At 46.5% G+C, this 113126-nt stretch overlaps 4 protein-coding genes across 13 annotated transcripts; 3 read left to right on the top strand and 1 right to left on the bottom strand.

Moving 5' to 3' along the window:
* Window positions 1–6385: 6385 nt before the first annotated feature.
* Window positions 6386–12311, bottom strand: RETREG2 (reticulophagy regulator family member 2). Its single transcript, XM_004262696.4, has 9 exons — window positions 11487–12311; window positions 11096–11202; window positions 10344–10374; window positions 9848–9983; window positions 9357–9441; window positions 8910–9053; window positions 8654–8748; window positions 8364–8499; window positions 6386–8111 (listed from the first exon to the last, which is right to left on the bottom strand). Exons 1-9 carry the CDS (start codon window positions 11765–11767, stop codon window positions 7498–7500), a joined length of 1629 nt encoding a protein of 542 aa, XP_004262744.1. The 5' UTR covers window positions 11768–12311; the 3' UTR covers window positions 6386–7497.
* Window positions 12312–13437: 1126 nt separating this feature from the next.
* On the top strand, window positions 13438–18255 carry CNPPD1 (cyclin Pas1/PHO80 domain containing 1). Its single transcript, XM_004262697.4, has 9 exons — window positions 13438–13456; window positions 13559–13646; window positions 14090–14198; window positions 14755–14836; window positions 15001–15121; window positions 15207–15335; window positions 16261–16322; window positions 16690–16807; window positions 17042–18255. Exons 2-9 carry the CDS (start codon window positions 13578–13580, stop codon window positions 17585–17587), a joined length of 1236 nt encoding a protein of 411 aa, XP_004262745.1. The 5' UTR covers window positions 13438–13456; window positions 13559–13577; the 3' UTR covers window positions 17588–18255.
* Window positions 18256–18395: 140 nt separating this feature from the next.
* On the top strand, window positions 18396–27609 carry SLC23A3 (solute carrier family 23 member 3). Of its 6 annotated transcripts, none has more exons than XM_049712610.1 (12): window positions 18396–20140; window positions 20268–20425; window positions 20538–20659; window positions 20848–20921; window positions 21248–21429; window positions 21753–21876; window positions 22032–22140; window positions 23307–23560; window positions 24057–24162; window positions 24588–24755; window positions 25772–25867; window positions 26317–27608. In XM_049712610.1, exons 1-12 carry the CDS (start codon window positions 19976–19978, stop codon window positions 26607–26609), a joined length of 1851 nt encoding a protein of 616 aa, XP_049568567.1. In that variant the 5' UTR covers window positions 18396–19975; the 3' UTR covers window positions 26610–27608. The 6 variants fall into 6 exon arrangements, with proteins under 6 accessions (XP_049568567.1, XP_049568565.1, XP_049568566.1 ...); XM_049712608.1 differs by having other exon boundaries at window positions 18396–19409; window positions 19508–20140; window positions 20538–20635; ... (1 more) ...; window positions 21753–22140; window positions 26317–27607; XM_049712609.1 differs by having other exon boundaries at window positions 20538–20635; window positions 26317–27607.
* Window positions 27610–27673: 64 nt separating this feature from the next.
* Window positions 27674–104536, top strand: NHEJ1 (non-homologous end joining factor 1). 5 transcript variants are annotated; one of them, XM_033427396.2, is made up of 8 exons: window positions 27674–27833; window positions 31016–31192; window positions 31662–31874; window positions 38984–39122; window positions 39695–39753; window positions 102750–102867; window positions 103435–103550; window positions 104020–104536. In XM_033427396.2, the coding sequence occupies exons 2-8, from the start codon at window positions 31016–31018 to the stop codon at window positions 104092–104094; spliced, it is 897 nt and encodes a 298-aa protein (XP_033283287.1). In that variant the 5' UTR covers window positions 27674–27833; the 3' UTR covers window positions 104095–104536. The 5 variants fall into 5 exon arrangements, with proteins under 5 accessions (XP_033283287.1, XP_004262749.1, XP_049568573.1 ...); XM_004262701.4 differs by having other exon boundaries at window positions 103432–103550; XM_004262702.3 differs by having other exon boundaries at window positions 27707–27833; window positions 30912–31192; window positions 103432–103550.
* The last annotated feature ends 8590 nt before the right edge of the window (window positions 104537–113126 follow it).

Raw genomic sequence — 113126 nt, 5'->3', positions numbered from 1 at the left:
ATATTTTTTCTTGTTAAACTATAATCATTTCATTTTAAGAATTTTATTTATTCATTTTTTTCCCTCTCTACATTCATGGCTTTAGAGAGGTAGGCTTCCAATTTTTTGGAACCTTGTGTGGAGCAGACTAAACAAAGAGAAACACTGCCTCTTTCCCCGCTCCCACTCCACAAATGCTCAGATAACCAAAAGCTTAGAGAACCCTAAAAATAAAATCTTGGAAGTTCTCTCTTGAGCATAAGCCAGAATGTTTTAACTGTCAGAGACCCCAAAGGCCACAAGAGAGAATGAAGCCCTCACAGTTTCCCTTGTCTCAGGCAAAACTTTTCCTGACTGGTAGGTTATAGTCCAGATTAAGCTATAACCTACCTGACTGGTAGGTTATAGTTCTGACTGGTAGGTTATAGTCCAGATTAACCTACCTATAGGTAGGTTAAGTCCATGCTGATCAGCAGCCTAGGAGCTTCCCAAGATTTAAAAGGATGATGAACAGACCAAAGCCACTACCTCCTGCTACATAGTGTGGACGTAGGTTCCTTGCTTCCGAATAAGGGAATAAAGGAGAACATTGAGAGAAATCCAGTAACACTTTCCACGTTGAACAAGCTGTGTCAGAAGATATCAACTAGCAATTGAGCATTGCTTAAGTCTCTTTGATTGTAGACCAACAAAGCACACGCAGACCTGCTAAGCAGCTTTGTGATTCAGCTGTGGGAAGCTGAGCTGCAGCCTCCCACAGGAAAAGGAGAAATGGGCTCCTCTACAAATCAGCAGGTGCAGTCACGGCCAGACACCTCTTATCTCAGCTTCAGCAGGTTTAAAGCAGACAAGGTCAACGTGAGGATGCCAGCAAGGATGTCTTGGGCCCAATTCTACTCAAATTTTAGTTTAATGGTATCTGTTTAGTTTCGTGGTTTTCCTCCTCCTCAAATGACTCTTAGAGAAACAGTGCATACTGAAAGGGAAAGGAAAACCGTTTTGCTAACTGTCCTGTCCTACTATTACTCATCTCTTAGTTTATTTAATCCCCCATGAAAACCTTTTGAAGTGGATATTATGTATTCCCCTTTTGAAGATAAGAAGACTGAGACTGAGAGAGATGAAGTTACTTGCCTTTGGAGATGGGATCTGGACCCAGGTTTGTGCATTGCCTTAAGTCCCGTGTTCTTTCACTATACAACATTGCCTCCCCCAAATCGACTCTATAACCTCCTCAGCAACTGAAAAGAAGAATCTTAAGTGGTGGTTTTCTCAGAGTGTGGAAAATCCCAAATCTCTCCATGGGTTATCAATAATCAAACACCCTTTCAGAGCAAGGTACTATTTAAATATCTAAATATGACTATTTAAATAACCAGGTGTGGAAGCTCTTTGATTGGAACTGACTTCAGACCCCAGGAGAGACCAGCATGGCTCTGCCTTCACTGAGGTCTGCCTTGCTTTCTCAGGTACGTGATACACAATCTTTGTGACAATATTCAGTCCCTTGTCCTGAAGTGCCCTAGCTCTCCTGTGGATTAATTATAGACCTAGTTTAGGCGCATAGTTCAAATTCATATGATTTTATAGGTCACACAGTGATTTCACATGTATCTGATTCAACCCACTAAATATTGACCAAGTCTTATCAGATGTTATACTAGGCCCTGGGCATAGAGGTGAATAACTTATGGCCTCTACCCCATAGTTGTTCAATGTCCAGAGGGGTAAGGGGATAGTGGGGGAGAGGGTGCTACTGGCATCTAATGGGTGGAGGCCAAGGATGATGCAGCTAAACATTCGACAATGAACAGGACAGCCCCTATCACCACCAAAAAATAATTATCTGGCTCAAGGGGCTTCCCTGGTGGCGCAGTGGCTAAGAATCCACCTGCCAACACGGGACACGGACGGGTTCGAGCCCTGGTCCGGGAAGATCCCACATGCCGCGGAGCAACTAAGCCCGTGGGCCAAAACTACTGAGTCTGTGCTCTAGAGCCCGTGAGCCACAACTACTGAAGCCCACGTGCCACAACTACTGAAGCCTGCACACCTAGAGCCCGTGCTCCTCAACAAGAGAAGCCATTGCAATGAGAAGCCCTCACACTTTGGGCAAGCCATTTTACCTCACTAAGCCTCAGTTTCCTCATCTGTAAAATGGGGAAGGGGTCCTACATCCAAGCATGATGGTGAAGATTACAAAACTGATACATGTAAAGCACTCAGATCTACGACTAACATATACTAAATTATCTAACATATGTGTATTGTTAGTTGTTTAACTGTGTATATTATTCATTATTACTAAATTTGTTCATTTTCCATGTGTTGATACATTGTCTTTATTTTTTATAATGGGTAGATTGCCAGTCCAAATTCTTGAATATAATTTCCAGATAAGCTTGGTGTCGTGGTTTTAAAATATGTCCATAAGAGAACTCCCTGGTGGTCTAGTGGTTAGAACTAGTGGTTTCACTGCCATGACCCGGGTTCAATTCCTGGTCAGGGAAGTAAGATCCACAAGCAGTGCAGCCAAAAAAAAAGTCCACAAATTTTTTTCTACTTTTCCCTTAAAGAGCTTGGGCTGGACTCAGTGACTTGCTTCTAATGTATAGAATACAGTGGAAGTGATGGAGTGTGACTTTTGACACTAGGTCATAAAAAGCACTGTGGCTTTCTTCTTGCTCTCTTGGACCACTTGCTCTAGGGAAGGAAGCTGTCATGTCGTGATGACACTCAAGCAGCCATAGGAAGAGGTCAGTGTGATGAGGAACTGAGGCCTCTTGTCAACAGCTATCTATCCATAAACACATACGCCTCTGTACTCCATACACCGTACTCATATGAAGATTCTACGTGATATGTGGAAAAACAGCAGTATACTGAGGGAGCACTAGGAGAGCAGGTCTGCTATGGGGGGCGGGGTGGGTGATGTGGAACATCAGGGAAGGCTTCGAAAATGGAACGTGGTCTGAAGTACATCTTAAAAGACAAGTGAAATGTTTAGCAGCTGGAGGGATGAGGGGTGTGGGTGTAGAGCAGGGGTGGAGGAGGGCAGTGCAGCTGAGCCAAGGAAAGAATCTGTCTGGGGTTGATGCTGTAGTGTAAAGAGCAAGCCAGGGCAAGGGCAGATCTCAGAAGACTTCTTTTTTTTTTCATAAATTAATTGAAATTATTTTTTAAAATATTTATTTGGTTGCGTCGGGTATTCGTTGTGGCATGCGAACTCGTAGTTGAGGCATGCACGTGGGATCTAGTTCCCAGACCAGGGATCAAGACTGGGCCCCCTGGGCTTCCCTGGTGGCGCAGTGGTTGAGAGTCCGCCTGCCGATGCAGGGGACACGGGGTCGTGACCCGGTCCGGGAGGATCCCACATGCCGCGGAGTGGCTGGGCCCGTGAGCCATGGCCGCTGAGCCTGCGCGTCCGGAGCCTGTGGTCCGCAGCGGGAGGGGCCACAGCAGTGAGAGGCCCGCGTACCGCAAAAAAAAAAACAAAAGAACTGGGCCCCCTGCATTGGGAGCGCAGAGTCTTACCCACTGAGCCACCAGGGAAGTCCCTTAGAAGGCTTGTTAACCATATCAGGGAGCTTGAATGATACCTTGTAGGAGGAGAGCCTTGATTACTATTAGATAGCAGAAAGCTCACCCAATTTGTATTTTTAACTTATTTAGCTCCTTTTTTGGGCATAAATTTCGGTGGGGGTCAAGAGTGTGGGCAGGGAAACTGCTGCATTGGGCCAAGTGAGAGATGAGGAGGTTGTGAATCAGGGCTGTGAGAGGGCTGAATCAAGAAATAATTAGGACACCCAATTAGCAGCAACTCCACACCCAACTCTGGGTGTGGGATGAGAGAAAAGCAGACCTTCCGAGCTGGTGGTGACGACAAGCATGATAGTAAATACAGAAAAAGCCTATCTGTGTAGGGGAGTAGTGGGGTGGAATGCAGCGTGGAAAGAGCATGGGTTCAGTTTTTTTTTTTTTTTTTTTGCGGTACGCGGGCCTCTCACTGTTGTGGCCTCTCCCGTTGCGGAGCACAGGCTCCGGACGCGCAGGCTCAGCGGCCATGGCTCACGGGCCCAGCCGCTCCGCGGCATGTGGGATCTTCCTGGACCGGGGCACGAACCCGTGTCCCCTGTATCGGCAGGCAGACTCTCAACCACTGCACCACCAGGGAAGCCCCTGGGTTCAGTTTTTGTTATGTTGAGCAGAAGGTGCTCGTGGGACATTCAAGTGGAGATGCTTAGTCGGAAGTTCTGGGAAAGGAGCTAAGATTTAGAAGTCATCAGCATGAGTGGAAACTGAATGGGTGAACAAGTGAAATTGCCCAGGCAGACTGCAAGGAAAAAGTGAGCCAGTGATAGACGCAGTGAAAAACCAACATTTAAGGGAGCAGGAGGAGGAAGTCCAAGAGACTTTAGTTGGACACGAAAAGCAAAACAACATGGTGATATGCTGGCCTTGCATGATGGAAAATTCTTATACTCTGTCCTTGCTCTTTGTACTTTTTTTTTTTTTTTTTTTTTTTGCGGTACGCAGGCCTCTCACTGTTGTGGTCTCTCCCATTGCGGACCACAGGCTCCGGAAGCGCAGGCTCCGCGGCCATGGCCCACGGGCCCAGCCGCTCCGCGGCATGTGGGATCTTCCCAGACCGGGGCACGAACCCGTGTCCCCTGCATCGGCAGGCGGACTCTCAACCACTGCGCCACCAGGGAAGCCCGATCTTTGTACTTTTAAAGATCATTTAAATCTGTTTTGCAAAATCTCTGACCAGAAAAACAAATTCTGCCTACACTATTATTAATCAAACTCTTCTCAAAGATTTAATTTCTGCCCTCTGCAGTACTACAGATAACCCTGCAAAGTTTGACGGCAGCTAACGTGACTTACTTCAGCATTCCCTTCTTGGCTTGAACGTTGTTACTTCACAGTTCCCCATACGCTCCACGTGATGACATTTTCAGCCTTCATCTCTGGTGATTCTCTTCTGGCACTCTGCTATTTGCCAACTTGTCCACAAGCATAGCAAGCCATCCTCTGGAAGTAGTCTAACTTGTGCACAGTACACTCTAGGTATTATTTTCTTTCCAGTAATGCAGCCTAAAATTAAGTTTAGGAGCAGCAACATTACACTATTAGCTGTTTGAATGTGTAGTTAACTAAAGTGCACTGCCCTCCCCCTGCAAACATAAACAAGTAACCAACCCTTTTTCCCCCAGCCTGTACTTCATTTTTTTCTTTAGCCTAACTGTAGTTTTCACATTTCTGCTCATTTTTCTTTCACTCATATGAAAAGCTTTCTTCTTGTCTCTTTCATCATGGGGCAGGAAATGGCCAGGACGCCTGATAATAAAAAGTTGTAGACAAACATATAGCAACCATCAGACCAAGGCAAGTGTCAAGAATGGACTCTCATGCAACTCCAAACATATGGTTAATGTTTTGACCCAACTACAGGCTTCTGGCTCTATCTTCAAGCTGCAAGTTTAACAAGGAAATAGTTTATGGGTGGGGCAGACGGCAGCCATTGTTTTTCTGATTAATTCTACTTTTCCTGAATTGCCTGTTTGATGATTATAACTGTTTTCTCATTCTCTTCAGAAGTTTCTCGATGATTACAAGTTCTTATGCCTTCAGTGACAAAAGACAGGGAGGGCCATTGAAACCCTGAGTCTTTCAGGCAAATGTAAAACAAATGGAAAAGAAAAATTTCTCACACGCTTAAGAGAGATGCAGCACAGAAGTCAACCTCAAAAAGCCAGGTAGCATTGCCATATGGTGTCTCCAGCTGAAGGCCGAGCATGTGAACCCATAAAAAAGGCCATCTGCCCAGTTCTGGGCTTTCCTTTAACGTTGTTCTCCCCCAAAGAGCAAGGATTGTTAAGAGACCACTCTTTGTGAAGCTGAGATAGTATGCAGATTGGTGCTCTATCATTCCCACGCCCTGAGCATCTTCCCATTTGCGCCCTACTAATGGACAGGGGCTTCCTGTTCCAGGGTGATTGCTGGAGCCAGACTGCTTGGGTTTGGATTCTGGCTCCACCACGTACTAAGGCCGTGGCCTTGTGAAAGTCAACATCTGTAAAATGAAATAACAGTATCTATTATCTCAGGGTCATGAGGGAAAAACGAGTTAATATAAATCACCTAGAGGAGTGCCAAGCACCTATCTTGCGTTCAATTAGCACTAGACACCATTTCTTTAATGTTCCTGGGCCTGGAATCACTTTTAATACAGGTATAGGTCCCGCTTGTTTGGTTCTCCCAGGATAGATAAATGAGGACCGAAGGAGTTAATTGTCAGCACGTAGACGAGTAAGGACTTCTTGACAGTGTTAAGGTTGTGGGCAAAACTGTAGAAAACAACTGTTATGGTCCCAAATTTCTACTGACTGGGAAGCCAAAGCAATTTCCTCCTGCATACAATTTATTTGGACGTGCTAAATCTCACCAAGTATATCACAGCATCAGAGACCACGGCTAAGGGCAGGTTACTTACGTCTGTCAGGGTAAATCCTTGCTTCTTGCCTTGTTTTGCACGAAGGTAAATAAACAGCCAGGAGCGAGGTGGGGGACAATGAAATAAGGGCAGAGCACAGAGTGAGGGCGATAGCTCACAGTGAGGCAGGCAGGCAGGCAGCAGCAGTTCTAGCCATCAATACTTTATTGTTCCAGTCAACACCTGCACAGATGTTACTGTCCAATTCCTGACCCTAGTAGGGGGTCCCACCACACTTGGACCATGGCCCAGAGAAGCAGGTCTCCTTATTCCTCCCTAAGATAGTAAGAAAGCCCCTCGCCCCACAAGACAGAGCTCCTGCTCACTAACGTAGTGCTGGCGCATGTGCTGTGGGATCCCTGCTCCCATCCTGCATTGGGAAAGGCTGGGATGAACCAGGGCAAGGGTGCAGTGGAGGATACACGGGCTACAGCGACTAAGTGCATAACTACTGACCTGACCCACCACCCCAGGCTTCGTCTGCACCTCCCAGACAGAAGCCTCCCTAAAGCTTTGCCGGGGCCTGCTGGGAAGGAGGAGCTGGCAAAGAGTGGGGATTGAGCTGCTAAGGACAGGACACAGCAGGGAAATAAAGCAGAGAGGAGCGTGGCACAGGAGAGAAAAATGATAAAGTGCCTGAACTAAACAACCAAGTGGGACACGAGGACAGAGCAGCACAGGTCCCTGAGGATAGGAGGAAAAAGAAAGGGACAGACCACCAGGGCTTGGGGCATCGTGGAATGAGACTAGAGTTGAGGCAGGGAAGCAAGTGGGAAGGACTCTTCTAGCCCTGTTCACATCCACTAACCCAAATGTAAAATTATTTACAAGCTTAAAACCAATCCCAGGTACTGTACCAGGCCCAGGACAGCAGGCAGGCAGGCAGGCAGAGGGCGGACTGGCTCCATCTGATAGCCAGCTTCCCCACATATTGCTCCTCCCCAGGGCAGTAGGGAAAGGAGGAAACAGTGACATCCCTAGCCAAGAAGCCCTACTGTGCCTGCAACTCCTTCCCCTGGGGTTCATGGCTCTGCCATGGCCTGAGCCTCTTGGGCTGACTGTACCAGAGACGGGGTATTGGGCCCTAGCGGGGGAGCATCAGCGGGCTCTGGGAATGTCTCTGGCCCCAACCCCAGCTCTGCATTCAGCTGCTCCAGCTCCCCCTGATCCAGCAATTCGAAGTCCTCAGTGGTGAGTGCCTCTTCTTCCTCGGGGGCAGGCAGGGGCTGGGGTGAGTCCTGGGGAAGAGGCGGGAGTACTGAGGGGGTAGGGGCCGGGTCATTTTCAGCAAGGCAAAGTAGGGGTGACAGGGCGCTAGGTGGAGTGATGAGATCACCACTCACTGCCTCTGGGCTCGGTGTCTCCACTGGTCCTCCAGGGGAGAGCATCACTCCATCTGTGGGAGACCCCGCCCCATTGAAGTGCGTGTTCACAAAGTGAAGGGGGGATGAGAGCCGAAGCAAGGTTTCCTTGGATGCCACATCTTCTTCCTCCTCCAAGTCCAAGTCTTGCCTTGAGAGGGCCTGAGGGGAGCCCAGCAGGTCTTCGGGAGGGCCCAGGTCTGTCTCCTCTCCCTCCCCCAGCTCCCGACTCAGGGCCTCCTCTGGCTCACTTGGCAGGCTCTGCTGGTCCAAATCTGGGCAGAAAACAAAGGGCCAGGAATGGGCCTGCTGTGCTGAGCAGCTGCAACAGGCCAATCGGCTCGAGGTTGAGAACTCAAGACATGGAAGGCTGGGCCAGGCCTTAGGCATTAAGGTCTTTCAGGAGTTTGGAGTAGAACTAGAGGATCAGCTCCCCACAGAAAACACTTATGGGGGCAACTGCCAGAGAGCACAGCCAGCATCCCACGACAGGGAACAGGAAGCTTGGAGGGGACAAAGGACCATACCCTCCGACACGTCAGTTAGTTGTGGAGTCGTCGCCCGGGATACGGAGAAGCCACCACTTTCCAAAATAGAAGCCTCCTCATCTGACAGCTCTGAGTCTGTAATGGCCAAAGCCAGGGCTGTTTTCTTCACATCCACCTGCAGGAGAACCAGGATGAATGTCACAGGCAAGGGGCTAAGAGAGCCCACTTTCCAGGAGCATCCCTGCCCCACCACCAACCCCCACCCCGTGGAGAGGTGGCTGCTCTAAAGCAGAGCAATTCTCCCCCAGCCCACCTCCCTTGGACCTCACCACTGGGGAGAAGCCAGCCAGTTCTGCCTCGCTCTCACTCTCTGTCTCCGCCAGTGGCTCATCACCTCCGGGGGGTGCATTCTTCCCCTGCCGCTCTAGAGAACCAAGAACAGCTGGGCAGTGACCAAGCAGCAACAGTGGTGGGGGACAAACACTGCCAAAGGTATGGAAAGTATCTAAATCCCAGGGCATTTCACAAGCTACAAGCCAAGGTCCTCCCCCATTCCCCCCCTTCTGGGGCATGGGATCCCCTTACTCCTCTTGTCGTGTTTGTGATGCAGGGCATCAGCTTCCGCCTTCATGCTGTAGTCCAGCTGCATGAGCAGGGGCTCCAGACGAGTGTACATCCTCTGGATCAGCTCATGATAAACCACCAGGGGCCACAGCAGGATGCTCAGCACTGGGGGTTAGAGTGTCCACTCAGAGATCCCTAAGCCTATTTCCCAAGGGCCCTCATTCAACTGATGCTTAAACAGAAAAGGCTGAAGGAAGACAAAGTCCCTTCCTGAGGCTGTTCCAACTTCTTCCCACATCCACTGCCCTCTCCAGATGACTATTCCACTGTTACTAATACTACAGCATCCCCTGGAGGTCTCTGTAAATGGGTAACTGGGCAGACAGTGTACCATCCACCCCTGGGTCAGTCCATGGAAAGAAAACAAAGACAGGGCTTTGGAAAGGGGAGAGGTCAGACCCTACTCACAGACAATGTAGGAAATCATAATCCCCGGAACATAGTGTCCCAGCACAGCCAGCACAGCACAGCCAGAGCAGACGCGAGCACAGAACTGCAGAGGAGAGCACAGGATCTAAGAACTGTAGGCTGAGGTATGCGCTCCACTTATCTGGGTAAGAAATATTACTGCTCAGCTGGTGGAAGGAAGCGTATGCCCTCTAGGAATGCGGTGATCCAGTTTAGTCAAGTGGATGCCCAGGACCACCAACTAGGAAGTTTGCAACAAACATTACCAAACACCTATAATTCAAACTGGTCTCTCTCGGCAAGAAACCGTGTCAGAACGGCAGAAGCTTATTCTGCCTCCTGTACCAGACTACTAGCTGTAAATCTTGCCTCAAGAAGGCACCAGGCCTTATCCTTCAGTCTCCAGCTGGGGAGTTCGAGTCACTCCTCCCCACCCCCGCCTCTATTTCTCCACAGCATAGAGAACTGTTGTGTGATGTGGGGGAGGTTACCTGAGCTGGATTCTGCCTCTTGTACTGCAGCAGCTCCTGCAGGTGAATCTGGAAGGTGAGCCAGCTCTCAGCCAGGTATCTGCACAACTCGGGCACACTCAGCAGGTGCGGCCGGGCGCCTGACCCCGCACCCTCACTGGGGAGACATGACACGACCCCTGGAGGCCTCAGACACCAGCTTCCTAGGCACTCAAATCCCTCTGAGAATGTCAATGAGCTCTTTAGTCTAAGGAAGTGGACAACCCCACCTCCCAGAGGGAGGCCGTCTGGGTCCTGGGGAACAAAGCCCAGAGCTCCCAACCCTTTGCCCTGAAAGGAGCAGGCACACGAACACCGGCGCAAGAACCTGGGACCAAGCTTGTTACCAGTGCATTCACTATGCTGGGACCTGTGCCTGCAGAAGCTGCAGTACTGCTATGCACTGTGGCGGTGAGACACTGGCACCAAAGCAAGACAGGGATTGGGCATTTGTCTTCAAGGGGTGGCCTGCACTCACCTGTCAGAGTGTGGCTCCTCTGGGGATGATGCTTTAGAGAAAGGAGGAAAACAAGTTATTGAGGTGTAGAGCTCTGGGAAACACTCCCTAAGCCAGAAACAGCTGCCCTTCCTCTGCAGTCCCAGAGTGCTTTTTTGAAATGCCATTTGCAGGCAGTATTACATTGTTGTCATTTGTATGTCTGTCTCCTTCTTTAGACTTTACCTTTTTCCACAATGGGAACGACATCTGATTCACGTTTACACCCCAAACAACTCACACACAGTCTGGCACCTAGTTACTCCAACATGTCAATTAAGTGAGTATGTAGACAACAAAAAACACAGGGAGAGCTAACGCTCCTATAGTTCCTATCATATATGAAGCCCTACCACAGGCACATAAAGTGAGTTCACTTCTTTATTCTCCACCTCCTTACGAAATAAGTTTTACAGTCCCTGTTTTATAGTTGAGGAAACAGGCAAACGCAAATCGGAGATCAAGTGACTCTTCCAAGGTCACATACAGGGTAAATGGGAGAGCAGGCAATGGAACCCAGGCCATCTGGCTGCAGAGTCCGCAGTCTTAACTACTACACACAATAACATTAATTTTGAGAAAGGGGAAATTATATTTCCCATCTGGGGAAGCAGTTGTGCTCTGGGAGGCAGGTGGCCTGCTGTACGCTCTCCTCACCATTCAACCCAGCCAGGTGAGTCAGGCACAAAGCAAGTGCTCAACGGGGCTTGCTGAATGAATGAACTAACACTCACCTGAGATGTCAGGGAGGAAGCGAGGCTGCCAGAGATCCAACAGAAAATAGGCCAAAAGTGAGATGCTGAGTAGGAAGAAGGGCCGTAGGGAGGAAGAAGACAGCAACCTTAGGGAGAGACAGGCAGCTCAGCGGTGAGTGGGTGAGAGAGGCTCCCACATCCATCGCAAAGGCGGAAAAGCGCCCACTGATGGGGGAATGGGAACCTCCAGGCCTAACTCGACACCCGAAGACAGAGAAATGGGGCAACCCAGGCGGACGACGACCTTTAAAAAACAGCTGATGGGTCAGTCCCCCAGGACAAGCATCTTCCCCAGAAAGAGGAATCCGGGCTCTCCCGCCCCCGCTCTACCGCGCAGCCCGGCCCCGCCCCCCTCCTCCGCGGCCCTTACCAGAAGAGGCCGTTGAGCGCGGCCGCCGTGATCAGGCTGTGCAGCGGCTTCTCCCACACCAGCAGCCGCTGCGCTGCCGCCAGCACTGCCTCCCAGCCGCGGAGCCGCAGCCACAGAGCCGTGGCCAGGCGTCCCACCGCCTCGGCCGTGGCAGCCTCCTCCTCCGCCTCGCCGGTGGCCTCACCCATGCCTAGGCTCAGGCCCAGGCCGAGGCTCAGGCCCAGCCCCGAGCCCCCACCTGCGCCGGTGTTACCAGCGCCACCGCCACCGCCACTCGCCATGGCCCCGCCGCAGCCGCCGCCCAAGCCCGCGAGGAGCCAGGGCTGCGCGGCCGCCGCCGGGGGCGCGTCAGGCGGAAGGGGGCGCACGCAGCGGAGAAGGCCGCTGAGGCCGCGGACGGGCGTCACGTGACGGCGGAGCGACGACTCCGTCACGTGACATGCCCTAACCGCCGAGCTAGGGCGGCTGGAGCCTGCGCGCAGGAGGTTGCCGGTGACCCTGCTCCTACGCAGGTTCGTGTTTTGGCTGCGCCGAGCGGTGTCTGCCTCTTTCGGACGGAAGGACGGAAATCTCCGCCTTTACCCACCCCAGCCAATTTTCTTCTCCCTGTGTAGTCAGGGCGGCTAGGAAGGCTGGTCTTGGCCCGGTATTTCTGGCGTGATGCGGCCGACAGGGTCAGGGAGTGGGCTTCAGATGCCCAGTATACCCCGAGAGACCTGCTTCTGCTCTGGTAGGGCGGCGACCGTTCCTTTACGCAACACTCGACGGTACTAGTCCTCCCAGTTCCCTCTCCTCAGCGAATAAACAAACAGCAGCGCCTGACTCGACAGACTCAAAAACAGCTCCAGCTATTAAGAGAAGTAGTTACCTTCCCATCTTTCTGTAAACTCTCCCGCCTTTACGCATGGAAAACTCCTTCCAGTCCCTTGCTTAAGCAAGAGATTGGGGTCTGGGGGTGAGTTTAAAAATAAAACCCTGTTTAGGTGCTGTTTACTCTTTGGGGGGCATGTTAACACCATTTGTTTTTGTTTTTTGCGGTACGCGGGCCTTTCACTGTTGTGGCCTCTCCCGTTGCGGAGCACAGGCTCCGGACGCGCAGGCTCAGCGGTCATGGCTCACGGGCCCAGCTGCTCCGCGGCACGTGGGATCTTCCCGGACCGGGGCACGAACCCGTGTCCCCTGCATCGGCAGGCGGACTCTCAACCACTCCCCCACCAGGGAAGCCAACACCATTTGTTGAGGCGTAAAATATAACAAGCGTTTTGTGTTTCCTTGAGATCACTTAATCTCTGCAATAATCCTACAGAATTCGTGTTTAATTAGGTCTAAAATTCCAAGCTGTACAAAAGGAAGATGTACAGCCAAAATTGCTCTTGCCTTTTGTACACAATTCACTACTGTTAAATTTTTGTGTACTCTTCCTGACGCTTTTTTATGTATATTATTCTGTGTGTGCGTATTATCTCCTCTTTAAAAAAACAACTGCTAGAAACTCCCTGTCCTGAGTCTTTGTTTTATTTACATCGGTATGAAAAGTTCAGCCGGGCTCGTTCATCCTCACTGCGCCATGGTCCCCTAAGAATTGTTCCGATTTCTCAGACGAGGGCACGCTGGGGCTCAGCGATACCAGGAATAATAGCCCGGCTCCTTCCCGGCGGTCGGGGCGGGCGGCTCGGGCCAGAGGGAGGCAGGAAGTCTCGGGCGCTGACTGGCCAGCGGCGCCCCCGCGGCCTCTAAACGCAGGGCAGACGCGCGGCGCGGCAAAGGCACAACACGCGCCTCGAAGCCGGGTCTTCTCTCCTGGGTGAGGTGGACGTCCTGGCCCTTGAGCTTCACTCCCCGAGTCCGGAGCCCAGATCCCGGGGCTGGGAGCCCGGAGCCCCGCCCGGAGCGGAACAGGAAGAGGCTCCCGCCTGCCCGGCCCCGCCTGCCGCCTCTGGCCAGTGGTGCGGGTTGCTCCACCGGCGAGGGTGGGGGCCAGCTTGAGGGAGGCCGGCGGGCAGGTGGACAGGCATTCAGGGGCGGTTCCGCGGTTCCCTTACAATTCGTTTCCTTTCCTTCCACCTTCGCAGGGCGGCGGCTGGCGGCGCGATGGACCTGGCCGGGCTCCTGCTGGACGAAGAAGGCACATTCTCCCTCACCGGCTTCCAGGACTTCACGGTGAGCGTGCGGCCCGCCCCCTCCCCGCGCTTGGAGCCGGGACTCCGGGCGCTCCCGTCGGGGCCCGAGCGGGGCCGCGATCTCGCCTGATGGCTCTGCCGGGGAACCAGGCGGTAGTGGCTCTAACCGTGCCTACTCGAGGCCCTGGCTGCTTGGGCCCCGGGGGGTCAGCCGCGGGGTACAGGACTATGGAGTAGGAGGTGGCCAGCCGGGGCCTTTCTCAGAGAACTTCTCCTCCAGAGCCCTCAGCGAAGAGGATTCCACCCCCTGTGGACAGACTGCTATTGGCAAACAGTCCGGAGAATGCGGGGCTGGGTGGGGCATGGGCCGCGCTAGTGGTGAGGCAGGCCTCTCGTCCGGCACCCCCCTTCCAGCCGGGATCCACGATCTCCATCATATCCTTCCCTGCCCTTCGCTCTCCACCACCCTCCTGCCCTGTTCAGTTCCTCCCAGGACACCAGAAGCTGAGTGCTCGGATCCGAAGGAGACTCTACTATGGCTGGGACTGGGAAGCTGATTGTAGCTTGGAGGAGCTCTCCAGCCCTGTGGCAGGTTAGACAGTGTTGTGCGAATGGGCCAACGAGAAGCCTGAAAATGGGGTTGTCAGTGGTCACCAAAATGACTCTAGGTGTACCCTGGGAACTGCACTGTCTCTTCATAGCTGGTGCATTTGATTGGTGTAAGCACTAGGTTTGTGTTTCACTTTTTTTTAAAAGCCTAGATGAGGAGGAGACATGGCTATTTTACAAGTCTATATCATTCTTTTTTTTTTTTTCTATATCATTCTTGATTTGTATACCAGAAACTTTAAATTTTCCGAGGATACATGTCATATATTTCCGAAACAACGCATGTGTACCTTTTCAAATGAATTAGAGTAAAGAACAAATCTAGATAATTTCAGGTGACAGGGAAGTAAGCCTTCCTCCTGGAAGGAGCTGAAATTCAAACCTGGAATGGGCTTTTCGTCTCAGTGTGGGAGAATTCGATGTCTATTTTTTATTATGGTTCTGCCCCCAAGGCCTCAGATAATACAGTTTTGGGTGATAACAGTGGGGACAACTTTGGAGGAGTTGTTTGCTCACTGTTTTCCTTCTGCCCCCTGCAGACATCGCTGTGGAACTGCTCCAGAAGGCAGCCCCCAGTCCTATTCGCAGGCTTCAGAAGAAATATGTAGCCCATGTGTCCCGGTGAGCCTGCAATTGAGAGAGATGGAGTGAGAGTGTTTCGGCCCTAGAGAGAGGGGAACGGTTATCTCTAAGGAGAAGTTGTAAAGATACAGGGATGAGCATCATAAGACTTACAAGAGCTGAAAGACCCTTGGGTTTAATTACTAATCCTTTTCACCACCCAGGGAGGCATGCATTTCCCCGTGTGCTATGATGCTAGCTCTGGTGTACATTGAGCGGCTCCGGCATCGAAACCCAGACTACCTACAGCATGTGTCATCGTCTGACTTGTTCCTGATCTCCATGGTAAGATGCCCTCTTCCCTTCATCTCTCTGGTGAGCCGGGAGCCCGGTGTGAGCTCTACTGACACCACCTCTGGTTCCTCTGCAGATGGTGGCCAGTAAGTACCTCTATGATGAAGGGGAGGAGGAGGAAGTCTTCAGTGATGAATGGGGAGCTGCTGGGGGTGTGGCCGTGCCCACTCTCAATGCCCTGGAGAGGGGTTTCCTGAGTGCCATGGTGAGTAACTATTCTCTCTCGCTCTGTTTTCCTGGCCCATCTTTATATTCCTTTCATCCTTTGTCTTTTATCTCCCAGCTTTCTGCTGTCTCTTCATTTCTCTTTTTGCTTGTCCTCCCTGTGCCTTCCCTTGTTACTGTCTTCCCTTCTAGCTTTTCTGGAATAAGCACACCCTTTGGAGGTTCCTGGCATGGTGAAGCCAGAAATGGAGCATCCCTCATCACCAATCCTCCAGGCACCACAGGGGACACTCTGGGCCAGAGCTTATCTTACTGTGCTCTGATTATTTGCTCCCTATGAGTATGGACCATCCTCAAGAATACTTTTTCCCCTTGCTTTTAATGGAGGCTGCAATATGAAACCAGATATGTGGTGACTAAGTAAGTTAATACGTAAAAGCTTTTGGAACAGGACTTCTCTGGTGGTGCAGTGGTTAAGAATCCACCTGCCAGTGCAGGGGACACGGGTTCGAGCCCTGGTCCAGGAAGATCCCACGTGCCACAGAGCAGCTAAGCCCGTGTGCCACACCTACTGAGCCTGCGCTCTAGAGCCCATGAACCACAACTACTGAGCCCGCGTGCCACAACTACTGAAGCCCGCGTGCCCAGAGCCCATGCTCCGCAACAGAGAAGCCACCGCAGTGAGAAGCCCACGCATTGCCACGAAGAGTAGCCCCTGCTCGCCACAACTAGAGAAAGCCCATGCGCGGCAATGAAGACCTAATGCAGCCAAAAATAAATAAATAAATACATATTAAAAAAATAAAATAAAATAAAAACTTTTGGAACAGTATCTGGCACACAGTAAGAGCCAAGTGTTACCCGTAGCAGTGGTTGTACTTGCTCCTCTGGGTCTGGTTATTAATTGACTGTGACTGTGGCTCATATCCAAGCCTGGTTCGACGCTCTTCTCTTCCTACCCACAGGATTGGCGTCTCTACACTGACCCTCGGGAGATCTTTGAGGTGCTGAGCTGGCTGGAGAGCTGGTAGGTTCCAGGATTTAGGAAGAGGTCGAGGGATTTGGGGGGAGGCCTCAGGCATAGGAGCTAAACAGAGATGAGGGTGTGTGTAACTGGGGGAGAGAGAAGACGGGAAAAAGAATCGCCCAAGGTAGTGGTTCCCAAAGCTGTCTGCGGTCCTCTTTGTAATAACCTTTGGGAGGGTGGGAGAAGCTTATTTAAAATACAGATCTTTGTCTCATTCTCAGTTTCTGGATCAACGGGTAGTCTAGGAATCTGTACATTTAACAAGTTCCCTAGTGTTTTCTGGCGGGTCCCCAGGGGAAAGAGCGTGCCAGTGGGCCAGCTGCAGGAGGGTTGCAGACGCTCTCTGTCTTTTCTCCTCTTTGTGCAGCGTGGCTGAGCAGCAGGGCCGCCGGCGGGGCTGGTACACCTACACAGACCTGTGTGTGCTGCTGGAGCAGCCTGCCTGGCAGCTGGCCCTGGGCTCCCTCTGCCAGTGGCTGGCAAAGGTGAGGAGGGGTCAGGAAGGATAGGGAGCTTGAGCCGGCTGCGGTGTAGGGTGGGATGATGGAAAGCAAATACGGAAAGGCTCAGGAGATGAGGTTTGGGAGTAGAAGGTGATAGAGAGCTCTCACTTGAGTCCAGGTGTCCAGAAATAAGGGGTGGGCGTGTTAAGGACAGTGAGAAGCGGGTTTGGGGGAAGGGGATCTGGGCACTGACCTTTCTTAATCCCTCTCCTGCAGGTGTCCTGCCTGTTAGCTATGGCATATGTGAGCAGTGTGGCCCTGGCTGTGGCATCGATGGCCGTAATACACCAGTCCTTGGGGCAGTCCTGTAGCTCCCCACCTGGCCCCCCAGACCTTGGACTGGCCTCCAGGTGCCTTTCGGAACCCTGCATACCTGCTTCGGTGCCACGGTGCCTGCCTTCTCCTGTTAACGTCTCCAGCTGCCTGGAAGTCGACGTAGGGCCGCGTCCACTCTGGGGCAGCCTTCTGGCCTCACGGGCACCGCCACCATTGCCTCCCCCGGCTGCTCCGGCTCCTCTCGCTCTTCTCCACAGCTGCCCCCTTTGCCAGAAGCTCCAGAAGGACTCCCCAGCCTGCCGTACCTGCCACCACCCCAACCATACCGTCCCCACTGGGCCCCCCAGCCCCCGGTACCACTCCCACGGCCTGGCTCCCCCCTGGCCTTGGAGCCCGACGCCCCCGCTGCTCCCACAGCCCCAGCAGTGTTCCCTCTTCGGCATCATGGAACTGGCCCGCCTTAAGTCTTTCATTTTTCCAGGCTAGGTAGGGTTCTGAGGAACGCATTAAGAGGATTTGGGAGTCCCTGAGAACCTGGAGGAGCAAAGCGTGATCTGGGTTCTTGGCTGGTCCCCTGTCCTCCTGAGTGATGGAGCTTAAGGGCGTTGTGGGGCAGAAGGACTGAAGGTCACTTGCTCTTCCGTCCCTCAGTGGCTGGCTGATTGGCCAGGGCAGTGGTGGTGCCAGGAGAAGCTTCAGCTCAGCGACCAGGGGCGTGTCACAGGTGGACAGGGGAGGAGCCCCTGTCCCTCCATTTCCCCTGGGCTCTTTTAGACTTTTGAGTTTCCTAGGATGGGGGAAGGGAGGGAGGAAACATTGGCCATGGTCTATGTGATGTCCCTGATGCAGGAGAGGCAGGGACTGACAGGGCCACCCATGGTGGGAGCTGCTGCGGGCAGGCGGGGTGAGGGGGGAAACCCTCTCCTCACCCGTCCCTGGGACTTAGTCTAGAAGAGCCAGGGACTGCTGGGACCTGCAACCTGGCCCTTTCGTCTTCCACCCTTCTCTTCTTAGTCTCCCGCTCCTGGGCTTCCTTCTCTTCTGGTTCCTCTCCCGGGTGTTCTCTTCACAGGCCTCTCTGGCCACTGCTTTGTATCTGGGTTTTTCACGCTTTTTGTAGAACCAAGATTTCAATAAACAATTTCAGTCGCGTGGCTTGGACTCTTCCTTCTGCAGCAGCCCTCGAAGAACTCTCCTCCCCATATCTACCTTCTCAGCCTCCCTACTCCCTGATGCTATCATCTTGCAACTCATTCTCTCAGCCCCATTCCAGAACTTCCCTGTTGTTTGATGGCCATAGGCTCCCATATCAAGCTTCTCCCTCATCCCTGCTCCCGGCACCCTGGGGCCTCAAGCACTGCTCGACTTGGATGCAGTGGGGCCCAGAAGGTGACTGCCACGCCAGGGGGTCGTAGCCCTGTCTGTCACAAGTTCTGATTGAGCACCGTCTTTGTGGATCCCTAAGCACTTCTCGTGGAGAGAGGCCAAGCCAAGTATCCAGCGGAGCCCCGTGAGCTTGAGGGCAAGCCCAAGGGCACCTTATCTCTCCTGACATCCTTTCTGGTCTGACACGTGGTCGCCTTTCCGTGTCGTCATTATTAAAGAGAAGACCAAGGCTGGGTTATCACTGGAAGAAGGAAAACCGAGCAGCCAGCTGGACTAAGGTTATCTGGGACCATGGAAGAAGATCCTCAGCAGGGGTGGTGCTGCTACCTAGGGTGCATCTTGGAAATTTATGGGGCTTTTTGTTTGTTTTTTGGCCGCACCGTGTGGCATGTGGGATCTCAGTTCCCCGACTAGGGATGGAGCCCATGCCCACTGCAGTAGAAGCATAGAGTCCTAACCATTGGACCACCGGGGAAGTCCCTATGGGACATTTTTTGATTGACAAAAATTTGAAGGGAAGGAACTCGCTGGCATGTAGTCGCCCTGTACAGGATGCTACACGTCCTGAAATGCTCAGGAACCCCACCTCTTATTATGAAGAATTCCTGAGACAATTTTTGAACCACCGGATGTACGTCACGTATATGAAAAGCCTGTTTGTCTGAGCCTAGAATTATGCAGTGTTTTACATGTAAACACAGAACAGATTTTGCACATTTGGAAAAAGACTCAGTTTGCTAGGAATGCACCTCTGTGTAAATTAAAACTATGCTTTGTTCATCACTTTACCAAGAACTTGTTCACTATTTTGGAACATCAGGTCACTAACGGCAGCAGTGCCTGTGGTACATGTGTCATCAGGAAAGCACCGATATCAGTTGGCATTGCAGTTGTCACATCCACGTTGATTCCACATATGGGGGTGGGCACTGGACTACTTCATTGTCTTCTGGTTTAGTTGGGCCCAAGCTTTCACACACTGAAAGGATAAATTACTTGTATTTCTCCTTTATATTAGAGTGAGGACATTATACGGAGTTGTGGTCACTGTTGTCGTACATGATGTAGGGATGTTTCCTTTTGAGGTAGTCCACGGGGCTGGACGCTAATAGGGTTGAGAACTGCAGTGTAATCTGATGGTTCCAAATGGCAGTGGTGAGGAGGGAATACAGTCTGTAAAATCTCCCCAGCCTATTTTAGAGGCTTCCTCCCCACCACTCCTATCCCGGGACAGGGGCTCTAGGTGGAGATTCTTGGGGGGAGGGGTCCAGAACTTGGCTCCCCGGTTAATGGGTGACGGAATTTGTGCAAGAGCTGGGCAAAGGTGAAAGGGCCGTGTCCTGCCCCAAATCCCTCATCCCTTCGCTCTGCTTCATTGACACTCCCGCCCCCTGCCCGCTCCAGGCAGCTAACTTCACACAAACTCTGACCTCTTACTCTCCCTCCTTAACTCCAGGGCAGGCAAGACAAGACGAAAGGCAGGGCAGCATGAGCCGATCACCCCCCAACGCCATACAACTCCGATCCGTGGGCTCCCAGGGTACCATGGCTTCCCTGCCGCAGCCGTCTGCTGTCCAAAATCCCTCCTCTCACTCTTGGGCCTCTGTGTGTGGGTCTCCTCCCTGGGGCCTCAGCTGTCTTCTGGCTCTGCAGGTAGGAGCAGAGGTGCAGGAGCTGGTGCTGGCTGAAGGGGGTGTTTGGAGGGAGGAGGAGTGGCATGAGAAACCCTCTGGAAGTAGGTATTTCTGCCTATTTCTGAAGACTGTTCCTCTGCCTGCAGCATATCTTGGTCCTGGCTTCTCTGCTCTGCGCCTCCCACCTGCTCCTGCTTCAATGTCTCCCTGCAGGAGGACTCTCTTCCTCCCCTGCCCAGCTCCTGGCCTCCAGCCTCTTTTCATGTGGCGTGTCTACAGCCCTGCAAACTTGGATGGGCAGCAGGTGAGGGGAACTCCCTGGAGAGAAGGGAACAGGGTCCCAGCGCGTAGGAGAGGCTCGGGGAGGCTTTCAGCTGCCCCGTGTTTCCAGACCTCCTGGGCTGCTGTTCCTACAGGCTGCCTCTTATCCAGGCTCCATCCTTAGAGTTTCTTATCCCTGGTCTGGTGCTGACCAGTCAGAAGCTACCTCTGACCACCCGGACACCTGGAAACTGTGAGCACAGAGCAAGGGCACAGGGTGAGGGTGAGGTTGGGTGCTCACCCGAGCACACAGTTGTAAGTGGGTGCAGGATTGAGATGGGGCAATGATGGGAGGGTTAGGCACCATGGGGTGCTGGAGCTGTGTCAGGCACCAGCCAGAACTGTAGAGCAATGGGTCTCCAACCTGTTTATCTCTCTCCTCTCCACGTCCCCAACTTCTCCCAGCCTCCCTTGTGCTGCGCCTGTGTGGGGGACCTGGCTGCCACGGCCTGGAACTCTGGAACACTTCTCTCCGAGAAGTGAGTACGTGGGGATGCGGAGGAGGAAAGCTAAGAGTGGTGCCCGACTGGGGAGGCTCTTGTTTCCACTTTACAGGGACTGAGGGGCTCTAGGGCAAAGAGTTGGGTGGGGGGAACCTCTCCTGGAATTTTTTTTTTCCACACCACGTGGCTTGCGGGATCTCAGTTCCCCGACCAGGGATTGAACCCGGGCCACGGCAGTGAAAGCCCGGAATCCTAACCACTAGGCCACCAGAGAACTCCCTGGAATTAGTGAAGATGTCCAGGCTGAGGTCATCTCAATTGAGCAGAATGTTTTCTCTTTGTCCACTTCTCCACTCCACCAGGTGTCTGGGGCCGTGGTGGTCTCCGGGCTGCTGCAGGTCATGCTGGGGCTGTTCGGGGGTCCTGGCCACTTGTTCCCCCACTGTGGGCCCCTGGTGCTGGCCCCCAGCCTAGTTGTGGCAGGGCTCTCGGCCCACAGGGAGGTAGCCCTGTTCTGCTCTGCTCACTGGGGCCTGGCATCGCTGTACGTAAGTCCTGAGAGGCGTGGTGCCCCGTGGGGTGTGTGGGAGCGGGGGAGGGCAGAGGTGCTGGCTCCACCAGGTTTAGCTGCCATCTTGAAAGGGACAACACTTTGTGGATCTGGAATCCAGGACTTTTGCTGGATTCATTTGTTCACCCTGACTTTCACCTTGTCTCCCACTGACCCCCAAGGTGCCCTCCTTCCCCCTCCATGGGGGGCTTTCTTCTCCGGGACCCCCTTTTATGGTATTCTGCTACTCCCACCTCCACTGCCCCACCTCAGGATGACTGCTTCCTCTTGCTCGTAAAGCTCCTTCCCTCTCCTAGGCTTATCCTGCTCATGGTGGTCTGTTCTCAGCACCTGGGCGCCCGCCTGTTCCCGCCTCACCCCTGGAGGCGAGCTTCAACCTCTTCAACCCACACTCACATCCCTGTCTTCAGGCTCCTCTCGGTATGTGGAGGTCTGGGCAGGGGCAGTTGAAGTTAGAAGGGCTGGCACGGAATGCTCGCTCGGCCCCCTACCTTTTGGTTTCTGTCTACCCCTCCAAGGCTAGCTTGAAAAGTTCTGGGGGAGGGGTTCTTTTCCGTCTCAGTCTTGTCCCTCAGGTGCTGATCCCAGTAGCTTGTGTGTGGATCATCTCTGCCCTTCTGGGTCTCAGCATCACCCCCTGGGAGCTGTCCGCCGAGGCACCGTGGTTTTGGCTGCCTCACCCAGGTAGGTTTTCTCCTCCTCCATCTTCTTACTCAAATAAAGGTGTCTCTTTCTTTGGACTCTGAGTTAATGAAATTAGCTGTACGGATTCTCAAAACACACAAGGGAGAGAAATTGCCAGTCTGGGGGCAATGCCAGCCGCCCACCACAGGTGTCTTTGTTACTGTTTAGAGACATCTGTAAGCCCCACCACTGCGTGTTGATACTCCTTAACCAATTTACACATTTATGTTACTTACTCCCACAGACATTTGAGTTGGTGACCTGTGCACAAAGATTGCTTTTGAGGAGGCATTGTATATGAAATTTGCTCTCTCATCAATTTAATAGTGATAGGGGACATGGTGATAGGGGACATGGTGATAGGGGACATGGTGATAAACGTGATAGGGGACACGGTGATAAACATGACAGACACGGTACCTGCACTCATGAAGCCTATAATCTGTTGGGGAATACAGATACTAATTAAATAGTCACCCAAGTAAATGTAAAATTGCACGCGGTAAATTAAAAAGGGCGGGTACCTTGTGTGATGAAAGTTCGTAATGGGGAATCTGACTTTATTGGAGAGTTCAGGAAAGGCACTCTTTTTTTTAATGTTTTTATTTATTTAATTTTTAATTAAAAAATTTTTTGGCTGCACTGTGTGGCTTGTGGGATCTTAGCTCCCCGACCAGGGATTGAACGTGGGCCCTCGCAGTGAGAGCATGGAACCCTAACCACTGGACCACCAGAGAATTCCCAGGAAAGGCGTTCTTGAGGAAGTGATCACTGAGCTGAGATGTGAGAGATGAGTAGGAGCTTATTGGGTAAAGGCAAGAGCGAGGAGCATTCTAGGTGGAGAGAACAGCATATGCAAAGGCCCTCTAGTGGCCAGCAACACAAGTACAAGGGCCTGAAACGAGGCCAGCGTACCTGGAGTGAAAGAAGTGAGGCAGAGTGTGGTGGGAGATGAGGCTAGAGAGCTGGGTAGGGGCCAGACCAAAGAGGGCCTTGCAGACCACAGTAAAGGCATGGGTCTTCACCCTGAGTGTGATGCTTTTGTCCCAAGACATTATCTTCAGAGACAATGGGGCCTTTAGGGTTCTTGTGTCATAGGCTGTCAGAGGCAGGGGGATGCTTCAGACGTGAGTCTGGCCCCAAAGCAGCTCTTTCTCCCTCCCCAGCTGAGTGGGACTGGCCCTTGCTGACACCCAGGGCTCTGGCTGCAGGCATCTCTATGGCCTTGGCAGCTTCCACCAGCTCCCTGGGCTGCTACGCCCTGTGTGGCCAGCTGCTGCATCTGCCTTCTCCACCTCCGCATGCCTGTAGCCGAGGGCTGAGCCTGGAGGGTCTGGGCAGTGTGCTGGCCGGGCTGTTGGGGAGCCCCATGGGCACTGCATCCAGCTTCCCCAACGTGGGCACGGTGAGCCTTCTCCAGGTATGTGGACGGGGGTGGGGGGAGAGGAGCCGGAGGTGCAGGAGAGGGAAGGGAACTGATTGCCAGCTGTGCCCAGCCCTCTGCCAGGCACTTCACAGCAGTGATCTCATTTAGAGAGGTACCTAGAAGTGGTAAGGGCTAGGAGTGTGAGGAAGACACTAAATCACTACTGAACTCCTTCTGTGCCTCAGGCACTGTACCAGGGCTGAGGTTCTAGAGAGAAGCAAGTCAGATGAAGTCCCTGCTGTCTTGGGGACTTCGAGAGAGAGAGGTGGACAATTTAAGAAAAAAAAGAAGAGATAATTTCCAAGAGTGATAAGTGCTATTTAGAAAACAAAGTGGCGGTGGGATAGTGGTTGAGTAAGGGAAGCCCCTTTAGGTAGAGTGCTGGGGGATGCTTCCTGGGAGAGTGACATTTGAGTTGGGATCCAAACGATGAGAAGGTGTCGGCCAGGTGAAAACCTTGAACGGTCGAGGAGGTGGCTGTGTTTTCTAGGCTGGATCTCGGCGAGTGGCCCACTTGGTGGGGCTGCTCTGCGTGGTGCTTGGGCTCTCCCCGAGGCTGGTCCAGCTCTTCACCACCATCCCACTGCCTGTGCTTGGTGAGTGGATGTATCAGCAGGACTGGTGTTGAACCAGTACCCCCCAGCAGGGCCCAACTGGTTGCTGGTGGTCAGCACCCTTTCTTTCTGAATAGCCTCCCTAATATATGGATGTACGTGTCAGCTGTCCTATTTTCTCAGCCATATCTTGGCCTCTTTTTTTTTTTTAACATCTTTATTGGGGTATAATTGCTTTACAATGGTGTGTTAGTTTCTGCTTTATAACAAAGTGAATCAGTCATACATAAACATATGTTCCCATATGTCTTCCCTCTTGCGTCTCCCTCCATCTTGGCCTCTTGACTGGCCTTCTCTGCTCCTGGGCCTCTTGGTGGTCTCCGCCCATTACAACCTGCCCTGGCCTGCAATACTCTCTGCTGTGCCAGCCCTCTCCCAACATCTTCAATTACTTCTGTATGAGACAGGTGGGGTGCTGGGGGTGACCCAGGCCGTGGTTCTGTCTACTGGATTCTCCAGCTTCCACTTGGCTGACATTGACTCTGGGCGGAATGTCTTCATTGTTGGCTTCTCCATCTTCATGGCCCTGTTGCTGCCAAGATGGTTTCGGGAAGCTCCAGTCCTACTGAGCACAGGTGGGAAGAGGGGGGATGGAAAGAGAAGTTGCTTTGCAGTGGGAAAGCAAGGGCTCAAGGCTTGAGTTTCTCTGGACTCCAGGCCCCCACACCCAGAGAAGGGCTTTGGTATAGTCCATCCATTTGTTTAGCAAATATTTATTGAATACTGTGCTAGCCCCTTGGGATACAAAGGTGACTGTAGATGTGACAGTCTAGAAAAAGAGATGAGATGTGTAGAAACATAACTAGAAAGGTTTAGATAAAGAGCTATGGTGCTCGGCGGTGAGAGAGATGGCTTCTGTTGGAGATGATCTGGGTAACTTTTATGGAGAAAGTAACATTGAGCTGGTCTTGAAGGACGGTAAGATTTAAAAACGTATTTGGTGAGAAGGTCATTCCTGGTGGAGGAACCACCATAAACAAAGACATAGAAGTAGGAAGTCATAGGGTATGTCCTGGGAGTGGCGAGTAACTTAGTTAGCTTAGCTTAGCAAATAGCAGTGGTTCTTAACTGAGGATGGTTTTGTCCCACAGAGAACATCTGGCAATGTCTGGAGACATTTTTGGTTGTTATAAGCAGGGGAGAGGTGATTGTTAGTGGCACTTAGTGGGTAGAAGGATGCTACTAAACATTCTGCAATGTACAGAACAGCCCCCTCAAACAGAAAAGTATCTAGTCCAAAATGTTAGTACTACTGAGGTTGAGGAACCCAGGCTAGAGCACAGAAGGTAAGAAATGGGAAATAAGGTTGGGGCTTTTAATACCAAACTTTCAGGAGACAGGGAGCCTGGAACTATCGAAGCATATCTGGAGGGCATGTGTATGCTCAGAAGATAGGGTGTTGAGCAGGGACCCTGTGGGAAGGGCCTGGGTGTGGGAAATAGAGAGCACAGGGACAAAGGAGGGGGGGCATGGAACAGTTCAGAAAGATCTGTCCTTGGTCCAAGACTTAGGCTTAGGTTGGAAGTATTAGGCTCCTTGGCTTTGCATAGGATCAGAGTTTCCCCTCCTGCCTGGCCCCAACCCCCTGTAGGCTGGAGCCCCTTGGATGTGTTACTACGCTCACTGCTCACAGAGCCCATCTTCCTGGCGGGACTCTTGGGCTTCCTCCTAGAGAACACCATTCCTGGTAAGTTGAGGCCAGGCCCCAGCAGACTGGGGAATGGCCAGGAAGTCATCACTTCCTGGGTTGGGCAATGGCCTGAACACCCTCTCTCTCTCTCTCTCTCTCTCTCTCTTTTTGAATTAAAAAAATATATTTTTTAAAATTTATTTTATTTTTGGCTCTGTTGGGTCTTCGTTGCTGTATGCAGGCTTTCTCTAGCTGCGGCGAGCGCGGGCTTCTTATTGTGGTGGCTTCTCTTGCTGTGGAGCACGGGCTCTAGGCGAGAGGGCTTCAGTAGTTGTGGCTCGTGGGCTCTAGAGCACAGGCTCAGTAGTTGCAGCACACAAGCTTAGTTGCTCCATGGTATGTGGGATCTTCTCGGACCAGAGCTTGAACCTGTTTCCCCTGCATTGGCAGGCGGATTCTTAACCACTGTGCCACCAGGGAAGCCCTGACCACCCTCTCTTTTGCAGGCACACAGCTTGAGCGAGGCCTAGGTCAAGGGCTGCCATCTTCTTTCACTGCCCAAGAGGTTCGGATGCCTCAGAAGTCCAGGGAGAAGCCTGCTCAAGAGTATGAGCTTCCTTTCTCCATCCAAAACCTGTGTCCCTGCATTCCCCATCCCCTCCGTTGCCTCTGCCCACTTCCCGAAGACTCTGGGAATGAAGAAGGAGTGCCCTCTGAGCCAGGAGAGACAGCCGACTTGCTGCCTGGCTTTGGGGAGCAGTGCCCTGGGTCTAGCAGAGAAGAACTTAGGTCCCAGTAATTACCAGGACTCCAGCTTCCACCTTGATTACTTTAGCCCTATCTCTCAGCTTGCTGGAGAGCCAGATCCCAGGCTCTACTTTCTCTCAGGGAGAGGATGTGTGTGTGTGTGTGTGTTTCACACGGGCCCACCTAAAGGTCTCATTTCCCAGCAGGTGTGTTTGCCTTTCCTTCTCTTAATTAGGCCCAACTGTTCCAGAGCAGGGCCATGGTTTATGGGCCATGATTGAATGATATTTTGCCTGTGAACTATCTATACTCGAACCCCAGCATTCACTAACTGATACTTATTATGCCTCCTATGTGCAAGGTCCTGGAAATACAGATATGGATAAGGCAGGGTCCCTGCCCTCTCAAACACTTATGGTTTAAAAAGACATGTAATCACCAACTAAAATCCAAAGCAGAAAGCAGTCTGCAATAAAGATCGAAACAATGCTATGGGAGCAAAGCGGAAGAAATAGTGAGTTCTGATTGGGGATAGTGGGAAAAGCTTTACATAGAAGCAGCACTGAGGCTGGCCTTAACAAGAGGATTTTTCGTTGTGGAACAGGGATGGGGAGAATTTTTTAGGCTCAAGTATTCAGCTCGAGCAAAACAGTAAGTTGTACAAGGTGCAAGATGAGTTGAAGGATGTCAAGCTTCTCTGTGGTGATGGAGCATAAATTGGGGGTGCATGGAGGGAGAAATGAGACAGGAGAGGTAAAGGATGAGGTCAGACCATGGGATTTATGCCTGGGAGACTCATCTCTTAACTCGAGTGCTGGTGGAGACCCAAAAGAGATATCTAGTGAAGTTCAATCCCCTCGTTTTATTTAAAAACAAAACAACAAAAAAGGCTGGACGCGTAGGGAAGGGAAATGACTTTGGGTTTATCAACAAATCCAAATCCGGGGTCCCCTCTCCTGCACTTCGTCCGGCATTCTTTCTACTCTGCCAGCGCGACACTGAGGGGCGGCCCTACCCCTCCACCTCTCTACCAGGGAGTCCTCCAGCCTCTCTTCTCGCTTTCCCGGCCACGGTGTCGCTCCACCTCTGACGGATCCAGTTTATCAGCTCCGTGGGCCCAGATGTCCCGCCCACATCAGGCTTGGGCTCCGCCCCAGTGTCCCAAGACCCCGCCTCCCCGTGGTTGGGGGGAAATGCCCCTACTCTAGGCCTATTCGGGTTGCGCGGGCGGGCCAGCTTGCCGCGGGGAGAGTGAGAGCTCTCGAGGCCGCTCACGGTAGGTGGGGTCGAGCTCTAATCGGGGCCAGGGCCGGGGCCGGGCGGCGAGAGATTGCTCGGACTCTGCGGGCTGGCCCTGGCAACGCGCTTCCTCCAAGAGTTTTCCTCCCAGGAGGGACCCGCGCGCGGCCGGGGTTCTGGGACAGGCCTCCGAGGGTGGGCGTGGGCGGGGCCGGGGGGCCGCGCGTGCGCAGCTTGCCTCCCGGCCGCGAGGCGGGGTTTGTGCGGGTACTCCTATGCGGGCCGCTCGGCGACACCAAGCAGCCGGTTTTCGGCTTTGTTGCCCTTTGAGGGGTCCCGAGCCGCGCCTCATGCAGCCGGTGCTGTAAAAATAGAAACGTGGGGCTTCCCCGGTGGCGCAGTGGTTGAGAGTTCACCTGCCAATGCAGGGGACACGGGTTCGGGACACGGGTTCGTGCCCCAGTCCGGGAGGATCCCACATGCCGCGGAGCGGCTGGGCCCGTGAGCCTATGGCCGCTGAGCCTGCGCGTCAAGGCCACAACAGTGAGAGGCCCGCATACTGCATAAAAAAAAAAAAATAGAAACGTGAACGGTGAAGGCCTTTCTAGTGAGGGCGAATGGAAACTGGACGCCAGGCGGGTCTCCTGGGGTAGAGCTGTGGTAAAGGGACCGAGGGGCGGGGCGGGGCCCAGCCCGGACGGTCGCCGGGGTTTTGCTGCTCTCTGCAGGATGGCGGAGGAACTGCGCCGAGGGAGGGGCTCACGGCCGAGGTGCGGGACTGGGTGCCGACCCGCTTTAGGCCACCCCACTCCTCTGTTGGCCCTCGGCGCTTCCCCATCCTCATTAAAAATAATAAACGGGTGACTCTGGTTAACGTGAGGGTTAAAGGCATCCTTGAAGGAAACATGAGAAAGGTGAGATATAGAGGCCTCAAAGCAGGACACGCGTGGTGGGAGCAGCAAACCCAGGTCTGATGCTGAATTTCTCAGACCTTTTTAGGGGGCTTGTTGATCCCAGATCCCACATTTTAAACTCCTCCCCCGCCCGCAGAACAAAACATACTGTGTGAGGGTCCTGAGCTTCCAGGCTTTCCGAAGTGACAGGCTCGGATAGTCAACCCAATTTTGGTGACTCTTAGAGCGCACGCTGGGGAGTGCCTGTAAGGGAGAGAAGGGCTTGGCGACTTGCTGTTTGTGACCGACTTGCTGTTTCTGACCTTGAGCAATGTGGAACTCTGGTCCCGTGAGGACTAGCTTAATCATTCCAAGATCTTCTCTTCCCAGTAGGAACAGCAGGTGGGAATGTGACTGAAATACCATCATCTGAACACAAGGTTTTGAGGCTGCTGCAGATAAAAATCACAATATATATAGTTCTATTTCACCTGTCTAGTGACTGTACAAATTATGTTACAAGGCCATGCTTCAAAAACTAGGTTATGGTTGGAAGAATAATGGCTTAGATTGAGATGAAAATGACTGGAAGAACAGCACCGTGTTAACCACGTTAATGAAATCCAAGGATTTTCATTGTTTTCTTTGTATTCTAAGATCTGCGCTCCCCCCACCAACTTCACTTTGTGTTTATAAACTGAAATTACATCACGTTTTTTGTTTGGCTGCGCAGGATCTCTGACCAGGGATTGAACCCGTGCCCCCTGCAGTGGAGGCATGGAGTCTTAACCGCCAGGGAGGTCCACCCTTTTTTTTTTTTTACCCTCCGGAAAAATGATCAAACTGCCTGTAAACTAGCCATAGTTACTGAACATCTACTAGATTAAGGCTACAAATTTAGTTGCTGAAGTCAAAAGGTTGGTTTCCAGGATGTGCAGCCGGGCATGATATCATTGATGGCAGTGCCTTGGATGTGGGTGTGGATGAGTGAAGTGGAGTTAATTCGTGGTCTCTACCTCTGTGATGTGCTGTGCCTTGTATTGACTTCTTAGTCATTCAGGGTCTTCTTGAAATGGGGTTGGGGCTTTTCTCCTTGCTTCTGGACACAGAGTTATTAGCTCTTTATTTGTGTCTCATTGATCCCTTTGAGAATTTGACCATAGCTGTGGACGTCTTCCCTCCAAATGGGTATATGCAGGTATGCACAAATTTTGCACATAATTCCAGAGGGTTTACATGCATAGACTCTAGATTAAGAATCCCTGACTTAGAGAATGTATATATATTTAGGGAAAAAATATATTTAGGGGGCATATAAATATATATATATATATATATATATATATATACACACACACACACACACATACATACATATATTCATTTAGGAAATATATATATATGTTTAGGGAATACATATATATATATACCCACACACACACATATTTAAAATTCTGAGAGCTTCCAGAGTTTTTTTTTTTTAGATTTTATTTATTTATTTTTAATTTATGGCTGTGTTGGGTCTTCGTTGCTGCATGCAGGCTTTCTCTAGTTGCGGCGATCGGGGGCTACTCTTCCCTGCGGTGCACGGGCTTCTCATTGCGGTGGCTTCTCTTGTTGTGGAGCACGGGCTCTAGGCGTGCGGGCTTCAGTAGTTGTGGCTCGCGGGCTGTAGAGTGCAGGCTCCATAGTTGTGGCACACTGGCTTAGTTGCTCCACGATATGTGGGACCTTCATGGACCAGGGCTCGAACCTGTGTCCCCTGCATTGGCAGGTGGATTCTTAACCACTGCGCCACCAGGGAAGCCCAGAGTTTTGCTTTTAGATAATGATCAAATAATTTGAATTTCCTGCGTGTGACACTTATGACATGATGTTTTGTAAAACAAGAACTATTTCTTCTCTTCTAGAAGCTCTGGGAAAGGATAACATTGACATATTTATTAGGAATGTGATAAAGGTGCAACAAGAATGGTTTAGGTTTCCATATTGTTATATTATTAGAAAGCAGAAATACTAGTACCAATATGCTGAGGCTTAACCGCTATAGAAGAAGGAGATATTTTATGTTTTCTAGGAATTTAATATGGGAAAAAAACCCCTCAAAATTCTAAATCGATTTTTAGTGGCAAGAGGTGGTAAGGTTGGTGCTCAGCTGGTTATATACTGGGAGGGTGAAGGAGAGGGGGTAGAATGTAAATCAGTGCCTTCTGTTTTCTTAGGGAGGATTTTCACAAGATGTATTTGATAGAGAACTCTCTGAGTGGTGTCCCCCCAGGCCTACAGCACCCTGGGGGCACTTTGCTAAATTAAGACTCTCCTGCAGATGGAGGAACTGGAGCAAGGCCTGCTGATGCAGCCGTGGGCATGGCTACAGCTTGCCGAGAATTCCCTCTTGGCCAAGGCTTATATCACCAAGCAGGGCTATGCCTTGCTGGTTTCAGATCTTCAACAGGTGTGGCATGAACAGGTGGACACTAGTGTGATCAGCCAGCGAGCCAAGGTAAGTGTGAAGAGAAGTACTGCTATGGGTGGCAGTGGACATAATTTCTTTCCTAGTGAAGGTCAGGGGGCATTAACATCACCCAGCTCATTGGCCTATAGGTAGCCAAGGAAGGTCAAATTAGGTTGCTACAATTCCCATTAATGTTCTGCACTTCTACCTCTAGCCCTAGGATCTTTCCATATGGGTGTGTGTCTGTGTGTGTGTGTGTGTGTGTGTGTGTGTGTGTGTGTGTGTGTGTATGTGTGTTTCTGTAGTGCATTCAGTGGAAGGCAGAATTGTGAAGTAGGCCAGTTGATCTCTCTTCTTTTTGTTTTCTTCTTTCCTGTTCTGATGTTTTTATTTTCCCTTCCCTTCCTCTTCTGCCCACTGTCTTCATGTTAACCAGAGCTTTCCTTTGCTGTTACTTACCAGGGAGTCAGTTTCCTTTTAGCCCTCTCACCCTGTGCAACGCTTGCTCTCTTCTTAGGAGCTGAACAAGCGCCTCACTGCTCCTCCTGCGGCTTTTCTTTGTCATTTGGATGATCTGCTTTGCCCACTGTTGAAGGACACTGCTTGCCCTGGCAAAGCTACATTCTCCTGTGATCGTGTGGCAGAGGCGCTGATACTCCGGGTGCGGAGTGAGCTCTCTGGTCTCCCATTCTATTGGAATTTCCACTGCATCCTAGCTAGCCCTTCGCTGGTAAGTGCAATTCAAATACGGGGTAGGGAAAGGGATGCCAGCTGCTTCCCCTTCTCAAAGCTTCTCAAATGAAGCTTTAGGTGGGTTTTTTTTTTTTTGGTAAACCCCATTTGACATTTGTCTCCAATTAGAAAACTTTCCTTGACTAGGAAGAAGGCAGAAAGATTTCTTGACTGGTACATTCTTTCCTTACAAAAGGAGCATAGTTTGGGCCTACATGCTTTACCGGGTATCTTTATTCATTACTTGGTTTATTCAACATTTATTAAGCATCTACTATGGGCTAATTGTTGGGTGTCCAGATCTAAAACAATATAGCCTATTCCTGGAGTTCATAATCTAATGAGAAGGCAGACAGACAGGAAACAGGATAAATTATGGTATATACTTTGATTGAGATAAGCCCAGGATGATTGAGGATCTGAAAAACCTTTTTGAAGAGAGAGTTTCTGAGCTGAGTTTTGAAGATGAATAGGAAATAAGTGGGAGAAAATAAAAAGATCATTTTAGGCATGAATGCATTCTGAGAGGTGTGGAGATGTATAAGTGTGGGGCAAGTGGGGGAACTTCATGACTACAGGGAGCCGTGAGAAATGAGGTAGACAGTGGCCAGATCTTGAAGGATTCTAATGAGTTTGGATTTTACCCAAAAGGCAACAGGGATTCACTGAACAACTTTAAGCAGGGGTTTAACACGATCCAATTTGTAATTTATCAAGATCACTCTGGTAGTAGGGTAGGCTATATACCAGTGTTGAGTACCTTTCTGAACATTATCTTGTCATTTAATCCTCACAACTGTCCTGTCCTGCAAGATAAATATTATTGCCATTTTTCAGAGTAGCAAGCTGAGATTGAAGGTAATTTGTCCAAAGTCATCCAGTTTATAAATGAATGAGCTGGAATTTGACTCCCAGGTAGGTCTGATTCAAGAGCCCATTTTCAGGGACTCAGAAGATAATGTCCTCTGCTCACTTGTAGCTTTCTAGGCCCCAAGAGCTTTTATTAGCAATTAGTTAGTTGAGAGTGAAGAACTAGTTTGCAGGAATTACTTCTGCTTGTCCTTCTACCCTTTTATAGAAACAGAGCTTGTTTTAGCATTAGAGGACAGGGTCTTCTTTGGGGGTCCTAAGGTTGTAGGTTTATCAGCAGAGGGATCTGAAGACAAATGGGCATCATTTCCTGTCTCCCTTCTTTAGTTTCCCAGAGGTAGTGTGATGCTTTGGCAACAATAGGGTGATGGAACAAAGTGCTTTTCAATAAACTGTTCCCTGTTTTTGATCTAGTGTTTTTGACCCAAGCTAGTCTTGAGTGTTTGGAGAACACTAACCTCTGAATTTTTAAGGCCCATTAACAGTGCTTAGCAAATAATCACTCAATTTTGTTGATTTTAATTGAACTTCTTGTGAAAATTTCCACCTTGCTTTAGGTAGAATTTATCTTGTTCAAAACCCCTGTAACTTTTTCTAAGTAACACCAGGAGGCACTGTTCCCTCAATAATGCTTGTTATGACACAAAAACATTTGGGCAGCCTTGGGGAAGCCCTAGCAATAGCTACTCTCATTTTATATCACACAGCCCTGGAAATTCAGAAGAGTGAGATTGGGGAGGCAGTTCTTGTTGGAAGCTGATGGGCTCTAATAGTTTTTTCTTTCAAAAGAATACAGTAAAGAACACTTGTATAATGATATTATAATTGAAAGTAATGGGTGAAGAAAACCTAGCTATTCTAGGCAAATTCCTCTAATTGCAGAGCTGCAATTTAAAAAGAGGCAACAGGGGCTTCCCTGGTGGCACAGTGGTTAAGAATCCGCCTACCAATGCAGGGGACACGGGTTCAAGCCCTGGTCCGGGAAGATCCCACATGCCGCGGAACAACTAAGCCCGTGCACCACAAATACTGAGCCCGCACTCTAGGGTCCATGAGCCACAACTGCTGAGCCCGTATGTCACAACTAGTGAAGCCTGCACGCCTAGAGCCCATGCTCCACAACAAGAGAAGCCACCGCAATGAGAAGCCCGCGGACTGCAATGAAGAGTAGCCCCCGCTCGCCATGGCTAGAGAAAGCCCACACGCAGCAATGAAGACCCAATGCAGCCAAAAAAATAAATAAATAAAATAAATTATAAATAAATAAAAAGAGGCAACAGTGTTTAGAGTGGAATGAATCTTGGTTGGCCATGGGGAGAACAATTTATTAATAATTATGCTTCAAGGTATATTATTAAAAGAAGAAGAATGCCATCCCAGGGAAATCCCTGTACCTGAGGAAGCTTTATAGGGAAAAAGTTAGAGCCAGTGGACACCGGTGAGGATGTAGGCGGATACTATTTCGGGCTTGTGTGTGTGTCTATGAGGTCACACAGTCATAATTTTTGTTTGTTACTCATTCTTGTCATAGTTTTTATTTAATTCTTTTTGAATGAGTAACTCATGCAAAAGGCAAACACTTCAAATAGCATTTAAGTGTATGTAGGGAAGAAATAGGTCTTCTTTCTACTCCCTTTCCAGTCCCTCATTTTCCTTCTCTGAAGCAATTACTGCTGTCAACTTCTTGTGAATTCTCAAGCAAAGCCACATATATATGTGTGTGTATATGTATGTATATATACATATATATATCAGTATATATATATATCAGTGCATATGAATATACTCATATAGTCAAATACGTATCTAGATGTATGTATTTTCACAAATGGCAACATTCTGTTCACAGTGTTCAGCACCTTGCTTTTTTCACTTAGTTTTAGAACATAGAAATCATTCACAGCAATACATTTAGAAGACCTGCCTTAATATTTTTTAATGGCAACATAGCATTTTGATGAATGAGTTTATCAACGTGTGTTTAATTGCTCTGCTGCTAGTAGACACTTAAATTGTTTCCATTCTTTTGTTTTTATATGTAGTGAATATCCTGCATTTTCTTTTTTTTTTTTTGGGGGGGCGGTACGCGGGCCTCTCACAGCTGTGGCCTCTCCCTTTGCGGAGCACAGGCTCCGGATCCGCAGGCTCAGCGGCCATGGCTCACGGGCCCAGCCGCTCCGCGGCATGTGGGATCTTCCCAGACCGGGGCACGAACCCGCGTCCCCTGCATCGGCAGGCGGATTCTCAACCACTGCGCCACCAGGGAAGCCCTGCATTTACTTTTTCTATGTGTAAATGTGTGAGTAAATTCCTAGAAGGGGAATATCTGAATCAAGGAGTATTTGCATCTTTGATCTCGCTAACGTAATGTTGTGTTGTCTTCCAGAGAGACTGTGCAGCTTAACTCCTCCAAGTCATGTCAGAGAGTAGGAGAGTACCTATTTCCCCACACTCCCTACCACATTCACATTAATAATGTAATACTTTTTATGTCTCTGCAGGATATTATGGAATATACAAAGCTTTCTAACACTAAGCCCATTTCCACTTCTGGCCAACTTCTCTTCATCACCCCCTCCTCCTTCCCACTGTCTATTCTTCCTAGTATCTAATGTAATTCTTTTTTGTTGTTGTCATTCTTATCTTTTTTTTCTAGTGTAATTCTTTATATTCCATATTTTGAGTTTCAAATTTGTCACCTCTTTGGCCAGATTATGATTCCCAGGAGTCACATCTGAAGGTTTTTTGGGTGGTAGAAGGAGCACAGGCAGACCTGAATTTGTAACTCAGCTCCATCACTTTGACTACTTGTATTACCTTGGATAAGTTACTGAATTTTTATGAGACTCAGTTTCTTCATCTGTAAAATGGCGATACCAGTCCTGACCTTACCACAGAGACGTGAGGATTAAATAAGAGAACATATGTAATATTACTTAACCTTAGCATTATAGTGGGCCTGTGAGAGCAAATAGTCCAACTCCATAATTTGTCTTTTTAAAAAAAAGACAAGGGGCTTTCCTGGGGGCTCAGTGGTTAAAAATCTACGTGCCAATGCAGGGGACATGCCATCGAGCCCTGGTCTGGGAAGATCTCACATGCCGCAGAGCAACTAAGCCCGTGCACCACAACTACCGAGCCTGTGCTCCAGAGCCTGCGAGCCACAACTACTGAAGCCCGCGCTCAGTAGTTGAGCCCATGCTCCGCAACAAGAGAAACCATCGCAATGAGAAGCCTGCGCACCGCAACAAAGAGTAGCCCCTGCTCGCCACAACTAGAAAAAGCCCGCGTGCAGCAACGAAGACCCAATGCAGCCAAAAATAAATAAATAAAATAAATTTATTTTAAAAATAAATAAATAAAATAAAAATAAAAAAGACAAGGACCATGAGAGTACTTGGGGTTAAGCCATTTTCACATCTAGGTGCTATGAGAGCCAGGGCTAGAATCTTGGTCTCCTAATTCCCAGTCTACTATTCTTTTCATTATATCCAAACATGATATGTTTCATCTTGGGATTGGTAACTGCCATGCTGCTCTTCTGCCTATGACTTATGAACATTTCTATGGGAAATCTGAAGATGCTGGGGAAAATTATAAATAGCTTTTCCTCTGGAGAAGATTGGCAACTCCTGTTCTGTATCCACCACACTTCCTGACTTCCTTAACTGTTGTGATCTCTTTGAGGGCAGAAGCCTCACAGGGTCAGAGCGTGTATTCAGCACCCAGTAGGTATTTGTTGAATTGATTTATTGAACTGCATCTCTTCATATGTTGCTGTCTGTAAATGAAGGGGAGGGAGTGTCCCAGCCTCCTAAAGCACTTCAAGATTTTTCTTTGTAGTGTCTGTGGATTTCCTTTGAAATCTGTTGCTTCAGCCACAATGTTTTATTCTAATTAATTGATCTAAGTTAGGGTTCAACTAACTTTGAAATGAGTTATACCCCAATGAGTCGGAGTGGTGTAACCCAATCCTATGAAATTATTTGAGAAGTTGAAATATTTAAGGATAAAAAACTTTTAAAAAATGCTCTATAGACATTGGAGTCCTATCAATAATTTCAATAATTACCACATTTAATTAGACATAGCATTGATTAAAAACTGTTCCTCATCATGTTTCATGCTGTTATATTTACCACTACTCAAAGGAATTGCTGTGAAAGTAGCCCCCAGAGAAAGGTTGGTTATTGACTGTAGGAATTTCTGTTATTTGAGTGCTGCCAGCAGATGGATGGTGATGCTGCTTGGTTGGTAGTGGCAATTATTTTCAATTCAACTCACCAAACATTGGCTTGCTTTCATACAAGTATTCACCTATTTTTCCTCCTGATCTCCCTTGAGAAGGAGCAAACTTAAAACAATTCCTAGGAAAGAGAGTTGAGTCTAGAGCAGATACATTTTCCAAAAGCAGAGCTTCTGTCACATTCTGAACAGTACTTCCTGGAGGTTTAAGTTTATACTAAGGACTCAGCTGGGAGACAGTTCTAGGTTGGGATGTGCTATGTGACAGAAAGAAGTGACGGGTGTCTATAGCTGGACCTGATTGCCGGCCTTCCACTCTGCACTGTTACCCTGCGTTTCTTGGGTCCTAGTGCTGGTGCAAAAGCTGCTGCCACTAAACCCTAACCTCCCGCAACCCTAACGCACACCCAGTGTCTTCTCCTCTACTCTGTCTTTAGAGAAAAAGAATCATTTCCTGTTAGTTTGAGCCACAATACACCTGAAATTTTTAGTAATAAGTTTTACTAGAAAATTAATGGAAATGAAAACGTACAAGTCTGAAGAGTCCAGACTTCTGATCCTGATCCAGATGAGTCTGGCTTGCACATCTTATGGGCCACTTTAGTACCTTTTCCTCACTTCAAGCCTCTGTGGGGTTTCTTGTCTAAAAGCTATCCTTTTTAGGTCTAGGGTACAGGTTGGCATACTGTGGCCAACAGGCCAAACCTGGCTTGCTGCTTATTTTTGTAAAGTTATACTGGAACCCAGCCACCCTCATTTATTACATGTTTTCTATGACTGCTTTCTTGCTACAACAGCAGAGTTGAATATTGTGACAGGGACTATATGGGCCACAGGGCTGAAAATGTTGACTCTCTGGCCCTTACAGAAAAAGTTTGCTGACCTCTGATCTAGGGCGTTTCTTCTCACTGCCTCCTTTAGTTCATCTCCTTGGGGGAAGGGAAAGGAACTTTCATAATACCCCCCAGCCACAAATTATCGATTTTAGCTAATTTTTTGGACGGCTAATGGACACCTTGTATAGGTGAATGGAATGGTTATTCTATATAGCTATGCATTATCATATGAGAACATCATTCTAGCTGTGCTGCAGTGTAGCCATGCTTACATCCTTCTTACCTCTGGTTAAGAGCAAGCTGTGTGGAGGGGTGGTTTATTCCTTCCTAGGCTGGTCTCTTGGTGACTGGCTTGTTTCTATTACAACAGTGACCTTAGACTTTGCTGCATTTGTGGGAACAGATGGAAACTCTGGCCTCATTCTGGGCTATCATCAGCCCTGAAATAGTTCATAATTGGTGTCTGGGTCTGATTTGACTTTCACAGTTCTCTACTTTCTGTTGATATTTGTCTTCTATTACACTCCAGCTAGCATACGCTGTTTTAGTTGCACCTACTTGCTTGGAGGTTACTTGGATCTTCTGCTTTCATCTCTCAGTTTTTGCTGAGAGTTGAGTCCACACTTACCTCTTATCACCTGTATCACATCCTTCTCTCTCTTTTTTTTTTTTTTTTTGCGGTACGCGGGCCTCTCACTGTTGTGGCCTCCCCCGTTGCGGAGCACAGGCTCCGGACGCGCAGGCTCAGCGGCCATGGCTCACGGGCCCAGCTACTCCGCGGCATGTGGGATCTTCCCGGACCGGGGCACGAACCTGTGTCCCCTGCATCGGCAGGCAGACTCTCAACCACTGCACCACCAGGGAACCCCACATCCTTCTCTAGGTTATCTGTTCTCTAGGTTATCTATTCATACGTGTTCTCCTTTATTCTTCCCATCCTTTTATCTGTGCCACAAAGAAAATCCTTGAACCTCTTTCATATATTTATTTAATTATTATATTTGTGTTTACATTCATGTAAATGGGTTGCTTGACTATGAAAATACAAGTTCCTGTGAAAACATTTGTTTTTCAGTATTTTTTCCTGGTACCTTATACACTGTTAGGGAGTACTTTGTGTTTATCTGTTGGCTAATTGGTATCTCTTCCATGGAAGGTCTCCCAACATTTGATTCGTCCTCTGATGGGCATGAGTCTGGCACTGCAGTGCCAGGTGAGGGACCTAGCAACATTGCTTCGTATGAAAGATCTGGAGATCCAGGACTACCAGGAGAGTGGGGCTACGCTGAGCCGAGGTGAGAGGACATTCTTTGAGGAGTTGGGTCGGGAGTGGTACAGACGGTCGAAGAGCCTTAGCAAAGGGGGAGACTCATTTGCATTAGGGAGGTGCTTTCCCGAGGGTGGGTGCTGACCAGGACTGGAGACTAGATGACACTTCTTTTGCGTCAAGTACCTGGCTGGGGCCCAAGTATCCAATAGAAGCTGTAACTGAGCCCAGACATGCCCTAGGCAATGGGAAGGAAAGACTCTGGAAAGGGCCAACAGCTATATAAAATTGCATGAGGGAAAAATGACCTGGGACTTTAGGAAGCTGCATAGCTCCAACTTCAGAGTAAAAATTCAATTTCACCTGTCTTTGTGGTGGGAAAACCTTCTAGAGCGCATGCTGCCAATGAACCTGTCATTTATTGCTAATCACCCTTTCCTCCTCCTGTTTGTCCTCTTCTCCCACTGGACTAGGTGTCTCTGGGTGCTGCATCTTTATCCTCTTTCCCAAGAAGTCCTGGGCTCTGTTCCCTTTCCATCTCACAGGTAGGAAACTCATTCTAAGACTCATATTTCTTTTCTGCCTCCCTTCTTATTACAGATCGGTTGAAGACAGAGCCATTTGAAGAGAATTCCTTCTTGGGACAGTTTATGGTAGAGGTAGAGTATTTGCTATTTCCTTTCTCCTTGTGCAGCTTTGCTTTACTTCCTCTTTCCAGGTGCCTGAGTGGTGACTTGCATTTTGGGTGTTAGGTTTGCTTGCATCGTTGGAGAACCCTTTCTGTGGAAAAGTTACCTATAGAAAGTCTGATAAAGCTGAAGATGTACCTGGGGAAGATGGGGAGAAGTAGGGGGAAAGATGTAAAAGGCAAAAGTGAGCTGATTAACATTTGTAAAACATCTCTGCTAAGGTACCTAGGGATTTTGTTTGGAATTCTCTTGGAAACCTTGGTTGACCAGTTGCTAAATTTTTGCTTGCTGAGATCTGATCCCAGGTCTGGATTGTGGAGCGGGGGGCTAGTCATTATTACTTGTCTGGGCCCCTTCGACATCCCACAGTAGAGGAAGGTGAAAAGCACAGGGCTACCATTTGGGGACTGTCTTGTGGGCACAGTAGGCTGTGGAAAATCACAGTGTTTATACAAGGGGACTGGCAAAGGAATGAATGGGGAGTAGATAATTGTGGCCTGTCAGAAGCTCCTGCCTAGGTTTCCCTTCTAAGGATTGAGCTTGGCCAAAAGAAACATCTATTAAATGCCAAGCAGGGGTAATATTAATAGTAGTGACCTTTGATAATACCAGTCAATATTGATCTTTTTCTCTAACTCTTCTGAGACTTGTTGGTTGTACAGTTAGTACCCTAGTATTATTGCACTATTTTCTAATTATACGTGTTACCCAGGTTGGTACTTTATTGTGTAAGTAAATAATGCTGTTATAATATTGTGTTATGTATAGATTATTTATATTTCTGTCTTGTCTTCTAGGCTAATTTGTAAGCTTGTTGTGGACAGGGGCTGTGACTCCTACTTCTTTTGAACCTGAAATTAGTGCTTTTCACAGGGCTGAGCAAAGCAGGTGATTTGGAACCTTCTGTTCTGCCTTTTGTCCATTGAGCAGTAGCCTCCTGATGCTTGAGGTCTCAACAGTGAGAACAAAACATGTGAGTTGAGCGTTCAGTCCATCTACTGAAGCAGTTGTAATTCTGGAGGAGAAGGAAAGCATGTGTTGCTAAGTCCTGAAGCAGAATAGGTTTCAGGTCTTCATGGGGAAAGAGAGATCATTAAACCTAAACCTGTGACAGAGAGAGATTTCCTAGGCCATTTTTCTCTCAGATAGCTTCCCCCATTTTTCTCTCAGATAGCTTTCTCTCAGATAGGTTTGGGTATTAAGGAGGTTAATGTAGGCTGGGATGGCATACTAGTTCCCTACCTCAGCCCCTTAGTCAAACAATGAGATGCTTATTCTTAGCTCAGCAGGGAGGTCCCTTCCTGATCTAGTGCCTGCATACGTATCCAGCTTGGTTTCTCAACATTTTTCTCTGTGTATTTTATGCTTCAGCCACGCAGAATGGCTTTGAATTACCAAAAACGCTGTTTTCTCTAGCCTTTGTGTCTTTGCACACATTGTTCCTTTATCTAGAATGCCCAGTGCCCTGGTCTTATCTACCTTGTAAACTTCTATTAATCTTTCAAGTGTCAGCTTCAGCTTCTTTGGGAGACCTTTCCGGACTGTCCTTGTAAAGATAATCCTTCTTTCCTGCTACTATAGTGCCTTGGTTCATGCCTCTATTTTACTAGTTATAACTTTGTCATGATGCTGTTTGTATGTCTGCAAGACTATGTCTTTTTCCACTCATCTATGGACTCTTTGAGGGCAAGGACCACGTTGAATGTGTTTCTATGTTCCCAGCACCAAACATAGTGCTTAGAAGTAATAGGTTCTCAACGAGTTTGTGGGTGAATATGTTGATAAACCTACACTGGAGGGATTTTATGAAAATTGTGGTGGTGTGGGCTGTGGATATAGTGTTGCTTGTTAGACCCATATTTGGGATCTTCAGTTATTCTCCTGATTTATTTTGCGGCTTTGGATAAATCACTTCTCTCAGAGCCTCTATTTTCTCATTTGTAGAACTGAAGTCTCATTTCTTTCATGCTGTTGGGGTGGAGGAACACTGCAGAACTGAATGAGAAAGCATGCGGAATACAGGTGCTAGCCCAGGAAGGGGATTGGTGTTTGGAACCAACTACTTCAAGAACTCTGGTCCTCTAGGTTCTGGGTGGATCACATCCAAACTGCATAGACTTGTAGAATTTTATTATATCTGGAAAGGATCTGGACGATAGATAGTTGTAGCTTTCCATTTCATAGATTAAGAAATTGGGCCTCAGAGGGGTTAGGTGACTCGCCTAAGGTCATATGGTGGTAGCTGTATGTTTCGGACCATCCACACTTCTTGACTCATAGTCTAGGATTATCCCTATTTTGTTTTGCTACTTTTACTGGTCGTACACACAAATTAGAGGAGAGTCAAGGGCTAGGATAATGTAGAATTCTTGTGACCTCTGGGATCACTGCCCTGTCCTCGGAATGTCCCGTAGAACTGCTAGAACTGAAAGGTTTCCTACCGGGACTGCAGCATTTCTTATGGCCAGTGCATCTTTTCAGTTACTCTGCTTGCCTGGGGTCCTACAAACAGGACACAGAAGGGTCACGGGGTCACCCAAGACCGAGCTGGAAGGATGTGCCATCAAAATAAGCAACATAGGAAGATAAACAAACCAGGGACAGAGAGCTCGGGATGAAGGTGCAGGGGGCAGGGCTGATGTCAGAGGGCCATGCGGTCAGTGCCTTTGCTCTGTTTTTCCTGCTTCTCGTTAGGACTATTGCTAGGCAAGAGGACATCGAGATAGGGCACAGGAGGCAGTAGGATGGGAGGTTTCTAGGATACTAAGGCCAGGAAGATTATTTAAGGATCGAACAGGGGTTACTTCTCCATATTTAGTCCTTTTGTTTTTCCTCTCCCCTTAGGAGCCTGATTTTCATTTCCAGGGAGCCCAAGGGGGACAATCGATGGTGACCTAACTAGAGGGGGATTCCTGGCACTGCCCATTCAAGTCAGGGCTGGCCCTGTTCTCACAGAAGGCAACATCCCCATGTAGAGCATTTCCTAGGACTAGGGGCTAGGAATAGAAGACCAGTCAAGGAACTGGGGGCTATGACTACATGCCAGTATGAACAGTGTTAAGGAGGAAGTTTAGGATGAGTGGGCTGGCATGGCCCACGCTCAGCAGGGTCCACTGGAGGGAGTTCCTTCCCCTGGCCGCGTCCATGCCTCCCTCTCTTCATCTGGTTGCCATCAGGCTGTACGGCTGCTGGCGTGCTCTTTATTTATTTATCCCAGTGTAATGGGGTGAGGAGGGAGCTGGCCTAAAGCTGGCATTCCGAGGCCATGCCACGAGCCACAGGCGGTTTGCATGGGTGTGTGAGTCACTGGGGCTGCATGCTGCTCAAACCAGACGCGGCTGGGCTCAGGGACAGCAGGCAGCCCAAAATAGAGCCCCGCCCTCTGCAGCTGGCAACCCCTGGCTGGGAATCAGCCCTGTACACCGAAACCTGGGCAGTTGCGTGAAGTTGGCTTCCTTGGGGAGGGAGGCCTTAGCAGAGATAGAGATTTTTGCAGTTCTCTCCTTCTCTATCTTCAGAGGAGAATATTCAGCATAGCAGTCACTCCCGTTAACTGCTTTCCGAATGCCTTGTAAGACTGAAAGAATCTGTTCCGTGTAATATCTTAACCAATTTCTATTATATAGTTATAGTTCTACAACTATAGTTAACATTGATTTGACTCAGCATCCTAAATGTAGCCATGGCCTTTGTGTCCTGTCTAGTTTTTGTTAGTATTTTCATCCCCTGTCTGGTTGCAGCCTGATTCTAGAGCAGAGACTTCAAGCTATGAAGATATTCATTGCTGTTCTTATGAAGCTAGAGCTTATATCAGAGACACCTGGGGAAGATGCAGAGTTCTTTAACCTGAAAATTGCTATCCTGTTAAGTTCACAGACAGCTTCTACTTGGTTTCCTTGGCTGGCTCTCCATCCTTTCCCTACCCTCAAATGTTAGTGTAACCCAGGATTGGGTCCTCCATCCTCCCACCCTTCACTCTCTTTCTCTCTGGGTGATCTCATCCAGAACCCAGTTCTAGCTATCACTAGTACACCCCTGAGTACCAGTTTTATATCTCCACTATGTTTCAGGCCCATATTTCTTTCTGCATATTTGACATTCCCACCTGGATGTCCCAAATGCAATACCCTAAACGTGTCCAAAATTAATCATCTGCTCCCCCCAAACCCAGTTCTCTTCTATATTCCTTATCTTGGGGAATTGTACCATTATCCATTCAGTTTTCTAAGCTAGAAACTTGGGAGTTATGCCCTCTTCTCTTTGTCCTTACTTCCAGAGCCTAACTTATTAACCCGTTTTTGAATCTGCTCTTCTTCTCTATTCCGGCTTCCATTGCCTTAGATTAGCCATTCCCCACCCTGTTTCTGGTTTGACTATGCCACAGCCTCCTAACTTGTCTACCAGTCAATACTTATTTTCCTCCAGTTGAACTTGCAGTTATGTCAGAGTGATCTCTTTAAAACAGGAACATGATGATGTCACTCTCTCGCTTAAAGTCCTTAAGTGGTTCCCAACAGGCTGCAGGGTAAAGTTCAAACTCCTTGCATGCCACACAAGATGGTTCATGATTTGGTCCTGCTGACCTCTTCAGCCTGACCTTCTGTCACTCCCCAGTAGCACCCCACCCTTTCATCACGTTCAAGTATTGACAGCTTCCTGCCCGTACGTCTCGTGATCCATTTGCCAGGTATTCTCTTGTCCTCATGCCAAACTCCTGTTCAATTTTCCCAACTCTGCACTGGTGTCATCCCTTTTGTGAGTCTTCCATGACAGTTTTTCCTTTTCTCAGTCTGCTCTCCTTCCTCTAGGGATAAGTACACTACCCTGCTAGCCCCACAGCCCCCTGTACTTATCACTGCTGTAGAATTTGACATCAGGCAGGGTGTGGAAATGAAAAGAAGAGTAGGGAGACAGAGGACAATCGAGTTGGCTAATCCTTTCCCATTTAGGTTTTTCCTTTATAATGCTTGTCAGTTCCTTCTCTTCAATATACTTTCTTAACATGGCTTCCACAGAACAATACTCTCCTGTTTCTCCCCATCTCATTGGTTGTTCCTTCTCAGAATCTTCTGCTGGTTCTTCTCCCTTACCTCCTAATGTTGGAGTGCCTTAGGACTCAGTCCGTGATGCTCTGATCTTTTTTCACTCGTTTAGTGATCTCATCTAGTCCCATGGCTTTAAATATCATCTTGTTGATGAATCCCAAGTTTAATCTTAATTCTAGACCTTGCCCCTAACTTCAGACTGTCTCCTCAACATTTTTACATGGAAGTCTAATGGCATCTCAAATTCAACATGTCCAAAACTGAACTCCTAATCCTAACCCCCAAAGTTGCTTTTCTAAAAACCCCCTCCCATGTTGATGGAAACTTCATCCATTTACTTGCTAGGGCCAGAAACCTTGGAGTCATCTTGACTTCTGTCCTTTCACATCCTACATCCAGTTTATCAGCCTCTTGGCTCTACCTTCAAAGTACACCTGTAATTTCACCTATGCTGCTACCACTCTTGCCTGAGCCACCATTGTCTCTTACCCACATTTTTGCATTAACCTCTTTATTAGTATCCCTCTTGCTACTTCTCCTCCCTTCTGGGCCCATTACCAACAAAGTGATCTTATTAAAACACAAATCACATCGTGATACTCTCCCGCTCAAAGCTGGCTTCACATTTCATTTATAGAGTAAAACCCAAAGACCTTATGATGGCCTACAAAATCCTACATGATCTGGATCTTATTACCTTTCTGACCTCATCTCCTCCCTCTCCCCCCACCCCCACTCCACTGCAGCCACACTGGCCTCTTGCTGGTTTTCTAATACTCTAAGCATCACCTCCTTTAGGCCTTTACACTGCCTATTCCCTCTGCCTGGAATGCTCTTTCTTCAGATATTTGTATGGCCAAATTCCTCCCTTCTTTTCTGTCTGTATTAGTTATCTATTGCCGTATAACAGATTACTCCAAAACTTAGTGGCTTAAAACAATAAACATTTATTATCTCACATGGTTTTGAAGGTCGGGAATCTAGAAGCAGCTAGCTGGGTGATTCTGGCTCAGAGTTTCCCTTGAAACCGCAAGTCAGGATCTCGGCTGGAAAGGCAGTCATCATAAGGGGCTGGAGAATTCACTTCCAAGCTCTCTCATGTGACTGTTGGCAGGAGGTGCCATTTCATTGCTACATGGCCTCTCCATAAGGCCGCTCACATGACATGGCCCTGGCTTCCTCCAGAGCCAATAATCTGAGAGGCTGAGAGACCAAGACCAAGACCAAGATGGGAGCTGCAGTCTCTTTATAACTTGATCTCAGAAGTGACACCTTATCACCGTCTTGTTATATTCTCTTCGTTAGAAGTGAGTCACTAAGTCCAGGCCACACTCCTCCAGGAAAGGGTAATTAAGCTCCACCTCTTAAGGGGAGGCATGTCAAGAAATGTGCCGGCATATCTACATGGACTACAATCATGTCTTTGTTCAGATGTCACCTTCTCAGTAGGTTTACCCTAATTATCCTATTTAAGACTGTAAGCCACATCCCTGCCCCTCTGCACCTGGCACTCCCATTTCACTTTACCATGCTCTACTTCTTATTTTTTCGCCATAGCACTTATCTTCCATATTACCATCAAGTTTACTTATTTTATTATGCTTATGGTTTATGGCCTGTCTTCCCCCTGCCCGAATGTATAAACTCAATGAGGACAAGGATGTGTGTTTTGCGTGCTGGTTTATCCAAGTGCTTAAAGCCATGCCTCCACACATAGTTGGCACTCAGGAAGTATTTGTTGATGGATGAAGGAATCATATCTTCCCATTCTTCCTTATTTTTACTGTCTTATGACTAGGCCATGAAACCATCACCTGTTGGTAGCCTGAGACTTAGACAGCCCTACTGTAAACAGATGAGTAGCCTAAGGAGAAGATCACTGTCAGATTGCCATTCTACTACCTGCCTTGTTTCTTTGACACTTAGTTTCCTGGGAGACAGTCCCAATTTTGGGATGAAGTATAAGCCTTGAATCTTTTATTACTGAGAGATCCTAGAACCTCTTTTTTTAGAGCCAGTTAAGAAATTAAATATCTCAAAAACCAAAGGAATAAGAACCTGACAAAATCCTGGGAAGAACATTAGTCATAGAACCCAAAGTAAGTTATTAAGTTTCTTCCTTCCTCAGTCTTTCCTTCCTCTTCCAAGTCTGGAAGGGCTGCTCCTCTGCCATATATCTGTTCTTCAATATGTAGAGGAAGACATAGCATTCAGAGGATGTTTTTTCAGTTTTCTTCATGGGCATCACAAAGAAGGATAAGTCTAGATGCATGAGAACATCCTCCATACGATTGTGTGTGTCAGTTCTCTGATCTCGCGAGACTTGCAGCTAGTTCATCCTTACAGTATTCAGTGTTGTGCATATGTATTATGAGCATAAATGGCAATATTGCCATCAAAGAGCTTGCTGTACTTAATGAATGGCTACAGGGGCCACAGTAGTGGAGTGATTGGAAAAAGCTTCCTGTAAAAGGCATGACTTGAACTGGACTTTAGTCTTTCTTTCAGATTTTGCTAGGGAACTATGTGGAAGGCATTTTAGGTGAGAAACACATGGGCAAAGGATGTAAACTAAGAAGAAGAGTGGGTGAGGATTAGTAGAAAATAAAGTTAGCAAGATAATAACTTGAGGCTAGGTTGTGGGGAGGCCTTAAATGCTGGCCTGGAAGATTGGTGCTTTGTTCTGAAGGTAAATGTTTTTTAGCTCTTTTCTGCCTGTAATCCATTTATTTGCCCGTTTCAGTCCAGTTATTAACATCTATCATTACATGCAGTGATTTTCAAACGGCGGCACGTCTCCTAGGAGGGAGATGGGGCGCTTCCTTCTTGCAGTTAATTACTGTTATAGAGAGTGGGAAACCATTGGAAGTTTTGACTGGAGAAGTGACATATGAAAGTGATCTTTTAGGAAGATTAGGCTGTCAGTGCTTTGCCTATGTGATCTGAAGAATAGTGGTGCCATTGACAGACTGGAAAAATCATGGGTGGGGCTCAATTAAATCTAATCTTGGGCATATAAAGGAATGGTTTTCCTTATTTAAAACACAAGTCCACCAGTATTTGAGGTCTGGAATGAAAGTCTCCGGGGAGGAAGGGATGGCTGCACATGTTTCTCAACCATATTTCTTCTGAATTTTGCCTTCTCTTTGGGGTTTTCTCACTGGGATTCCTGTAGTCACCACTGAGCCCTGCTACCAGGGGTCACCACTTCTCTCTTTTTGCCCCAAGAATGTATAAAAAGGCTTCTTTCTTTATTTTCCTTTTACAAAGCTCTATAAGGGCTTATACTTTCAAAAGAAAATTTATTAAAAGTCTGAGGGGAAAAAAACCACCAAAAATCTGTGGGAAAACAAGAAGGAAATCAATATAGAGAATACAAGTGGGTTAAAATTACTCATTTCCAAAAGTTGGGCTTTCTGATTCTGAGAATCCCAGTAGTAAAGGGCTTTATCACATTTAAATTCTCTTATCCTAAAATACTCAAAACCAGGTATTACAAACTCAGATGACTACAGGGGGTAGGTATATAACAGAAACATGTATCCAGCTGGATAAAAGACAACAGAGTTTGTAGGGGCCTGTGGAAAACTAAATCCTGCATGTCTAGATACATCTAGACCCAGATTGGCTAACACAGTTTAACAGACACTGCCGCAGGGGCTGTGCACCTTATTTCATTCAAAGGAAGTTACCTACTCTTCTAAAATGAAAACTGTTTTTCTTTTTTTCTGTTTAGCTTCACCAAATCCACTGCTAGTCTCTCATTTGGTTTCAATCTCTGGTCTGAGAAATCCACTGAGATGAGAATTGCGTAGTGAGGGAGTGATAACTGATACCTTATTTCTGGCAAATATCGAGTCCTTTTAGGTCTAACCTATAAGCTTCACATACCTCTGGAACATTTTGCCACAATTCACACAGTTGAATCTCCCTCGTCGTCCCCTAGTAGAGGAAGGGTTTCATAAAAGCCCATTCATTCCAGTGTGACGACTTAACGATGCCTTAGCTTATTAAAAAAAAAAAAAAAAGCCTTATATATAATTAGAGTTAATTTAAAAACATAAGATGAAAATCTTTTTCAATACATGTTGGATTTAAATTGATTATAGGACATACAAGTGGGAATGTTCAGGAAAGAGTTAAAAAAATAGGATTGAAGCTTAGGTTGAAAAAGGACCTCTAGAAATAGAATTGGGAATGTTCTACAAAGGAGCAGCATTTGAAGGCATGAGAATGGAAGCATCTTTTGCTGGGAACAGCATGGAGAAAAGAACAGAAGTCCAATGATTGAGATTTGGGGAACAATCATAATTGGAAGGTAGTAGGAGCCAGTGAAGGAAACGTGAGATAGGAAGAGAATCTGGATAGAGGAGTAAGTTAGCTAAGAAAGGGGAACTAGAAGTTATCAAGTACATACTGCTCGTGTGTTAGGTACAGCAGTAGGTGCTTCAGCTAAGTTATAACTTTTAATCCTTAAAACAAACCTATGAGGTTGGTTTGATATTATCCTCATTTTAAAGATAAAGAAGCAGGAGCTCAAGGGCTAGGTAATTTGCTTCGGGTCACTTCAGGTCACAGAATTTGTCTCTATTCAAATCCCATGCTCTTCCCATTACCAGGCAGGGTCGTCCACCGTGCCATGTGCTGGATAGAGACTAGACTGACTGCCTGAGGAAAGATCATCAGGCAGTTCGGAATCTTGGGCAATATCAGCAGATTGTAGGCAGCTAAAGAAGGGTGGATTGATAAGGCAATGGAGGCAATAAGTGTAGAACTCTCATCGGGAAGTTTCACAATGAAAAGGAAATGAGAGCTAGCTGGAGAGCTAGAAGTGGCCCAGCAAAACTCCCCTTTAAAGAAGAGAAGACACATACGTGTTTGAAAACAAAGAAGCCACTGGAGAAGGAGAAACTTACGGTGGTGAAGGGAAAATGACAGTGTGAAAGCAAGGACCTACGGAGTGGAGCAAAGTGAGGGGATAGGCCTTCCTCTGGGATTTGTGGGTGGCATGAAGGCACAGGCGATATTTTGAAGATAGGTGACTTGATTTCTGCCTATTTCCCTCTTCTTTCCCCAGGGGATGTAGCCTTTTCATCCAGGAATTTTGCAGTTCTTTCCAAGGGCATTTAATTCTCCTTACTTAAAAAGAGAATCAGATGGTTCCATGACATTTCTGTTATGCTAGAAATAGTGAAAGGGACAGAAGTCAAGGTATAAGCTATATTCTTTCCCTCTTCTGAGATCCCACAATGCTTTGTATCTTTCCTGTGTCTCTTATCACTTTGGCCTTGTATATAAGCATTTCTGTACTTATCGCCCCTGTTAGGTGATAAATTCCATCAGGGCAAAACTGTCTTGCTCATTTTGTTTCCTATTCTGAACCTACTGCAGTGCCCTGTAGTAGGAGGTACACAATAATGAGTGCTTGTAGTTCAAAGGTCTTGGCATTGGAGAAGTTTCTCACATTGGTAAATGTCTCTGGTTATAGAAAGGAAGAGAGAAAACAAAAGTATCCAACGACTTACCTTTAAGCTTTGCCTGATCTACTGACTTTATATATCCTTATATAAAGTGGTCTCTTATGATGGCCTTTGCTTGTGGGTGAAACCTGTTTTGGATAATGAGCCACAGTGAAACATGAGACGGAGTCTGAGTCCTGTAGGGTGGCAGCTCAGCTGTCCAATGTTTAGGGAACAAGACAGCAGGATTCGTGGGCATCCTTGTTATCTCCCGTAAGGGAATTGTCAAAGGGGAAATTGCCCCGGAGTCTCAGGAAGCATTTTTTTCATTCTGTGTGGGTGATCTTTAGTCTATTTGTTTTTTTATTTGGAAATTTAAACTCTGTGTGGACAGTACTTATTAAGCACCAGTGAAATATTAAACATCGTGGAGTCATACTGAGAAGTTAAAACATGGTTTCTGCCCTTGAAAGATGGACATTTTTTTTTTTATTTTGCGGTACGCGGGCCTCTCACTGTTGTGGCCTCTCCCGTTGCGGAGCACAGGCTCCGGACGCACAGGCTCAGCGGCCATGGCTCACGGGCCCAGCCGCTCCGCGGCATGTGGGATCCTCCCGGACCGGAGCACGAAGCCGTGTCCCCTGCATCGGCAGGCGGACTCTCAACCACTGCGCCACCAGGGAAGCCCCCGAAAGATGGACTTTTGAAGAGAGAGATTAGACCATGTTTACACATATGCAAAGAATATTCTAAATACATAAAATATATGTTGTCTGAGAGGAGGAAGAAATAGATTCATTTGGATGGGATCTGGGGTTCATACCGGGCTAGTTTGGGTGAGGTACTTCTGGGAGAGGTGAATCTTGAGCTTCAAGTTCAGAGAGATTTTGTACGGTGAATAGCTGCTGAAGGAAAGACACATCTAAGGATTTTATTCATTTATACAATCTGAGAGGCTCTCCCTAAGTGTGGTGGTTTGAGGGAGTCCTTCAAAAGCTCTTTGGCTACTGTTACTCTTACCCTTGAAGCCTAAGCAGTTCTGATGCTGTACATTGTCTTCTTCGAATATTTATTGCAAAGAACTCCTTCCAACTTGGTGTGAGTGAAGCTAGGAATGAAGAGGAGCTTTGAGACAAGGATGATGATACTGCTCGGTGTAAAGAAGGAATAGTCAATGAGCATCTTAGCATTTAGGTTTCTGTAGTACCCGGCAGCCGGGGAAGAGCAGAGTGAAACTGCTGAATTTAGTGGGTTCCTAAGGAGACGCAAGTCTCAAGCCGAATATCCCCCCCAATTTGGGATCACTTCTGATACTGAGATAAATAAGAATCAATATAAAGTGGATGAGATTAGCTACCTACAGAAGTAATCCACCCAACTGTTTGTAAATATATTGCTTATGAGATGAGGTTATAGATCTCAAGGGCCTAGGCTAGTACCTAAGAAGGAAATTATGGCATCTCAGATATCTTGTTCAGAAGATTAGAGCCATAGAATTTTAAGAGCTGGAAGGGACTTTATCAATCTAAGGACATATCAAGCCTCTTTGTTCTACTTATGAGGCAATTAGGGCCTACAAAGGTAAAAGAACTCTTACGTAGAAAAACAGTGGGAGATTTTGGCACCAGGACCCAGAATTTAGCACAAGGACCCAGGGCTCTGAACTTCCAGCCCAGTGTTCTTCCATCATGTCCCATTGCCTTGCTGCATGTTACACAGCTACACCTGGAACTTTCTGTGGGCAGGAGGCAAGACTGAGACCCATCTATGAGCAATAGGGAGACTCGTAACTATCTCGTAACTTCATTTTTTTTTTTTTTTTGCGGTACGCGGGCCTCTCACTGTTGTGGCCTCTCCCGTTGCGGAGCACAGGCTCCAGACGCGCAGGCTTCAGCGGCCATGGCTCATGGGCCCAGCCTCTCCGCGGCATGTGGGATCTTCCCAGACCAGGGCACGAACCCATGTCCCCTGCATCGGCAGGCGGACTCTCAACCACTGTGCCACCAGGGAAGCTCCGTAACTTCATTTTGAGACAGGGAAGTGGTCCATGGCTAGAGAACTCTGCCCCAAGTACCGCCTCATTTCTTACTCCATATCCCTTTCTTCCAACTCTTCATCTTGCACACCTCTTGGCTCTTACAAGCAATTTGAGAAAAACTGTTATATAGTTAATTCATGAGGTCTGAGGAGATGTACTAACAGAGGAGCAGAGTTGTATAGAATTTAGGAAAAGAAAAGCCAAGGAGTGACAATTGATTAATTTGTCTAGCACAGTGCCAAAGCAATGCTAGAGTAGAATGAGGATGAATGGCTAGTTTTTTCCGCAGCGTATATGAACTATCACATAAAGTCATTTGCTGTGTTTGCCTTTTTTCTGTGTTTAGCAAGTAGCACTCTCAGTGTTTAATTCAGCGTCCCAGGAAAAATCGGCTGAAGATATATCAGTCACTGGAATAGTATAGCCCTCACCTTGTAAACTAATAAATTGGTACTTTAATTTCTAAATTGGTCTCTTATGATTTTAGTTAGCATCAGTTAATCCTCTAGAGTCTGATTATCCCTAAACTAACCAATGGAAACCAAGTTAAAGACTCTGGACCTTTGGTGATGCCAACAAAGTAGAGACTCCCCATGAGATGCTGCTTCGGCAGCCACTCAGGGTGTCTCAATCCATGTATCTATTTCCCTCCGCCAACATTTCTTATTGAAAACTGTCAATAGCAGGGGCTCATCTGACTCCCTCTTGGAGGATCAAGGTGATTTTAAATGCATCACAGATCAGTCCTCGGAGAGTGGGTATTGGATGCTGTGCCTTTTGTTCAGGGCAGTAACTGTACACACGGCCCCTTTTGTCAAACCTAACATGTACAGTAAGAAATCCTCCCATCAATTTTGGGGCTTTGCCCAGCTGGAGAAGCCCTTTGGTGAAGGGAGGTATGAAGTTCTAACTGGAAGTGGGGGGTCTCTCTCAGCGCTCTCTTAACTCATAGCTTTCTTTTCTTTGACTTCATCCACCGGTGGAGGAGGGAAATATCGGTGCCCCTTTGACTCTCTTTGTTCCATTTTAGAAAATGTAGTGTCAGAGAACTTCCCAGAGTTTTGTTCCCCTGGTCTAGTGAGCCCTGATATCTCAGAAGTTCGAGCATTGTTTCTGGCTGCACTGATCTGGTCAGAACCGCCTGGATCAACTAGCCATCAACTGACACACAGACCAGTAGCTCCTCTCTCTTGAATCAAATGGCCATTGTACTAACCTCATATCGAGGCTCAGAATGTCAGTTTCCAGCTTGTCCTCATATATAAATATAGGTCTCTCTAGATATAAAAAGTGAGAGAGTCTGTAAGTTGCTTTTTTTTTCTATACCCCCTTTCATGGGGAAGGCTAATGAGATGCATATCATTAGAGACCCGATGTTTTGTGGGACGGAGCCTTTTAAACTGGATGTGCCTGGCTTAGTCATGGCAAATATTTACCAAAAAAAAAAAAAAAAAGGGACATACCATATAAAATTAGAGTTCTGAAAATAGTACTGAGAGAGGGAGAAAGAAAAAAAAAAAAAAAAAACCAGGACAGAAAATACAGGCCAGTCTGTTTGGGGAAAAGGGAAAAAGAGATAAAATGAGAGAAACCTCGCAGTAAAAACAGCATCTTGGTAAACAGACTATAAAAAAAATTGTGACCTGCTTTCTGGCAGCCCTGGCGGCTGTCGAGCGGGTGAAGGTGGCGAAGCTGGCGTCTGTGTGGACACACGGTGCCCGGGGCACACGGCTCCCCTGGCCGCGCAGGGCGTTAAATTTAGCCACATAATGATGGGCCTGAGGACAGCCTCTTGTTGACCACACCATAATTACTGCTTCGCTTTATGAATTTTATTTTGCTTATTCTGTTTCCTCCTTCTTTGGCATGAAGGAGGCCTGGAGTGGGGGGAGTCCCGCCGCCACACCCCTCCTCTTACTGGACAAATGAGTCTTCATAGAAACTTGGACTCTTGAGCCAGGGTAAAGAGTAAGCTCCCTTGATTAATCCGAAGGGGAGGAAGGTTTCCTGGTCTTGATTGATCATAGTAAAGTCATAAATAGGACTTGCCAGCCCTACTTCTCAGTGCTCTTGGAGAAAATGTTCCTAAGTCTTTGGTCTTAGAAGGTGCTCTCCTGTGAGTCTAAGAGGTTGACGCTCTTACTCTGTTTATACCCCAAGAGGTAGACTTCCAGGTGGTGTCAGATGCTTGGGTCTTGGGTCCTCACTCCCTAGCTAGCTACTAGAAGTTTAGTTTTGACAACATTCTGCATCGTGAAGAGGTGCATTGTTTTATATATGTTAGTCTTGGTGATAACTGGGTTCTTGAATCTGAGAACCTAATATAATTAAGTGACTATTCAGATAACTTAAAAATACTTGTTCAGAACATTTTGTTGAAAGCTCAAATATTGTTCTTCTTGGGCACTTGTATAGGTGCTGATTTTCTTGGTTTTAGAGTTAAAATAGCATAGTTTGCTAGAGCATACCATGACCTTTGTCAGAGTAGTGCTCTGAGGCTTAGCTTTACCTACAACTCTAGGGAAGGATGCCCTTGGTCTCAGACCAAAAGTACCATATTGGGGAGAGAAAGTAGGCTGTAGAAAGGGCATCGGAAGAGTCATATGGAGTAGGTACTGGGTCATTGGGGGTGAAGTTCTTGAGTGGTGACCTAGGCTGGCAGCTCCCTATGGCCCCACAGTGGCCCTCCAACTGAGGAAGTGGTGGAAAAGGAAAAGCAAACAGGGGTTGTGGTCAGGGTACTGGCTTGTCTCTCACTGGCCAGGACTGTCCTGTTTGTGTGTCAGGAGTGGTTGGGCTCCTCCCGAAGCCAGGCAAGAACGTGTCAAGGAGAGGCTTCTTGCAGCTCTTGTTTTCCCAAAACAAAGGAAACTCCTTGCATTGCTGGAAGTCGCGTGCTTGGATGCTGAGTTTGTTATTGCCTGATAACCTGGCCACCAACTCCTGCCCTCCTCTTCACCCCACACAGCCAGTGGCTTAGTGGGAGCAGCTTCCTGTTCCTCAACCTCGGCAGCAGATTCGCTCTCTTGTACCCAGAAGGGAGGGGGGGAGGAGGAGAGCTAGCCCTCCTACCCCAAGACCGCTCCTCTTCTCTTCCCATGGAACCTTCTAGAACAGTGCTTTTCAAAGTAATCTGACACATGGTCTTACTGTGCATAACTCATATGCAGCAGGTGTCACATGTGACAAGTCCAATAATACTCAAACTGTTTTATACCCTGTTCATTGAGATGAGTCCTCTGAACATGTGTTTGGATGTCATGGCAATATCAGGTTGCTATAAAAGTTTTCAAATGCTTACACTTGATTTCTGTACTTACCTTATGTGTGGGCTGGTAACAAGGAGTCCATGGACCAGGAGCAATTTGTTGATAACACTTTGAGTAGCATTATTCTAGAACCTTAAGACGTAGTGAGTTTGAGCTATTCCTGATTGGACATAGAGGTCCCACCCTAAACCTGTTCAATGGGGGATGAATCTAAAAATAAATTCTTAAGGAAATTTCAGGCAGTAAGAAATAATCTGATCTCAATTGCCAAGTCATGCCAAAGAGCTCTGACACTCAGGTGGAAGGCTGGGCTAGAGGATTAAAGGTTTCTTTCCCAGTGCCAAGGTTCTGCAATTCTAAGGTTAAATGGTGAGGCCAAGAGATAAAGTTAATGACCATGATGATTTTCCCTTAGGGTATTGATTCTAAGCCTTAAACTGTGGCTCTAGGTGACTTAATGAGGTAAAGAAAGAAAAGGAGAGGATGTTTTTCATACAGTTCATTTGCTAGTCTGTCATTATCATCCAGTTATGAGGTCTTTCTTATACAGATCGATCATGTGTTTGGGCAGCATTATCTTAGCCTTCTGTTAGGAGGCCACCAAATTGTTTCTACAGGTTGAAAGATCTAGGATTGAGGAGAAAAGTAAATATTGGCAGAGTTGGTGGAATTCAAGTAAGAGATAAGAAATGGCCCTTGGGTTAGAAATGTGGACTATTGCCTGGGTTACCCGACAGCCCTCATTGGAGAGTGGGGGGTGATACTCAAGAAAGGACAAGAAACCAGATGGAAACTCCTGATTAAAGTAAATCTGGTCACGTGTTCCTGCTGAAAACTGATCGGTGGCTCCCTATTGACCTTAAGATAAAGTCCAAACTCCTTAGTAAAACCATTATGGCCCTTTATGATCTGGCGTCTCCTTACCTCTCCCACTCTTTTGCTAGGCCACACTCACCCCCAAATCTACACTTCCAAATCTACACCCCCAAACCCATCCCAGATCTTCACTTCAGTCGCAGTGAACGGCTGTCAGTTCCTAGAGCCCATTATTCTCTTATCTCTAGTCCTGGGCACATGCTCTTCCCTCTGGAAACCTCCTGCCAACCGTCAGCAAAACCTTCTCACCTGGATGACTCCTGTTATTGTTTGGATTTCAGTGAAGATGTCACTTCCTCCAGGAAATTTTCCCTGGCCCTCTGAGTTCAGGCTAGTTGCCCTTCTTTTTTTTTCTTTAAGGCCGTACCGCATGGCTTGCAGGATCTTAGTTCCCCTACCAGGGATCGAACCCAGGCCCCCAGCAGTGGAAGCACAGAGTCCTAACCACTGGACCACCAGGGAATTCCCTAGTTGCCCTTCTTATGTGCTACTTTTTTTTTTTTTTTTTGCGGTACGCGGGCCTCTCACTGTTGTGGCCTCTCCTGTTGTGGAGCACAGGCTCCGGACGCGCAGGCCCAGCGGCCATGGCTCACGGGCCCAGCCACTCTGCGGCATGTGGGATCTTCCCAGACCGGGGCACGAACCCGTGTCCCCTGCATCGGCAGGCGGACTCTCAACCACTGCGCCACCAGGGAAGCCCTTACGTGCTACTTTATTTGTTCTATCATAGGCCCTATCAACACTGCATTGTACTTACTGGTTTTTCTGGCTCCTTCCACTACACGGTAAGTTCCCCAACAGCAGGGATATTTTCTTATTTTTAATAAATTTATTTATTTTTTATTTTTGGCTGTGTTGGGTCTTTGTTGCTGTGCGTGGGCTTTCTCTGGTTGCAGCAAGCGGGGGCTACTCTTCCTTGCGGGGCGCAGGCTTCTCATTGCAGTGGCTTCTCTTGTTGCAGAGCACGGGCTCTAGGCGTGCGGGCTTCACTAGTTGTGGCATGCGGGCTCAGTAGTTGTAGCACACGAGCTCTAGAGCGCAGGCCCAGTAGTTGTGGCGCAGAGGCTTAGTTGCTCCGCGGCATGTGGGATCTTCCCAGACCAGGGCTCGAACCCGTGTCCCCTGCATTGGCAGGCGGATTCTTAACCACTACGCCACCAGGGGAGCCCCTGAAAGCAGGGGTATTATTGGTCTTGTTTAACTTGTCTCATCCATTGTAAGTACTCAGCAAATTTTGTGGTGCTATGTATTCTGCAGAGAATTTTTGCCTTTGTTATTTAATTTGATTCTCATAACTATCTGATGAAATGAGCAGGTTTCATTGAGGAAAATTCAACATAATATATTGATCACCTACTCAGATTTTTAAAAAGGCTAAAAAGAAAGAACAAATTTACATAAAAATATTTTTCACTCCACTAGTGCCATTTCAGATTAAGGAGATATGATGGATTGGCTAAGAGAATTAAGTGACCTTGTGTCCCACAAGTAATTGCAGTTGAAGCCAGAACCTCATCCTTTGACTTTCTAGTACAGAGCTTTTTTCCACTATCTCACACTGTCTCAGAGACTCTTGTTCTAATGAAATATATTTCAGAAGGCAGGATACTCAGAGAGTAAAAAGCATTCCTGTAACTCTTCTTAACTCTGCCCATTGAAACACAGGTCTGAAATTATAGAAAAAACGGCCAAGCACCAAACTGGAGTATTATCACACAGAAGGTCAAGGAAAAATGTTAGGACCATGGGACATAGAAATGAGCTGAGACGCAGTTGGAGGGGAATCCTCTATCTTGGAGAAGGATCTGAGAAACACTGACATTTTCAGCTGCCAAAATGTTTCCCTTGGGGCCGCCCTGGGAACAGGATAGCCAAGTGGGATGAGAACAGAACTGGGTGGGATACTTGCTAGCCCTCTTCCAGCTCTAACAATTTCTCAGCCACTGAACAAGTAAGGCAGAGCTAGAACCATTAAGGTTGCCTCTCAGCCCTTTTTATCCTTCAGCTCTTGGGAGCTGGAGGGAATTGGTATCACCCAGATCAGCGGAAACCTAGTCTGTAGGCAGAGCTGGCCACAAGGCTAGGTTCAAAATTATTCCTGCGCCCTGGCCTTTGGGCAGGGAAGAGCGTGGCCTGCGTTCTCTCACCAGGAGGGATCAGTAAATTCTAGCCATATAGGACCCAGACGCTCTTTGTCCAGCAATGTTTTCCCAGTGTCTCCTGGGGAGTGATTCAGGGCCAAGGTGACAGTGGGTTTGGAGCCTAGATGAAAGGATCGCGGGGACCACAAGACAAGATCCCTTGTGTGGTGGCCGGCTGGAAAGAGGAGGGAGTGAGTGTGTGTGGAGGTCAGTGACGCAATCCCCCTGGCTTGCAGCGATGGAGGAGAAGGCTCGCGGTGTGTCTCCTTATAAAGAGGCCCTTACCACATGAAGCAGGGGTGAAGGTGATCCCACTGTGAGTCACCCAGGAAGGGACGCCGTGTGCCCAGAGCCCAGAGGAGAAGACTTGTGGATTTCCCACTCTTTCCTTCTATGATTTTATGCGTAATATGGGCTGGTTTAGTCACTCAGGCTGCACTGCTTCTCTTTCTGTCTTCGAATCCATTCTGTCTCCTCACTCTACACCATCCCTGATGTGTGCAGTCTCTAAATCTATCAATTTGCTCTCGATTTTTAATAGTTGTTTTTTTTTAATCTGAAGTTTGATATCTGTTGATTTCAAGAAACCCAAACCATTACTAATTGTGTTTGCCTTTGAGAAGATGGTCTGGTGGCTCTTTGCCAAGCATGGCTGTTCTTAGACTGTGTTTGCTTTCCTTCTTATCTTCAACCAAGGCAGGTTCATATCCTGGCCTGGAATCTGAAGAGATTCTAGGGGTCCCCCGGATCCAATTGCCCCTCAGTTGAAAGCGACTCTAGTCTGGCCTTTATTGAGGTCTGGGACTGCAGAGAGCTCTGGGGAGTGTCCCTGTAATCAGCCAGCCACCAACCCCACACTGCCTTGTAATAAAGCAGCTCTATATTTGTTCTGTTTATAGTCTCCTCTGTAATAATGCCACAGCCCTCACTGCTCTCTCTTTGGGGAGATTTTCTGGGTAATAGGAAATTTTGAAATGTTAAAGAGGGTTGTAGACTCAGAAAATGTTTTTATCTAGGATGTGTCTTAAGTTGGGAAGGTGCCCGGGAAATCCAGGCAGCCAGTGAGAGCTCGTGGGGAGGAGTGTGCTGTGGTGAGCGTGTTGTGTGTGAGATGCTGTGGCCGTAGGGACCGTGTGTGAGGGGGGTGTGTATGGGCCATGCTGTGGTTGTCATACGTGTGAAGCGCACCGCGCTCTTGGTGGCTGCAAGTGGAGTGTAGGGTCGGCACGGGGAGTGTGAGAGGGGTTGCAGAGGGGAGAGTGCAATGACAGAGAACCCTGTTTTGGCAAATTTCGAAACTGTCAGGTATGTTGGATGGTGAGATGTAGACGGTTAGCCTCAGAATAGAACCTTTTAGAGTTCACATTCCATTCATTCTTTCAACTGCCGTCCCCTGTACTCTGGTCCCCAGCCTTTTCAGGCCTCCACACAGTTCTGCGGACATTCCTTCTGCTTCCTTCCCAGTCCTTTCAATTTCTCATCTCTTTCTTTGTTAACCGGGAAGAAGTCAGAGGCAGACTGTTCTGGAGAGGGAGTGGAGGCACCTTGATCGGGGCTAGTGAGAGCCAGCCAGGTGGCCCAGGCTGACCCTTTGAAGTTGAGCTATGTGATGAATACTGGGGGTGCTGTTGCCAGGGCTCTTGCGAACAATTACAATTCTGATTCCTCTTCCCGCCCCCCACCCCCCCCCGGATTCTATAAATACTTTATTATATGGCATTAGTAAAGCTTCAAGTGTTTCTTTTTATTAGAGCTACATAATATGGTAATTGTGTGACAGAACACAGCTCCATGAGCAGTCCCCACCCTCTTCCTAGTTGTGGCCTCCACCACCTCAGCTGGGGTTAGGCCCACAGGCCTCTCTGTTCCTCTGGAGTGTGTGCGAAGGGGGCGGGGTCAGGTGTGCAGACAGAGCTGGGGGTCAAGGCCTTTGGGTAGGATCAGGCAAGAGGAGTAAAGAGGTGTTTTCTAGTTTTAAGCAAAGTCTGCTTTGGTGTGCAAGTACAGCAGGAATCCTATTATTAGCATTAATTCCAATCCTCGCATGGCGCACTTAACCTGCCTTTCCTTTTTTTTTTTTTTGCGGTACGCGGGCCTCTCACTGCTGTGGCCTCTCCTGTTGTGGAGCACAGGCTCCGGACGCGCAGGCTCAGCGGCCATGGCTCACGGGCCCAGCCGCTCCGCGGCACGCGGGATCTTCCCGGACCGGGGCACGAACCCATGTCCCCTGCATCGGCAGGCGGACTCTCAACCACTGCGCCACCAGGGAAGCCCCTGCCTTTCCTTTTAATAGTATTGTCATGTGCCATGGAAGTAGGTTTTGAGCTTAGACCCAGGGCCAGTGGTGGCTGGGTTTCTTTGGTCAACTCAATTCATGGTACTTTTCCTTTATTTATGTATTTTTCATAACAGTCATCATTCTTACTGGTGTCTCCTGGGTTCAGAATCTGTGGGTGCTTAAGGAACCCGATCCCTCTTACCTCTTGCCCCTTCAGTGTTAGAACGTCTTTTCCCTTAAACCCAAGTCATTGGTCTCTGTGTCTGCTTGTTTCACGGAAGGTGTAGGGCTGGAAATTCCACAGCCTGTAGGTCTTTCGTTACTGTTAATGTGTGACCTGCTAACTGTGTATTTTGTTGCCTAATTGAGCCTTATTATTTGATTCTGGTTTCTGTCCAATGAGATCTGACTTTGAACCTTCCCTACCCCTCTACTGTAGCTCTTGATTGATCTAGGTCAGGGTATCCCTACCAGTTCTTCTCTGAATTGAGTAAGACTTAGTTTCTGCATCCTTACTTCTGTAGAGCTTGAGAATTGGGGATGTCTGCCTGGGTAGCAGATAACAGAGTCTTCAGTGCCAGGGACGTGGGCACAATGTTTAGTCCTTTCTTAACTGCCCTTGTGCCCAGCGTTTGCATAGGGGCCAACCCCCAACTAGACTCTGCCATTCGCTCTTTACTCATCACGGAGTCGTATGGGCATATGCTCTTCCCACCTTTTGGGACTAGCCAAGGTTAATATTAGACCTTCTAGCTGGGCTGCTGTTCCCGAAAGCCACAGGGTGTTGTTAATATTCATGTGACCGCAGAGGCTCATCAATATTCATGAGGTATCTGCAGCCTTCCTTCGGGCCCTTAGCTTGGAGAAAACAGGAATGATTAGAATTTCTAGAACTTAAAACTAGCTCTATTTCCTGGAGTCTCTTGAGGAGAAGGCAAACCTTAAGAGTAAATGTCTGGGCCAAGAGAAAGAGGAATTTTCATGCCAATATCCTGAACTGGTCTGACAACTTAGCAGAGTTGTGCTGGATGGCTGTTCATGCCATCGTCCTTGTCCTGTGTGTATTGAGTACTGCTGGGTTTACGTTCTTGCGTGAGGTACTCTGTGGGGTAGGAAACTAGCATTGGTAAGTACTCAGTGAGTGCTAGGGATTCCTGCCCCAAGAGGCACGTGGAAGAGAAGGGGAGACAGTTAGGTATTCATATATCTATTATCCAAAGTGAGAGTACTGTTCCGGAGACGTACACAAAGCGCTGAGCGAGGACAAACGAGGAAGTCGTTCTCTGTGAGGAAATTAGTGAAGGATTTCCAGGGAGCTCTTGAAAGGAAAGAAAAATAGAATTTCCTGCGATTCCTTTAATAACCCTCAACAAGGTGTAAAGCCCCTCTAAATGCCACCTCCCCCGGGTGCCCTGCTTACCAGCCTTGCCTGCTACACCTTTTGTCAGATGCTTCAGCTATTCCAGTATCTTATTTAATAGAACTTCTTTCCTAGAAAGTATCCTTCTACTTCCTAGGTGGGAAAATTTCCCTTTTTTTTTCTGAAAGATTTAACTAGTAAGAGCTCCCAACTGTGATACAGTTTTTGGCATAGTTTGGTTATTTAAAAAGATGAACATAATTCCAGATTGCATAATTAAAAGAAGAGTAGGAGAGCCTGAGGCCACCCTTCCATTGTAGCACTAGTTGGCCACTTAGGATTTTGGTGTCATGTTTGAAAGATGCATGGGGCCTTAGTGCCCATAAGAAGATCAGGACAATAATAAAAGGGATGGAAACAGAATTCTTAAAAAAGTATCCAGGCTTCCCTGGTGGCGCAGTGGTTAAGAACCTGCCTGCCAACGCAGGGGACACGGGTTCAAGCCCTGGTCCGGGAAGATCCCACATGCCGCGGAGCAACTATGCCCGTGTACCACAGCTACTGAGCCTATGCTCTAGAGACGGCGTGCCGCAACTACTGAAGCCTGCGCGCTTAGAGCCCGTGCTCCACAACAAGAGAAGCCACTGCAATGAGAAGCCCTCGCGCCGCAACTAGAGAAAGCCCGCGCACAGCAACAAAGACCCAATGCAGCCAAAAATAAAAATAAATAAATTTATTAAAAAAAAGAAAAATATATTCAAGGAAAATGGGATTAATTAATTGAGAGAGTAGATTGAGTGGTAGCTCGTTTTTTTAAACATGAAAATTTATCATCTGTAGGATATGCTTTTCTACATTTCATACACGATATTACAAGAAAGGATAAACTTGAATTATAGCAATAAGGATATAGTTGAGGTGGAGAGAAGAATTTTTTACCTGACTGTAATGTTACCAGGGAAGCTTTGGAAACTACCCCTCTAGAATTCTTTAAGACTGTTTCCCTAATGACAGGTGTTGTCCCTGCTTGGAAACAATTGGAAAGCAATAGGAGAGGGCATGGCTGGCCCTAAGATTCTATGGTTAACTCTCTATTCCCCTCGATTTGCTGGTTTGTACTACAGCCTAGCAGAAGTTTCTCCCTCTTCTACCAGATGACAATACTTTTTATGGAGCCACACATATTTCCTATGGTGACATTTGGGGAAATACTTGCATATAATTTAAGCTGTCAATCCCAGGCATCCCTTCATACTTTCTACTAAAGACCTACTAGATCCTTCTTGAGGTCTGAGGAAGCTGACCTTGGAAGCTGGCATGCAGTGCCTAGAGTTAGGTCCAGGAATGGGTTTTAGGAAAAAAAACATTTCTTCAGAAGGGATATGAGGGAGGGATAATATTAACAGTTCTTTTTCTATACACATTCATTGTCCCCCTCTATATCCTTCCTCTTATATTTCTTCATTCTGTCTCTTTACAAAGTCTGTTTACATTTTTTCTTGATCTTCGCTGTTCACCTAGATATTCTTTAAGATAGGTGAGAAATTGCTAGATTACCTTAAAGAATCAGATAAATGATGCTAAAATGGAGGCTTCATGAGAGCTGGGTGCTTGTGTGTCTTGTTCACCACTGTACCTCCAGCTTGTGCCTCGTTCATAGTAGGTGCTACAGAAATATTTGTTAAATGGATGAACAAATGTTTATATTTGTGAGATGAACTGACCGCTCGATGAGCATATTGCTTATTAGAATGTTTGCCCAGACCATAGTGAGGACCACAGGAATGGTAGAGCAGCGTGAAATATCTAAGTCACTGCTCGGTGATGACACTGCTTTCATTCTACTGTTTGATGACAAAGGATCATGTCATCTCAGTGCAAAATTAGAATTCCTACTTAAAACCAAGAAAACCAGACAGTGTGATACAGAAATATTTTTTAAATATATGGAATTTATTAACTAGAGAAAGGGCTTGTTGAGTGTTCACAGTTCTCAAATCAGCAAGTCTCTTGGAGAAGGAACCTCACAGACTAACGGCTGTTAAGACTGGAACTCAGAACCCACTAAGAAGGTTCTGGCTAGTTGGGGTTCCTAAGACATGAGTCCAAAGGAATGGGAGAAGCGTGGAGCCCTGGACTTGTCCATTGTTTGGATTCCGTTCCTTTAGGGCTTGTGACGAATTGAAGAAGGTGAATTTGAGGTCCATCCAGTTTTAGGATCTAGTGTACTCAGCTGTCAGGAAGAGACAGCAGGTGGCGCCAAAACATTGTCCTACTTCTCACGCTGACTTGGGGAAGACGCGACGTGGAGAGAGGGAAGGGTTCTCTTGGGGACAGGGAGGGGGGACTGGCTGCCCCGGCTGTTGCTCAGGTAGGAAATCCTTGCGGGCTCAGTGTCTGCTCACTCCCCCTCACCCAGGGACTGTACCTCCAATGTCCTACTTTGACCAGAGGTTTGGTGAGGAGAGGGGGATCCCAGCAAATCCAAGAGTGGAAGAAGGGCCAGCTCACCTTCTGTGCCTGGCAAGACTGTCTTCTTCAGGGCCTGATTCTACCAGATGCCGTGGGTTCTGAGGCTCTCGCCTCATTCTGTGAGCCTTTCTGTGAATTTCTTTCTGTCTTTTGACAGATGCCCATCTTGGGATACCTTTCTTGTTTCGGGACACTTTCTTCATGGGTAGATCTCTTTTTTCGACCTGTCCCCACCCCAGTTTCTCTGGGAGGCTAAGAGTGGGGTTAAGGGAGTGGGGAATGGAGAACACTGGCCCCTGGATGAATTTAAACCGGAGGTGCTGGTCAGGAGGGCAGAGGAGGACAGGGAAAGCTGGTTCATGAGAGGCTCTTTGGTTCTGAGAAGGCAGCAGGACACTGTCCAGACTGTAGGACACCAAAGCGAGTGTTAGAAGTCACCTCAGGATCTGCCAAAACTCAGAGGCCGGCTCTCTGGCCTCCAGGTGTTGGAGCAGGCACGGCTCCGCAGCCCTGATTCCCGCAGCCCAGTCGTTAGCTCTCTTCTCCCATTGTCCCCGACACCCCTGCTTTCCCCACTCCCTTCGCAAACCCGCCGGGCTGTCTCCAACCTTCATTCCTTGAGCTTGTTCCTTGGGCCTCCCCCCTTCTCCGGGGCGGGTTTAAGGGCTGGGCGGAGCTGTCCGCCTGAATCCCCTGTGGCCCCTTTGGTTCCTGGTTCTATATATATCCCTGTCCTTCTCTGCGCAGGGTTTGATACGGCTTTATGGGCATTTCCATCCGCTTCACAGGCACAGCCATCACAGAGGCGTGTTTCACCCGAGAAACCTCAGCGGAGCCTGGCCTGTGGCACGGACTCAGTCTGGCCCCTGAATCAAGGCTCTCTTCTCTCCCTGCTCTCCCCCGTCCCTCCCCCTCCGTGTCCCCACTGCCTACCCCCAAGTGAGTAACAGAGCTCTGGGGAGCACTCAGCCTCATTGGCAGAGCGTTTTGGAACTCCAGAGACTCATGGAGAATTCTTTAGTGTCCATTTCTCCACTCAGTTAGCTGGGGAAGGTATGAACCCTGACTTCTGGCTTAGACTCTGCTGTAATAGGGCAGTCAGGCACTTGAAGAGAATGGAACCCAGTGGGAGGTTCCCTTGAGGCATATGAAGAGAAAGAAGAAGAGCCTTTATGAACTGAGGCCGGAGGAGCCAACGGGGGCCTGGTGAGGAGGGTCCGGAGCACAACTGGGTCATATGAGTTCAAAGTGATGAAGTGACAAGGGTACTCAAGACAGTGGGTAGGAAAGAATACTCCCCCTGGGGCCTCCCTTTTGGCTCATTCTCTGGCCAGGAGATGAAACGGTGGAATCTGGTTTAGAAAGGGAAAGTTTTCTTAGAATAAAGGGGAAACCTGTGCAGCAGGCTAAAATTTACGTGAGGAAGCAATAGAACCCCCACCCGCCCCGTTTTAGGATGTCTAACATCCCTGATGATCATAATAGCTACCGTTTGGGGTACCTCTTGAGTGCTGGATCCTCTGGCTACAAATCTTGTTGCTCTTCGCCACCTTTTTATGAGTTGGTATTTCCCATGGTATGGAGAGTGAAACTGAGATTCAGAGAATGTAAGTTTCCCAAAGTCACATAGCTGGTAAGTGATGAAGCCAGCTTTCAAAGTGAGTCAGCTAAATCCAAAGCCCATGCTCTTTCCACTACGCCATGCTGCCTCCCTGAGGAGCCCATAAGAAGGTGATGGAGCTGATTCTGACTTAGTTTGTGGTCTGAATAATGTTTAGCCTCTTTATGTTATTTAAAATTTCACATTTCCACGTGGTTCTCTAAACCTGACACCTGTGTTTACTCGTGAGTTTCCCTGACATTCTGGCTGATTCTTTGAGCCTGGGAATTCCCAGGGCACCAGGATGCTTGGCTGTGCCCCGTGAAGGATTGGCACATCTGGGTGTACATCTCTTTGTTATTATCCAACTGAGCTCAAGCAAGAAGACAGCTCATTGTTATTGCCTAGAGGGCTTCATCCATGGCTTATAGACATCAGTCCGTTTGTGACTCTGCTGTCCAGAGTGGCCTGGCCAGGTATTTTCTTTTCCCTGCGATGTTTACTGTTCTTTCGTGGGATTTCAGATTTCCATGATGGTGGAAGGCTTGTAAAATGTAGGCGTGGGGAAGGGTTACTGTGGCAAGAGCCTGGGCCAGGCCAGGTCGAGCCAGCAGCACAGACAGCTTTTATAATGGTGTGCAGGGCTAGCAGGCTTGTAAAGGCGACGCAGGCAGATAGGGGGATAAATCATGCAAGCAGTGGGCAGGGTGGTGAGCCGAGGTTAGGAATTAACTTTGTGTTGGATGGAGCCCAGGTTGTGGGATGGGAAGAGAGGCCTCTCCTCTTTTCCTCTCCTCTCAGCTCTGTTCTTTGCCTCTCCTTTCTGTTGGCCCTATTCACTGCAGGCTGTGACATGTTTGCCCTAGCCCTTCCTGTCCCTCCTCCAAGTTGCCTGAGCTAAATCAACAAAGGAGAGGGTACCCCAGAGCAAGGGAAGAAAGTACTTCACGCTTCTACCAATCAAACTGCTTTGTTCTTTTGTAAATATGGAATGGAACTAGCTGACCCCTTCCTTCCTATAGCCATGTGTATATGAGGGTGCCCATCCCTAGTTCCTTTCTGCTTGTTCTCATGCATTATGACTTTTACCTAGAAAATGGACCTGAATCCTTCAGGATCATAAGGAAAGCAGAATATACTCCTCCAGCTCTTCTCAGGTTCCCCACCTTGATGTCTCAGCCTGCCTGAGCCAGGGTGTAGACCTTGACTGGCTTCTCTTGAGGGCTGAGGCGAATCCAGGTAGCTTCATTCAGGAAGTATATTCCATGACGGCCTGTTTTTTCTCGTGAGGTCTCTGTGTCTCGTGTGTGGAAATGAGGAGGGAGCTGGGAGCAATGCAGAGTCAGGCCACATGAGTGGTCAGAGTGGACTTTGTAAAAGAAGTCGAGGTTAAATTTTCTCTGAAGACTTGTGCATGTGTATATAGTGGCTGAGAGTTAAGAGCTGGGTGCTTATTGCAGGGATAGTGCTTATAAGCCTCTTCAGGTCAGAGCTACATCTGTCACGATCTTTATTCTAGTCCTCCGTACAGCCTTTCATGTGATGCTTTGCAAACTGCGAGTGATCAATAAATGCTTCTGACTATGTGCTTTGGCTCTTGATTGGCATGAGCAGTCAGCCCCTAGGCCCGCTCTCTCTGTTGCTCCCTTCCCCTCCAGCATCTCTCACCATAAATTGTCCCTCTAACCATCACAGCTTTCAAGTGGATGGCTCAGCCCAAGCGAAAGTCATTGACTGCATTTCTTCCTCCCCAGATCTGTAATAATAGCACTGCCACTTTTCTTTCTAATTAGGCCCTGATTGAAAACTGGTTGCATTCAGACTTTTCTCCTTCTGTTCTGCTTTTTAGTTCCAGTGGTGGAAAAATATTCAGCTGAGGTTTGGGTTTTTCCTTTCTCCCCCACCCCACCCCCGCCTTTTTTTCTTCTCCTTTTTCTTCTTCTTTCTTCTTCTTTTTCTTCTTCTTTTTTTAATATGGTGGGATTCTTTTGGAAAAGCTATCCCCAGCCTCTTGGATTCCCCACTCACAAATCCCAGCTTTCTTCTAGAAGACCAGGTCTTTTCAAGCAGTTTGCGTTGAACATGTCGGAGCCCCCAGTGCCTGTGACAGTTTCTGTTAATTATAGACGCTCTTTCCCCCTCTCACATTAGTCAAAGGAGTTTTGTGTATTTTAACAGCGCTTTCCCTTGGCTTGAATAAGACTCTGTTCAGACATTTCCCAGGGCTGGTGAGTCGGCAGCACTCACTGGTACCCGGTAGCAGTGTTTCCTTATTTACTTCTCTAGGGGCTTCAGAGATTACCAGAGAAGGATGCTTCCTAATGTGCTTGAAATTTAGTTGTTTCTGGGTAACAGACATAGTTCTTACACAGTCAAAAACTTCTGCAGTGTCTGAGCCTCAGACAGGAAATAGATGTGCACTTGTGTATGGAGATGTTCTCCAGGTCTGTGGGTCCCTTCTTTGTGCTTTCGCTTTGCTCCCAGCCTTATCCAGGCCCTGTGTAAGAGTCCCCGTCTTGACCTTACTGTTGGGCTACATCAGAGCATTTCTGGGGACCTTGGCTTCATTTTGTATTTCTTAGGCCTGAATAAGCATTGCTCAAAGGCCTGAATAGGCCTTTGGAGCCTTTGCGGAGCTGTCATCTTTGATATTGAAGTGCCCTTCTGTCTTGAAGCCCCCAAGAAAGACATTTTGCTTGCTTGGTCAAGCCAAGGCATTCTAAGTGGGAATCTGCCCTGGCACGTGATCTGCTCAGGGGCTGCTCTGAGAGGTCAGTCTCCCAGTTTGGCTAGGAGAGAGCAGGAGATCACTGAAACAAGCAGTATTCAACGAGAAATCCTAAGTGGGGCTGCATTTTGCTGCATTCCGTTGAATTTGGGCAGCCTGAATTTAGTCTGAGAGGGGATCGCCAGGGTCTCACAGGTGAAGCTGTGGGTAGAGGGTCAAGAGACCCCCTCGTCAAGCGTCTTTGGACGCGTCACTTCTAACTGCTGGATAATAATCGCTTGTCCCATTGTGCCCTTTATTATTTTCTTGGAGATTTACTTAGCTGTGATTTTCTCCTTAAGAATAGTTTGCTTTTGAAGATACTTGTTTCCAGCTCCTGTACCATTTTCCAAGCCTAGACACCTCCCTATCTAAAGCATTGATTTTATTTGGATGAGAGCATTGAGGCAGGAGGATCTTGAAGAGTGACAGACTGACACGTTCTGTTCAGGGCTTCTCCTGGGAGCACTGGCACTTAGAGTGAGGATGGACTTTTTTGGAGTATTAAATGGATGACACTCTTAATTACGGTAACATCTATTTCCCTTTTTCTAGAAGTAGGGAATACTTGAAAACAATATCAGTTCTGGGTATAGCTTAATAGGTAAGGAATCTTAGGCTCCTGCAGAGAAGGTCCGCTAGCTCAGCTAGCTTGGCTTCTCCAAAGTTCATGGAAGATGGAACTAAAACTTACAGAGAAGGAGTCCTTTGCCTATGGGAAAGGGGGTGGGGGGAGTGAGGAGAGAACTCTTTTCTATGAAAGAATAACAAAAGCTCTTAGAGGCCCTGAGCAGCTGGACCTGGGGGCATATCACTTCTCTTTATCCCTGCAGAAGGATAAAGCCATAGGAAGAGGGTTATGGAAATTCACAATGATTCCATTTTTAAGTTCTTGGATCACAGTTCAGGGAAGCTGGTTCCCCACGTGGAGTGTAATTTCCCCACTCTCTTCCCCTTTTCTTTCCTGTCTGTCTCCCGCTCCCCAATTTGTTGGGAGTCTCTGCCTCAGCACGTGTTTGGTGCACCAAATAAAAAACATCTTTCTGGGCTTCCCTGGTGGCGCAGTGGTTGAGAGTCCGCCTTCCGATGCAGGGGACGCGGGTTCGTGCCCCGGTCCGGGAAGATCCCACATGCCGCAGAGCGGCTGGGCCCGTGAGCCATGGCAGCTGAGCCTGTGCGTCCGGAGCCTGTGCTCCGCCACGGGAGAGGCCACAGCAGTGAGAGGCCCGCGTACCGCAAAAAAAAAACAAAAAAAACATCTTCCTGTCCTGTGACCACAGAGACTGCAGCGTTGGAAATTCCTCCTGAATTGCTGACATGGTTGTGCTGTACATTGTTTATGTTTTATGACACACGTTTAACAATATAAACTGTAATATATTAAGGTAAAACATTGAACAAGTGAAGCGGAGTTGGAAGATACTAGTGACGTGTCTGGTTAGTACAGAGGAGGAGGTAAAGGACTTTAATTTCATCACTACCTTTCTCATGTGCCGTAAGTGATAGACGCTTGCCTACCCCATGCTTTTAAGGTGTGGAGTATAAGCAGTGTAAACAGTGTACCACGTAAAGGCACAGGAGCTTTCTATAAAACTGGTGACTAATTTCAGCAAAACCTTTTCATGTATTGTTCAAAGTTGAAATACTTTCAGAATTGTGATTCTTGGTGGCATAACTGGGGGAGAGGGTGTTATCATGCCCTGTGTAGAGATTGGATCCAGGCCTTTTATGTGTATTATTATTGATCATGAAAGTCATGTGTGTAAAGGAAAGGATAAAAGAGGGTGAAGGCATCAGAGTTTGGAACAGAACTAAGTTGCCCAGCGTCTGTGATGTTTGTTCCTGCAAAACCTTAGGTTGCCAGAGATCAGCTTTCAGGGAAATAATACTGATGAGTCTTTTCTCCTCCTGCTTATCTAGGCCTTTTGCAGCTGTGAGTGTGGCTTTTGGGGACTATTGCAGCAAGCTGGCCTCCCTGTCATCCTGCAGCAAGGGAAGGATTAGGTATATGCCGTTAGGAGGCTTTTAAACAAGTTAAGGGGAAGCTCAGCCTCTCCCTTCTGACCCCTCCTGACTTTGCTCTTAGAGAGACTGCAGTTTATTGGCCAGTTTGGAGCATAAAGGTGCATAGTTAGCTGGAATAGAATTAATAAAAGTAATGATTTATATCTGTGTGGTATTTATAGTTGGCAAAGTGCTTACATTTACATCGTCTTCTGGTTGTGGTCTCTGTGAATTAGGACAATGTTTTTATATTACTACCCCTATTTTACAGATGAAGAAGCTGGGGTCCCTGCGCTTCCCAAGGTTACATAGCAAGTAAGCAGCAGAGCCAAGACTCAATCCAAGTCAGTTTAGATTGTTCCACTGGGTTAAGTTGGTCACCTGGTCTTCTACCTTATGACTCTTGGTTTGACCAAGGGCCAGGGTTCAAAAGGATAAGCTCCCCAGTGTTTTCTCCATTCAGTTTCAATCTCTGTTATATTTCTCACTATTTTTAGCAATTTTTTCTTTCTGACACTTCCTTTTTCCTCTCTATCCCTACTTCTCTGACCCCCCACTTTCAGAGACTGCCTTATTTGCTTTCCTAGAAATTCCTCTTTTAAGGCTTCTGGGAACTTTGACCTACCAGTAGTAACTACGTTTAAGAGAGTGTTTAAAACGTCTCCTGCCCCTCTCACTCATCCCCCACCCCCAAAGCATGGCCTCGCCCCATCCTGCCATCATGCTGGCCAAGCGCGTGGGGCAGCTGTGGTCAGTCCCATTTATAAAACTGGTAAATATGGGACCGGTTTCTGTCCCCTCCAAAGGTCAATATTTGTGCAGAGTTTAATTTTAACTTAACAAGCAGTTGTTTTCTGCAGCTGCCCTGGTGTGTTGTGTTGTGTGTGCTTTCCTTTTCCCTCCTTCCCCCTGACTGTGTGGGTCTGTGTGTGTGTACGTATCTGTATCCATGCTGTAGACTTCATCTGGCCTCCAGACCTGCGGCCCACTGGCTCGGCCAGGCTCTGTCTCACAAAGGACATTTGGGCTGAAGAGAGCTAGGGAAAGGGGAGTGGGCCTCGCAGGTGGAGATAACAGACTTTTTCTAGGGGTCAGGGGACAGAGAACACTATTTAGTCTTCGGTAATCCTAATGTCATCACCATCACCTCCCTCTGCAGGAGAGACTCTAGAAATGTGAGATTTGAGAGAAATGGTCCCTTCTTTTAAAATCTGCACTATCCCCCTCCTTTGCTTTCTAAGGAGTGTTAACCCTTATCCAAGAGCCCTGGGTTCTAATTCGGTAGCTGCTTCTTGTGTAAGATGAGGGGAATGCGTAATATAATCTATTAAGGACTCTCCAGTTTTTAATATGCTATGATCTGATGAATAATGGAGCATCGGACTGGGTATGAAGAGTAAATTCTATTCCAGTTTCTAGCTTTAAAATCATTTAACAAATGATTCTGAGCTAGCCATTTTTCCCTCTGGTCCTTAGTTAAGGGGATATGACCTTTGTTCCTTGGAGGGATTTTGTGCAAATGGATGAGATTTTATTTAGAAGAACTCTGAGCTGTTTAAATAATAAGAAAGACTTTAATACTAAGCTCATCTTACCTACTGACCTGTGCCCCCTTTCACCAAGGTATTTACATTTTTTCTGCTTGTGATCACGTTCCTGGCTTCGACAATTTAGTCCAACAGGTGATCAGAGCCGCAGGATCTGAGGTGGAGGAAGAACTCTGATGTGAACAGTGGGATGTGGGCTCCAGCCTCAGTGGCTACCTCCTTAGTCTTCCTTGGACATCCTAGACGTGTGTCCCACCTCAGGCCCTCGGCACTCGCTGGGCCCTCTGCTAAGAATGCTCTTTCCCCAGATACCTGCATGGCTGGTTCCTCCTCTTCCTCCAGGCCTTTTCCCTGTGCCTTCTAGTTGAGGACTTCCTGGCCACCCTATCTAAAATTCCACCCACCCCCACCCCCACCAGTACTTTCTGTCCCCTTTCCCTGCTCTGTTTTTCTCCTTAGTAATTATCATTACCCAATGTACCCCAGATTTTACTTTTTTATTATGTTGTTTTCCTCCTCTGTGAAGGCATGGATTCTCAATGAGGGCAGGGATTGCCATCTACCCAGTGCCTCTAGAACAATGCCTGGCACGTGTAAGCTCTCAAAATGTATTTGTTGAATACATGGAAGGAAGGGAGGGAGGGAAGGAGAAGTAGGCTCTCTAAACCGATGATTCTTCATAGGGGGTACATAGCCCCCAGGGGAGGTGATCAGAATGATTTGGAGGCCTTTCCGAGCATTCATACCCTCACCAAAACAAATTCCGATATGTGCCCCCGCCAACCCCAGGATGGTCAGGATCATTGCATAATGACCTGTAGTTACCGATGAAAATATTTGGTATGCCTCATATGTGTTCGGATGGGAAAAAAAGGTCGAGAACCACTGTCCTAGGCAGGCTGACAGGCTTGTCCCCTCCTGGCCTGGGAATTTCAGGCAACCCTCATGGTAGGAGATTTGTTGTTTGTTGTTTTTCTCCTCCTTTTCACCTTTCCCTACCTCCTATATACCCCCAACCCATGCCTCCCTGCCCCTCCTGTTTCCTTTATTCTCAGCCAGACACCCACCCACCTCCAGCACACAGAGGCTGCCTACATTGTGAGTGGTTGTAGTCAGGACACAGAGAGCCCTTGACGGCGGCAAGCCCTTCTTGTGACATCAGCTCTGTGGCTTTAGGGGGAAGGCTGTGGCTCCAGGTCCCCAAGGGAGGGGGCTGTTTTTCTCTTCTTGATCGTTCATGTTGGTGCCCGTCTGACTTATAAACTTTAATGGCCAGTTTTAAAGGTTACCGCCATGGGGCACCTTTGTTGCCAGTTTTAGTTTTTTAATTTGGAAACATTTTTCCCCCTTGTGGTCTTGGGAGGAAAGATTTGGGGCCATTTGGGGCTGGGAATTGGTATTTGTGGGTGATGATGAGATAGCACAGCAGCATTCTGGTTCTGGCTCCAATAATCAGAATCTATGGCATATTACCCAGTGGCCCAAATGAACCCCAAAGTGAGAAGGAGAAGACTGACATTGGGATGTATAGTCTTGGGCAGTATCGGTCAAGGATATAGAGGGTTGGGAACTTGTTGGGCTGTCTGAGAAGAATGGTAACCGTAGTCGAGGCACTGGAGCACCAGGAAAGGAAGGAGACTTCTCACTTTTATTCTAAGCCCTTACCTCTTCTTTTATTTCTAGTTGTAATCCTTTGCTCTGAATATGAACATCATTGACAATGGTCAGGTTTAATTGAGATGGAGGCAAGGCTTCAGATTAGAATTGATGGTTGAGAATGTGGCCCATTGGTGGTTGTCCCAGTGCGGCACAGATACAGGTCTAACACAGAAAGCTTCACTGAGTCTTTTTGCCAAGTCTTTTTGTTATTAATCTTTGTGCCTTTATCTTTAAAAAACCCCAAAACCCCTTTTCTCCACTCAGGGTGACTTCACAAAGCTTCACATATCAAACAACGGTCATTGTCTGCCTCAGAATCATCTGCATTCCTAGGAGAAAAACTGCATTATGGACTAATACTCAAGTAACAGCATCTTGGAATCAGAAGGGATTTTTAATACATAAGAACTCTAATAAAACTAAAAAGTACTCGGGTACTTGTCTTGTTGTGGCGTAGTAATTCAAATAAGTGGGTAGATAATCTAACAAATAGACCCTAAGAATGGGCAAGCCTACCAATCCATGGGTGCTTAGACACTTACTCAAAGAGATATGCTCTTCATGGACTGTCGGCTGATGTCCTCCCCTCTCTAGTGTTTGAATGGATTAGGCTGAACTCAGGATTCAACTTTGGATGATCTTGAAGAATTCAGGAAGGGATGCCTGCTATAGAAGGAACAGATAGAACTCAGCTCTCCACGATATGCAGTACGAGGGCAGACCCTTTGGGACAGTTTCGATACCTTCCGCGGGACATATAATATAGGGTCTTGGATTCAGATCTCACTCCTGGCTGTTCTTCCTGGGCTGGACAGAGCTGGGTTTGCTTCTCGTTCCCTGTGTTGCAGGGCGGGGGAGGAGTGGGGGTTGGCTCGGGGCTGGGCCACAATTAGTGACCTGGAAGCCGGGCTGGGCACCCAGAAGCTATAAATAGCAGACATGGCGCAGTCGCTGAGTGGACTCGAAGCCCAGCCAGACTAGCCGCGTTTCAAGTGGTCTGGGTGGGATTTTTTTTCTCCGTTAACCATTTGTACGTCTGGTTTCCTCAGCATTGGTGGGGGCAAAGGAGGAGGGTGGGGTTGTGAGCAGAACCAGAAGTTCATATGTGGAGTGGCTTCTGGGTTAGTTTTGCCATATGTGTATCTTGGAGCTTTTGGGGCCCTCAGGACTAGCGGGCATCTGGGAGTAAAAATGGTGACTGCTAGAAGATAAGGTCTCAGAGCAGGACATGCTGTGTGGGAAATGCGGAAGTCCTGCAGGGCCCCTGTCACTAACATATGGTGGGTGTTCCTGAGGAGGGAGAGAAGTAGGGTCTCACATGGAGCCACTTGTTATCTGGGAATAGACAAGGGCTTCTTAGTTCTCAGCACTCTATGAAACAGGCCCTCTGTCACAGCTAAGCCAATCTGCTCACCTTCCTCCTTACAGGCATTGCTAATTCTTGCTTCTCTGCATTTGTTCCTGTCATCTGCCCTGGATTTGAAGTCAGAATACTTTGACTTTTCAAATTATTATTGAAATATAGTTGACGTACAGTATTATGTTAGTTCCAAGTGTGCTACATGATGGTTTGACATTTGCACACATTATGAAATGATCACCATGATAAGTCTGCTAACCCTCTGTCCCCATATAAAGTTATTACAATATCACTGACCATATTCCTTATATCACATCCCCATGGCTTATCTAGTTTATAACTGGTGGTTTGTACCTCTTAATCCCATTCACCTATTTTGTCTCCCTTACCCCTTTTCCCTCAGGCAACCACCCATTTTTCTCTGTGTTTATGAGTTTGTTTTCATTTTGTTTTGTTTGTTTGTTTTGCGTTTTAGATTCTACATATAAGTGAGACCATACGGTATTTATCTTTGTCCGACTTATTTCAATTAGCATAATACCCTCTAGTTCCATCCATGTTGTCACAAATGGCAAGATTTTATTTTTTATGGTTGAATAATCTTCCATTATATATATGATATTCCAACACACACACACACCCATATATATATATACATCTTTTTTATCCATTCATCTATCGATGGACACTTAGGTTGCTTGCATAACTTGGCTACTGTAATGAATGCTGCAATGAACAGTGGTGTTACTTTGATTTGAATTCCAGTTCTTCCACTTATTTGTCACTTGGACATATTATTTAAGCTCCCTGGGCTTCTGTTTAATTCATCTGTCAATGAGCAATCTTGATAGACTATCCCATAAGATTCCTTCGAGCTTTTATAAACCCATATATTGATTTCAGTCAGTCCATTTCTATTTTTCTTCTTCAGGATATATTTTTCTTCTTTCCTTGCATATATCAAATGTTTCTTTGCAGTTATTTTCTGGCTATTTTCACATATTTATATTTTGTCTCTTCAAGTAGATTACAAGTTCTTTGAAGCAGGAAACCATATCTTCTCTATCTCTACCACTCACTGCACTTACTATGAATGTTGTAGGCAGCATTAAAGCCCACTAATACTTCTCTGAGAGGCTGGCAGGCAGACTTGGAGGGGATTGGGCATAGGAAGTAATGAATATGTTTTCAGCAAACTCCACTTTGAGAGATGACTTTGTTAGAGTAAAATGGAAAATAGCGAATTAGAGCACAGATGGGACATTTCATGTGTTTTACTGAACGACGGGATTCCAGGCCCGTTGCTTTGCTGATCTCTTTCTCTTCACCGTTTCTTCTTTCATCTTCTCTTGGAGGTGCTTTTACTTACGGGTACAGTCTGAAGCAGTGGTTTTTTTGGACACTGCTTTAATAACACTGAGTATGGGACTATATTTTGCATAATGGTAAAAGGACTTTCTGTTCCAAGCATAGGCTCTTTGATATTAGGTTTCAGTTCTTCTAGTTTCAGTAATCCGTCTGTTTGTAGACCTCCTTTAGGCCTGGAGATGAGGATAATAACACTTGCTGATATCTGAAAATGTATATGACATTGTTTTCTCAGTCCAGGGAGAGCAGTGTCTCTCCTGGTTGGCTTTCCTGTCCCAGGGCTTTGATCTTCCATCCCTTGTTTCATCCTTTCTCCTACTTTTAGCTCTTTGCACCAGGCTAAACAATTCCTCCCCTCTTGGGTGTTTACACTCTCCCAATGTTAGCAGAAGGTTATCGTGTCCAGTCTCAGACGTCATAGGCCATCTGCCTGGCTTAAGCCCCTAATCACTCCTTTTTTATCCTTTCCTCCCTCACCCCAAGTCAGTTATGTGACTCTTCCTGGAGCTCCCCCAAACTTATCTCTACAGTTTCGGTGCCAGAATGCCCAATACTGGGCACATGAACCAGGCAGGAAAGAGACCGTTTCTCTAACTTCAAGGCATGATGCCTCCCAGCCCTGGGATTTGAGGCAAGGAACTTTCTTTTTGTTGGTATTATCTTTCTTTCAGTTCATTCATGTAATAAACATTTCTTGAGCACCTATTATATGCTTCCTTCTTATTAGACACCAAGAATATAATTCTATTTTATTAAACTTAGCAGACATTTAGGTAATGACTATTTATTTGCAAGGTATTATGTTAGAAGGTGGGGGTTCAAGAATAATTGTATCCAGAACTTTGCCCCCAAGGAGTTTATAACCCGGTGGAAGGGCCCCTGACGTGTATATACTGAACTGTAATGCAGTGCAGAATGAAATGAGAGCAAATATGGGTTGAACTAGTGTGCTCTGGAAGAAAAGAATAAAGTAGGTTTGATTTTTGGCTCTTTGAAGGAGGTAGGGTTGTGGGCAGCAGGAGGGGATCAGGGAAGACTTTGAGAAAGAGAAGAAATTTGAGCTGGACCTTGAAGGGTAAGAATTTCCCTAAGTAGAGAATGTGGAAAAGGATATGAGACCCAGCAAACAACATTCATTCTTTCTTCCCAGAAATATTTTTTGAGAGAATGGGAAAGGGGCATATTAAACAGAACAACACTTATTCCTTCTTTAGATATTTGTGAGTGCCAACTGTGTGCCGGTCACTGTGCTAGATGCGGTGATAGAGCAGTGACCAAAACAAAGTCCTTGCTCTCAGAGAACTGACAGTCCGGTGAGTTGTCTAAACGAATGTGACCTTTTTCCTCTGTCCCATTGCTATTATCACTCATCATGCTTCTTACTGTACTAAGTCCTTTGAACTGAAAAAAATCATGTCTCAACCCTCTGGGCATTGTCATCTCCCTATGTGGTGCTATCTCCATCTTTCTAGATTATTCATTCTTAGCTAGATTTTTGACACGTCAGTAACAGGGACCAGATTCTGCACAAGCCTTAGGCAATAGTGATGATTGATACTTTTGATAAACACCCCATATCATTAGAAGATTATGAGATGTCTTATATTTTACTGTTATTTTTACTTTACAGTATACTTTTGAATTCTTTGAAAATTGATAATCTGTATATGTTACAAATGGTAAATATTAAACCAGAAAATATGATTAACCAGAATATCCGCTTCTCAATCAAGCATGTGATTGATACTATAATCATATTTACCTTGGCTGAATCTGCTCCATTTCTTTCAGTTACTGTGCTGATTCTCAAGGCCCATCTTCTGCCCAGCTGATGTATGTTTCTGTTTTACCCATGGTCTCTTCATGGCTTTAGGCCATTTTAATTTGGTCAAGTTAAGCCTTTCTTCCCAAGTCTGCAATTGCCTTTGCCTCAATTCTAAGAGAGGCTGACAGTAGGAATGAATCCAAAATTCCATTCATTTTATATTCACCACATCTGGGTTTCTTTTAGCATCATTTTCCCCCTTGAGAACATTTTCAAGGTTCTCCTAATTTTCTAGGTTTTTTTTTTTTTTTGGAGGGGGCGGTGCCTTTTATAAGATTGCTAAGAAGTTTCCAGGACTGACTATCTAGTCTTGAGTCTATTTATGTATCCCCTCTTCTCTGCCACCTTCTCTAGACTAGTAAAATAATTTTCTTTTCCTTTCTTCATTTATTCTGTAGGCATCTTATTCTTGAGACCCAAGATGTGGGTGATACTTACCCTCTGTTCCCCTTTGTTCCCTAGGGAAGCATTTGTTCTATAAAGAGTAGTCCTGATATATCTTGCATTCCCTTATAAGGGAGCCCTCTAGGCAGAGAGAGCAGCAATTAGTTTTCATATCTCCTGATTTCACTACAGCAACGACCCTAGTTCAGCAGTTCTGGAGATTTCTAGCCAGACTTTTGTGGTTGTTAACACCGTTCTGAGCCACTAGGGGCCACTCTGTTTCCCTTAGCTCTTTTGGCCTAATTATGGGAGAAATATCCCTTTTCCTTTAGTCAGTCTGTGTCGGGTCCTGGGGCCACCACATTTGGCCCTGCAGGTTGTGTACTGCACAACTCCAGTGAGTTCCGTGCACATAAAGTATGATGCCCTGGAGTCATGCACTGAGCGGCTCTGCCGTTAGTTCAGCCAAGGCAATCTCAGTGCTTTTTTTTTTTGAAACCTTAGAGAAAACAGAACCCAAAATACCAAAACCAGAACCAAAAAAACAAAAAAAAAAAACCCCCCACGTTTACTTAGGACTAAATTCTTTCCCACACCATCACTACATTATTGATATAAATAATGCAAGTTCTACTAAACAAACAAACACCTTACATATGTGTGCTCTGGAGTTAGACAGGCCTGGGTTTGACAGTCTGGGTTGACTGCACCACTTGCTGGCTGTGCAACTTCGCTTGAGCAAGTTACTTAACTTGTCTGAGTGGGGGCTGCAGAGTCAAGTGATCTGGTTTCAAAGCATGGTTCTACTCAGTTACTAGCTGTATGACTTTGAGAAAGATACTTAACCTATCTGGCTTCAGTTTCTTTTTCTGTAATATGGGTATATTAATGTACCCTATAGAGATGTAAGAGCTTGATAAGATAATATACTTAGGTACTTTTCACAGTGTCTGGGCACATCATCAACCCTCAAAGGTACTGGTTATGTGTATAATTATTATTCTCATATATCTTTCCATTTAGCAATCAGTATATTAATAAAGATGGCATCCCTTGGTTCAATGTTCATGTATATAAATGGATTTGAAATTAGTTCTCATTATCATTACACTGAAATATCCTTCCCTACCTAAACAGACAAACAAACAAAACAAAAAGGAGTTCACATTAAAACAAGAATGCGGGGCTTCCCTGGTGGCGCAGTGGTTGAGAGTCCGCCTGCCGATGCAGGGGACACGGGTTCGTGCCCCGGTCCGGGAAGATCCCACATGCCGCGGAGTGGCTGGGCCTGTGAGCCATGGCCGCTGAGCCTGTGCATCCGGAGCCTGTACTCCGCAATGGGAGAGGCCACAACAGTGAGAGGACCGCGTACTGCAAAAAAAAAAAAAACAAACAAAAAAACCAAGAATGCGATCTTCTCCTATCAGTTGGCAAAAATTAAGATAGATTATTATAGTTTTGGCAAGAGTGTGGGGAATTGGGCATTCTTTATACAATTCTAGTGGGAAGGTAAATTGATACATTAGTTTTGAAGGGCAATTTTTGGCAGTATCAGATATATCCTTTAATCCAGCAGGTAGGAATGTAATCTGTAGAATTATTAACATGCAAAGATATACACAAGTATGTTCAAAGTAGCGTTCTTTATAATTGGAAACAGTTTAAATGCCTACTGTTATGTAAATAAGAAAAATTATGGTTTATCCGTTCAATGTAATACAAAGAAGCCATTAAAAAGAATGAGGTAGACCTGTCTATACCTTGAAAAGATGACCATGATATACTATTAAGTGAAAAAAGAAAAATGCATAAAAATATGTGTAATATGATCCCATTTTAGGGGGAAAATCACCTCTGTGTATGTTTATATAAGAATAGAAAAACATCTGGGAGGATATACACCAAATTGTTTACAGTGATTACCTCTGAGGAATGGACTGGAGGTGAAAAGAGGGAGTCTTTTACTTATATACTTCTGTAGTGTTTAAACTTGTGTTAAGTGTAAACTTAAGTGTTAAGTCAGTATGTTTCTCTGTAATCTTTTTAAAAGGAAGAAAAATAAATGGATGAGTTTACCCAGCACCAATTCCTTATCCTGATAGAGTTCTTTGCCTCTTCTTAGACTGATTGATTGGTTTAGCTTCCGGGGCCCACTGGTCCTTGTTCCTTTCCTCAGTCTTGTCTGGCTTGGTGGGTGTGTTGCCGGTGGGATAATTATCAGTCCCTCTGGGAATTTACAAATTCTAATTCTCTTCCAGAGTGTAAGCACGAGATCAAGTCCTCTGGATTCTTGGCCATATTTCATTGCTTCTTTAGAGCTCCTCTGGCCCTCTTAGATCGCCCTAATTTCTAATCTAATGAGGAAAGCACTTTCCTAATGGGCCCCAAGAGTTCTACTTAGGTCTTTAGGCCTATCTTCACTAACCTTACACAAGCTTCACCCTTCTTGAAAGTTTCCTTAGCTCCTGGACTCTTGAAAATCCTGTTCTCATCTCTTGAGAGATATGTGTCTGTTTGGTTGACTTCCTAATATTAAAGCTGGTGCTATTCTTTGGAGCTTAGAAATCTATCCTTTTGTTCTAGACTAGTTCTAGCCTCCGGTTGGTAATTATAGCATGACTCCTAGTGGCATGTGCTGTATTCCCAGCAGATTGTTACCTTGTGTCCACCTTCCTGCCAGGATAACAGAGGCTTCCTTCTTTTCTGTTCTGAAGATTTGTGTCCTCTACACCACCACTCCCCTTAGTGGACCTTCCACTGGATTCCACCTTCCAGTTTGAGGAGCACATCTTGCATTTCTCCATTCTGTCCTCTTTTCCCACCCTTCCCCAGTTGCTGAACCCTTCCACTGTACCTTCTGGAATTAATAGTACATCATCAGCAGAATCTTCTTTAACTTCAGTCTCTTCTCTGGGCATTTCTTTCTCTTTCCTGCTCAGAAACCTGGCTTTCCCCTGAGGATGTTTCTTTTTTACACCCCTCTCACATGGTAGCTATTTCTTTTCCCATAGTCCTCTTACCACTGAGTTTGAAGGTGGGATACGTGTCCTCCATGCTTCTAATTGCTGCTTTCCGACTGTTCTCCCTCCTCTTCCCTAAAAAGCCTGGCTTTGAATCTCGTGTCATAAGATTATATCATCCATTATTCTTCATTGTTGTTGTAACGCACTGACTCTGAGTCATTGCAACTCATTTCTTGGGGACTTTAGCTCCTGACTCACCACCACTTTCTCCAGTCTTCTCTGATTACCTTGACTTCTGCTGTGTCTCATTCACTGATTACTGTGGACATACTCTAGAGCACTGGTTCTCAGCAAGGGGAGGTTGTGCCCTCAGAGAACCTTTGGAAATGTCTGGAGACATGTTTGGTTGTCACCATCTGTGGTGGGGTGCTGCTGGCATCTAGTGTAGTATGTAACATCCAGGGATGCTGCTCAGCGTCCTGTAGTGCACAGGATGGGCCCCATGACAAAGACCTGTCTAACCCAAAGGGTCAGTAGTGCCACTGTTTAGAAGCTGCTCTAGGGTCTCCTCTGGACTTTGTCATCATCAGTTATCGCAACCCCTCCGTAATCTCAATTTTATACATCCTACTTTCCAACCATTTCCTTTTCTTATCATTCCAGCTCTCCTTCTCTACCTCGACTCAACATTCTTTTAATTCCACAGAGACCTCCAGTCCATTGACCTTACCCTCCTTTTCATTGTCTTGACTCCTTTGATGTCCTGCTTCCTTTCCTTACCCAGCTTCTATGGTCAATCATTATAATCACTTCCTTGCATGCACTCTTCTTTTTTTTTTTTTTTTTGCTCTCACTGTTGTGGCCTCTCCCGTTGCAGAGCATGGGCTCCGGACGCACAGGCCCAGCGGCCACAGCTCACGGGCCCAGCCGCTCCGCCGCATGTGGGATCTTCCCGGACCGGAGCACGATCCCACGTCTCCTGCATCGGCAGGCGGACTCTCAACCACTGCGCCACCAGGGAAGCCCCCTTGCATGCACTCTTGATTCTGTTACCCATCTCTTGTGTCATATACAGTTAAACCCAACTTTTCTACCTCTCCCATACCTGCATATGCAGCCAGATATAGTCAGATAAAAAAAAAAAAAAACAAGCATGCTGACTAGTTTCAATTTAAATTCTTGACCAGCAACTTCAAGTGCACCCTTAATAATGCCAGGCAGTCATATTATATTTCCCTAATCCATTCACTCTCCCATCATTCTAGATGACTATTTCATACCTTCTTCTCTTTCCTTAAGTCCCTATCACCTTAACCTTGCTTCCTAATTTGCTGGGGGAAAAAGAAGAATCAATAAGAAGTGAATGGTAACAGACTTACGCCACCGCTTCTACTTACTGCTAGCATATATACCCTCATATACTGACTTTCTGCTTGTTTGCATAGATAAATTAGCCATCTACCAATCTAAAAGCAGTCCCTCTATTTGTGCAATTAGATTCCATGTTACCTATCAAGGAAATTGCTCCAGTAATTCTCCCCTCTCTTAACTTTTTGCTTTCTATAAGTTTATCATATTAGCATACAAATGTGCTATTATTTTTTGATACCCTGCTTTGCCCAGTAATTACTACCCTACTTCTTTGCCCCCTTTGCTACAAAACTCCTTTCAAGAGCTGTCTATTTTCATGATGCTCATTTTCTCTCTTGTTCTCTCTTAAAACCATTTCAGTGGGGTTTGACTCTCACTCTACCAAAGCTGTTCTTGAAAAGGTCACTGCTGACTTTCTCACTGCCAAGTCCAATAGTTAGTTCTTGGTTCTCATCTCTTTTGATCTACAAGCAGCCTTTGATACAGCGGGTCACCCAGGCCTTCTTGACACACTATCTTCATTTGGCTTCCAGAGCTGTGCACTTTCTTGGCTTTATTTTCCACTTCTTGGTTACTTCTTCACAAGCTCCTTTGCTGATTCCTTCTCTTCTGCACTCCCTCCAGGACTCAGTCCTGGGTCCTCTTCTGTTCTCTACCCACCTTCACTCTGACTGATTGCATTCAATCTCATGGCTTCAAATACCATCTTTACGCCTGTTTCTCCAGCCCAGATGTTCTCCAACCCCACACTTGTGTTTCCAGCTGCTTGTTCAACATTTCCACTTGAAAGTCTAATAGACGTCTCAAATGCAACATATTCAAATTGAATATTTCCTTTCCATTCTCTGCTTTATTCTCCCACAGATCTTACAAAAGCCACCTCTGTAACTAGATTCAGTGGAAGTGGGAAAGGAAGAAAGCTGATTTGGCCAAGTGTTTCCTTAGCTTTTCTCTCATATCCACTGCCCACCTTCCCTTTCTAGGAAGGGATCAGTACAGCCTTTCACATCTCTTGGTCAGTCTTTTCTTTAGACCCTCCCTTAGGTGCCTTTCTACTCTGGCTAGTGGCCTTTGGGGTGGAGTGGGGGTGGGGGGCCCCTGGGGTGGGCATCACAGGGAATAAATTCCTCTCCCACCCTCTTCCTCTGTTTTGGTGGGTTGGAGGGCCAAAGCCTTGACAGATAATGTTTTATTATCAGCAGGTGTTGCAGATGCCCTGTAACCAGAGCCTAGATTTGGTCCTTCCTTCGTCCCCTCACCTGGAGATGAACCCTGGAGTAGCTGTTCTGTTCCCTAGGGTCAGCCTGGTGTCAGGGCTGCCTGTTCTTGCCTCCTAAGTGAACCTGAGGATAAGGGTTTAGCAAACTCAGTGGGAATCTTAAACCCACAAGATTATGGCTTCCTACGAGGAAGTGGAGAGTGTATCAGTTAGGAAACGCTTAATTAGGTAACCAGGGCATTCTCTCCTCTTCAGTGAAACCTAGATCCAAAGGAGTGTGAGATGTACTGTACCTAGAAATGATCCAGGCATCTTTGAGTCCCTGTGGTCCCTGGACTACAACGGGGAGAGTGGACAAGGGATGCAGAAATCCTGGGCTGAGGGACTAGAAAGGCTCAGAAAGCAGCTTTTAGCGTCAAGCCTGATTACATCCATTTAGGAAAATTCCCTCCTAATCAAGCCTGCCTTGACCCCTCTGCAGAGTCACACTTCTCTGTCTCTCCAGCCCCCTTCTCCCACCACCCTCAACTCCCCCATAGTGCAACCACACTCCTGTTCTGAGTCGTGGTCTGGTTGAAGTGTATCTTTTTTTTTTTTTTTCTTGTGGTACGCGGGCCCCTCACCGCTGTGGCCTCTCCCATTGCGGAGCACAGGCCCAGAGGCCGTGGCGCACGGGCCCAGCCGCTCCGCGGCATATGGGATCTTCCCGGACCGGGGCACGAACCCGTGTCCCCTGCATCGGCAGGCGGACTCTCAACCATTGCGCCACCAGGGAAGCCCTGAAGCGTATCTTTTAACCTCCACTTTTTTCCTAGTATTCCATCTTTTTCTGGCATCTCTTTAATGCGTTATTAGGCCTGCCTAGTTTTCCCTAGGCACTGGAGTTTAGAGTGGACAACTTTGGGTCACACCCCTCCGTCACCACCCCAGCTATGTGTTAGGCAGGTGCCCTGTTGTGAATGAGTATTTTGAGCTGAACTGTGCAGGTGACTCAGGCCTAGCGATTAACATGCTAGCGCTTCAGCTTCCTAACCTTGAAGCCTGCCGGGTTCTTGATTTTCTGGAAAGTGACTTTGTATCTAGAATTTTTTTTTTCTTAGAACCTCAGATTTCTTGGAATCTGTGCCCTTCTTTAAACTCAGAGTTCAGGGGGGCCAGGCACTGGTACAAGTCTGAAGAGCATGACCCTCAACAGATTTGCCATGCTTGGACTTTGGTAGTCACTGCAGTGTTGTGTTAAATATTTTTTACATTTTCATTTGGATGTTTGATTTGATTTGTTTTCACCGTCTTTTAAAATATTTTTGCTTGCCCTTGCCCTCCCTAAACCTGGAGCTCTACAATGATTCAGCTGGTACCAGGACCTCTTTCTTGGTTTTTCATCCTAATCCATTTCATCAGGCTCCTGTGAGCTCACTATCTAAACTGCCTATGTTTGCCTGCCAGGTTTAGCCACATAGGCAGAAGAAAGGCAGCTTTCCCTCCTCCTCAGCGGCATTTGATATTGTTAGTATCTGCTACAGCGAGCTCATGGACATCAGCAGCTACGGGCTTTACAGAGTTAAGATTACACATACTCTGAACTCTTAAGGAATTCATAATCCGGTAGGATGTTAATATATACAAATAAACATAGTATATTATAAACATGTTTCAGTTCACTCGTTTGTTTAAAGAATTATTTCAGTAATTAATTGTAAGGAAGAAAATCCCCTCAATTAGCTTAGGTAAACAGGAAATTTACTGAAAAGGCACAAGGAGATCTGTCCGTGTCTAATTTCAGGATACCTAACCATGTCTCACAGGAACTGGAAAGTTAGCGTCTTTCTCTGGGATCTCAAGATCGCTCATCTCAAGACCCACTGACAGATTTGTTTCTGCTCCTGTAAGCTATTGACTGACATGTGGCTTTGGCTTGCCTTACTGCTAACTCTGACTAGGTCTGCATGGCCTTTCTAAGTAAGCAAGCACTATTATCTAATGCAAGTCTTTATAGCAGGAGTTTTTCACCCTGGGATCCATGGATACCTTGAGAATTCATGCTTAGAATTCAGGGTTTCATGAATTGGATGCGGGGGGGATTGCATCTTTATTTTCATTAACCTGTAACAAATTTAGCATTTCCTCTATTATAAACGTAAACAAGGTCAGAATGGCTGTCATCCAAAAGTCTACAAACAATAAATGCTGGAGAGGGTGTTAAGTAAAGGGAACCCTCCTACATTGTTGGTGGGAATGTAAATTGATACAGCCACTATGGAGAACAGTACGGAGGTTCCCTAAAAATTAAAAATAGAGCTACCATATGATCCAGCAATCCCACTCCTGGACATGTATCCCAAAAAGATGAAAATTGTAATTCAAAAAGATTTAAGCACCCCAGTGTTCATAGCAGCACTATTTACAGTAGCCAAGACATGGAAATAACCCAGGTGCCCATCAACAGATGATTGGTTTAAGAAGATGTGGTATATATATATATATATATATATATATATATATACACACACACACACACACACAATGGAATATTACTCAGCTGTAAAAAATGAAATATTGCCATTTGTAGCAACATGGATGGACCTAGAGAATATCATACTGGTGAAGTAAGTCAGACAAAGACAAATAGTATATGATATCACTTATATGTAGAATCTAAAAAATAATATAAATGAATCTATATACAAAGCAGAAATAGACTCACAGACATAGAAAACAAACTTACAGCTATCAAAGGAGAAAGAGGGTGGCAGGGGTAAATTAGGAGTATGGGATTAACAGATACAAATTACTATACATAAAACAGATAAACAGAAACTAGGGGCAGGACGGGAATAAAGACACAGATCTACTGGAGAATGGCTTGAGGACACGGGGAGGGGGAAGGGTAAGCTGGGACAAAGTGAGAGAGTGTCATGGACATATATACACTACCAAATGTAAAACAGATAGCTAGTGGGAAGCAGCCGCATAGCACAGGGAGATCAGCTCGGTGCTTTGTGACCACCTGGGTGGGTGGGATGTGGAGGCTGGGAGGGAGAGAGATGCAAGAGGGAAGAGATATGGGTGTGTGTGTGTATGTATAGCTGATTCACTTTGTTGTAAAGCAGAAGGTAACACACCATTGTGGAGCAATTATACTCCAATAAATCTGTTAAAAATATTTTTTAATTAAAAGAAAAAAACACCAAAACACAAAACACAGATAAACAACAAGGATTTACTGTATAGCCCAGGGAACTATATTCAATATCTTAACCTATAATGGAAAATAATCTGAAAAAATATGTATATACATGAATCACTTTGCTGTAACCTGAAACTAACACAATATTATAAATCAACTATATTTCAATTAAAAAAATAAACAAATGTAAGCAAAATTCACCATGTCATTAGCAGTATCTGTGACTTTGTCACCAATAGAAATCACAGATATTTTCATATCATTTTATAGTTGCTACAGATATCATGAAATATAGTTTACACTCATCACTACTTGAAATTCTGGTGGTTATTTGACCTACTACTAGATCTTATAATTTAATGTGTTAATAAAGAAGTACATATATTATTCTGTTACACATTTTATTTTATTTATTTATTTTTAAAAAATATTTATTTATCTGGTTGCGCCGGGTCTTAGTTACAGCAGGCGGGCTCCTCTTAGTGGTGGCTCGTGGCCTCCTTAGTTGTGGCATGCGAACTCTTAGTTGCAGCATGCATATGGGATCTAGTTCCCTGAGCAGGGATTGAACCTGGGCCCCCTGCATTGGGAGCATGGAGTCTTAACCACTGTGCCACCAGGGAAGTCCCCACATTTTAAAAATATTTGAATATGGCATTTTAATTAATTTATTTCCTTTGTAATCTTATATATTTTATTTTATGCATTTGAAAAGGCTCCCCAGGCTTCACCAGACTGCAAAGGAGTCCATAGCACACACAAAAAGCTAAGCATCCGTGCTGTGACTTTCGGGTCACACAGCCAATGAAGAGAATCTGGTTGATCTAGAGACTGACTTCTCTTGGGTCAGGTGTCCACCCTTGGTCTAATTAGTTGGGGCCAGGGGCTCAGAGTCACACTGATTGATAGATTGATCAGTCAATCAATAAAGGATTGATTTTGTGTGTGTGTATGTACACTCTTGTTCATTTAACAAAAAATTCGGGGCAGCTTTTTAAATATTCCTTTCAATTTTATTATCTCCCAATCCTGGAAAACAATGTTCTCTTGGCCTGTCCCCAGAGAGTTTGCTGCTGAATATATTTACTAAAGTCTAATGGAGCATCCCTAGACCTCAGGCTGGTTTTAGCAGGAAGCAGCCTTGGAATGGTCAGGATCAATGCTAGAGAAGCTCCGACTATGGGAAGCAGCAATCTCAGGGCACTGAATTTGAAAAGTGCTGAGGACTCGAGTTATTCCTCCTCTGCAGGACTTAAAAGGAGCCTTTTGCCTCCCTATCCCCACCTCCCATCCCACCCCCATCCCAGACAGTACATCCCTTGCCCGATACTGACTGTTCTTGCTTTTAGAATGCTGATGTGAATAGCTTTGTAAGGAAAGAACTTGCTGAAATGTCTCTGAGGTTGTGCTGTTTGCCCTCGCTTAAGCTCTGCTGGACTGTGAGCATGGGAATCTGGGACTGCAAAAGGAAGAACTAAGATGTCCCAAGAGTTCCAGCCCCTTGCGTTTTGGACTCAGTGAGAGATTGGCAGCCAAGGGCTCGTCTCTAACTGGGCTAATCAGAAGAGGTCCTCAGCCAGGACTGGGATATACTTCCATCCCAAAGCTCTGCAACAAATATAGAGTATAAGCTCCATGTCTGTACCCCCAAACTGAATTCCCAGCACATACTTCAGAGCCTAGCATGTAGTAGATACTCAATAAATATTTGCTGAATGAACCTGAACTCTAGGAGCTCACAGTCTACTGGGAGAGAAAGGAAACAAGTAAACATAAATAATTGAAAATTATTATGACTGTTTTGAGGAAAAAGAATAGAGTGCTATAAGAACAAATACTTTAGATGACATGGTAAGGGGACCAGGAGAAGTTCCATTTGAACTGAGATCTGAGATCTGAAAGATGAGAAGGAACCAGCCACTTGAAGAGTAGGGGGAGACAGATATACAGGAGATGCCCTTAAGCCCCTGGCCAGTTAGTAGCAATGCTGAGGAGGAAGTCGAAGTCTGCCTGCCTATTTATCTAGGTTCTTGTAGGCTATTTGTAGAAAAAAGAAGGGGTCTACTGTTAATTTGTGGTTAGTCTGTTCACCGCTGCCCCCACCCCACACCATCCCGTACGTATCCAGCTTGGTTTTATAATGCCTTAGACCTAGTGTTGCTGACTGACAATCAAAGGCTCCAGTGTGTGCCCAGCCATAAGAACAATTATCTGTTTATGTGTCTGACTCCCTAACCAGACTATGAGCTCCTTGAAGGCAGTGAACTCCATCTTATCCTTAGGACACAGCACACTATCTGACATAGTCAACAGTTTTGATTAATGGCTGAATTAATAATAACAGTTAATATTTATTGAGTGCCTTCTATGTGCCAGACAGTGTAGTGAGGACTTTACATGCGTTATCTCATTTAATCCTCAGAATTACTCGAAAATGCACGTAGTATTCTTATTCCCATTGTATAACTGGAGAAACTAAGGCTTAGAAAGATAAAGTAATGGACTTGGGATCTGAGTGTAAGCAATTCAACTCCAGAGCCCACACTGTTTTGCCAAATTAAAGTGCTTCTGGTTGCCTTGAGGTAGCTGAGTTTCCTTGGAACTCCAAGAGAGCAGAATTAATATGTTACGTACATGATCTCATTTAACAATCCTCACAACAACCCTCATTGATAGGAATTATTCTACTCATTTTAGAGAGAGAAAATTGAGGCTCAAAGAGATTAATAGACACTTAGCCAAGATCATAAAAAGAATATGTAAGTGGTGGGCTTATTTTCAAAGCTAGGCCCATGCAACTCTAGATCCCGTGCTCTGTCCCCATTCTGTGATAACGCCAATTACTCAGCCACTAGGCAGGAATCTGCTCCACTGACTGTGTTAAAGTCCTTTGAAAGTTGTCCAGGCCTGTTGGGAGCCTGAGAGTCTTTTCCTGACAGAGGGAATAGAGTGGAGGACAGGCAGAGGAGTGTGGGAGAGTAGAGACTTTATCTTTTTTAAAAAATCTTTTCGAAAAATTGAGATATAATTCACATACCATAACATTTACCAAAAAAGTATAAAGCAAAAGTATATAATTCCGTGGTTTTACAATATTCATAAAGTTGTTTAACTACAACTACTATATAATTCCAGAACGTCTTCATCACCCCCGAAGAGAAACTCTATACCCACTTGCAGTCATTTTCCATTCCCCACTCCCCCCATTCTTGGAAATCACGAATCTACTTTCTGTCTCTGTGTAGATTCACCTCTCTTGAATATTTCATGTAAATGGAATCATCCAGTATGTGGTCTTTTGTGTCTGGCTTCTTTCACTTAGCCTTGTTTTCAAGGTCCATCCATTGAAGCAAGTATCAGTACTTTATTCCTTTTTATGGCAGGATAATAGACCCTTATACGGATATACCACATTTTGTTTATTCATTCGTCAGTTGATAGACAGTTGGGTCATTTTCCACTTTGGGGTTATTATGAATAAAACTGCTGTGAACATTTGTAAGTTTCTGTATGAACATACGTTTTCAATTCTCTTGGGTATATACCTAGGAGCGCAATATAATAACTATATGGATCATATAATAACTCTATGTTTAACTTTCGGAGGAACTGCCAAATTGTTTTTCTTCTATTAATAAACTTTTAAAGTCAAAGTATAAGATGCATACAGAAAAGTGCCCCTATCATAAGCATACAGCCTGAAGAATTACAAAATGAACATAGCTGTGTAATCAGAACCCAGATCAAGAACTAGAAAATTTCCAGTACTCAGTACCTACTGCCTCCAAAGGGTCACCGTCCTGACTTTTAATATGATAGATTAATTTTGCCTGCTTTGCATTTCGTATAAGTAGAATTATATGGTATGTACTCTTTTGTGTCTGACTTCTTTCACTCAACAAAATTTTTATGAAATTCATCCATGTTAGTTGTACTTTGTTAATTTTCATTTCTGTATAATATTTTATTGTAAGACTATTCCACAATTTATTTACCCATTTGTGTTGGATGCTTCATAGTTATGCATATGTTTAGATTTTGTAGATACTGCCAAACGGTTTTCCAAAACGACTGTATCAATTTATACTCATACAAGCAGTATATGAGAGTTCTGGTTGTACCACATCCTTGTCAACACTTGTGTTATCTGCCTTTTCTTTTTAGCCATTATAGTGAATATGTAGTGGTATCCTACTGTGGCTTTTTAACTCCCCCAGTGACTAATGAGGTTCTGTACATTTTCATGTAATTATTGATCACTTAACTATGACCGAGCATTTTGTCAATTTTCTGCTGGGTTATTTGTCTTTTTCTTATTGATTTTTCAGAGTTCTTCAAATATTCTGAAAATGAGTCCTTTGTTGGTTATATGTATCGCAAATATTTTCTCCCACTTTATAGCTTGCTTTTTTGCTCTCTTATTTGTATCTGTTTTTTTTTTTTTTTTAGCTGTATGCAGGCCTCTCACTGCTGTGGCCTCTCCTGTTGTGGAGCACAGGCTCCAGACGCGCAGGCTCAGCGGCCACGGCTCACGGGCCCAGCCGTTCCGCAGCATGTGGGATCTTCCTGGACCGGGGCATTACCCCGTGTCCCCTGCGTTGGCAGGCAGACTCTCAACCACTGCGCCACCAGGGAAGCCCTTATTTGTATCTTTTGATGAACAGAAGTTCCTAACTTTGATGTAGTCCAATTTATCAATCTTTTCCTTTATGAATGTCCTGTTAAGAAATCTTTGCCTACCTAAGGTCATGAAGATCAGGCCCTTATCATGAGCATGTGTGTGTGTGTGTGTGTGTGTGTGTGTGTGTGTGTGTGTGTGTGTTACGTGGGGTGGAGAGGACAGGAAGGGCGGGGGCGAGGAGCCCATGAGATCACAGCCGCCGTGGGCTGTGTTCCCAGCTGTCAAGCGTGTAATGGGGAGTGAAAGAGAATCCCTTTGGTGGTAGAGGTCCTACAGATAATACTGCCGGGTCCTCTAAATCACCTCTGTGCCCTACAGACCCAGTTGACTGTCCTCTCTTCTCCACTGATACAGGGAAAAAGTGAAGTATGTGCTCCTGTGTCGTGCTCATGGCCTGGGGCAGGGATCACAAGCTTTCGGAGTCAGATGCCTGCTGTATTGTTGTGATTTTCTTTTTGTCCTTAAACCTGAGGCTCTTTTCTTTTTGGTTTTTACCTCCTTGTTTCATTTCCACCTGGAGAAAGGATGGTGAGGTGGCTGACTTTGAGAGAGGGGCTAAACTATCCTTCAGACTGGTTGTCCCCGATGGGCTGGTTGGCACCCCCTCCCTGAGCCAGAGCTGACAGGAGCTGCTTGTTCTTCCTGGAGAAGGAGTGGGAGTAGAAAAAGAAGGAATGAGAGTTGCTACTGCACTTTCTGAGGGGCTCTGAGGATTCCTTCCCCCCCAGGAAACCACTTGCGTCCCCCCAGCCCCTTTGCTGCTTGTTAGTTAGAAAGCCGTGGTTTGTGCTGGCGCTGGGTGGGGCTTCGGGGACAGTGTAGGCTCTGGCCCTCCGGAGGGGAGGGGGTGCTTGCAAGCGAGCAGAGGGTCACCGCTCAGGCTGTACCATTTGCTTGTCACCTTGAGAAGTTCCACCTTGTCTAGCAAAACCTCCTTTCAGAGGCAGCCACCACAAAGGGCTCTTATGAGAGCGGCGGCCCCTGCCCCCACCTTCACTTCCACTCCCTTTACCATTATTTTTCTTTTGGGGCAGAGCTGAGGGGCCTTCCTGCTATGACTTTGAGGGGCTTATTTTAAAAGGAGATTTAGAGTCTAGAGCCTCCCCATACCAGAGATTCATTTTTCTGATTTTCTAGTCCCGTTGGAGGACAGTCAAGGACTTAAGTAAGGCTCTCCTTCTCTGGAGGGCATTTTGTCTTTTCCCTCTATCAGTCTCTTGGGCTCTTTGGAGGTTTCAGAAGGAAGGCGAGAGAGCTACATTCTAGTACCACTAGGTCTCAGACCAGGGACCATCCTCCTTCTGGGGAGTGGGAGCTGGGGGATAGGAGGGAGAAATGGCTGTCTCAGTGGGTGACTTTACGAGGAGATACAGTGAAGTGGTTCAAGTGTACGTTCTGGAGTTCAGCTTCCTGGGCCTTCTGCTGCCCCATTCTGCAACTTTCTAGCTGTGGCCTTAGTCAAGTTTCATAACCTCTCTGAGCCTTTGTTTTCCCCTGTATAAACTGAGAATGATTTTAGTGCCTACCTGGTAGGCTTACTGTGGATATTAATTGAGATGATGGATTAAAATGCTTAGCCTAGTACCTAGTACACTGAAAGCATTCCAAAATGTTCATCTTACTAATATTATTCAAGCCTTCTGTTTGGACCTCCCTTTATAGTCTTTCTTCCCATCTCCCTTCTCTTCTGACTGTGCACTTCAGGGAGCTACCTAGGCCTCAAGCAGAACCAGAAAAATCTGGACTTTATCTCAAACTGTTTTGAGCTCTGCACGTATTTTATCTCGGCTGCATTTCCAGCACTGTGAGGGACAGTGAGGCAGCAAAATTATCCCATTTTGAAGGGCAGACCACGGAGAAGGTGCTGTAATGGTTTAACCGGATTGCATGAATGCATTCTTGGATAGGTGAGTATATGCACGCATCCATTCTCCCACCTAGTTTTAAAAGTGGGGAGGGCTGAGGTAGACTGTAATTAATTTGCAAGGTCTCAAACACAAGATTAAGTTCAGGTCTGTTTGTGTTTTTTCCCCTAGTAGAGCCCAGTGCTGAGTGGGTGGGTGCTCAGGAACCAGAGGCCAAAGGGAGAGCATGGTGAGGTCAGCCGCGGCAGGGCACAATGGTCAGGGTGGGCCTCGTGTGACACAGACCCAACAAAGCCAAGCCAGACGAAACACAGGAGCAGGTCAGCTGTCTCGTCGGCTTCACATACGATCTCAAGGGCAGCGCGCCTCGTATCCTTAGAGCGCCGGGTCTCTCCCAAATCACCAGGGTTTGTGATCAGTGAACTGAGGGAATTCAGAGGCGTATTCTGTGAGGGACAACACAGAGGGACCCCTTGGGCTTAGATCTTGCCTGAAACACCTCATCCAAGTGAGCTGCTGTGGAAAAATTTCAAGGGAGGCGAAGGGAGAGTGAGCTGGTCGTCTTTTGAAAACCTGGACATCACCACCACATCTCTTTTCTCTGTCCTATTAATGTTTTTTTTTTTCCCTCTCAAACTCTGAAGAAGCTGTGAGATTAATCCCATCAAAAACATACGACTGACTGTTTGAATGACATATCTGCAGGTCACGTTTTTCTACTTTCCAAATAGCCTTTACTGAGTGTATATTACTTTACAATGGAAACACCGTAGCAGAGCCTCTTGGCCAGGCCTCACTGGGGAGCAGGAAATGGCAGTGAGAAAGGGTTCCTGGTGGAATCATTGTTGGACTTCAGCTCAAGTTTTTCAGGGAGTAAGCTGTTTGTGCTTTGTGTGCTTCTGGAATAGGAAGTTTTACTCTCCACTATTATACCCACCACCTCCCAAAAAAGGAGGGTGAGGAGAAGGAAGGTGAAACCTTGGCTTCTTGGGTAGGTCCTGCACTTTGGGAGAGTAAAGGAGATATTTGAGAGGCAACAAGAGCATTTGAGGGGAGGTCAGGAGACATAATTTATAAGGAGCAGGCAACCTTTACATGTATTACCTCATATAATCCTTCTATCAGTCTCATAAAAGTAGGTATTGGTCTCCTCATTGTTCTGGTGAAGGGATAGAGGCTAAAAGAAGTCAGTAACATAGCTGCTAACTGGCAAAGCCAGAGTTTAAAGCCAGGACCTTGGTCCTTACTGGAGCCTGAGGATTGGGCTCGTGTGGCCATGGTGGACAGTGAACTACCCACAGGTTACTAGCTGGGTTTCTGTGACTGTATCTCCCTGACCTGGGCTTTGAGTAGTCACTGAATTTTTAGATCATATGCTTTGGGACGCAGTGGGAAAAGGTTAACATTTGGGTGAGACCCTGGTTTCTCTAAGTACTGGAGCTCATTAGGGCATTTCTTGAGCCTCCTTTGTCTTGCAAAGGGAGGGGACAGAGATTTCTTGGGTACTTATTCTACTCGCTTGTTTAATCCTCTCATGAACTCTATGATGTAGATATTGTTTGTCTCAGTCCCCCCTCCCCACCCCCCATATCTACCCAACCCTCCATCTCTTTTTTTCTCTTAAAATAGGATGTTGATTATACAGTAAATTGCCCAAAGTGTCACAGCTAGCAAATAGAAGACCTTAGGCACAGATCCGAGTCTTTGTGACTCTAGAGCCAGAACTTAAAGCTTGTTTCTACTTATCTTTTTTTTCTGAGACATTTTTCCCCCTAATTCCTAGACGGTTTTGTTTCGTCCTCTTTGAGTGAGAAGCCACTTATGGCTTCCTCTTTTTAAACTTTTTGATACTTCTCTTGGGCATTGGGTTCACGTTTCCCACTGAGTCTCCCTGTTTTCCTACCCAGGTTGAGTCTGTGTTGTCGACCCACGAGCCATTTCAAGTTATCTCTGATTTTATTTTAGGTTTCTGGATCATCCCTCTGTAACATCTGCCTTATGCCCTGGAGTAGAGATATCCTTGATCCTCTCAATGGATTCCATCCATTGATGGATTGATATCCAATCCACCAATGAATCCTATCGGCCATACCTTCAAATGTATCCAGAATCTGATCACTTATCACCACCTCCACTGTTGCCACCCAGGCCCAAGCTACTATCCTCTCCCGCTTGGTTATTGTAGCAGCCTCCTAACAGATCTACCCACTTGTCTTTCTACATTCAAAGTGATCTTTTTAAAATGTGTATCAGATCATTTCACTCTCCTCTTTATAAACTCCAGTGGCTTCCCATCTTACAGAATAAAAGATCATATGCTACATTATCTCACGATTTCAAATAAACACACAGACACATATCCACAGACCTGCTATGCTCTCCCTCTGATATAGGGTGATCATCTAGTTTATCATCCAAATTGGGACACTTATAAGAGAGAAAAGGAGCTCTACTAATAAACGACAACAAGCACAAACTGGGACTGACCCAGGCAAACTGGGAATCTGGTCACTTGATCTAGATAGCCAGTGGATCGTCCTGTTACTTTCCTTTAGGTCTTTTTAAAGTGTCATCTCTCAGTGAGGCCTTCTTTGACCTCTATTTAAAATTGCAACACATTCCTGCCCCATCCCGTAATCAGCCTGTGCTGATTTATTTTTCTTTCTGGTGTTAACACCATCTGATAGAGAATATGGTTTAATTAGCTATGTTTGTTGTTGACCTCCCCTCTCTAGAATGTAAACTTCAGGAGGGCGGGGAATTTTTTTTTTTTTTGCTGTACGAGGGCCTCTCACTGTTGTGACCTCTCCCGTTGCGGAGCACAGGCTCTGGACGTGCAGGCTCAGCGGCCATGGCTCACGGGCCCAGCCACTCGGCGGCATGTGGGATCTTCCCAGACCGGGGCATGAACCCGTGTCCCCTGCATCGGCAGGTGGACTCTCAACCATTGCACCACCAGGGAAGCCCGAGGGCAGGGAATTTTTATCTCTTTTGTTCAATATACTGTATCCCCAGCACCCACACCATCACGAACACTATAGGTAATCAGTAAATATTTGTCGAATGAATGGATGGTGTGGCGGGGGTGGAATTCTATTCTGAAGAGTCTTTCTCCTTGGAGTCCTCTTCCCAAACCAGTTTTCTTGTTCCTCCCTATTTATTTTGGTAAACCTTTGGTGATCTGAGACCTTAGAAGGGTTTTTCAGTATGCTTTTACCACAAAGAGGAGCTAATGATGAAGATTACCATGATTTCCTAACCTGACTTGGACCCTCTAGGGAGGGAAGTTTGTATCCAGTACAGCAGTTTACCACATTGCAAGAGGGAGGAGAGGATTCTTACCCTTGGGAAGTCACGTGTTGGGGGCCCTGCCCTGGCGGTTATGATATTGTGATGGTCAGTGTCAGGGCCTTGGGGCTGTGCCAGCTTCTGGGGCTGGTGCCAGAACCAAAGACCTACTCAGGGCTAGTGTTGGGGGCTCCAGTTTGCTCATTTCTCCCTTCTTTTCTGTCTTTTAAACCTGTATACTTGACCTGTGGGTCCATACTGAGTAGGGTGAGCAGTATATCCGGGTCCAGCCTTTCCTTACCCAGGATTCTAAAGGTTTCTTTTCTGAAGCAGCCTCAGGGGAAAGGAGGGATGAGATGGGGGTGGGGAGTGGGGGTAGGATCAGACCTTTCATTTCTAGTTGAAAGTGGCAGTTGGGATCGCTCCAACAGATCCTGTTGGGATCATGGGGCAGGAGGGGGTCTTAGAATTTTCAGACCACTGGGAGTGAGTTTTAGACTCAGTGAAGATGGGAATTATGGTTAAAGGAGGGGAGTTTGGGGCCTAGCAACCAAGATGGACTGCCATAGGGACAAGAAGGGGAAATAAAATGCCGTTTATGATTTCTGTAACTTTGGTTTTCCTAACGCTTCTGATGTGGCCGTATAGCAGGGGCCAAAGTCCTAGTGGACTGGAGGTGAGAGAGTAACAGAGCTGCTGGAGACAGGAGAGTGATGTAGCTCTTGTGGCTCTTAAAGGGTCACAGTACCAGCAGTAAGTAGTGAAGAGGTTCTAAATGTAGCAGAAAGCCTAGAAAGGGAAACCTTGAGGAAACTTCTGACTCCTCGAGGTTTTATCAGTAATAGTTTGATGCCAAGGAAGCCTTGGCAAGTAGTTGTATAGCAGAGAAGGCCACTTTGTGAAACAAAAGGGATTCCCACGGGCATATCCTTCATTCAGAAAACAAAGTCCTTTGCCATCTCGTGGATATGAATTTAGCCTTCCAGTCTCATTTCCCATGAGATCTGTCCACCTGTCCTGTCCTTTCACACCTTTGTGCTTCAAATACTTCCACCACATTCAAAGTCTAACCTTGCAAAGGCTTAACTCAATGTCACCACCTCTGAAGTGTTTTGCAGGACTCTCAGTGAGACTTTGTCCCTTCCTTGTTCTCTGGGTTCTTATTACCCTTTGTTTATAACTCTGTAATAGCATAATGCCTGGAAAACACACATACACACATACAGGTTCCTCCTTCTATCTGAAAGTAGAGCACTCCTATGAACCATTTCATAAGCTGAAATGGGGTAAAGTGAAGGAGAAATTACCTTTTTTCATAAAAGCGAAAATCTTTTTTGGATTTCTTCCAGTTAGCAAAAACAGGTACTAATGTAGGCTTTTCCTAAAAGCAAAGTGACATCAAGCAAATTTTCAAAAAGTGGGGGATACCTGCATCTGCCTCTGTCCCACGTATGACTGTAAACTCTTTGAGGCAGGGCCCCTGACTTATTTATCTTTTTTTTTTTTTAATTTATTTATTTTTGGCTGCATTGGGTCTTCATTGCTGTGTGCGGGCTTTCTCTAGTTGTGGCGAGCTGGGGCTACTCGTCATTGCGGCGCACGGGCTTTTCATTGTGGTGGCTTCTCTTGTTGCAGAGCACGGGCTCTAGGTGCGCGGGCTTCAGTATTTGTGGCTTGCGGGCTCTAGAGCACAGACCCAGTTAGTTGTGGCGCATGGGCTTAGTTGCTCTGAGGCATGTGGGATCTTCCCAGACCAGGGCTCAAACCAGTGTCCCCTGCATTGGCAGGCGGATTCTTAACCACTGCACCACCAGGGAAGCCCTGACTTATTTATCTTTATACTAACTCTGTCCTGTTCTGAGGAGGGAAGGACTGGTGCATCCACTTCCCCTCCCCCAGTCCTGTAGCACCTGGCACATGGTAGAATCTCAGTAACCTTTCTGCTGAGTAGAGTTGATTCTGGGTTAATCAGATGAACATATTATACAGTAGACTGACCTGGCTCTTCTTCCCCTCCCCATTCTGGGCAGTGACCCGCTTGTGGCTGGTACACCTTGCTCCTGGCTCAGGTGTACTTATAGCAGGGGGCACTGCTATTTGCTTTTCTTAGTCCTGACTCCAGCTTCTCCCTTTGATCTCTGCTGCCCGCCCCAGCTCGCCCCTACCATTGTCCTGCACAGGGAACTAGTATTTCTCCTTCCCAGGCTCAGGCCTCACCACCTGTCTTCCCTAGCATATTCTGAGAATGATACCCAAGGGATCAGTGATGATGGGGAACAGCGAGGACAGGATTAAGGGTATGGCCCTTCCGCCCTCTGAGAGTTCCAGATGGGGCCAGTTGCCTCCTTTATATCTGCTCATGTTTTCCTTGTCCCCTGAGGGAGCTTGTTTCTGAGCTGGATGGGTGCAGCTGATGATCTGTGACGCAGATGGTCTGTGATGCAGATGATCTGTGATGCAAGGAATTAAGGGCTGTAATCCTGGGGAAGGCTGTATTGCCCTTTAGACTAAAATTCTATGCTTCAGAGAAGTAAATAGGGTAGTTGTTATATGCGAGGGCCCTGAAGCCACATGGTCTGGATTCTGATCTTGTTCTACCACTTACCAGCTGTAACTGCCTCAGCAAGATGGGGTCATACTCATGCCAACCATAGTCCTTCATTCATACATAGTTATTGAGCATCCCCTGTGGGCCAGGTTGTTCTAGGTGCCAGGGAAATAGCAGTGAATAAGACAGGATGGGTTGATACCTTTAAATACTTAGAGCAGTGTCTAGCACATAGTAAATATGCAGGAAATGTACCAATATTCTCTTCCTAGTACTTTTCTGAGAATAGACAATCGGGTGGGATGACCTTTGGTAGCAGCTCCAGGACCAGATCTCCCTGAGAAGGGGAAGGATGGAGGAAGGGCTAAGATACAGGTTCTGGATTTGGACTTAGGTCCAGGACAGCAGTAGCTCCAGTGGCCTTTTATTTCTGGCACTTCATTTTGAGATTAAATACATGAACTGGCTAAAGGTCACCCTGGAAATTTTATGAGTCTGTTTAGTTCCATAGAAAGGGCAGGAGGAGATGACCCTGGACTGCCTAGATTCTGCCTGGCCCGTTTGTACAGACAGCGCAGTGCCTACCAAACCATGTGTGGGTGACCCTAAGAGAGGCCACACGTCGTGAGCAGTATGAAGGGAGATCCCAGAGACGTGAGATGTGAGGACGGAGAACAGCCGTTTGCCTCTCTGCTGTCAGGGCTCTCTGGCCATAGAGTAGAGGACCTTCTGCTGGAGGAGGTGGCTTGGGGGTTGGAGAGCTGAACTTAGGAAGGAGAGTGAGGTGAGATAGAGGTCCGTGGCCTGTTTCAGTTCATTCCTCAGGGAATGCTGCTGAGGAGGGCTGTTATACTCCTAGTGAGATTACTGCTGGAAGCAACGTCTGCACTCAAGGCTCCTGATTGATTGCGGTTTCCAGTGAAAGTCCAAGACTGATACAGTCTTTATGTGAGTAGGATTGGAGTAGAAATCGATGTTACATCTGCGGTTTCCAGTGAAAGTCCAAGACTGATACAGTCTTTATGTGAGTAGGGTTGGAGTAGAAATCTATGTTACATTTCTCGGGGATCAATAAGTTTTTCAGCTACCACCGTGCTCAGGGAAAGAGCTGTATAATCTTAACCATGGTTTCAGCAACTAGTTCACTGCTTCTCCCACTTTCTCTCTTCCATCCTTCTCCCACAGTGGGTTTTCAGAAATGAATGCCCTTATAGCACAGAGAGAGTGCCCTTGACATGAGATGTGGGCCAATCCAGGATTCCTGGGCTTGTTCCCATGTGAGCTGCTGGCCTGGCTTCCCTTGGAGAACCTGCTAACTTGGCTGGGAGCCATGGCGATTTGCATGCATAGGGACAGACGAAGTGGTTCTGGGCCCTTTCCAAGATTCTGAAGTACAGCCAGGTTTAGGTCCACTGGACACCATACTCTTTCATCTCATTTTTATTGCACTTTCTTAAGTCTTCAGCCGTTACTTAAACTCAGTTCAGCCAAGTGTATGAAACCTGAACTAGGCAAAGCATTTTGCTGTGGATATAAATCCACAGTTCATTCCATAATGAAGGAAACAGATAAATATAATATGATTGTAGCAGTGTTTCTCAATTTTTTTTTCATTATCACCTCCCTGAGGAACCTTTTAAGACATTTTTTCCTAATCATCCCCCCTCAGGAAATTTTAATACCATAGATAAACCAAAATTCTGTTTATGTGCAATTTGTGTATCTGTGCTTTATACTTTAAAAGAGTAAGATTTTTTTCATCCCCCAAGAGCAAATTTTCTCCCCACTTGGGGGAAATATCACCCCCAATGTGAGTTCATGGATTATAGTAAAGCACAATGTATAGTGTAGCAGGCAAGCCTCCAGAGCTTTGTAAACTTTGTTTCTCCCGTCTCCTTTGACTGACTGTCATAGCTCCATAATTTATTCTTGTCTCTCAGTCTGTCATTCCCATTTTGCTCTTTTTCCCCTTTCCTGGATTTCATCCTTTTTCTCTCTCCAGTGTAGAAGTTTAGGAGTGAATTTAATTAAAATAGTAATCTGTACAACTCAGGGACAATTTAGGGAAGATGATTTCGTAAAACAGTCCTCTAAGAGGTCATCCTTTTGGACAAAAGAACCTACAAACCTATGAGGTGTTCATGGGGAAACATAATAGACATAAGTATTGAAGGAAATAAAGATATTTGTTTGAGTTGCCTTTCAGAGGAGAAGACCTCCCAAGAGGTCTTTATATTGGTCCTAACAGGTTTGGATATGGATGTCCTATATTGGATCTAAGTTCTGTATATAAATTCTTTTAGGGTTGATGCCAGTTCTACCAGTGGGATATCAAGTTTCTTTTCTCTAGCAATACCATGTCACCAATGATAGCATCTCCTCTCCCCTGTAGAAACTACCAGAGGCATGCAGTGTTGGTGACGGAAAACGCTTTGTCACAAATCTACAGAGTCTGTATATGGCAGTCACCAGACAAGAGATCCAAGTGGGACAGAAGCTTCGAGGCACTGGTGAGTAGCTCCAGAGGTACCTGGTCTCCTGGGGTTAGAGTTAGGGTCTAGGTTTGTGCTGTTCAATATGGTAGCTCTAGCCAATAGTGACTATTTAAATTTAAATAAATAAAAATTAAATAAAATGAAAAATTCATCCCCTCATTTGCACATTTCAGGTGCTCAATAGCTACATGTGTCCAGTGGCTACCAGGTTGGACAGCTCAGATACAGAACATTTCCATCACTGCAGAAAGCTTTATGAGAACTGGTCTACATGCTGAGGAGAATTAGTGAGAGAACCAGGAAAAAAATTAGTCTCCCTACCTGAGACGTGGCAGGCAATACGTAGAAGAACAGTGAGCTGTTCTGGGTCAGGGAAACTCTTGTCCTACGTGGTTAACGTGGCCTGGAGAACCTTCATCATAGAAACAGCGCTTTCCAGAAGTTAGTTGGAAGTGGATTTGTGTCTGTTTACATATTAGTACCAAAGCCTGGCCTTTATCAGAATGCTTGGTAAATGCTAATGCCTTTCTGGTAAGAAGAAGGCAGTTATCACTATCTTCCCTTGATCTTTCTGATCAGAAGATCCCCAGACCTCAAGCAGTGCCTCCTCACAAGGAACTGATAGCCAACTTCTGAATCAGCCAGAAGAGCCGGACTCCTCAGCACCGTCCCTCCCAGTGCCTGAAAAAGAGCCCACAGTAAGTCGTGAGCAGCTTCCTAGACTGCATTTCAAGATTTGGGAGAGTCTGCACCTATAGCTCCCAAGCCAGTGGTCCCTGGAACTGTCACCTAGTTGACACTGCCTTAACAACACTGGGGCATATTTGCGACCAGGCATCTAAATTGTGGATTTCTGGATGGAGAGTCATGGTCTTTTGCATCTTCCCTTGCTGTCTCCTCTCTGCAGTTCTTCTGGATGATGGACCTTGACTCCTTTTTTGCCTTATCGCACTTGCGGTGATGGTCTATGAGGTTGTTCCCTAGGGGAGAAGTGATGTGCGTATCTCCCGCATAGAGTCTTATATCACATTCACTGCCTGACATGGACTTCAGAACTCCTGCATCAGCCACCCGTCTTAACCAGAGCCATGGGAGGAAGGAATTTCTTTTCCTAACTTAAGTGGAACTGTTTAAAACCTCTATTAACTTGGGTTCCTTTTTTTCTAGGTTACTTCAGGCCCTACGCAGAGACCTCAGCTGTTGAAGGTCAAGAGGAAGAAGCTAAGGGGGCTCTTCAGTTAACCTGTCACTGTCTCAACTGCTGAGGATGGACTCAGAGAGTAGTTTCCTAGTGTCACCTTGAAAGGAGGTCCTGTGACAGCAGCATCTCTGACACAGAGTTACACAGTCAGGGACTCCACTGTAAGGGCAAGATAACTGAAGTTCATGTTGACAGGCATGGATACTATCAACTGAGGGAATCCTGACTCCAACCCATCGGGCACTGGCCTTCCCTGTCCGAGTGGAAGCCAATCTCTGGGAATCCCATACCCTCCTTTCTTTTGGTGAAGGCTCTCTAGACCCAGGATCTACCATGGACTTTAGGTATATGGGGCAGGTCTGCAGAAAGGCACAGCATGCTTAGGAAGCCTTGTCTACCTTTCTTAAGAGTCCCTAGCCAGTCCCAGGTGTTCCACAGAGACCCTCTCCTCTCTTTAGCATGGAATAAAAAGCACTCACACTCCCCTGCTCTTGAGATTGCTTATCTGTGGAACACATACCAACTCACTTCACTTTACTGGGTCCCACCCCATTGTTGTCTCTGGATGAAGTCTAGGCCCTCGGTCTAATCCTTCAGGTTCTTCTTATACTTCTCTTCTGTGGCCTGTGCTAAGCCTCCAATCGGGAGCTTTGATCTTGAGACCTCTCTCCATGGTGGGCACAAGATAGCAGAACATATGGTTTCTGTGCTCTTTGGTCCAACTTGATATGGGTTTTTTTGGTCTATTTCCAAGGCATAGACAACAGGTTAATATGGGATTGAATATGGGATTGAAATTACAAAGAGCTCTGAGCCCTAGGGCCAAGTTAGTTTCCTGGAGTGGGAGAAAAAGGAATTTTATTTTCCCATCCTTCACTTCACTTCAAATAACATAGTAACTAGAAGAACTAGAAAAGATAGGATGACAGGGAACAGGAAATATGGCCAGAGGAGTTCTCTGGAACCAAAAGAATTGATGTATAGAATGAATAGCGCTTAGCAGGAAAATATGTAAAGACTGTATGAGATAGGCAGAATCTTAGTTAGAAAGTGAACTCTTTGGACAAATCTAGCAGGATTTGAGACTTCCCTGGCTGTCCAGTGGATAGGACTCGGTACTTTCACTGCTGTGGCCCCGGTCGGGGAACTAAGATTCCACAAGCTGCGTGGCATGGCCAAAAAAAAAAAAGAAGAAGATTTAGCAGAAGAGGATTCGCAGAGTTCCTTGGCCTTCTCTGCTAGGTTTTCCTCTATAGGTAAGACCATCTGAAACTACCTTGGAGAGACAGGAAGGAAAGTAGAACTCAGATATTCACTGGGAGCTGTTAGGTAGAGGCCTTTTCTGGTTCAGTTACTTACGATGGTCAAAGGCCTCCTCGTCCACATGTCCTTTCTGGCTGGGACTGGTGTGTCTGTCCCCATGTCAAGTCTTGAGGGAAAGAGGATGATCCAAGTAATTATAATAATGATTATAATAACGATAATAAACAGCTACCAGTTAATGTATACCAGGTACTCTAATAAGTGCCTGGCATTGAATCCTCACAGCATCATATGAAGAAGATACTGTTAACCCACTAGGAAATGGAGTCTTGAAGGGACTAAGTGACTTATCAGAGGTCACACAGCTAATAAGTAACAGCCAGAATTTGAACCCAGACAGCTGAGTTCTAAACTGCATTATTACATACATTACCGAAAACATTTTCCAGGAAGGATGTAACGTCCTTCTTTCTCCCGTGACACTGCCTCTTTTCAAAGAGGATGTTCTTTCTACTCCCTATTAGCTCTTCAAGGGAGGAGCCTTGGCGGACTCCAGGACTTACCACCAGGCCTTTTTACCTGCTGGCAGAGTCTGAGAGAGCTCCACCAGGGCTCATTCCCAGTTGCTGCTGATAACCTTCTTTACCCTCAGACCCAGTCTGTGCCCTGGTGGTGACTGTCATTGAAGTGAATTGGGAACTATGTAAAAACAATCTATCAGATGACTTACTTTGTTGTTTAGTTTCTCTTGGCATAATTTAGATGGCCAGATTTCAAGGTATGAGACCACGTGAAAAATGGAAAGACTTCCGCAGCAAGCTGGGGGAAAATAAGGGTTCTTTACCCTAGATAATCCTTCTGCCCTAAGAGCACAGTCTCAAGAGCAGGCATTTTTAATCAGAGAGGGATCAGGGGTTTTAGAATCCCCTAAAATTATAAGTAAAATCTTAACAGCATAATTTTTCTTTTCATGTTCTCAAAAGAATGTGTAACTTTTTAAAAAGGTTAAGTAAGAGTATGCCTCATGACCTCCCCGCCCACTGCCCCCTTTATCCCCAGAGGTTGCTGCCCCCATGGGGGTATTGCCCAAACACACCCTTAGAGAAACATTGCTCCCCAAGGCCCTGCCTCAGTCATTCTTGCTCTGAAGCTCTTGCCCCCCAAAGCAATGGGTGGTGTTTGAAAATCATTCATCCCAGGGCAACTCCAGGGAAATCCCTGCCTTGACAAATTGGCCTAGCCAGGCTGTATTCCAGCCCTGCCCCCTGGCTTGGGCCCCTCCCTGAGGCCCCCAGGCTGGCCCAGCCCCACTCCACATGCACATAAAAGGGTCGAATTCTCGTGGCTGCTCCATAAATTTTATTCCGTAAATATTAGTTTTCCCTGTGTTTAATAAAGCAGTGGCCCACCTCCCCGCCTACCCACCCGCTCCCCGGGGCTGGGGCTGGGGCCAGGGCTGGCTGGTGGGAGAAGGGACTCTTTCAATTGCTTTGGAGTATTTTTAGAAAAAAAAATAATATAAGGTGGTTTACAGCAGCAAGCCAGCAAACCAGGAGCAGGAGTAGGGACCTCGAGGAAGTTCCTGCAGGAACTTGACCTAAAAAGTAGAGAAATAGCGCCACCTAGGCTGCAAGGCCTACTTGGCCCTGCTGGTGGTTCACCCCTCCCCCACGGTCAGCCAGGAGAGGCCAGCTCTTTGCTGGGAGAGAAATCTTCATCCCTTAGCACTCCAGCTGGGCAGCACCTCCTCTCTTCAGGCCTCACCGAGGGCTTTCTCAGCAGCCCTGAGGGCAGAGCCCGAGCTGGGTCCTGGAAAACCCCACGAGGGTCATTCTCTGTTCTGTCACCAGTCATCCAATCTCCCAGATCAAGGAGTGTCTCCAAGGGGTAGTAAAATTATTGAAAAGGGAGGAAGGAGCTTCTAGTCTCTGCCCACTGAATCCTGAGGAACTAGCCCTGGAGTCCCTAGGGTGTAAAGTGGCAAAGAGTGAGATCTGAGCTCCTGTACTCTGGACTTGGAAAGAATCTGTTCCTGTTGGACCAAGATCCTTCCACGGGTCTGATACAGTTCACCTTCGGTGAGCACTTGGGGGAGGGAGAGATGCTCAAGTCTCCTGAATACTCAGCCCGCTGCTTCTTAATTTTATCCCGTGGTCCATTTGAACTCCCTTTTCTTGCGTTCCTGTTCACTTAAACCTCCCATTTTCTGAAGCCCTTACCTCCTCCTCCCTGGTCTGCTGGGAGATAGCAGGAGCCGGTGTGTCATTCTCTGTACAGAGATGGTGGGAGTGGGGATGGAAAAGCCCGTGCTTTTTCTCCTCGTCCTAGATTTGGTCTCGTTCTTGACATTGTCACCAGGGGCATTTCCTTCTTCCAATTATTCTGTCCTTCATTTCCTCCTGTTTACAAAGCTAAGGGGATTTGCTCCAGAGAGTATCGGGGAAACCTAAAATCCTCTTAATTACCCTTCCTCGTGATGTAGTAAGCTCACTTTATCTGTTCTGCCCACCTCCTCGCTATTTGTGCTGTTAATATAATCAGTGTTTATATACAGATTTCCTATGGGCTTTTTGTTTTCATCCTTACATTGGCATATACTCTGAGAACAGGGTCAGTTTTTAACGCTAAATCAAAAAATATCACTGTGTTGGGATTATACTACTAAAGGGTGCAACGTTATGTTCACTGGGTTTGCATGCAATCACGATATGCTTTTCTGAGCTCTTCCCAGAAGTATTTTTCTGTCTTCTAATTTTCCTGAAGAAGAAACTGTTCAAAAGGAGCAAGTGACATTCTACAAGGAAGCCACTAAACTCGGAGCTCAAGACCCTTGGTTCCTAGTCCCTGTCACCAACATGAGTAAATGCACGGACTCACAGAACTGTGGTGGATTCTGCTAGCACTTAGACACAGAGAGAAATGCCAGAAGAGAAGGGAGCCCACGCTCTGGAGAGAGGATTTCCCCTAGCTGCTGTGACCTCCTGGAAGCTGCTGCAGGGTATTCTTGTTGAGGGCTTCTTAATGCTCTCTTTTTCTTCCATGTTCTCTTGGACAGGGCTTCAGAAGATCCCACCCTGAGGGGAAACATTCAGAGAAGGGAGGGTGTGAGGTAGCTTGTCTGTCTGTGATGGGCGAGGGACCCTAGGGAATCCATCTCTACTTGAGGATCTAGAAGCCCATCTATCCTCCGTCTTCCATCCCAGAGCTATCAAGGAATACTTTTCTCCTGAGACTTGCATTTATGGTGGGCTTTAAGCTTCCCCTCAATTCTTGGGTCTCACTTTTCTACCCTGGCATATGGGAGGGCATGAGGTAGCACCAAAGCATTCTGGCAAAGGCTCAGTCTCTTCAAAGCTGTGAAATCCTACCTGCCCTCAGTTTCTCTGTCCTGGAACCCAACAGATTTTGCTGTGCTTTCCACACTCCTGGACCCTGTGAGTGAGCTCTAGCCTCTCAGCACCTAACTCTCATGGGTTCGTGAGAATCTGGGTCAGCCTAGGGAACCCGGAAGAAGCATTGGAAAACTCCAGGGTGTGGGGAGCACACAGCCATTGACTCACCTGGGAATATTGTGCCAGGTTACTCGTCCTGCCGGCGGCTGAGGGCCAGGAGTTAAAGGAGCATGCAGTGTCACACTCTTCCTCCCTCCCCTCACTTTGGGGTTAGAATTGGGGAGTAGGGCTTGGGGGCTGCAGGGAGTCCCTTCTGAAATCTGGGTGTTGTATTTACTTTTTCATATTGGCAGCTGGAAGGGGAAGCCCATCCCAGCTCGGCATTGTTGTCTAACATGGTTAATCAGATCCTATAATCCTGCTGTGGAAATATTGGGCCTCACTCAAAACAATAGAGACCAAGAATATTGTGGTTAAATTTCAACCAGCTGCCTCCCTGGCCTGTTTGCCTAACCCCTACCCCCCTCTCCTGGGCCAGAGTCCTCCTGGCTTTATGGACCCCTGATAGGATCGACAGCCAGTCAGAAATGGGTGACAAGAGCAGGGAGGATGGAGTAGGGGAAGGGTAATCCTCTCGACTGGCACTCCATCCTGTCTTTCCCCTCCCACTCCAGGCCTTGAAGGTTGAGCAGGGGGTGGCGAAACAAGTCGGAGCTGGTGGGGGAGCCCCCGCTGGGTCTGGGTGTGTGTTCAGGGGTCAAGAGCAGTACTGCTGGGAATCCTGGTTGGTAAAGAGATCCCTTATTCAAGACAGAAAAAGACTCCTGCCAGATGAGAAGGAAAGACCGCCAGTTTCATTTATTACTACTGCCTGGTGCTTCCAGGGCACAAAGCAATGCCAGTTGGTCGTATGTCACATATGGGGGAATAGGAAGGCACTGGTTGGGGGAAGGGGAGCTGGTAATAAATATTTCTGTTTCATTTAGTAACCTGATATATCGGCAATATAAATAATACTGTGATGATGTATGAAGGTGATACTGATACCCCCACTTGAGTGCTTTCCTGGTAGTGGTAATGTCCATTATGGTGCTCTCTTGAATAAGTACGAATTAACTGTGGCAGGGTAATTTATATAATTAGAATAGCGGGACAGAGGGAATAGGTAAGCTGTGCAATGGCATTTTGGAAAAAACCAGAAAGATGCAGTGTCTGGACTGTGCGAAAGGGGAAAATTAACATGTGCTACGTTCAGGAAAAGGCAGAGGATGTTCCTGTTGTAGATCCTAGGGCACCCAGCTTGTGAAGTGGCCAACTTTGAGTTTGTACTTGGCTGTCACACACCCACTGGGCACAAGTTGCCACCACACTGCTTTTGGAGGTGTCATCAGTCAATGAGGTGAAGTACAGCGAGGCCCTAGTTCCAGCACCGTGGACTATTGAACGGTCAAAGTGTATGCATTTTTAGGATTTGACGAATGAAAATAGCAGAGCTGTGCCAAACGAAACTGCAGGTATTTAATCTCTTCATATAGGGCAGGAGTGGAGCAACATCAGAGGACATTTGATGTTTCCCACCTGGGGTGCTATGTGATGATCCAGGGACTGGCATGGCTCCTGTGGGCCATTCATCAAAGCCATTTTAAAGCAGGGACTGCTTGGTGGGAACTGAGCTTCCCATCAGAAAGACATCTGGGAAATACTTCCTTGGACTAAGAATCTAAGAGAGGTGTATGCTTCTGTGTGGGCATCTCAAAAATACCTTAATGGCAGTCATCAAATCAAATTGAAGCAGGTATGAAACTGATATCAAGATGATTTAAAGATGACGGAAAACATTTCAACGGTTAAACTTGGGTAACTAGTGGGAAGAATTCAGTGTGAAGAAAGATCCGCCATGGAATCTCTAAAGAATGGGCTATATTCCTGACCAGGAACGGGGATATAAGAAACCAAGTTGGTTACGCTGTACAGAGACGTGAACTGCAAAATGGGGAAGTCCAACAGGAACATGCCAAATCACTGCAAAGGAATTCAAAGGAATGGCATGGGTTTGTTGGAAATGTGTTGGGAATGAGATAGAAAAACCCACATTCAATAAGAAACGGGAATACCTAGACATGTATTAACTCGTATATATATTGAATGCTTACTCACTAGCATTCCCACCAATGGGGCGTTATGCTACTTGCTGTCTTATGGCCACAAAGACATATCTTCTGCTCTCAAGAAGTCTACAATCCAAAGATGATATTTAAAGCACAGGTTTTTTTCCCCCCAAAGCTTTTCAAGTGTGTGAAGAAGAAAGTGAGAGCCATGAGCATGTATCTCTTTTTTAAAAAATTTAAAAGAATCCTATGGATAAATTCCGTTCTGTTACCTGCCTTTACTTAACTGCATTGTGTCTGTATTTACATGTCAATACATAAATCTCTTTAAAGGATAAGATATCTTCACTCTGAGCTTCATAAAAAGTTTGAAAAACATTCCCATGATCAGAAAGTAGAAAGTCAAGCTTATTCACTCTATCTCTCCCTTCATCTTTGATCTCACTGGTCTCCTTGCTATTTCTCTAATATGCAAACACCTGAGGGCCTTTGCTCTTTGCATTTCTCTCTGCCTAGAACGCTCTTCCCTTAGGTGTCTGCTTGGTTGAAGCCCTCACCTCTTGCAGTTCTTAGCTTAAATCACACCATCTCAGTGAGGCCTCCACTGAGCCCCCTACTTAACAGAGCCACCTGCCTCCTGGCCTCGGACTGCTGCCCACAGGCTGGCTGTACTCTCAACCTTTTACCCTGTTTCATGTTTTGTGTTCACAGCCCTTATTCCCTTCTAACACATTATAATACATATTTGCTTTTTTACTTTTATTTTATTTTTAATTGCAGTATAGTTCATTTACAATGTTGTATTTGTTTCTGATATACAGAAAAGTGATTCTTTTAAAAATTCTTTTCCATTATAGGTTATTACAAGGTATTTAATATAGTTCCTGGTGCTATACAGTAGGACCATGTTGTTTATCTATTTTATATATAGTAATATTTTTTATATTTATTTTTGTCTCCCCAATGCCTTTCCACTAGAATAAAGTTCCATAAGGGCAGGAATCTTTTTTTATTTTCTCCCATCTTGAGCACCTCTCCAGTGTCTGGCACTTAGCAGATGCTCAGAAATACTTGTTGAGTGAATATATGAAGGAGGATTATCTCACACACACACACACACACACACACACACACACACACACACACACAGACACACACACAGACACACACACACACACACACACACACACACACACACACACACACACACACACCCCTCCACAGCAGCAGTATCTTGAAGTGGTTTTAGAAATTTGTGGATATCAATGGATGTAATCTTTTTTGTTTGGGGCAACCAGTCATAAGGTGAGAGTGGGGTTTAAATACCATTTTGTTAGCTATAACCATAACAGAATGAATTTGTCATTTTACAGAAACTAAGAATACACGTTATTAAAAAGTAAGTTACTATACACCTTCTTGCTTTCTTTGGCTATAGATCCTTGGCTACAGATCCGGCATCCTTAGGGTGCTATCTTGACCAAGAGAGACGGGTGAGAGAGTGTGGGTGGACTAGTACAGACCCAGTTACAGAAAGCTGACAGGCATGTCAGGAGCATCGCTTGAGTAGTAAAAGAGTAGAACCCCTTCCCCCTCCACTGCATTCATTCACTGAACTAGTATCTTCCAAGATTCTCTTTAAGCAACTAATTTCTTCCCAAATAGAGACACTGGGATGGAAATAAAGCCCATTAGTTAGTAAACATGTTATTATCCATATACAGAAATATATGTATGTCTTTCTGTCTGCAAGTGTCTTTCTGTCTATGAGAGTTTTGCACAGTCTTTAAGTCTCTGACTTGAGGGGAAAATACTCTCTTTGTAACTAATTCTGCTGCTTTTTCCTACCTTGTCAAAGTCATCAAAGCAAGGTCTTTAATGCTTGAATCTCTCTGAAGTGCCTTGTAATGAGCTTATTGTTAGGGCAAAGGTAACTTGACATTCCCATTTCTAATCGATAGCCAGCTTTTAAAGCATTGTTAGTTTTGAGTGGCTCTAACTGGATCTCCAAATGTGTTCTGCACTGATCAGAGGCTTGAAAGACAGGCATGCTTCTTTCATTTCAGCATTTGGGTGAAATTTGGTGGAGTTGCTAACCTCTTCAAAAAATCAACAGTAGGAGTCAGAATGATCCCAACCAGTTGGGGAAATGGTTAGTCAAAGACAGTATGAATTTTTAAAGCCCAAGATGAAGATAATAAGAGTTTCCTAGATTTAGAGAGAAAATGAGTGAGTTGAACAGAGGTCAGCAACCCAGCATGCTGTGCTAGGAATCACTCACCAAGAAACTGGATTATTATGGAGTCAGAC

The sequence above is a fragment of the Orcinus orca genome, chromosome 7 (genome assembly GCF_937001465.1).
Source record: "Orcinus orca chromosome 7, mOrcOrc1.1, whole genome shotgun sequence".
Taxonomy (NCBI): Eukaryota; Metazoa; Chordata; class Mammalia; order Artiodactyla; family Delphinidae; genus Orcinus; species Orcinus orca.
Note: the sequence above shows the minus strand (reverse complement) of the source record. Positions and strands in the feature narration are given on the sequence as shown.

Bases quoted from the DNA above. Each gene is read 5' to 3' on its own strand.
- SLC23A3 (XM_049712608.1), top strand. From the start codon at position 19,976: ATGAGCCGATCACCCCCCAACGCCATACAACTCCGATCCGTGGGCTCC. The intron at 20,426-20,537 runs GTGAGGGGAACT...CTGTTCCTACAG, and splicing joins CAAACTTGGATGGGCAGCAG to GCTGCCTCTTATCCAGGCTC. The intron at 24,163-24,587 runs GTGAGTGGATGT...TGTATGAGACAG, and splicing joins CATCCCACTGCCTGTGCTTG to GTGGGGTGCTGGGGGTGACC.
- NHEJ1 (XM_004262701.4), top strand. From the start codon at position 31,016: ATGGAGGAACTGGAGCAAGGCCTGCTGATGCAGCCGTGGGCATGGCTA. The intron at 31,193-31,661 runs GTAAGTGTGAAG...CTCTCTTCTTAG, and splicing joins TGATCAGCCAGCGAGCCAAG to GAGCTGAACAAGCGCCTCAC. The intron at 39,754-102,749 runs GTAGAGTATTTG...TCTCCCCTGTAG, and splicing joins TGGGACAGTTTATGGTAGAG to AAACTACCAGAGGCATGCAG.
- RETREG2 (XM_004262696.4), bottom strand. From the start codon at position 11,767: ATGGCGAGTGGCGGTGGCGGTGGCGCTGGTAACACCGGCGCAGGTGGG. The intron at 9,442-9,847 runs GTAACCTCCCCC...TCTCCTCTGCAG, and splicing joins AGAGGCAGAATCCAGCTCAG to TTCTGTGCTCGCGTCTGCTC. The intron at 8,749-8,909 runs GTAAGGGGATCC...TTGGTTCTCTAG, and splicing joins TCACAAACACGACAAGAGGA to AGCGGCAGGGGAAGAATGCA.
- CNPPD1 (XM_004262697.4), top strand. From the start codon at position 13,578: ATGGACCTGGCCGGGCTCCTGCTGGACGAAGAAGGCACATTCTCCCTC. The intron at 15,336-16,260 runs GTGAGTAACTAT...TCCTACCCACAG, and splicing joins GGGGTTTCCTGAGTGCCATG to GATTGGCGTCTCTACACTGA. The intron at 16,808-17,041 runs GTGAGGAGGGGT...CCTCTCCTGCAG, and splicing joins TCTGCCAGTGGCTGGCAAAG to GTGTCCTGCCTGTTAGCTAT.